The sequence below is a fragment of the Cervus canadensis genome, chromosome 24 (assembly GCF_019320065.1).
Source record: "Cervus canadensis isolate Bull #8, Minnesota chromosome 24, ASM1932006v1, whole genome shotgun sequence".
Classification (NCBI taxonomy): Eukaryota; Metazoa; Chordata; class Mammalia; order Artiodactyla; family Cervidae; genus Cervus; species Cervus canadensis.
In genome coordinates this window covers 16,580,072-16,706,368 of record NC_057409.1, presented here as the reverse complement: position 1 = coordinate 16,706,368, position 126,297 = coordinate 16,580,072, and the positions used below count along the sequence as shown (strand labels likewise).

The following is a 126,297-nucleotide window of genomic DNA, read 5'->3' as shown; positions in this document are numbered from 1 at the left end:
CCAAAAACGCCTCTCTGAAATCTGAATAATGATGTTCTGCTCGTTACAATCTCCTGTAGGAGGTAGTTGAGCCCCACAGGTCTATCTTGCTTCTGCGAAGATGATGATGGGACCAGGTGACACTGCCCGTCCTCCAGAGGGTGAGCAGAGAGCCGACAGCAGGGGCATCCACACCGAGGCCTGGACTCGGGCCTCCTCCCGTAGCCCCCGCCCCCACGTCCGCAGCTGAAGTCACCAGGCCGCCTTCCTCGAGTGAGGATCGAGCAAACTGGCTGCAAAGGCTCACACGCTTGCTGGTTCTTGGAAGCCGGAGCCATCAGAGGCATGAGTCACCACCGTGCACACCTCTCAGAGGCCCCAAGGCCGGCACCAGCCACTCCTGTGTCCCCACACTTCCCGTGACCCTCCTCCCAGCGGGGAGCTGAAGCCATGAAGGACTAGGTGAGACTCCCCGCCACAGCCTCCACGCTCTCCCTGCTGGTCCTGGAACCGAGCCTCAGATAGGGCACCCTGGAGCCACCTACGTGTGCCCCTTTCCCTCCTGATGAGCAGAGACATCACTCTTAACGGGGTGTCCTGGGCTTGAGTCCCAATAAAAGCTATGGTTTTCCCAGTAGTCATGTACACATGTGAGGTTAGACCATAAAGAAGGCGGAGCACTGAAGAATTGATGCCTTTGAACTGTGGTGCTGGAGAAGACTCTTGAGAGTCCCTTGGACTGTAAGGAGATCAAACCAGTCAATCCTAAAGGAAATAAGTCCTGAATCTTCATCGGAAGGACTGATGCTGAAGCTCCAGTACTTTGGCCACCTGATGTGAATGGCTGACTCATTGGGAAAGACCCTGATGTTTGGAAAGATTGAAGGCGGGAGAAGTGGATGACAGAGGATGAGATGGTTGGATAGCATCACCAACTCAATGGACATGAATTGAGCAAACTCCAGGATACAGCAAAGACAGAGGAGCCTGGCATGCTGCAGTCCACGGGGTCACAGAGTCTGACACAACTTAGCAATGGAACAACAACAAAAAAAAGACTGGCCTTTGAACCCTGGTCCCAAGTTGCGCTGCCAAAGAAATCCCACCTAAGACATGCTCACTGTGTTCCTTCTAACCCGGGGGCAGGAGCTGCCAGGCCTGCAGACAGCTGGGTGTGGGGGCCTCCCTCAAAGGAGGCCTGGGACAGCAGAGCAGCACTGCCTGCTCTCTCAAGCTCCCTTCCTGATTTCCTTTCCTGCACAGAGAGACCGTAGCCGGCACAGTGAGGCCAGTCAGGACCAGAGCTGCTGCTGCTGCCGCTGGACAGGGCGTACCCACAGCTCCAAATTGTTCTTCACGGCCATCACAGCTCCTAGCAAAACTGGAAAACTCCCAATTCCCCCTCATGCTCTCTTCTGCTCTCTTCTAAAAAAATGTTTTCTTAGAAAGTATAGTATTAATATAACCTTACAAAATGATTGCATAAGTGGGAATTGGGGCTGAGTTAGGAAGTGTCCAGGTCTCAGTTAGAATTGGGATGGGGCTTAGTGGGGAAGGGGCTAGGGTAGCGTCAACTCGGCTCACAGTTGCTGGCAGCCTGAAAGGTGCTCTTGCCTATCCGGCCTCCAGCTTTTCCTGCACGCGGCACTTTAAAGGTCCACCAGGTGGCAGTAGAGCTCTTGTTCTCAGCAACTGTTCTCAGGTGGCGCTAGTGGAAAAGAACCCACCTGCCAATGCAGGTTCAATTCTTGGGTCAGGAAGTTTCCCTGGAGGAAGATGTGGCAACCCACTCGAGTATTCTTGCCTGGAGAATCCCCGTGGACAGAGGAGCCTGGTCAGATACAATCCAAAGGGTCGCAGAGAGTCGGACACGACTGAAGTGACAGCACACACAAGCCTAGGGAATGGGGCATCCAGAGAGCAAATCCAGCCTTACAAATGTGCAGCGACCCAGAGACCCTGTGGTCGTTGTGAGCCAGGTGGTCCCTGGCTTCCTGAGTGCTGTTCTGAGCAAAAAGGATGAGGTAGCCAAGAGAGGGTATTAAAAGAAAAAAAGAGGGTGGAACAGATTGTGATAAAAATGCAAAGTGTATTAAAGATAGTAAACTGAAAGGTACAATTTACATGGTGGGTATATGGTTGTTGTTTTTAAGAAACTTTACTTTTTAGAGGCATTTTTACAGGGAAAAAAATGCAAAGATAGGACAGAGTTTCATTATATTCCACATCTGGTTTCTCCTATTATTAACAAATCATTATGGGACATTTGTCACAATTAATGAACAGATACTTATGTATGGTTATTAACTAAAGTCCATAGGTGGCTCAGTGGGTAAAGAGTCCACCTGCCAATGCAGGAGACGCAAGTTAGATCCCTGGGTTGGGAGGAGACCCTGGAGGACGGCATGGCAACCCACTCCAGTATTCTTACCTGGGAAATCCCATGGACAGAGGAGCCTAGCTGGCTACAGTCCATAGCGTCGCAAAGAGTTGGACATGACGTGAGCAACTGAGCACACACATCAAGCAGATATCCTTCATTTTCCCCTAATGTCATTTCTTCTATGCCAGGATCCCATCCAGGATCCAACGTAACATTTAATCATCAAGTCTCCAGAGGCTCCTCTTGGCTGTGAGGTGTCTCAGACTTTCTTTGTTTTTGACTGTTTTGAGGAGTACTCGTTAGGCATTTCATAGACTCTCTGATAGGTGGCATTTGTGTGATGTTTTCCTCATGATTCGAATGAGATTGTGGGTTCAGGGGAAGAAGACCAAACAAGTAAAATGCCATCCTCATCCCATCTATCAAGAACACACACTATCACCAGGACCTATTCCTGCTGATAAAGGTGAAAAAGAGTGAAAAAGCTGACTTAAAACTCAACATTCAAAAAACTAAGATCATGGCATTCGGTCCCATGACTGTATGGCAGATAGATTGGGAAACAACAGAAACAGTGAAAAGCTTTCTTTTCTTGGGCTCCAAAATCACTGCAGACGGTTACTGCAGCTGTGCAATTAAAAGACACTTGCTCCTTGGGAAAAAAAAGCTATGACAAACATAGCGTATTAAAAAGCAGAGACATCACATTGCTGACAAAGGTCTGTATATTCAAAGCTATGGTTTTTCCAGTAGTCAGGCATGGATGTGAGAGTTGGACCCTAAAGAAAGCTGAGCACCAAAGAATCAATGCTTTCAAACTGTGGTGTTGGAGAAGATTCTTGAGAGTCCCTTGGACTGCAAGGAGATCAAACTCACTGGAAAAGACCCTGATGATGGGAAAGATAGAAGAAGACAGGAGGAGAAAGGGACAACAGAGGACGAGATGATTGGATGGCATCACCAACTCAATGGATGTGAGTTTGAACAAGCTCCGGGAGATGGTGAAGGAGAGGGAAGCCTGGTGTGCTGCAGTCCATGGGGTCGCAAAGAGTTGGACATGACCTGAGCAACTGAACAGCGACAACGTTCCTGTTGATGTTGATCTCCCAACTGAGGAAGTGTTGTCAGGTTGCCCCTTTTTATAAAACTGCTCTTTCATCTTTCCTCTGTCAGTTCTGTCCTCTTAGGAAGGAATCACTATGGGCACCCCACATTCAAGGGGTGGGCGTTAAGCTCCATCTCCTTAAGAGCAAACATCTACATATATATCTTGGAATTTTTCTGCATGGGAGCTTTGACTCTCCTCCTGCATTATATCATTTTCCCCTGTAAAATCTTTTCAGTTTTCTGCTTGAAACTTTTCATCATCAAATGGTGGAAACAAAATAACTCATCGGAAGGAAAGTTATGACCAACCTAGATAGCATATTAAAAAGCAGAGACATTACTTTGTCAACAAAGGTCAGTCTAGTCAAGGCTATGGTTTTTCCAGTCGTCATGTATTGATGTGAGAGTTGGACTATAAAGAAAGCTGAGCACCGAAGAACTGATGCGTTTGAACTGTGGTATTGAAGGAGACTCTTGAAGAGTCCCTTGGACTGCAAGGAGAGCCAACCAGTCCATCCTAAAGGAGATTAGTCCTGGGTGTTCATTGGAAGGACTGATGTTGAAGTTGAAACTCCAATACTTTGGACACCTGATGCGAAGAGCTGACTCATTTGAAAAGACCCTAATGCTGGGAAAGATTGAGGGCAGGAGGAGAAGGGGACGACAGAGGATGAGATGGTTGGATGACATCACTAACTCAATCAATGGACATGGGTTTGGGCAGACTCCGGGAGATGGTGATGGACAGGGAGGCCTGGCGTGCTGCAGTTCATGGGGTCGCGAAGAGTCGGACATGACTGAGCGACTGAACTGAACTGAAAATGGCTGAAAGTAGGGTGGGGTGAGGTGTACACCCAACATGTGTGGCCAAATGCAAGGGGAAAGGAGCTCGGGTTTTCAGGATGTGAGGAGACAGAGCAGCATATGCAGTATCTTTGCTGCTGCACGTGGGTGTCCAACAGCAACCCTAGATGTCCCAGGTCCAAATTAGAACTCAGGCAGGCTCCCCACCCTCCAGGCTTAAGACTCTGGCTGCTTAAGTCAACAATCAGCCTTGATTCCTTGTCTTGTCTCCCACCTCCTCCCATCCAGTAGACAGCAAATCCTGTTTGTTCTGCCTCAGAATGCTTTGGTTTCAAGGTCTCAAGTCAACTGTCCTTGGAATGATGATAACAAACCTTCTAAAATTCTAAGAAAGCTTTTTTCCCTTCTTGAGAAATAGAAATTCAGTTGTATAATGATGCAACACATAATAAGTATAGATTTATTTTTGTAACTAGGTAAACATTTGCTAACCATCTCCATCTAAGTCTTCCTAAAGCACCCATGTCAACACTCTTTCAAGTTCTTTGTTAACTGCCAACAATCCTCATTAATACTGACAGTAATTACCAAGGGTTTTACAAGGGCTAACTCAATCCTCACAACACTCATGGATAAACCCTCTAGTATCCTGATTTTACAGAAGAGGAAACAGAGGCACAGAGAGGTTAAGCCACTCAACCAAGCCCACACAGCAGTCAGTAGCAGAGCCAGGAGTGGACTCAGCAGGCAGCATCTCTTTTCTTCAGCCCTATTGCTTCACATCCTCCTCCAAGTGCCTGCCTTCCTCCAAAGTTGTCAAGAGCAGATGACTGAGTCCCAGTGAGCGGTGGCAAAGGGGGTCTCAGAATCTCACCCATACCCACTGTTGACATTAAAAACCCATGAGGAGAGACGATTTGGCTGGCAGCCCCCTCACAGGTTCCTGGAATCAGGAGGCAAGGCTCAGACCAGCTTCTCAAACTGCTATGACCACGCCACTGGGGGATGCTAAAGTCTTGACTAAAAACAGAGGCTCATCCAGTCTGTCTGGGACAGCGCCCGAATTCCTGCTTTTCTAACACAAGCTCCCAGGGTGCTACGGCCCCAGGACCACACCAGGAGGAGCAGGAAAGGGCCGGTGCCAGCCGCAGTTGCCAAGAACCAAGGTGTAGGGGACCCAGCTCCTGGGGTTGGCCAGGGTAAGAGCAGAGAGTAGGTCTGCCCGGGCAAGCGAGTAAGGAACAGTTCTGGCAAGCGCTGGGGTTTGAGATGGATGGTCCTCTCCAGGGTGAGGGCAGGCAGGGGACCAGAAGTGGCGGGGATGTGGGTCTCGGGGCGCTCACTGAGCCGTGGTCAGCAGAGAGGCCTATGGGGCCTGAGGACTGAGTCTGGCCTGAACCCAGCACCCAGAGGGCGTCTGCACGGCCACCCAGAGAGGGCACAGCTCTGGGCTGGGCTGTAGACTCGTGCAGGGCGCCGCAGGGCCCTGTGCGTCCCTCCCATGGCATCGTGGTGTCGCGGTTTCTTTTTATGCATCTGCCCCCGCCCTCAGACCGGGGGTTTCTCAGCATCAGCAGTGGGGGCTGTCACACCGTTATGTCCCCAGCCCTCACTCAAGGCTCAGCTGAGAGCTCCAGCCCACCAAGATGGCACACTTCCGGGAGGACGCCGCTCAGCTTCCGACGGCCGCTGGGTGGTCTGTTTAACTCCAGCAGGCGGCCGTAAAGCGCCTCGCGGGGAAGGAGCGACTTTCTTTTTAAGCTCCACGAAACATCACCAGGGCCATCTTTTGCTTGACTTGTTCTGTCCACACCACAGTAGGTAAACCCACTCCGCCCAGGAGCGCAGCACCTGGCTCTAAGGATGGTGGGCAGGAGGATAAGGTCCTGGAGTTTTGGGGCCTTCCTGACTCAACCCAGGCCCGGACACCCCACTCATATGGCTTGTGAGTAACAAGAAGACACCCTTGTTGGATCCAGCCACGCCGCAGGAGTTCCTGCCATGTGCATCCAAACACCACCCTGAGGAAAGGCGGGGTAGGAGGGGTTCAGCAAGCCACTGAACAGTGTGGGCAGTGGGAGGGGAGGGTGGGCAAGGCGAAGGGACAGGAAGGTCCCTGTCCCCAGGGACGCCCACCAAGGGGCTGCTCCCTGACATTGAGAGGAGTGTCACAGAGACCAGTGTGACTGGAAATCCGTTCTTCCTCCTGTAGGAAGTTGGAAGGTTTTAGTCCTTTCAGGCTGCTATAACAAAATGCTGTAGAACGATTGACTTACAAACAACAGACATGTATTTCTTAAGTTCAGAAGGCTAGAAATCTGAAGTCAGGGTGCCAGCCAGGTCAGTTCTGGTGAGGGCCCTCATATAGGTTACAGATGGCCACCCTCTCCCTGTGTCCCCACATGGCAGAAAGAGGGGGAGCAAGTTCTCTGGGGGTCTCTCTTATCAGTATTAGAGCAGGAATCCCATTGGTGAACACTCCACCCTTGTGACTAATCACCTCCCAAACCTCCCACCTCCTAATACCATCACATGGGAGTTGGAACTGACATATGACTTCTGCAGGGACACAGACATACCATCCTGCACTTGCAAAAGTCAGAGATTTAATAACTGTCTCAGTCAAAGGATCTGTCCATTAAAATATTACTGTATTTTGAACGTGTGAAAGACAAAAAGTCAAGTTTATACAGGAGTTTCAGTGAAATTGCATTTCCTGTTTCTTTCATCTTCTTATCTGTGTGTGGCGGTGGGAGGGAGTAAGACCCTTCTTTTAGACTTCCAGTGACAAGGAAACAGGTCCGTACTTATGAGGACCTAGGAGCATGCCCCGGAGAAGGCAATGGCACACCACTCCAGTACTCTTGCCTGGAAAATCCCATGGACAGAGGAGCCTGGTAGGCTGCAGTCCATGGGGTCGCTAAGAGTCGGGCACGACTGAGTGACTTCACTTTCACTTTTCACTTTCCTGCATTGGAGAAGGAAATGGCAACCCACTCCAGTATTCTTGCCTGGAGAATCCCAGGGACAGAGGAGCCTGGTGGGCTGCCGTCTATGGGGTCGCACACGACTGAAGCGACTTAGCAGCAGCAGCAGGAGCATGCCCAGTATATCGTAGGCCCTCAATAAGTGCTTGCTGGGAAAAACCATCAAGTGTCACATTTTTGGCAGTGTCCTTCAGAATAATACTGCCTTACCTTGATTCATCACACTGGGTGATGGATAAAAGCAAGTTCACTTCAGTGGCATTTGCTGTGCCAGGAACTTCCCAGCACCTGCCCTGCCCAAGGCCACCGTGATTTGTAATCAACACTATAGCTGTTGGTTGTTGAGCACTGCTGGGCTGCCAGTCTTGAGGTGGAGGCTGTAGGTGCATCAGCTCATTTAATCCTCACAACAGCCCTGTGAGGTCAAGACTGAAATAACAGTAAAACTGAGTGGTTGAAAGCTTTCACTCTACAGTTCAGTACACCCAGTGGAAACTGCAAACTTGACCTCGGCTTCCAGCCTAGGTTTAGAAGGACACAGAAGACTTTATTCCTGTGGTAAGAAGAAGGAAAACAAGCAAAATGAAGTAATATGTTTCTATGAAGCTAGCAAAAAGTGGTAGACACAGGAAACCTTGATGAACTAAACTCCTGAGAGGACTGAGACTTTTGTAGATGAACGGGAAACTGAGGCAGCTTCCATAACCTGATCCGGATAAGAGTAATCCTGCCATTGAGGGAGAGACTTTGCCAAGGTGAGGGAAAATCAACCAGATCCTGGAAAACAGAGTGAGTTTGTGGTACAGATTGGAGTCTGGGAAAGCACCAAACACAAGGACAAATCACTTGGCCCAGAAACTTCCTCCTCTGAGTTTCGCCAAGAAAACAGCAATAGGGAGGAGGCTGGTAAGTAGAAGGAAACAGCACAATCCCAAACATTGTTATGGTGATTGGATTCTGGGGCTCTGCCAGAGCTGAACCCAATGATGCACCAAAAATATCTGAAGTTGAAGCCAAATGCCTACCAGTTCAAAAGATAAAATAAAATTTGGTGGGCCAGGAGACTGCATGTTGGGCTAACCACAGAGAACATGGTAGAATTAAAACAGCAGCCTAGTCAAAGTTCATCCTGTTCTAGGAGAAATCTGAACACCCACACACCAGGTGGGAGAAAGGGCTTACAGTCAACATGAGTGTGTATATGACAATATTATTCTGCACATTCAAGAATATCAGTGAACACCAAGTAAGATGAACACAAAGAGGTTCACGTAGTAGGACCTCATTTATGTTGAAACCACCAAGAGAAAATCTTAAAAGCAACAAGAGGAAAACAACTCATCAGTAAAGGCAAGCAACAGTATAATGTGGCTGATTTCTCTCATCTGAAAGGATGGAAGTAGGAGCAGTGGAATGACACATTCAGAGTGCTGAAGAAAAAACTGTCAACCAGGAATTCTGTATCCAGTAAAATATCTCCTCAAAAATGAAGTGAAATAAAGACATTTTCAGATAAAGTCTGAGAGACTTTATTGCTAACAGACCTGCCTTACAAGAAATACAGAGAAAGTCCTCTAGGGGGAAAGCAAATGACTCTAGATGTTAACTTAAATCCATGGGAAGAAGTAAAAAGAAGCAGAAAGGGTAAATATGTAGGTTTATGTAACAGATAAGTGTATTTTTCTCTTAGTTCTTCTTTTAACTTCCAAAAGGCATAAGTTTGCATAAAGTCATAAGTATGACACTATAATGTGCTTATAACATAGATACATATGGATAGATAGTAGATAGATAGAATGGTTTGTTATCTATGATACTAATAGGACAGAGGAGAGGGAGATGGAATCAAATTAGATTGAAATAAATTTTCTGTGTTTTACCAGAATTGAATTAGTATCAATCTGAAGTAAATTGTGGTAAAATGCATATTGTAATGCCTAATGCAATGACTGTGGGAGGAAAAGAACTTTAAAGAACATTTAAAAATCAACAAAAGAATTGAAATGATATACTATAAATTTGTATTTAACACAAAAGAAGGCAGTAATGAGGAACAGAGCGGGAAAAGGCCTACAGAAACCAAATAGCCAAATGGCAAATATAAATCCAGACATATTAATAATTACGCTAAATGTAAATGGTCTGAACATCCCAATCAAAAGGCAGATATTGTCTGACTGGGTGTAAAAGCAATATCCAGCTAGATTCTACTTACAGAAGATACACCTTAGATTCAAAGACATGAATAGATTGGAAGTAAAAGAATGGAAAAAGATAAACCATGCAAACAGTTAACATAAATTTACCACGTCACCAAGAAATTTCACCCCAAAGAATCTTCCCAAGAAAAGTAAAAATATATGCCCATAAAAAACTATAGACCTGAATGTTCATAGAAGTATCATTCATAATAATAAAAACCTTGAAACAATCCAAAAGTCCAAAGACTAATGGATATATAAACAAAATGTAATAGACTCATACAATGAAATACTATTCAGTAGTTAAGAAGTAGTTATATAAGCTACAACATGGATGAACCTGAAAAACATGAGAATGGAAAGAAACCAGACAAAATACTACTTACATGTGATTCCATTTACATGCCATGTCCCAAATTTATGAGACAGAAGGCAGATCAGAAAGTGTTTAAGGGTGAGGATGGGAGCAAGAATGAATTGCAAATGGGCATGAAGGCACATTTTAAAGTGATCGAAATGTTCTAACATTAGATTGTGAAGAGAGTTGCTCAGTTCTACAAATCTACTAAAAATAATTGAATTGAAAAAAAGTATACATTTAACAACCAAAAAAAGTCATATGACAGGATATTTTGCTTCTATTCATCTGCCTTAACGTTTGGAAACACTTTAAAATACAAATAAAAGTTGTATTTTTTTCTATTGCCTAAAATCCATTGAGAAATAAAGTAATAATTGATGGTGTACTTTTTCTAGTACAAAGTGATAAAATATTGTTTTAATATTGAAATAAAGAAGAATAATTTGTATTATACAAAAAAATTAATGAAGGTGAAATAAAGATATTTCCAGAAAAATTAGAGCTGAGAGAATTCATAGCCTGCAAACTAGTTGTACAAGAGATGCTAAAGGAGTTCATTAGGCTGGAGAGAAGTGATACCAGATGGAAAGACAGAGCTAATAGGAAGGAATGAAGAATGCCAGAAATGCAAATACATGGGTAAACATAGAAGACTATTTTCTCCTTTCCTAAATTTGTAAAAAGGCAGTTGACTTTTTTAAAGCAAAAGTGATAATATACTGTGTGGTTTATAACATATAGAGAAGCATGGACCCTTGAAAGACAAAAGAGGATTAATTATACTGTTACGAGTTTCTTATGTTATACAGATGTGTCTTAATTAAACATACACTGTAAGAATACATGGGCTTCCCTTGTGACTCAGCTGGTAAAGAATCTGCCTGCAATGCAGGAGACCTGGGTTTGATCCCTGAGTTGGGAAGATCCCCCTGGAGAAGGGAAAGGCTACCCACTCCAGTATTCTGGCCTGGAGAATTTCATGGACTGTATAGAATACATGCTTTATTTAATCTATGAAGCAACCACTAAAAAATTCAAAAAACTGAAAATTAAGAAAGTACAGCAGCAAAATCAATAAAAGAGATAAAATAGAATACTATAACATGCCTGATTCATTCAAAAGAAGACAGAAAAAGAGAAACCAGGAACAAAGATCAGAGAGGATAAATAGAAAACAAAAAGCAAATTAATGGACTGAAACTCAACCATATCAATACTTATATTAAATGTACTAATACACTGCATAAAATTAATAATTTCCAGGCTGCAGGGAAAAGCAAGACCTAACGGCATGGTGTTTATAATAGGTGCACTCTAAATATAAAGATGCAGATAAGCTAAAAGTGAAAGGATAAAAAAACTATATGATGCAAGCACTAATTACAAGAAAGCTGATGTAACTATATGAACACCAATAAAGCAGACTTTGAGAGAAGAAGCATTACCAGAGATAAAGAAGAAAATTTCTTAATAATGAATAGGTCGATTCATCAAGATGACTAACAATCCTAAAATGTGTCTGTACGTTGGACTTCCCCGGCAGTCCAGTGGTTGAGAATCCATCTGCCAATGCGGAGCACATGGATTTGAGCCCTGATCCGGGAAGATCCCACTTGTCGCAAAGCGACTAAGCCCGAAAGCCACAGCAAGTGAAGCCCGCACACCTAGACCCCGTGCTGCATAAGAGAAGCCACCTCACTAAGTCAACGCACCGCAGCTAAAGAGGAGCCCCCACTTGCCCCAACTAGATAAGACTCAGAACAGCCAAAAGTAAATAAATAAATGAAATTTAAAAATACATAAATATGTCCGTACCTAATTACAGGGTTTCAAAATACATGTGACAAAAATTGACAGAACTAAGTGGGAGATAGTTAAATCCACAATTATGGGATAGGCAACTCCCCTGTGGTAAGATTGCCTCCAAGGATGGCCACCACCATTTCCTCCATCTTCCAACCACATGCCATGAATTCTTACACAGGACGGAGCTGTTTCCTGGCTCCTTTGGTCCGGGCTGCCCTTGTGACTTGCTTTGGCCAACTGAATTTAGCAAAAGTCACACGATGCCGGTTCCAGCCCGAGTCCTTAAGGGGCGTGGATTCTCTTTCCCTCTCTTGGCCTAGACTGTGGACTACCGAGAGACCACACAGAGACAGGGAAGCCACGTGGAGGAGAGCTGTTGCATCTTAGCCAACTCCCAGCACCAAGACTGCAGACGTGAGTGTTCCAGGTGGTGGCAAAGGCACGAGCGACACTGGCTGACCCCTCAGCAGGAACCGCCCGTGGGCCCACAGAACAGTGGGGGACGATGAGTTGTTTTCAGCCATGACGTTTGGGGGTAGTTTGTTATGCAGCGATCCATCACTGAAGCACACGTTTCTCAGGATTTGGTGGAACCAGCAGACAAAAGCCAGTGAAGACGGCAGTTTTGCCGCTCAAGGACAGTGTCCTGTCTGCCTACTTCCCCACACCCCCCTTCGCTGCAGCTGCCCAGCCCAAGGGAGGGGTCATGGGAAGTCCTCAGGAAGGACCAGTAACTCTGAGAGATGGAAACAAGAGACGAGGAAGAGCAAGATGCCCCATTGGCTGAGATCCTGGAGCTCTTACGGCAGCTGTTCTTCCTGGGCGAGAATGAAAGACGTGTGAGCTTTGGACAAGGTGTGGGAGGGGTGATGGTGCGCCAACACGTGCAGCTTTGATGGGGCTGCAGATTTACTCCTCTGTGAAAGCTCCATGGTGGTCAAAAACTAGCTTGATCAGAAAAAATGGTCCCAGTCCTGCTGAGGAGGAAGCGTCCACACTCGCTAGAGTCCCCTGGACTGGGGATTTTTTTTTTCGTGTGTTTTCTGTTGTTCAGTAGACGGTGAAGGGCCATGAGCCATAGAAAACAAGAAATGATCCAAACTCATCAAATCGTATATATTAAATGTCCATGTCCTTGTGTTGTGTGTGCTGAGTCGTGTCCGACTCTTTGCAACCCCATGGAGACTCATCTGTCCTTGGGATTCTCCAGGCAAGAATACTAGAGTGGGTTGCCATTTCCTCCTCCAGGGGATCTTCCTGACCCAGGGATTGAACCCAGGTCTTCTGTGCATCTCCTGCGTTGACAGGTGGATTCTTGGCCAGCGAGCCACTGGGGAAGCCCCATTAAATGCCCATAACTTCTTGTATATATTTGATGTACAATTATACATTTGTATATATTTGATATACAAGTATATATTTGATAATATTCTTCAATAAAGCTGTGAAGAAGGGGGAGGAAGAAGGGAAGGAGTAGAAGAAACGGATAACTACACCTGCTGTACCCCATATCCTGGTATCGGAAATCTACCATCTTCCTGGGAATGATGACTTCAGGAAGAGACACAAATGGCCGTTAAAAGAGTAGTTGACATCTCGGAGGCAGAAGAAAGACACGTGGCTCTTCAAGAAGGTGCAGGCCAACTGAGCAAGGAAGGCATGATTTTCTACTTTACCTGCATTGAGATGTTTGATGAGGAAGAAGTCCTTGAGGGGCAATGGCTGGGGGCTGGGGGGAGATCAGTGGCAGGAGGTTTGGGCCATGGCAGCCATGGGCTGCTCCTTGGGCCATGGCAGCCTGGAAGGACCGAGCACCCGGCTAAGCCCTGCACACCTCAGCAGACACACAGCCAGCCCTGAGACACACGAGCAAACGCAGCCAAGATCAGCAGGGCCACTCAGCCCATCTCAGCATCAGCCAGCCTCCAGCAGACACTGAGACCCATAAGAGAATGAGGCAGAGGCCTGCAGATTGGTCAACCTCCAGCTGACCCCAAGACGCAGGAGTGAGCCTAACTGAGGTCCTCAGAGCTGTCAGCCAAGTTCAGCCCGAATTAGTCAACCTCAACCAACCTGCAAGCTCTTTATCAACATCAAGCTGCTCATCAAGCTGGACAAGGCCTGGGTGACCCGGACAATGCATTTGGAGCAAAGATGGTTTTCGACCAATGGTGCTGAAACAACTAGACAATCACAGGCAAAAGGAAAGGAGGGAGGGGTGAAGAGGGGTGAGAAGGACAGAGAGAGAAAGAAAGAAAGATCAAAACACAGGTATTTTGGAGAAGGAAATGGCAACCCACTCCAGTATTCTTGCCTGGAAAAATCCATGGACAGAGGAGTCTGGCGGGCCGAAGTCCATGGGATTACATGACTGAGCATGTGTGCACAAGGGTGGAGGGAGATGGGTTGGTAGCAATAAACTGGTAGAACTAAGAAAAATAATAAATAAATAAATAAATAAATCTTTAAAGAAAATGTCATGATTCAGCCAGAAGATTGACTTGGAAACTGGAAGAGAACTTGGCCTTCCAGTGTCAACCTATTATATGCATACAACTGTGAGACATTAGTAAACGTTTATTAAGCATCTAAAAAAAAAAAAAACACAGGTATTTCACTCTTCGCAAAAATTAACTCAAACTAGATCACAGACTTAAATGTAAAATACAAAATTATAAAGTTCCTAGAAGATAATATAGAGAAAAACCTAGATGATGACCTTTCAGATGTAGTATAGTGATGGTACAGTGATGACCTTTTAGATACCCCATCGAAGGCATAACCCATGAAAGAAATTATTGATAAGCTGGACTTTATTAAAATTAAAAGCTTCTGCTCTGTAAAAGACAGTATCGAGAGAATGAAAAGACAAGCCACAGACTGCAAGAAAAATAATTCCAAAATATATATCTGACAAAGTACTATTATGTAAAATTTTTTTTAATACAAAGAACTCTTAAATTCAAAAGAAAGCAAACACCATGATTTAAAAATGGGTGAGAGACCTTAAAAGACATCATCAAAGAAGACATCCAAATGCAAAATAAGCATATGTGAAGATGCCCCACATCATATATCATCAGAGAAGCGCAGATTAAAACAATAACATGATACCACTACACACCTATTCTCATGGCCACGATTTTTAGGGCAAGAACAGTACTCTGTATGATACTATAATGATGGACGCAGGTTATGAGACATTCTCTAGACCCAAAGAACTTCCAACACCAAGAGTGAACCCCAGTGTAAACTCTGCACTTTGGGGTGATGATGCTGTGTCAGTGTAGGTTTATCAGATGGAACAAATGTACTGCTCCGATGGGAGATGTGGATCATGGGGAAGGCTATGCACTCCAGGAGATGGTGAAGGACAGAGAAGCATGGCATGCTGCAGTCCATGGGCTGCAAAACATTACTCCAGCAAAAAGTTGGACACAACTTAGTGACTATTCAGCAACAAGATGCATGTGTGGAGTCAAGGGGCCATCCTGGAAATCTCCATACCTTTCACTCAATTTTGCTATGAATCTAGTCTGCTCTAGAAAATTAACTCAGAAAAGAAACTGGAGGACATGAATGAAAAGCTGGAAACTGCCAGCTCTTTACTTGGGCTTGAAACAGAGGCTTTTAGAAAATGACATACCAAAGAGAAATCTAAATATCCAGACAAGTTGAGCTGATGGCTAGCATTACAAGAAACATTCAATCTTTAGAAGATTCATCAAAACATCCAATATCAAGTACTTGCAACTGAAACAGCCTTCAAAATACATCAGGAGGGGGAAAAAAAAAGGACAGCTTCAAATATGCTAAAAGATGATTTAGATGAAAATGATCTTTAGGGATGCCTGAAGCTGCTTTCACAAGAAGCCAAAGAAGGGAAAAGGAGAGGTGGAAATGTTAGAAAATTCTGAAGAAAATCAGATCAAGCCTCAAAAGTGGCCACCTACTACAAAGTGGGTGTCATTCTTGGAAAAAACAACATGGACAGTGGGAGTTTTGAATTGGTTATAAGAAATGCACTAGGAAATGGAGAGCTTCTTAGAAGGTCTTAGAAGGTAGATCAAAAGGACTTTTGAAGAAACTGCTTGATGTCACTCAACTAAAGGGTTATTTTTGAAACACTATACAAGAAATAGAATGCACACTCAATTCTCTGAGGAAGATGAAACAGTCAGTGTCCTCATATTTAAAGTCTTCAAACTGAGAAAGTTTCATTGAAGTTGGAAAATCACAAAAAGCGAAAGGCAATAGCATCAGGAGAGATTTCAAATCCTTCCTGAATTACAGCAAGAAAAATAGATGAATGTTCGCCAAATATCCAATCTAGAGAGAATTTGCCCTTTAATGTTATAGGAGAATCTTTCCAAAACAGATGGTAAGATCAGCAGAGCTGGATACCTACAGAGCACAAGCCAAAATTCCATCAGAAAAATTCAAAAGACTCATGGGCTGTTACGGAAGCCAGCTTACTTCCCACGAGAGAAAAAAAGCTCGTGGTAATGGAGCTGAGAGCTCTTTTGGCTGAAAGAAACCTTGAGAACATAAGAAAAGCACTTCATACATCAGACAAAAAATATTGAAGAAGAATTTTAATCTTTCAAAGAGCATCCTATGTCCCCGATGTCCCAAACGGACACTTGGCAGAGTCCCAGAGGACCACGAGAGGGGTTGCGGATGCAGTTCAGGATGCCTGTTGTTCAGTCACTCAGTCGTGTCCGACTCTGCGACCCCATCGACTGCAGCACGCCAGGCTTCCCTGTCCTTCACCATCTCCTGGAGCCTGCATGTCTGCTAAGTCACTTCAGTCCTGTCTGACTCTTTGTGACCCCATGGACCGTAGCCCACCAGGCTCCTCTGTCCCTGGGATTTTCCAGGCAAGAATACTGGAGTGGGTTGCCATGCCCTTCTCCAGAGGATCTGCCCAACCCAGGGATCGAACCTGCAGCTCCTGCATTGCAGGTGGATTCCTTACCACTGAGCCACTGGGGAAGCCCCAGTGGACCCCTAGTAACGGAAAAATATTACCCCAGCCAGGGGATCAAGGTCAACATCAACAGTGATAAGTGATACTGATAATATATCTTTGCTATAATGTGATGAAAATGACACTTTACCTCTGTGATCTTCCTCCCCCAAACCCATAACCGACATCTAATCATGAGGAAAACCATCAGACAAATCCTCTTTTAGAGAGACATTCTACAAAATATCTCAAGATTGTCAAATATCATCAAAAACATGGAAAATCTGAAAAACTGTCACTGCCAAGAGGAGCCTAAGGAAATGTGATGACTAAATGTCCTGTTGGATCCTGACTAAGATCCTGGAAGAAAAAAAAGCACATTAAGTAAAAACTAAAGCAATCTGAATAAACTATGTTTTATTTTTTAATCGTTAATAATAATGTATCAATATTGATTCATTAATTGTAATAATTGTTATAAAAGTACCATGCAAATGTACCATATAGGAGGGAAATGCAGTATGAGGCTCATGAGAACTCTCTACTATATTTGCAATTTTTCTATAAGATTGTTCTAAAAAATAAAGTTAATTTTTAAAACAGACAATGAGGATATAGGAGATTTGAATAACATTATAAACCAACAGGAGACCCAGGTTCAATGCCTAGGTATCGAAGATGCCCTGGGGTAGGAAATGGCAACCCACTCCAGTATTCTTACCTGGAAAATTCCATGGACAGAGGAGCCTGGTGGGCTACAGTCCACAGGGCTACAAAGAGTCAGACACAACTGAGTGACTGAGCACATAGAACTTTAAATTCCAAACTGCAAAACACATATTTTTTTCAAGTGCACATGGAATGTTTGTCAGTGTCTACTACATGCTGGACCGTGAAGAGATTCTCAATAAATTTGAAAGAAAAGAATTGAAATTATAAGGAATATGTTAGGTGATGTTCTTGGAACACAATAGAAAGAAATTAGAAATCAATTACATAAAGAGCTCTCTCAAATCTCCAAATATTGGGAAACTAAAAAATAACCTTAACAATATTCCCCATGTCAAAGAAGAAATAACAAGTGAAATAAATATTTTGATACAAGTGAAAATCAAAGCCTAACACATCAAAATTTATTTACCATTATTCTTTGATTCTTTTAAATTTCATTCTAAAGATAACATTCATCTAAGTATATCAGTTTGCAACAGCTGCCATAACAACTATCAGTTTAAATATCTTGCTTAAACAACAGACATTTATTTTCTCATAATTCTAGAAGTCCAAGCTCAGGTCAGCAGGGTTGATTTCTCCTTGGCTCTCTCCCTGTGTCTTCATAGGATCTCTTTCTGTACATGCATGTGTCCTTACTGCCTCCTCTTTAAAGACAACAGCTATTTGGGATTAGGACCTACTCTAATGGCCTCAGATGAAAAAAGGGGGCTTCCAGAGTGGCACCAGTGGTAAAGAACCCATGCCTGCCAATGCAAGAGGCGTAAGAGACACGGGTTCAATCACTGGGTCAGGAAGATCCCCTGGAGAAAGGCATAGCAACCCACTCCAGTGTTCTTGCCTGCAGAATCCCATGGACAGAGAAGCCTGGGGGCTACAGCCCAGGGGGTCCAAGAGTAGGACAGGACTGAGCCTGTGCACACAGACACACACACGCACACACACACGCACACACACACACACACACACAGTGGCCTCATTTTAACTTAATCACCTCTTTAAAGGCCTTGTCTCCACCCACTGACATATTCTGAGGTAACAGGGGTTAGAACTTAAACATAGGAATTGGGAAAGTGACAATTTAGCTCACAACACTATGTGTTGTTAATTCCTAGACTTTCTTCTTTATATTGTCAACAATAATTTCAGGGGAAAAAATCCTTAAGCACAGTCTGAAAGACAGCTCAAGGTCTAAAGCGAGGTGCCTCCCACACCAAAGCTGCCAACACCCACATTCCCTGAACAAATATAAATGGCAGAGTCTGCAGACAAATAGGAAATTCACTCTTACCTTGTGGGTGAAGCACAGCTGCATCATAAAATGTGAATATGAAAAAATGGACAAGGCAACAAAAACACATATATTCCACTGTCTTCCTGATTGAATTTCCATTTCTATTAAAAAAAAAAAAAAAGTCTCCGGATTGGGCCAGAGGGGATAATCTCAAGTCCATCCTCTGGAGCTGATTCCTTCCCATCCAGCTTCCACTTCCATGACACCTACTCAGAGAAGCCTGCCCTGACTCCCTCTCAATTCTTATACATCACTGTTTTATTTTCCTTAAAGCATATAACACTCTTGGGAACAATCACATTTATTTCCTTGTTTATTTTTGGTCCTTTTTCATTAGAACATAAGATGCAAGTGAATGGTAGGGCTCTTGCTTGTCTTAGTTCATGCCTAAATCTCTACAGCCCAGCACATAAGACACCTTTCATCAGCAGGTGGTGAGTGAATGAAAAAAAATAGCTGCTACATTTATGAGTCGATCTGGCTTTACAGTGACTTTTTCACGTTCATCTTCCACTGTGCTTCTCTGAGGCAAAAACGTTGAAAATGTTTGCCTTCTTTGATGAGAGGTGTCTCAAAATTCTAACAGGGAAGGAAAATCCAGGGAAGGTGATGTTAAAAATTAGCAGAAGCATCGCCCTGGAGGTGGCTACCAGGGGGCGTCACCGAATCTGCCCAAGCAGGCTGGGTAGATGCCAAGCTCTAGCGGGGCTGGCAGACCCTGGGCATGGCCACCGCCTTTTAAATTTTCCATCTCCAAATGTGCCTCTTCTTCCCTTCAGGTACCCCAACAGCAGGAAGAGGGGCCTGGCCTGGGATGATGTCCTCAGGAAGAAGGCTAACTGCAAATAAATTTCCTTCCCAAAAGCAACTACAGGGACTTCCTTGGTGGTCCAGTGGTTAAGACTTCGCCTACCAAGGCAGGCGATATGGGTTCAATCCCTGGTGGAGGAGCTAAGATCCCACATGCCTCAAGGCCAGAAAAACCAAAACATAAAACAGAAGCAATATTGTGATGAATTCAATGCATGCTAAGTCACTTCAGTCAAGTCTGACTCTCTGCGACCCCATGGACTGTAGCCCGCCTGGCTCCTCTGTCCATGGGATTCTCCAGGAGACAATACCGGAGTGGGTTGCCATTTCCTCCTCCAGGGAACAAATTCAATAAAGACTTTTTAAACGGTCCACGTTAAAAAAAAAAAATCTTTTTTAAAAAAGCAACTACAAACCAGAATTTCTAAGGATCAGTTTTACGATCTCTATAAAAAAAGGTACAAAACTTTCCTAGGGACCATAAAGCTTAAATGGAGAGACAAACCATATTTCTGGATAGGAATGTAGACTCTCCCCCAAATCAGAGGAAAGCCAATGAAAAAAATCTCCAGAGGGTTTTGCAGACAAGTAGAAAATTCATTCTTAAACGTGTTTTGAAAAGCCAATACCTTCCAATCATTGAGAACATTAAAAGAAAAAGTAATGACCAATGATTTCAATATTCTATATATATAACAATGCTAGAAGAAAATGTTGGTGAATACGTAAGTTTAAAGAGAAAGAGTCTAAGTATACAGGCAAAGAAGAAATCAGAATGGAAAATTTGAGGGATTTATATATCAAAACAGTCTGTGAATGCAATAAAAAAGGCAGGTGTTGAAGTGGAAAAATACCAGTGACTTCTGATGGACAGAGCCAATATTCTTAATATACAAAGAGATCTCTGTTTTTTATGACGACAAACACACGAATTAAAAAAAAAAAAAAATGGGGAAGGACACAGGCAGAGCCTGATAGACTAGAGTCTGGATCCCCCTAGGCAGGCTGTGGGCTTTATTCTGAAAGAAGAGCCGGGTTTGAGGCAAAGGCGGGACTTCGTCGATTTCGTTTTTCAAAGTGCGCCCTCTGGCGATTGAAGGGAGAACAGACTTTGCGGGGGCGGGGAAGCTGGGGAGGACTCTGCAACCGTCCAGTGAGATACCAGGTGAGATGATGGCATGAACCAAGGTGGGAAAAGCGGTCAGAAAAGTTTAGACTTTGGAGGCACAGCTCAGGGAACGTGCTGATAGATTCAATGCGGAGTGTGAGACAAAAAGAGACACCAGGAGGATCAAGATCTTGCTTCAGCTGCTATAACAGAGTTGTTCTTGCTCAAGTATGAGCGGGTATGGTAGAGGAATTGCTTTGATGGAAAGAATGTAGAGTCACAGCTCTTCTGAAAGGTAGGTTGTCAATATGTGTCCAAATGTCTTGCAAGAATAGGTCATTTAAGGGCTTCCCAGGTGGCGCTAATGCCAAAGAGCCTGCCTGCCTGCCAATGCAGGAGACCTAAGAGATGCAGGTTCCATCCCTGGGTTGGGAACATCCCCTAGAGGAGGGCACGGCCACCCACCCCAGTAATATTGCCTGGAGAATCCCCAGGCAAGGGGATTGGACAGAGCAGCCTGGCGGACTACAGTCCTCGGGGTCACAAAGAGCTGGACACCACTGAGTGACTAAGCACAGGCCGTTTAAACCAGCAGACCCACTTGTAGCAATTTATCTTAGGAGAACAGCAAGCCAGGAAGCAAGGAAACGCACAGTATATGAGTATCTTCATGGCTGCTTTGGTTGGAAGAACAAAATTTTGAAATATTTCTTCAATCGATCATACATGGCACATCAAAAGATAGAATTCTGTGCACTCATTAAAATATATTCTGTATTTGATGATGTGGAAAGGTGTTCATATCATTTTGCTAACTGAAAGAAGAAGATTAGAAAAGTAAAGAATCCCTTTTTACTAAATAAACTTTGTGAATGTAGATATGCATGTAAAGAAAACCAAGAAGAATATATACCAATTGCATATGGATACTGATAACAGTTACTCTAGGGAAGTGGAATTATGGACAAGACTGCTGCTATGGGTTGGATTGTGCCCCCAAATCCACAGGTTGAAGTCCTAATCTTCAACACCTCAGAACATGACCTTACTTGGAAATAGAACTATTGTAGATGTAATTAGTTAAGATGAGGTGATGACTCTGAGCCCTAATCCAATATGATGGTTGTCCTTATTAAAGGGGAAATTTGGACACAGACATATACACAAAAAACTCCATGTGACAATGAAGGCAGAGACTGAGTGATGCTTTTATACACAAAATAATGCCAAAGATTGCCAGTAAATCAGCAGACCCCAAGAAAAGGCATGGAAAAGACTGCCCCTCCCAGACCTCAGGAGAAACCAACCATGGTAACACATTGGTCTCAGACTTCTGGCCTCCAGAACTGAGAGACAAAAAATTACCCTTGTTTGAATCACTCAATTCATGATACTTTGTTATGGCCTCCCTTGCTAAGTAAAACAGCTGACTTTCGATACTGTCTGAAATTTCCCCAGTATGCAAATATTTGCTGCATCCTCAGAAAAACAAAGTATTTCCACTTTAAATAAAAAAGATTTTACTAGAAATTATATCTTGCATAATTTGATGGGGTAAAAAACAATGTGATTCAAAATATATTTCAAACATATATACCTGTTGATGATATTTTAATCTTTCTGAGTGATATGATGAAAATTCAGATAAAATAGTCTTACTCTTTTTCAAATGATTTAAATAGAACCTGCCTCCTGTCCCCCTGCCATCAACTGGGGAGGCTACAGAGAGGAAGCAGGAGAAGTGGCAGAGCTGCTGGAGTTTGAACGAGATGCCCTTTGTGAAGAGTAGTGAGGATATTCACTGCAGTGTTGTTTATAACAGCGAGAAACGAAAAGCAGTCCCAACAACCAGCAGCAGACAGTTATTTGTGTTGTGTATTATCTCAGTTCAGTTCAGTTTAGTTCAGTCGCTCAGTTATGTCCGACTCTTTGTGACCCCATGAATAGCAGCACGCCAGGCCTCGCTGTCCATCACCAACTCCTGGAGTTTACCCAAACCCATGTCCATTGAGTCGGTGATGCTATCCAACCATCTCACTCTCTGTTGTCCCCTTCTCCTGCCTTCAATCTTTCCCAGCATCTTTTCCAATGAGTCAGTTCTTCACATCAGGTGGCCAAAGTATTGGAGTTTCAGCTTTAACATCAGTCTTTCCAATGAACACCCAGGACTGATCCCCTTTAGGATGGACTGGTTGGATCTCCTTGCTGTCCAAGGGACTCTCAAGAGTCTTCTCCAATACCACAGTTCAAAAGCATCAATTCTTCTGTGCTCAGCTTTCTTTATAGTCCAACTCTCACATCCATACATGACCACTGGAAAAACCATAGCCTTGACTAGATGGACCTTTGTTGGCAAAGCAATGTCTCTGCTTTTCAATATACTGTCTAGGTTGGTCGTAACTTTCCTTCCAAGGAATAAGCGTCTTTTAATTTCATGGCTGCAGTCACCATCTGCAGTGATTTTGGAGCCCCCCCAAAAATAAAGTCTGCCACTGTTTCCACTGTTTCCCCATCTATTTGCCATGAAGTGATGGGACCAGATGCCATGATCTTAGTTTTCTGAATGTTGAGCTTTAAGACAACTATTTACTCTCCTCTTTCACTTTCATCAAGAGGCTCTTTAGTTCTTCTTCACTTTCTGCCATAAGGGTGATGTCATCTGCATATCTGAGGTTATTGATATTTCTCCTGGCTATCTTGATTCCAGCTTGTGTTTCATCCAGCCCAGCGTTTCTCTGATGTACTCTGCATATAAGTTAAATAAGCAGGGTGACAATTTACAGCCTTGATGTACTCCTTTTCCTATTTGGAACCAGTCTGTTGTTCCATGTCCAGTTCTAACTGTTGCTTCCTGACCTGCATACAGGTTTCTCAAGAGACAAGTCAAGTGGTCTGGTATTCCCATCTCTTTCAGAATTTTCCACAGTTTATTGTGATCCACACAGCCAAAGGCTTTGGCATAGTCAATAAGGCAGGAATAGATGTTTTTCTGGAACTCTCTTGCCTTTTGGATGATCCAGTGGATGTTGTCAATTTGATCTCTGGTTCCTCTGGCTTTTCTAAAACCAGCTTGAACATCTGGAAGTTCATGGTTCACGTATTGCTGAAGCCTGGCTTGGAGAATTTTGAGCATTACTTTACTAGCGTATGAGATGAGTGCAATTGTGCGGTAGTTTGAGCATTCTTTGGAATTGCCTTTCTTCGGGATTGGAATGAAAACTGGCCTTTTCCAGTCCTGTGGCCACTGCTGAGTTTTCCAAATTTGCTGGCATATTGAGTGCAGCACTTTCACAGCATCATCTTTCAGGATTTGAAATAGCTCAACTGGAATTCCATCACCTCCAGTAGCTTTGTTCGTAGTGATGCTTCCTAAGGCCCACTTGACTTCACATTCCAATTAAATCTAATATTATTACTTAATCATTTTTAGCTATGAAATGGGTAATATTTCCTCCAACTGGTAGACAGAAACAGAGTAAACATGAGAATAAACGCTTTATCTTCACAATTAAAAATAAAAGGAAAAGAAAAACAGAACAAATCTGAAGAAGAAAAGGATATTACTTTTTTAAAAGGCAGAAATAATGTAACTAGAAAACAGAAAAAAACCCAGAATTGATAAATCTAATAAGAAGTTCTTTTAAAAATACATAATTGGCAAATATCTGGCACTTTAAATTTCTTGAATAAAAAGTTGAAAAATATTATAATAGTGAATAGAGCATGATCAGCATGATCTTGCTGATCAACATGATCCAGCAACCCCATTCCTGAATGTATATCTGGAAAAAAAAAAAAACCTCTAATTCAGAAAGATACATGTATTCCAGTGTTCACAGAAACATCATTTATAATAGTCAAGACATGGAAACAAGCCAAGTGCCCATCAACAGATGACAGGTTTAAGAAGATGTGGTATATATACAACAGGATATTATAATAGCCATCAAAAAGAATGGAATATTGCATTTACAGCAACATGAGTGGACCTAGAGAATATGTTTAGTGAAGTAAGTCAGACAGAGAAAGACAAATGTTATATGATGTCACTTACAGGTGCAGAATCTAAAAATTAATACATATGAATCTATATGCAAAATTGAAACAGGCTCATAGACATAGAAAACACACTTATGGTTACCAAAGTTGTGGGGTGGGGGACAAATTAGGAGTATGGAATTAGCAAACTACTATATATAAAATAAACATCGAAGATTTACTGTATAGCACAGGAAAATATATTCACTATCTTATAGTAACCTATAATGGAATATAGTCACAAAAAATAACTGAATCACGATTACTTTGATGACTTTTCTATACACCTAAAATTAGCACAATATTGCAAAACAACTATGATTCAATTTTTAAAATTACAATATTGAGGTATATGGTTTTTTCTCATCAAATTAAAGGACACATTGTAAATGACTTCACCAAAGGTGGTATAACCGTTTCTCACAAGGAAGCATGACTGAGGATAAACTGAATAAAAATTTCTGAAGAGGACCATGGCAATGTTTGAAAAACAGCCTGAAGATTTACAAACGAGAAAAACAAATATCGTATAGTAACTGCTGAACTATATGTTGAACGTATCTGACGGACATATCTGATACATTCCGTATCAGATACTGATGAACGTATCTGCAGGGCAGCAATTGAGACACAGACATAAGAACAGACTTGTGGACATGGGGAGGGGAAGGAGCGGGTAGGATGAATTGAGAGAGTAGCATCGAAACACATATATTACCATATGTGAAACTAGACAGCCAGTGGAAATTTGTTGTATGATGCAGGGAGCTCAAATCTGGTGCTCCGTGACAACCTAGAGGGGTGGGATGAAGAGGGAGGGAGGTTCAAGAGGGAGGGGACCTACATGTACCTATGGCTGATTCATGTCGATACCTGGCAGAAACCCACACAGTATCATAAAGCAATTATCTCCTATTAAAAATAAATTAAGTAAAAAGACATATTTTAAAAAAAGATTTACACACCAAGAGATTCATGAATATGAGACAGTTTTTAATCAAGTCAGATGTGTTTTTTTTATACGGCTGCTTTGGTGCAATACAGTCTGCTCAGCTCAGAGTTCTGTAGGTCAACAGTAGAGATGGGCTCCACTGTTTTCTCCGCACCTGGTCTCACAAGGTCAAAAGCAAGGTGCCGGCTAGCTTGGACTCCTTATCTGAGGCTCTGGACAGGGATGTCCTTCCAGGCTCACTCCAGTTGTGGGAAGAATCCAGCTCTTTGTAGGACGGAGGTCTCCCTCTTCTTGCTCTCAGCTGGAAGCCCCCTCCTCTATTTAAGGCCACCTGCTTACCTGACAACAACCTTTTTCTTCCCGCCCGCCTCATCTTCAAACCAGCAGTACTACATCCAGTCAGAGTTCAAATTTCTCTCCATTTTCCTTCTGCTACATCCTTCTCACTCTAGCCAGAGAAAGTTCTCTGCTTTTAAGAGCCTGTGTGATTAGCTTGGGCTCACACAGATAATCCATGATCATCTCCCTATTTTAAGGCTCATAACCTTAATTGGGGAGGGGGCACTCGTGGTAAAGAACCTGCCTGCAAATGCAGGAGACATAAGAGACACAGATTCCATCCCTGGGTCGGGAAGATCCCCTGAAGGAGGGCATGGCAACCCACTCCAGTATTCTTGCCTGGAGAATCACATAGACAAAGGAGATTGGCAGGCAATAGTCCACGGGGTCGCAAAGAGACAGACACGACTGAAGTGACTTAGTCTGCAAAGTTCCTTTCACCATGCAAGGTAACACATTCACAGGGTCCAGAAACTAGGACATGGGCAGCAGGGACAAGGGAGGGGGAGATTTCTGCCTGTCACGTGAGAAAGTATGGAAATTATCTTAAGAAAAAAGACAGGATATTAATCAGGGTTTCTCAACCTTGGCACTGTCGATATTTTACAAAGAATAATTCTTTGTCTTGTGCATTAAAACATGTTCAGCTGCATCTCTGGTCTCTGTACCCAATAGAGGCCTGTATCACCTACCCTGCCCCCCTCCCCTTCTGCATTGTGACAACCGAAAATGTCACCAAACATTACTAAGTGTTCCCTGAGGGTCAAAATTACCCTCGGTTGATAACACAAACACAAACACAATATGTGGTTCCAGTTTTGTAACACACACACACACACACACATACACCACACACACACACACACACACACACACACACACACACAGAGTAAAAAATATTAGAGAGAAAATAACAGCACATTAACAGTGGTTATTGTGGGTTTTGTCATAATACTTGTTTTGTTTCCTTTATGCTTTTCTCTGCTTTTCAGGTTTGAATAACTATTACTCTTAAGCATTATTTTTCAAAGCCATTTCTCCCCAAATAGATTTTCAAACAGAAAATCTGTGTCTTTATTCTTAGGAGTCTACTTGATGGCACTTCACTTTTCTTATAATTGAATTTTTGTATCTTTATTCATAGCTAAAATTGTTTTTCTCTTTTATTTGTCAGATTTTTCTATCAGAATATATCATCTATGCCTAAAATTCATCAGAGCATCAGTGGAATTAACTGTTGCTTTAGTTGGAAAGAATTATTATCCAGTTAATTGGTCTGGCTGCTCAGAACTATTTTTTAGATAATTGTTTGAGAACTTTTTCCAGTAGTTTCCTTGATTATGGGGCATTAGGATTTTCTACTACTTCTTGGCTCCATTTTGGCCAAAAAATACTTTTCTATAAAATCATCACTTCAGGATATTTATATTTATTAGATATGGTTATATATAAAATACATTATAATTTGTAATATCCACCTTATCTATAGTTATATTTTCTTTCTATAGGATATAGAAATGTGTTGATATTTTCTCTCTTATTTATTCATTAGATTTCTCAGAGATTTGTATCCTTCTACTGGTTTTTTCAGCAGAACTCTCGCCTCAATACACTTAATATACTTAGCAGGTATAGCCATTATGGAAAACTGTATGGAGGTGCCTCAAAAATTAAAAACAGAACTGCCATGTGATCTGGTAATTCCACTACTGGGTATACAGTCAAAGGAAATGAAATCAGTATCTTGAAAAGATATCTGCACTCTCACGTTCACTGCAGCATTAGTCACAATTGCCAAGACATGGACACAACCTAAATGTCCACTGATGGGTGAATGGATAAAAAGAAATGTGGTGTATCTATAAAATGGAATATTATTCAGCCATAAAAATTAAGAAACTCCTGCCACTTGTGACAACATGGATGACCCTGGAGGATGTTATGCGTAAGTGAAATTAACCAGACAGAGAAAGACAAACACTACCTGTGATCTAATTTATATGTGGAACCTAAAATAGTTTAGCTCATGGAACCAGAGACAGCCGTGGTGGTTACCACAGGCTAGGGATGGGAAAAATAGGGAGAGGTTGGTCAAAAGGTACAAACTTTCAGTTATAAAATGGATAAGCTCTGGGGAGCTGATAGAACTCTAAGGGTGGTGGTAAACACTTTTCTGAGACCATTGCATTTTAGCAGTGGTCCACTGACCTGCTAGGGCTTAATTATGATGGTTAGCCGTAAATGACCAGTGCTTTACATCGTAATAAACCAGATCTCTTTTAAGAACAGCACACAACGATTCAATTTGGAGAAAGAGATAAAACATAGGTAAAAATTCACAGTTGGGATTTTAGTTTCTAAATGAACTGTTTCAGGGGTTGATTCCAGGACACCTTCCCCTGGGGCCAATCCTGGCTGCTCCACAGGGTCCACCGGAGGGTGGGAGGAGTCACGGAAGAGGGCGTGACGAGCATCCCAAAGCCATCCCAAGATGAGGAATGAGCCTCTAGATACCCTGTCCTGCGGATCTTTCCATCACACTTGCCAGAATCCCCCTGGGTAGTTGAGAAATGGCCCACAGGACCCTTACTGCCGGTAACCAAGAGAGTCAAAGAACAGGGACTGTCTTCACTTCTCTCTCGCCTGGTCCTTCGCATTCACTCCCAGCGGTCGTCAGGAAGGTTCTGCCAGGACTAAGGATGAAGGGGAAAGGCTGATGGAGAATGAAGGAGGTGTAGATGGGTGCAAGAGGCGGGACGAAGGCAAACGTTAGGCACCTGGCCCTGAAGCCTCCCCTCAGGGCCCAGGACACGGAAGTGGGAGGAGGGAGCGGTGGGACCAGGTACACCCGGGGCTCCAGCATTTCCGAAGAAGGGGATAGGAAGTGGGGTAAAGGGGTTGGAGAACTTGTCTAGAAGATGCCTTTGCCCGGCAAACACGGTTTCAACAAAGACTGTGTATTCTGAGGATGCTGGTCTTGGAGAAGCAGCAGAAAGGGATAAGGCGGCGGCGGAGGGGGACAGAGTCTGTGCCTGATTGTACGAATGGATGGATGCATGGACGGACGGACTGAGTGAGTGAGTGAGCGGTTGCGGGAACCTCAGTCGTTCCCAGGTTGGAGCAGCGCGCCCGGCAGGAGTCACTGCGAGACCCGACCGCGGGAAGGGGGCGCAGGCGCGGCTGGCGCCAAGGCCCTCCCTCGGGGGGGTTGGGGGGGGGGGTGGCGGCAGAGGGGCGGAGAGGGCTGGGGGTGGGGTTAGAGAAAAGGACCCGAAAGAGATCCAAACTTCCGGTGCCTGCGGAGAGCCGAGCGGCGGTGCTACCAAGAGAGGCTGCACCGAGTGGCTTTTGCTCGGGCGGAGGCTGCAGGGCGGACGCTCGGGCCGGCGCAGCCATGGTGAAGATCAGCTTCCAGCCGGCGGTGGCCGGCATCAAGGGCGATAAGGCCGACAAGGCTTCGGCCTCGGTGTCGGCCCCAGCGCCCGCCCCGGCCGCTGAGATCCTGCTGACGCCGGCTCGGGTGAGAAGGGCCGGGGATCTCGGGCGGGGGGGGTGCAGGGGACCGAAGCTCGCCCGGCCGCCTCCAGCGACTGCCCGAGGCTCATCGGGACCCCGGCGTCTTGAGCGGAGGAGCGGGGGCTGGGAGTCCGGGATGGGTCTTCCCATCCCGAAGTGGGGAGGGGGTTTGGGTCCCGGCATTCAGCGGCAGCCGAAAGCTTTAAGTCTGAAGAACGGGAGGGGGTCCGGTCGCTGTCCCGTGGGGACAGGTGGGGAAGAGCTCCAGGTCTCTTCCAAAAGTGGAGGGGTGCCCTAGGCGCCTGGTCCCCAAAGCGGGGCGGGGGCTGGTCCGAAGAAGTTCGAGGAATGTTGGTGGGGGGTACAGGCGTCTGGTTCCAATCTGGGAGGAGGGGCCGCGGGTCGAGTCCCCAGGTGGGGGATGGGAGGAGAGTTGGACATTGTTTTCCCCAAAGTAGGGTGGTGGGTTGTGATTGGTGGGGAATAAAGGAGATGGGGGGGTCTGGTGCCAACGAAGGGGAAGGGACTGTGGATTTCGTCCCAAACGGGAGACTGCTGGGGACGGGGAGGGGGGGCGGGGCGAGGGATGTGCAGTTAGTCCGTACCTGAATTTGTGGACCAGAAAGTGATGAGACGTGAAATGAAAATAAACCAGAACTCGCCTGGCCGCACGTCCGGGATTCGAGATTCGGGCTTGTGAGGCTGAGTGCCCTGATCCCACTCCACCCCGGGCCGCCTGGGGCTCCCTGCCCTCCACTTCTTCCTCTCCCGGCTCCCTGGAGCTCTGGGCTACCCCGTCCAGCCCGCTGTACCCCGGTGCCCCCCATCCCGGAGGCTGCGCTTTGTGGGGGCGGACCTCGGTGCACCCCGCCCCCCCCCAGCTCCCCTCCTCCCCTTTCCCTCGGGCCTGGGGTAGAGGAGGCATTTCCGCCCGTGGAAAACTGTCTGAGCTGCTAGGAGTCCGACCGGGGGAGGGCCCGGAGGGGACCGGACGCGTGGCGGACGAGGAGGGGAGGGAGAGCTTGGTTCAGTCTGGCTCTGGAGTGGCCCCGGCAAAGGTGTCTACGCCGCCCGTCCCGTCCCGTTGCTGGCTACTGGGATGTCTTTCTCAGCGCCAAGGCCCCTCCTCAAATTGATGGCTCTAACTAAACCTTGCTGGGGTATGGCAAGCTGGGTGCTGCAGAATGACCTGTGCCCTGGGAGAAGGGGACACAGGAGAGGGTGGTCAGAGGTGAGTGTCACACACCCGAGCAAAGATTCCCTGAGTGCCGAATTCCAGGAAGAGCCTTGGCGAGCTCCCCTGCCCTGGCGTGGTCACTGCAGCATCAGTAACCACCCGGGCTGGGTTGGGGGGGTTTGCTCAGCAGTCCGGATCAGAGCAGCTCCATCTTCTTCTGATGCTTGGATGGGAAGGGGACATTTCCTATTTGAAGGCCTGGCCTGCAGCTTTTAAAGTTTGCAAGAGGCCCTTTAAACCTCCTTCCTCCCCCTCTGCCCCCAGAGAGCACGCAGGACGCTCACACCTTTCTTCTCTCAGCTGCTTCTCCCAGAGCCAGGTACCCCACTGAGGCCTGGAAAACTGAACCCTGACGCCCTGCAGGATTCAGGCAGGAGGGAGGACCAGCCAGACAGTGGGAGGATACAATTCAAACTCCATCAGAAGGTCTGCCGGATTTCGCAGGAGCCGCACATTCTCTGGTGGCAGCCTGCTCGTGGTGTCAGGCGGGATGGCGGATGCCAGCATCGCCTTGGCAGTTTCTGACATCCAGCTTCTGGCTCGCAAGTCCAGTGTCCTCTCTTCCCCCTCAACCAGCATGAAATGGAAATATCAACATCTTCTTCCCTGGGGGCTGTTTGCAGTGGCCTTGAGCCTGCTGAGTGTGCTTCCCCCACCTCCAGCAAACCTTGTTAGTTGGGCAGGGTCCCCTCACTCTTAACTGGCAAGGGGGAGCCATGGGGCCCCAGGAGGAGGATTAATATCCCAGCACCTTTACATCAGATCTGCTTATTAATAAACTTTCACAGCTCCCCAGTCCTGAGGGGTCAGGGGAGGCTTTTGGGTGTTGCCCATTGGCTCTGCCAGTCCCCTGATGGAATTGGAGCCTTGGGAAGAGAGTTCATTTCTGTGAACCTCTTGTGGCCTGACCCGCCAGTGGGCACATTGCCCCCACATCCAGTGCCTGACATAGACCAAGCCCCCCTCCCCACACATGGCCACCCGCCTCACCAGTAAGTTCAGGAGGCACCCAGCATTTACAGTAGCCCAGGACAGTGTGAGCAGGGGCTGCTTCACCAAGACAGGGCGTTTGGGTTGGTCCCATGCTGATGGGTTGTCAGAATGTGGACGTGTTAGTTGCTCAGTCTATTAGAGCGAGTGTTCTTCGTTCAGTCTGACTCTTTGTAACCCCATGGGCTCTAGCCTGCCAGGCTCTTCTGTCCATGGGATTTCCCAGGCAAGAATACTGGAGAGTGGGTTTCCATTCCCTTCTCCAGGGGATCTTCCTCACCCAGGGATTGAACCCAGGTGTCCCGCATTGCAGGCAGATCCTTTACCATCTGAACCAGATGGGCTGTCAGAGGAAAGCTTATTAGAAAGGTCTCTTCCGGTTGGGGGTGACCCTGGAACCATCCCTGGTCACTGAACTGAATCAAAAATAAGACTTAAAGCCTTGGAAGGACCAACTGATGAACAGAGGTGTTTCTGAGTGCCTCTCCCCCACGAAGGCACCCTCTAAACTGTCACAGTAAAGTGTCAACCTGAGTGCAGGCCCCCGGGGCCAGGCTCGGGGTGGCATCCTCACTGTGGGCCTCCCTCTGCTTCTCTGCAGAAAAGTGAAACAAGGAGGATTTTGTCCCCAGACCTTCTGCTGGAAGGAAGTGCCTCGGTGGGGCCGGGAGGGGATGGGGGTGGGGGCCCATCTGGGCCTCCAGCTGCCCACCCTCCCCACGTGGTGCTTGCCTCTGAGATAATGAGTTGCCTGCGCTGATGGGCAGCTGGCCGGAAGCCAGCTCAGAAAGTGGGCTGGACGGGAAGCGCCCCTCTTAGCACCCTCTGGCCAGCCCTACGCCTCTCAGCCCAGTTCCCCTCTCCCCACCATCTGCCTGTGTCTTTGCTCACTCATGTGTTACACACACACACGCACGCGCGCAGAGCCAGGTGTGGGCATGCACAGACTCAAACGATCGGGCTGGGGGCCTCCAAGAGGAGAGAAGCGAGGTCAATACAGTCATCTTCTCAGTGCTGTAATTTTCTCCTTGGCTTTGGCCTTTGATTAATGTCACCCCCTCCCCCAGTGCACATACCTGGGGATCAGATTTCACTTTCCACTTCCCGGCCTCAAGTCCTTGGCAGGAGGGAGCTGGGTCTCCCGAAGTAGGTGGCGGGGAGAGGGTCCCTGAACCAGCCCAGAGGGTGGAGCAGGGCTCCTCATCCTCGGGTCCCAGGGCCCCATCCCCACCCACCGGCCCCGTGGGCTGGGCTAAGAGGATCTCTGTGGCTGGGCGCTCGTGCCCCCACTGCCTGCCGGTCCTGGGCCTTCCCTGAGGGGCTCTGGCGTCTGGGCTTGGGCCACGGTGACTTTCTTCTGCTTTCTCTCTCCTTTCCCTCTCTTCTTCGTGCTGCCCTCAGCCCGTCTGTCCTTGTGTGTTTCCAGGGTGTCAGCAGATTGCCACGGAGGACGAGTTTCTCTTACCAGAAAAAAAAAATGTTTCTGGTGAGACCAGGGGAGCGCAGCCAGGAGCACTCTGCCGGCTCTGCATCTGTCTTCCCCAGCCTTTGTTCTCTGGGGTCTCCCCTTGCCTCTCAGGAGCAGAACAGGAGAGCATATGAGCAGAGCAGAGCAGAAGGCTGTGGGGAGTGTTCTGCGGCCCACGCCCTTCCTGGGGCAGCAGTGGGTCCCTGGGCCACCCTGGGTTTCACTGATGGAGGGTTCACGACTCATCCTCAGCATTCACCCCGCTGATGTCTGCACTTCTGAGCACAGCTCTGCGAGGAGGCCCAGCCCCCGTACCCCTGCAAGGCTTCTGTTTCTGTCTCTCTCACCCACACACACGGTGTCTCTCTCACTGGTGGCCTCATCTCTGTGGTCTGCAGCCTGGGAAAGAAAGATGCTCAGGAACAAGGAATGGTGCTGGGGAGATGAGGGTGGGGACCCCGACCATGGCCGTTGGCCTGGGCCCACAGTGGGTGCATTTCTGGCTCCCCTTCCACCCTCCCCCGAGCAGCCGGCAACTGGAGTTTCATCCTCTTGCAGCTATTCTGGGCATTGTTACTGAGGGAAAGTCGCTGGGAGCTGTCTCCGTGAGCCCTGGGGCAGGGGGTTGGGGGGGGGGCGGTTTCTGAGTTAATGCTTCAGTTGGCTGAGCTCCCCTGACTCTTGAGGCCTGGCTTTGCCAAATCATTTAGTGAACACCAGCGTGGGCTCCGTGAGACAGGCCGGCCGAGGCCTGGGCCCCTCCCGGGTCCCAGACACGTGGCCCACATGCTCCACACAAGCACACATTGAGGCCTGTTGCCTGGGACACCCAGCTGCCGTGGAAACTGTCTTTTCCTGCTTTCTGGAAGCCCCCCAAATACCTGGCTGGGGGGGTAACTGCTCCATATGAGAGCGGGCATTCTCCTGGGGTTCCAGCATGACAGGTGAAGCAGCTGGGGGGGCGACTTCAAGGAGGAGCCCCCTTGGCCGACATCCGGGGTGCGCTGAGCAGTTAGGATCCTAAGGGTGAGGCCCTGGGTTCCGGCCCGGCACCCCAGAGGCCTCAGGGCGTCCAGCCCCTGTGGGGCTTTACCTCCTGGTGCCTCTGTCTGGAAGCTGGGACACCAGTGGCCTCTGGGTCTGCTCTCCCCAGTTGCTGCTGCTCAGCCATGATGCTCCTGGGGGGTTGGCCCCCGAACGCCAGGGTGGAAGGGTGTCGGGTAGGGAGGGGAGCAGGGTGTGAGCCATGGGTGTGCACTCAGGACTGTTAGTAGGGACAGGATGTGTGTGTATGCTCAGCCATGTCCAACTCTTTGTGACCTCATGGACTGTAGCCTGCCAGGCTCCTCTGTCCATGGGATCCTCCAGGCAAGAATACTGGAGTGGGTTGCTATTGCCTCCTCCAGGGGATCTTCCCAACCCAGGGATCAAACCCGCATCTCTTGTGTCTCCTGCATTGGCAGGCGGGTTGTTTACCACTGTGCCACGTGGGAAGCAGGATCAGAAACCACTGTCCACTTCACGTCTAGGAAAGGGAGGGGGGCGCGTCCCAAGCCTTCACAGGGACCCCCACAGAGACATATGAGGACATGGGGGTAGGGCATCAAGGGGTCCCGGCTGGAGACTGTCCTTCTGGGCCACACTACCCTGGCCTCGCTTTCCTCTGGGGCCCCTCCTCCCTTGCCATCCTTAATGACCTCTCTCCCCACCTCAGTGCCCTGCCCAGCCCCTCCTCCAGGCACCTACCCCAGCCAGGAGCTGAAAGGCGGTTATAAAACTGGTAGGCCTCACCTTGTTCCTGAACTTCAATTGTGGACAGGCCTCCGGGCTCTTGCTTTATAACCACTGACTTTTTTTTTGTTTTGGGGCTGTTTTCTGTTGTTGTTTTTTTTAAGAGCAATTCTCACAGGCTTGCGTTTGCTTCTCTGGAGCAAAGCATGGCCACAGTGCAGCCTTGACAGCCGGCTGCGGTGGTAGCCCTAAAAAGGAAAGGTTTAGCTGATAAAGACCTGCTATTTTTATCTAACACTTGATCCTTTACGAAGGGCTTTCAGGGCCTGTGTCTTCTTTAATCCCGACAAAACCCTGTCAGAAAGATTCTGTTCACATTTCACAGGAGGACCGTCAGAGGGTCAGAGGCTACCTACATGTGCACACAGCCCCTGCTGGGGGCACCTCTGGCTTCTGCAGTCCCACCCATCTCACTAAATACAAAGTTGTATCCCCAGGGCAGGATTTGCAGGGGGTGTGGTGCCTGGCCTATCTTTTGGGTCACCCACCTTTCCTGGGGACCCGCTTAGGATGGCTGGAGCCCCTTGGGTGGCTTGTTCCTGTGAGTCACTGGCCAAGCTTGGCCGTCAGTCACCCTGTCCACGGCTGATCCTGGGAGCCCACTGGAGAATCAAAGCCCTTGCAGCCCCCCACCCACTGCTGGCAACTGTTCTATGGGCAGTGGCCACATGCACTAGTGACCTTGGTGAGTGCTACCAGGGAGCCCCAGGGTACTGGGGAGATGCCAGCCAAATGGGTGGTCTCACCAGGTGCTTCTTTGGATCACAGGGACCCCGCAGCAGGGCCAGGGTGGGGAGAGGCCCCAGGCTGCAGATAGCCCAGCCTGTGAGGGGGGACAGGATGGACAGGGGTACCTCTCCATCTTCTGTCTTCATCCCAGGGTGCTGGAGGCATGGGGGTGGAGTGGGGGGTCACTGGCCTGGTGATACGTATGCCTAGAGATGGGGGCCTGTCTTTCAGGCATTTGCTATGCCTGCAATGAGGGAGACCCAGGTTCAATCCCTGAGTTGGAAAGATCCCCTGGAGAAGGAAATGGCAACCCACTCCAGTACTCTTGCCTGGAAAATTCCGTGGACTGAGGAGCCTGGCAGGCTACAGTCTATGGGGTCGCAAAGAGTGGGACACGACTGAGCGACTTCACTTTCACTTTCCTGCAGGAAGAGTGTGGGGAGAGGGGAGAGCCCCAGTCAGGAGGCTTCACCCCCGCCCCCACCGCCCACCACAGGGGATGCCCTTCTGCTCCCAGAGGCCTAGGTCCCACCCTCCCCCCTCCCATGTGCCCCAAGCGCAGCAGGCCTGCACCCCAGGCCTTCCAGGCTGGGCCCCCTGTGTGCACTGACAGTAAGGGCCTGTCCTAGGCAACTTGGACCTGAGCTGTGTCTACACTCCCAGCCACTTGGCTGCAGGGTGAAGAGTGGAGGCACCCAGAGGGCGAAGCAGACAGTTAGTGAGAGGGTCCGGGCTCTGGGCTTCCCCTCTGCACCCCCCAACTCTGCCTCAGCTCCCCGAGGCTAGGGTAGGGCAGGGTACTGGCCTCTACCCTCACCCAGCCGCATCCAGACACCATAGAGGCAGGGTTGAATGGTGGACCCTGGAGGCAGAGCCAGGCCTGGGCCTTCGCAAGGCCTCCAGGGTGAATGAGGCCTGGGGTTGGGCAGGGGTGGCAGGCATAAAGACGAGCGATGGCCCAGGCCACACAGCTGGGTAAGAGCCCCGCGTCACTAGACTCAGTCCAGTGCTCTGGGGAGAGCAGGGTTTCTGAGTTACACACCCACCTCCCACCGCTGGCCCAGACGGGTGTGGACCGGAGTTGGGTCAGGATGGTTTACTTCTTGGCAGCCCTGTAACTACTTGTCCCGAACCGGGGCCTGGCTCCCCAGAGAGGGGTTTCCAGGAACCTCCTGCCCTGGCTGCTACAGCCACGTTTCCGTCCCGGCAGAGGGGCCCTGGCTTCCAGAAGCCTCTAGACTCCACCCAGCGGGCTCTGCTCCTGACCGCCTGCTCCACGCCAGTGCCTGGTGATTCCATCACTGCCCAGCAGACTGCTCTCTGCCCAAGGTGGCCAGAGGGGACAAGCACGCGTAGCCAGACCTTGTGGGCCTCCCGGAGCCCTGTCCCCACCTGTGAGCTACTGGGAACCTCCTTGGTCTGGACCAGTGGCTCCCAACCTGCCCGATACACCCTGGTTCCTACAGGTTCTGAGGCCTGGCGTGGTCATCAAGGTCACATCTGTGCTTCCCCCCCGACCACCATCCCCAGTTTGAAAGAATCTACTGTGGTCACAGCTGGTATAGTGAAGGGGACTAATGGCATAGGGGCTTCAAAATACTCTTGCTGAGTCCCTGTGGGTCATTTTATGTGGCTTCCCAGTGGGGCTCGGTTTCTCTTTAGAGGGAAGAGCTGGGGCTCTGGGGATGCTTCCTTTCCTTCCAGATGATGCTCTGTGTTTCCCGAGCATTGCCCTCCCCTCCCCCAGGCTCCTTGCCAGCCAGCAGGGTGAGGCCTCACTTTGGGATGGGGGAGCGGGAGGGATCCCCAGCGGACGCGGGACCAACATGAGGCTGACCCTGCCCTGCCGTCCACAGGAGGAGCGGCCCCCCTACCACCGCTACAAGAAGGGGGGCTCCGTGGGCGGCGTGTGCTACCTGTCGATGGGCATGGTCGTGCTGCTCATGGGCCTGGTGTTTGCCTCTGTCTACATCTACAGATACTTCTTCCTGGCTCAGGTGAGGCGGGCAGAGGGAGGTGGGGAGAAACAGTGGCCTTTAGAGGAGGCAGTGAACACCCCACCCCCCAGGTGGGGGGAGTGCCCCACAGGCCTAGAAGATTCGCAGCCTCCTCCTCCTCCCTGGTCTTGGTCCAGGAGACAGGACTGGGGCCCCATCCTCTGACTGCCGTGGGGTCTGGAGGAGTGGCCTTATCTGTCTCTTTGGACACATCTGAATCCGACAGCTCTCCTGGGAGTACAGTCCGTGATGGGGGAGCCGGGATTAGCATCTGGGCTGTGAGGTTGGCAGCGCCTTCCCACGGTGACCCCAGAGCATCAGCACCAGAAACTCGGGGTGCAGCAGAAACTAGAACTCTGCAAGCCCCTCAGAGCCCGGCCCCCTGTGCCCTGCAGGTCGTGCTTCAAGGAAGTCCCATTCCGTGCCTGGTCATCTGGGCTACCACCCATGAAAGGTGGAGGGTGGCTTACAGAGTCACCTCCGCCCCCCATAAGGGTGGCCCCCGCCCACGATCACACCCGGTCATCTGCTCGCCCAGGCCGTCTGGGCACAAAGCTGGGCCAGAGACCTGGCCGTGGTCACAGCGGCCTTGTCATCCGCCCAGGCCTGGGAAGGGAGGCAGGGCCCCCAAGTTCTTGGAAGGGAAGGTAGTTCAATGAAAGTTTGCTTAATGACCATAAACAACAACATGGGGAATCTCAGTGACCAAAAGGCTGGGGATTGCCAGTTGTTTATGATCCAAGTGACCCCTTCCCACCCTCAAGCCCTGGGCTTTGACTTCCTTGTCACCCAGTTTCTCTAGGGTGGAATTCACTGAAGAGCTTGCAGTCCCAGTGACTTTCCCCTTGAAACCTCAGCTCCCGCACACCCACCCACTTCCCCTTTGGTTCGGCATTCTCCCCTCCCCCATGACCTGCTTTCCCCCTGGTTCCTGGTTTTCTCTTTCTGGGGCCTTTTCCTGTTGCAGCTGTGCTGCTGTCCTGGACTTCCCCTCTGATCGCAGCCCCAACTCATGCCTGGTTCTCAGGGCATGGGGAACCTCAGGGCAGCCTCACGCCTGCGCCCTGAGACCCCTGGGACCCCTGGGATGGTATGATTCATGTGTGATGATTCACCCTCCCGGGAGAGCGCAGCTGAAACAGAAAGGGGCGTCTGCCTATCATGACCTGGAGGAGCCAGAGGGGGGCCCCCCCTCGGCCACCAGTCAGTCACATGGCCTTGGTCACACCCAGCCACCTCCCTTCCCTTGTTGATGGAATGATAAGCAGGCCCTTCAAATGGGGAACACTGCATTTGTCAAGGTTTCTCAGGAGGCCCAGGTCCGGGGAGGTGGTGGAGCTTGTGCGAGGTTGAACACAGCTTGGGGAGGGGCGGAGGGGGTTGCCACCAGCATCTGATAACAAGGCTGACTCTCAGTCCCTCCCCCTTCCTCCTGGCCCTCCAAGGTCTCCAAGGCCCCCTGCAGAGGCAGCCAGAAGGGTGGGCGGGCACCCCCTGGTGGCAGTGGAGGGTGGCACCCCACCCCCACCCCAGGCTCTTTTTCGGGTATCTGTCCTCCCACTGGTCCATCCCCTTTCACCGCCATAGACTCATGGACTTGGGGGTGCAGAAGGGGTCTAAGGGGTCACTTTGTTTTACAGAGGAGGAAACTGAGCCTCAGTGAAATCATCCTCCTAGGAACTGGCACACCCGGCTCACCCTCCCTGACTCCCGTGTTTCTCAGTTTCTACATCTGTGAAATGGGCATCCCAGCCGCACCCTCCCCGCTTCCCCAGGCCTTCAGAGCCAGGAGTGTTTGGGCAGGCAGCAGGGGCCTCAGAGAGGGCACTGTGTGACCAGGTTGTCTCTCTCTCTCACCCCGCTCCCCGCCTTGCTCAGCTGGCCCGAGACAACTTCTTCCACTGCGGCGTCCTCTACGAGGACTCCCTGTCCTCCCAGGTCCACACTCGCATGGAGCTGGAGGAGGACGTGAAGATCTACCTCGAGGAGAACTACGAGCGCATCAACGTGCCCGTTCCCCAGTTTGGGGGCGGCGACCCTGCAGACATCATCCACGACTTTCAGCGGGTGAGGCCATCCGGGGCCCGGGGCGGGGGTGGCGAGCAGGCACCAGGAGGAGCAACAGACGTGAAAGGAGAATGCCCACACCCTTCGTGCAAACTTGGAGTACATACCATGCAGTACAAACTGTGGCGCAGACGTCTATGGTTTAGGTCCATCAGGGGTTTAGAGACCCCACTTTTTTTTTTCATTTATTTTTATTAGTTGGAGGCTAATTACTTTACAATATTGTAGTGGGTTTTGTCATACATTGACATGAATCAGCCATGGAATTAGATGTATTCCCCATCCTGATTCCCCCCCCCCACCTCCCTCTCTACCCGATCCCTCTGGGTCTTCCCAGTGCACCAGGCCCAAGCACTTGTCTCATGCATCCAACCTGGGCTGGTGATCTGTTTCACCATAGATAATATACATGTTTCGATGCTGTTCTCTCGAAACATCCCACCCTCGCCTTCTCCCACAGAGTCCAAAGAGAGACCCCACTTTTATCATGTAGTTCTTGCGTTTCTCACTGACTGTGAACTCGTCATGGTTGATTTTCTCCTGGGCCACCTGACAGCTGCAGATGCTGGCTCTCATGGGCGAGGCCAGCGTTCCTTTTAATGAGCTCTTTCCTCAATGACTGCTTATCAAGATGCAGCACTCGGGGGTGGGGAGGAGCGTCTCACTGAGGGTCCTGGCCGTCCACAGGGGTGGCCAGACCGCCCAGGTTTGATGAGATACACAGTCGGGGCATTACCCTGATTCTCAGACCTCAGCTGTGTAACCTCCCGAGAAGAATCCTTGTCACAACTGAAGCATTTGATAGTGTTTTCATCTAGTAAGTGGAATCCCTACAGACACTGCCTAGGAAAGGAGATCGGGAGAAGGGAGCCCCGCCCAGATGTTGAGGAATCCGGGGTACATCATTAGGAGCACTGTGGGTTCACACCTCGCACAGTCCGCCGGGGCCAAGCCCTCACCTGCAGACACTGATGTGGCCCCTTCTTTCTGCTCAGGGTCTCACCGCTTACCATGACATCTCCCTGGACAAGTGCTACGTCATCGAGCTCAACACCACCATCGTCCTGCCCCCTCGCAACTTCTGGGAGCTCCTCATGAATGTGAAGGTGAACGGGACCCTGGCAGCGTCTTGTCCCTCCCTTGTCCCCCCACCACCATGAGACAAGGGAGATTTCTGGGGCCAGCAGGAATGGGGGGGCCTGGGCGTTGCTGTCAGCTGGCCCCAGCACCCTTAGTCGGTCCTTCTGCCTCCAGCTCCCTTCTCCCTCACACAGAGTCAGTGCCTCTCCTTTCTGCCCCCCAGCCCCCCACTTCTGCCTCCCTCACTTAAGAACCCGGAGACCAGCTTCCCTAGTGTTCACGGCCGTGCCCCATGTTGCCCTATGGTCAGCAGTGCAGGGAGGAGACCGGGGCCCTGCCTCAGAGGAGCACTTCCCCTAGGGTGAGGGGGCAGACTCATGCATGTGTGAGCACGCACACACATGCACACATACACACGCCCACAAACACATGTCCACACACACACACACACATGTCCACACACACACGCCCACACACACCTGCCCCCCCCCACACACACATGTCCACACACACTCACGCCCACACACACGCTCACACACATACGACTCACTGGCAGTGCAAGTGAGCACTGGAAGTGCCCAGAGACGTCAGAAGGGTGAGCCGTGCGGTCTCTAGATGAAGGGGTGGGCATGTTGGACGGGTATTTCAGGTGCTGAGGGGACTCAATGAGTGAGCAGAAGGATGTCGGTGGGGGGAGCTCTGTGGGTAGGTGGGGACCCCGAGAGTTGGGCCCGGGTACCGACCTGGTAGTTGACTCATTGGAAAAGACCTGATGCTGGGAAGGATTGGGGGCAGGAGGAGAAGGGGACAACAGAGGATGAGATGGCTGGATGGCATCACCGCCTCGATGGGCATGAGTTTGCATAAACTCCGGGAGTTGGTGATGGACAGGGAGGCCTGGTGTACTGCGATTCATGGGGTCGCAAAGAGTCAGACACGACTGAGCAACTGAACTGAACTGAACTGAACTGACTTGACCTGGTGCTGGGCCGCTCTCCCTTTGCAGAGGGGGACCTACCTCCCACAGACGTACATCATCCAGGAGGAGATGGTGGTCACGGAGCATGTCAGCGACAAGGAGACTCTGGGCTCCTTCATCTCCCACCTGTGTAGCGGGAAGGACACCTACCGTCTGCGGCGCCGGGCCACCCGGAGGCGTGAGTAGCCATCTCCACCCACCTTGGGCCCTGCCCTGAGCTCCAAACCACGGCCCAGCTGAGCCTGGCCCCGGAGCTGGAGACCAGCTGTCAGAGCTGGGATTGCAGCAGCAGTAATGACAGCTAATGTTAACTTGGCACTTACTACATGCCAGGCACTGTTTACACACCCTGTGTCCTCCTAAGGTAGTATGAGTCGTCATCACCATCATCATCCTTGTCATCGTTTATTCTTGCTGCCCCTTTGAGAGGTGAGGAAAGGGGGCACAGAGAGGTCAACAAATAGGCCTGAGGTCACACAGCAGGAAGGTGGCAGGGATGGGAGGTCTGACTCCAGCTATTGCACTCATGCCATTTTACTATGCTGCCTCTGGGTGAAATTGGGTGTCATTTCCTGGGCCTCCCCAGCCCTGATCATGAGACCCTGCTCAGGCACCGAGGCTGGTGGCCTTCGTGGCCCAGCCAGTTATAGGCCAGGACACAGGTCTCACTAGGCTTTCTCTGTTCTCTCCCAGGGATCAACAAACGAGAGGCCAAGAACTGCAACGCCATCCGCCACTTTGAGAACACCTTCGTGGTGGAGACGCTCATCTGCGGGGTGGTGTGAAGCCCCGCTCCTGCCCTACAGGCCCCTCCCCCGCCCTACAGGCCCCGCCCCATATTCCAGGCCCCGCCCCACCCTCCAGACCCGCCCCCACCCTCTTTCGTTTTCTCTTCCGGCCACTCTCTGGCCCTCCTTCCCCTTGCTTAGCTTGTACTTTGGACGCCTTCCCTGTAGATGTGATGTGTCTCCGTTTCTCTCCAGCCCTGCCCACCTCCTTGTACCAGAGCTGTGACCTCTCAAGACCTCCCACTCTGCTGACCTCTTGGGTGTGGGGGAGGGAGGGGATGCCCCAAGATGGTTTCTGTGACCAGCATCTTGAGCTCAGGTCCCTGGGGCCCTGGTCCACAGCAGCACTGGTGGCCCAAGGGGAAGGACAGGACGGAGGGAACGGGGCATGTGGGGGTTCTGGCGAAGGGATGGGGTCGCGGGGGAGGGGTGTGGAGTGGGATTCAGGAACGTCTGCACAGCTGGGAAGGGCCTAAAAGGTCTTTTGCTTGCTCCGCACGCATCCCAGGCTTTACAGCTCTCAGACCTGAACTGAGGATGGAGGGAACGTGCCGAGGATGGACCCAGCCCCCCAGAGCACAAGGGAAGGTGGCTGTCCTGGGGCTATCCCCAGGACTCCAGTCAGTGCCTTCAGCCCACCTGTGGGAGCCTGGAGTTTGGGGTGGGGGTTCAGATGAGTCCGTCAAGCACAATCTATCTCCGGGTGGAACCAAAGAAGGAAGGAGCCAGGGCTGGGGGCACTGGCCCCCCAGGAGCACAAGAGGGGCCCCCACCAGCCACAGCCACAGAGCAACAGGGTGGGGGTGTCTTCTCCTGTCCAGGGACAACCCTGACAGCTGAGCACTGAGCAGGGATGCAGTGTGGGTCCTTCGGAAAGAGAGGGGGGCTCCGTGCTGTCTCCGGGGTAGAGCTCTTCTAGGAAACCGCGGGGGGGAGGGGAGGGAGAGCCAGCTGGTACTTGTGAACCCTGCCTCCTCTCTGGAATTCTGGCCCCCTCTGCTTGGGGGAATGCAGCGTTTACTTTCCTTTTCCTTCTCACTTTTGCATGTTTTTACTGATCGTTCGATATGCTAACTGTTCTCAGCCCGAGCCCTGAAGAGGAGGGCTCCGACACCTCCAGTCAGACTTTGGTGCTCTCTGGAGATGAAACTCTTGAAGTGCTTTGTATATTTTCTCAATTAGATCTCTTTTCAGAAGTGTCCGTAGAACAATAAACATCTTTGACTTCTGATTTTGGCTTGGGAGAGGTGGGTGGTGGTGGTGGGGGCTGAGGGGTGCGCCTCCACCCTGTAGACTGGGCAGGTGTCCCTGGGGACTGGGGGAGGTTGCAAGTGGACATGCAGGAGGCAGGCAGGAGAAGCTCTTGGGCCATGACATCTGGCCCTGCTCCGTGGTTCAGCCAAGGAACGTAGGTGTCCCCTTCTTCCCTCCCTCAAGTCCTCACGTCACCCCAAACCAGGTGGATTCACCTCTTACAGGCAAGGGAGGAGGAAAGAGCCCGGAGATTATGCAGCTTGCCCAAGGTCAGGCTGCTTTTTTAGTGCCTATAAACCACCCGTTCAGTTCCACACGGAAGATGACATCATTATTGCTTGTCCTTAAGCACAAGAACAGTATTATGTTCTCCACAATTTCTGGGCAATTAGTAACCATCTTGGGCCTGAGCTGAGGTTTGGCGTGAGTCACAGGCTCACATTCTGCAGAAAAGCAGGGGATGGGATCTGTGGCTAGTAGAGCCCAAGGGTGTGACCCAGGTCCTGCCTTGCGGACAGAATGGGTGCCCACAACCTTGGCTCACAGGCTCTGTCATCCTGCGAAGGACATAAAAGATTCAAATTAACACAGACACACATTCTCAATTCCAAAGTCAATCTTGCAAAGATGTCATGTCCTATTACAGTCCCCAATTTAAATGCAATGCAATCACGATTAAAATGCTGACATTTAACTGACAGATTCAGTTCTTTCAGGGAAAGTAAACATGGGGAGTGGACAGGTAAATCCTGAAAAGAGAACGGTTTGCAGATGTAAAACATAATTTAAGAGTTTGGTGTAGTGAAGCAAAAGATCAGTGAGACACCATGGAGGGTCCAGAAGTTGACTTAAAATAACAAGAGTTAGGTTGTTGACTTAGGTTAGTGGAGGATGTCTGGGTTCTTTTTATTGGAACTGACTAGTCATCTTGACAAAAAATTAACCTGGGTCCTACTTCCCTGTACAAAATTAATTCAAACTTTTTAGGCATGAAATGAAGCTATAAAAGTACTTGAGATGGTTTAAAAGATCATCTTAGAGGAGGGCCATCTTTTTAAGCATGATACCCACGAATTACAAGTTGGACTTCAGTCGCTCAGTGATGTCCGACTCTTTGCGACCCCATGAACTGCAGCACGCCAGGGCTCCCTGTCCGTCACCAACTCTCGGGGTTTACCCAAACTCATGTCCATTGAGTCGGTGATGCCATCTAACCATCTCATCCTCTGTCATCCCTTTCTCCTCCTGCCTTCAGTCTCCCAACATCAGGGTCTTTTCAAATGAGTCAGCTCTTCGCATCAGGTGGCCAAAATACTGGAGTTTCAGCATTAGCATCAGTCCTTCCAATGAACACCCAGGACTGATTTCCCTTAGGACAAACTGGTTGGATCTCCTTGCTGTCCAAGGGACTCTCAAGAGTCTTCTCTAACACCACAGTTCAAAAGCATCAATTCTTTCTGCTCAGCCCTCTCTATAGTCCAACTCTCACATCCATACATGACTACTGGAAAAACCATAGCCTTGACTGGACAGACCTTTGTTGACAAAGTAATGTCTCTGCTTTTTAATATGCTATCTAGGTTGGTCATAACTTTCCTTCCAAGGAGTAAGAGTCTTTTAATTTCATGGCTGCAGTCACCATCTGAAGTGATTTTGGAACCCAAAAAAATAAAGTCAGCCACTGTTTTCACTGTTTCCCCATCCATTTGGCATGAAGTGATGGGACCAGATGCCATGATCTTAGTTTTCTGAATGTTGAGCTTTAAGCCAACTATTTCACTCTCCTCTTTCACTTTCATCAAGAGGCTCTTTAGTTCTTCACTTTCCGCCATAAGGGTGATGTCATCTGCATATCTGAGGTTATTGATATTTCTCCTGGCAATCTTGATTCCAGCTTGTGCTTCATCCATCCCAGAGTTTCTCATGATGTACTCTGCATATAAGTTAAATAAGCAGGGTGACAATATACAGCCTTGATATACTCCTTTTCCTATTTGGAACCAGTCTGTTGTTCCATGTCCAGTTCTAACTGTTGCTTCCTGACCTGCATACAGTTTTGGACTAATGAAAAGTTAAAAATTATATGCAACAGGACATACCACAAAGTCAAGTTTTATAAGTGGCAAACTAGGGGAGATACTTGATTAACAAACATTGGACATAAGAGGGTTATTTTCCTTAATATGCTAAGTTCTTATAAATTAATATGAAAAATGAGCAACCCAATAGATAAAGTAGCAAAGAATATAGAAGGAAACTCAGAGAAATACAAATGGATCATTGTGCAAACAGGAACAGATGTTTAATCACAGTTACATAGAAAATACAAATCAAAACTAGGAAGATACAATCTGCAATAAGTCTGGGGTTTTTTATTAATAAAAATATTTTTATTCTGAAGCATTTCATGTGTTCAGATTACTATATGTGAATTGCCAGCATGTAAGGTTTTTTGTTGTTGTTTTTTTTTTTTTAAGCATGTAAGTTTTGAAGCAGGCTTCCCAGGTGGCAAAACAGTGGTAAGGAATCCACCTGCCTTGAGTGCAGGAGACTCAAGAGGTGTGGGTTTGATCCCTGGGTTGGGAAGATCTCCTGGAGTAGGAAATGGCAACCTGTTCTGTATTCTTGCCTGGAAAATTGCAAGGACAGAGGAGCCTGGTGGGTTGCACATGATCATAGAGTCGGACATGACTGAGCGACTGAGCACACAGTTATGATGCTCAATGACCCCACAGTCAACTCAAGAAGCAGAAGCCTGCCAGTATCACTGGATTCTTTGTATGTACTGCTCCCCTTGCTGCTGAGTAACAAACCACCCCAGGACTGAATTCTGCAGGATGGCTGAGAGCCACACTGACTGAAAGTCCTTGTGGGCTACCTGCTCCCATTCTCTTTGCATTCAGCTGGAGGCTAAGCTGGGCTGGACCATCAAGAATGACCCCTGCTCTCCAGGGTGTGGCTCTGAACAGCTGCCAGTCAATACCCTGGCCTTCCTTTACAGCTTGGCAACTGAGCACCAGATGAGAGGAAGCGTAAGCTGCCAGTCCTTTTAAGCCTGGAATCCGAAGTTCCAGAGCATTACTTCAACTTTTTATTGATCAAAGCAAGTCACCAAACTAGCTCCTATTTGAGTGGAGGAGTAGTAGACCACCTCCAGATATGGGGCAAGACACACATGCTCAGAGGTGCAACAAATTGTTGGCTCCCATATTCCAAGGCTTTCATGTCATCCCAGTCTCTACTCTCCCCACCACCTCTATATCCTGTGAGAGATATTAAAAATATTAATACATCTACTCTTAGATTCAAGAACAATCACAAAAGCATATTGATTTTCCATCTCTTAGCCAATCTCCTTGTATTAATTAACCAATCCAGGTTAACTCTACTCCTGAGTTTCTCCACTTTCCTTTATAAGTGTTTATAACCACATATCTGTGAAGCCCTTAATGTAATTTTGCTTAGATCTGACTATTGTAAAAGCAGTAATAAAGTGCTTGTATTGTTCTCTGATTTGTTTTCCTCCCTTCAGCCTTGTATATCTAAGATTCATCCATATTGACACCTATAATAGCATTTAATTCATTTGTACTGCTGTGTATCAATCCATTATGTGCATGTATCATGTAATGGCCTATTCTAACAGTGACTATTTGGCTTCTTTCTGCTTTTTTTTTTCTTTTTTTACTATTACAACAATACGTTAATGAATATTTCTTTAGTAAGGCTTCTGTCCACCTCTGCAGGGGTTTCCCTATTAAGTATATGTAGAAAGGCAATCCTTGGGTCATGCAGTATGCAAACGTTCAACTCACAAAAATCCTACCAGTTGTTTCTTATAAGGAGTTGAACTGATGAACATTCCCACTTGTACCTCATAGGCATCCTTTTCATTCCCAGTTCTTGCTGTTTGTTATTTTTAGTGGCTTGGTCATTTCCAACTCTTCTGCAACCCCATGGGCTGTATGCAGCCTGCCAGGCTTCTCTGCCCATGAGATTCTCCAGGCAAGAATACTGGAGTGGGTTGCCATGCCCTCCTCTAGGCGACATTCCCGGCCCGGGGATTGAACCTTGGTCTCCTGAGTTGTCAGCAGATTCTTTACCTACTGTCTGAGCCGCCAGGGTTGCTCCCAAGTTCTTGCCAACACTTCATGTTAACAACCCTTGAGATTTTTTTGTTAATGGATTGAGAGCAAAATGATATTCATTATGGTTTTAACTTTAATTTCCCTGATTACTAGGAAAGTTTCCCTGATCATTGGGTCAAGTTTCACATGTGTATCAGACCTTTCTTATAAAATGTCTGTGTTCTTTGGCCTTTTTCTATTGGATGCTTCATTTTCTTCTTATCAACTTATAGAAGTTCTTTATATATTTTACAAGCTTTATCACTGCTTTATCACTGATGTATGGAGAATACCCAAATTTGTGACTTGTCTGCTCACTTTCTTTGTGGCCTCTTCAATGAGCAGAAATCAATTTTTTGGCCATGCTACAAGGCATGTGGGATCTTAGTTCCCTGACCAGGGATGAACCCAAGCCCTCTGCGTTGGAAGAGTAGAATCTTAATCACAAGACTGCCAGAAAAGTCCCTATTGATTTTAATGTAGTCAGATATATCCATCTCTTTCTTTCTTTTTGGCTGCACCATGCTGCTTGCAGGATCTTAGTTACATGACCAGGGATTGAACCTGTGCCCGTAGTGAGGGAAGCTCAGAGTCCTAACCCCTGGACCACCAGGGAATTCCCTCCATCCTTTTCTTTATGGTTAGGGTTTATTGAACCTTGTTTTAGAAATCCTTCCTATCCGAAGAATGGAGAGAGATTATCCTAAATTTTCTTCTATTCCTCTTAAAGTTTTGTATGGTACATTTTAAAATCCCCTGGAATTTATTCCTTGGTGTGGTGTGAGGTAGGGATATTCTCTTGTTCTGTTTGTGGTGGGGTTTTTTCTTTTCCTCCTTGAGCTACAGTGTCTGCATTGATCTGGCTTCCACATGAATAAGGTCTATTTCTAGCCTCTCCAATCTGTCCTATTGGTTTATTCTTTGAACTATAAACACACTTAAAATAAGGTGTGCACATCTGACAAGTGCAAGTCTCCCACCTTGGTTTTCTCCAGCAGTGCCATGACTATGCTTTATTTTCATATGCATTTTAGGAAAGATTTATCAAGTTCTATGAAACATTCTGTTGAGGTTTTTATTGGACTTGTATTAAATCTATGGATCCTCTTGGGGAGAACTGAAATTGTCATGATACTGACTGTCCTGATCCATGAACATGGTATTTTTAAAACTTATTTGGATTTTTCATATTTTCCTATATAATTTCATACTTTCCCCAGTAGAGGTTTTGCACAGCTTTCATTAGGTTATTCCCAAATCTCTTATGCAGTTGATACTATAATTAATAACTACAATATCAATTTGTTGCTAGTGTGCAGAAATGTAATTTATTTTTGACTATTGATCCAGCAAATTTGCCAAGCCATCTTTCTCATTCTAAGAGACTGCCTAAGTATTCTTTTGTGTTTTCTGTATGAGCAACTGTATTGATTATAAGTAGATTGTATTTCTTCCATTCAAATAATTAAAATTTTTATTATTTCTTTTTCTTATCCTACCTCACTGACTAGAAACTCTGCTACCATGGAGGTAGTTGCAAATCTTATTTTGTTCTCAATTTTAAAGAGAATTCACTTTGAGTGTAGGTCCACCCCTGGAGAAGGGAATGGCTACCCACCCCAGTATTGTTGCCTGGAGAATTCCATGGACAAAGGAGCCTGTTGGGTTACAGTCCATGGGGTGGCAAACAGTCAGACACAATTTGAGCATGCATGTAAATCAGCTATTAATGCTACTCATCTTATTAAAGTAAAACAGAAAAAACATGTAGCCATATGAATAAATGCAGAAAAAACATTTGATAAAAGAATTCAACATGTATCCTTGATTAAAAATAAAAATTAGAACTAGAAGGCAACTTCTTTAATTAACCTCAAAAAAGTAATCTTTCAGTGTTTACACTAGAAAGGACAAAAGTGAAAGTGTTGGTCACGAGTTGTGTCTGACTCTTTGCGACTCCATGGACTTGTAGCCCACCAGGCTCCTCTTTCCATGGGATTTTCCAGACAAGAATACTGGAGTGGGTTGCCATTTCCTCCTCTAGGGCGTCTTTCCAACCCAGGGATCGAACATGCATCTCCTGCATTGGCAGGTGGATTCTTTACCACTGCACCACCTGGGAATCCCAATAACTGATTTAGTCACAATGTATTATCTTGTTTCTATGCTATCAGATTCTGTTTGCAAATATTTTGTTTAGGAGTTTTAGATATGCTTATTATTAAGACTGACTTATAATTTTCCTTTTTCACACTGTCCTTGTCAGACTTTTATGTTAAAGTTTTGCTGGTCTAATAGCATGGTTAGGAGAGATTGGTTTTCTGGTTTTAATTTTAATAATACCCACTCTTCCTAAGTGTGTATAAGCCTTCTTGCATCAATAGTGGCAGTAAATTGACTTGACAAGAATCAGATCTTAAAATTTCAAATTTTAAAATGTGATGTGTTTGACCCAGCCATTCCACCCCAGGGAATTTATCCTATGGGTATACTCAAACAAGTATACAGAAATATATGTACAAGGATATTTATTGTTGTAATAGCAAGAAACTGAAGACCAAACCAAAGATCTCCAAATGAAGAATGAACTTTGAAAAGAAAAGTGCAGTATTTTGTCATCAGTGCAAAGAATCAGGTAGATCTATTTGTGCTGATGTGTGAAGTTCTATAAGATCTGTAATTAGGATAAAGCAGGTGGCAGAGCAAGGAAAAATAAAATTATATATATATGCCATTTGTGAACTTTCTAAAAACTAGCTCTGTGGAGGTGCATATACTACTTTTGGAAAGATTTGCTTTTTTTTGCCGTACCACGCGGCATGTGGGATCTTAGTTCCCTGACCAGGTATCAAGCGTGCACCCATTGTGGTGAAAGAGTGAATTCTTAACCGCTGGACTGCCAGGGAAACCCCTGAACAGAGTCTCAAAGCCTTGTAACAACCAGTTACCTCTGGAGAACAGAACGGGCTGGGAGCTGTAAGACGTTAATCCTTCCACATCACGAAGATGTGCTCTTTTGATATTTTAAGTGTGTGCATGACTCGGCAAGTATATACCCTGCAGCTGGGTTGGAGGAGGGCCTGACAGCAGAGGGGAGGCCTCACTGTCAGCTAACCGCACAGTTTCATCTGTTTCCGCTCTGGCCCTTGAGATCTGTCCCCCATCCTAGAAAGGAAGGAAGCCCTGCGTTAGTCCCAGGTTGGCCAGTAGAGCGGTTGGAAATGTTAAGCTGACATAAGTAGGAAGCTCTAACCTCTTGCAAGCGTTGCTATGGAAACCAGAGCCTGGGTGGTCTCCATGGAAACCATTCTCAGCCTTCTGCCTGAAGGAGTTACCACCCACTGGTGCTAGAGTCTTACTTATAAGAGACCTCAGAGCATCAGTAAATGCTTAGGGAGGGAATGCTAGACAGGCTTCTGCCCACCCCAGAGATGCCTGGTGGGCTCTGGGCACCACCTGCTGCCCACCTTAGAAGCAGAAAGAGCCCATCCCCACAGGACGTGCCCTTGTGGGGAGGCACAGCACCCATGTGTGAAGCAGACTCCCGAGGCAGTGCATGCAGCACCCCCGGAGGGAGAAGACGGGCTGGGGTTTGTGGGTCCAGGGGTCTGGACTCTGCCGCTGAGCTACGGTGTGGTTGTACAGCTGTGATGGGTTCACAGTAACGCGTGCCACACAGTGTAGCCAAAAAGTAAATCAAGAGGAGAGTTTGGACTAAGTCATTCTGAAAAGACTAAGTCTTTTCTAGCTTTACAAACACTGGTTTGCATGTGACCTGGCGGCAGGAGACTCAGAGGAGAGAGAGACCTCACAGTGACCAGAGTAGGCGTCCCAGGAATTCATCAGGGCTTGGAAGGATGGTGAGGAGGAGTGGTTGGGGCTGGAGGTGGGCAGAAATGCAAGAGGTCCGCCCTCCATGGGCCAGAGGACATGGCATCTATGGCCCTCTGGGGCCGAGTCCTTTGAGAGAGTGTGAGGGGCTGGAAGGGACATTGGAGTCCAGGGGTTGGGGGCCTCCAGAGATGGGTGATGCCAGCCCAGGAGGGTGAGTCCAGAGTGCCGGCAAGGTCCTGATCCTGCTGCCCGCTGCTGCATCTCCTGGCATTGCTGTCTGCTGCACAGGCTCCAGGAGCCCAGAACACAAAGTGAGCCTCCCACCTGTGAAACCAGGCACTCACATGCCCCTTTCCGCCCCTCAGGGGTGAAGGCTCCTCCCCTAGATAATTGAGGGGGAGGGGAGGGGGAGAGAAGGAAGATCATGACTTTAACCAGCATCCTTTTCCAACCCTTACTGAGCTGGTGACCCATTGTGTTCAAGCATAAGCCAGGGGCTTTCACTGATTCATTTTGTTAATTTCTTGCATCGTCTCTGGGGTGAGTAGGAATCTCATAGCTGCAAACTCAGGCGTGCAAGAAAGCATCTTTATTTTTCTCAACTACTCTATCTTGTAGAGCAATCTAGTTTTCAAATTATCATTGAGCCTGGTGGCAGAAAATGTCATCTTGATAATTTGGGGTGGGGGGATAAATGCAGCGGTTACTTCTGTTTTAAGAGTGATCAATAGACTCACCCTTTTCGTACATTTTTTTGTCAGTTCCCCTTCCTCCAGGGCCCAGCACCTGAATCATCAGCCTGGATTTGGCGTCTTCTCCACCAACGAGGCTTTGATGGGGGAGATGGTGGCTGCCCCCTGTTATAATTTCTAGAAACATGTGAAGACTGCATTCCCCCAGTGCCTGTGGGCAGAGGGAGGTAGTGGCATCCTCTCCAGAGTCCCCTTTGTCATCACCCAGTCACTGGAGCTGCCTTTCCAGTCCAGTGATTCTCTAAGCCACCCGGTATCCTATCAATAAATCCCTTGCTGGCTAAGTTCACCAGAATTCTTCCTTGTTTGTGTAACAGTCTTACTGAGCAAGGTGGGTAGTCAGAAAACCACTTCATCCTCTCTTCCCATGTCCTTTTCAAATCCGTTCTGTGGGGTTGGTTCTCCCCCAACCCTAGATGAAGTCTAAGGTCAGTTTCTTCGTTTTTCAGGTCAATCCAAGATAATAAAAATGCCCCAGGTCAATTTTAGCCACAAAAATCCGATTTCAGTAATTACAGCCCAGAGTTATGCACAATAGTGGAAACTCCAAAGTTAATGGATGTTGGAGCTGCCGCCTCCACCATGGAGACCCCTACCATGGGGAAGCCCCTCTGGTCCAGGCAAGGAAGCCCCTCCAGCCACTCCCCACTGTCTGCCTCGTGTTTCCAGCCCTCCTCTCTGCCCCCTCCCCATCCCATCAGGCTACCGGGTGATGGGGGAGAGGGGCTAGTGCAGGCCTGGGAGGAGACAAGGGACAGGAGAGGCCACTGAATGGAGTCTCTGGCACCTGTGGGAGCCTCTGATCCCTGCCCAACCCCCCCCATCCCCACCTCCTGCTGCATCTCAGCGCTGTTGAACGCTCCACCAGTTCCAGTTTTCCCTGGCTGGATCCAGTTAACCCAGAACAGCTTCTGAGATATTCATGTATCTTTCGATGCACAGGCTTTCCTGCACAGCCACCTCTGCTTGCTCTGTGTTCCACGCGGGCAGCTCGGGCCACAGCCGGTCACTCTTCAGGTACTGGTGACTCACGGGGTCCTCAGGATCACCCATCTCAGCAGCAGAAAGCAAGTCCCCCCTGGCAGTCTCACGGAAGCCTTTCTCACTTAGCAAAAGGCCGAGTGACGTAGGATGCTATTCATTCTCTCCTTTGAGACGCTCTGTCCAGGTAGCATCCTGGAGTGGGGGGTGGGGTGGGAGCTGCAGGATTGATTTGGGGCCACCTTCTTTCCAAGTCCTTTATTTTGGAGTATCTGACTCCAATACTTCAGCCCCCTGATGCGAAGAACCGATTCATTGAAAAAGAGCCTGATGCTGGGAAAGATTGAGGGCAGGAGGAGAAGTGGGTGACAGAGGATGAGACAGTTGGATGGTATCACTGACTTAATAATGGATGTGAGTTTGAGCAAACGCCGGGAAATAGTGAAGGACAGGAAAGCCTGGCATCCTGCAGTCCATGGGGTCACAAACAGCCGGACACGACCGAGGGAATGAACATCAACAATCTGGCTAGGGGACACTATCCTCCTCTTTTCTCAGATCCCCAAAGGGGGTAGCAAGTCTCCCCCTGGGAGCTGACTTCAGTGATGAGGTGCAGAAAGACACAGGACACCTTCTGCAACCTCACTTGCCTCTGACTTTTTCTTTCCGCTGGCGGACTCTTCACCCACACCCAGAGGGGGATGTGGGGAGAAGTGGCCCCCGTGGGCATGGCAGACAGCTGGTTCAGTGGCTGAGAAGAGGCTGGAGCAGTGAGTCTGAACCCCAGGCCAGCACTTTGCATCCTCCGGGCAGGGCTGGGAGTTCCAGCAGCTGTGAGAGGAGGAAGGCTCAGACACTGCAGGGTTCCTGGAGACGGAGGGCGTGCAGCCTGCATCCTGGACATGAAAGGAAGTTTGCACAGCCTCACCTCGGGGCGACGGGTCAGGTGATGCCCTGCATGTCAGGGTGGCAGGTCAGCCCTGGGAGACAGTGGTCAGGAGAGTGAACCTCGGACTACCCGATCTGGATTTGAATCCCATTGCTGCCACTTGCCAGCTGTGAGGTTGTTTTGGTGACCTATTGCTGCGTAATAAACACTGCAAAACCCGTGGCTTAGGGTAGCAGGTATTTACTCAAGATTTTATAGTTTGGGCAGGGCTCAATGGGGACGGCTGGACTTTACCCTATGTATCATAGCTGAGTTGTCTTAATGGAGGAAAGAAGATACACTTCTAAGCCAGCTTCACATCGCTTCAGGGTTCAGCTGGGCCCATCAGCCAAGGGCCTTGATGTTATTCCCAGTGGTCCACTCCTCTGGAAGGCCTGGGTTCCCCACACTTTAGAGCCTGGGTTCCGAAAGGGAGGAAGTCATAGCCCCTAAGCCTTCTTAGTGCCTGGGTTTGGCAGTCCCAGCGCTTCATCTCCTCTCCGTTCTTTTGGTCAAAAAGTTCTGGGCCCAACCCAGATTCAAGAAGCAATATAAGCTCTCTCTCTCTCTCTCTCTTTTTAAACTCATTTATTTATTTTGGTGTGTCAGATTTTAGCTGCGGCACATGGGATCTTTGCTGCATCATCCGTGATCTTTTTCTTGAGAAGCACGGGCTTCCCTCTAGCTGTGGTGAGTGGAGAGCCGTGGGCTCAGTCATCGCAGCACACAGGCTCAGTTGCCCCGCAGAATGTGGGATCTTAGTTCCCTGACCAGGGATCGAACCCAAGTCCCCCTCATTGGGAGGTGGATTCTTAGCCATTGGACCACCAGGGAAGTCCCCGTAAGTTCCAACTCTTAAGCAGAGAAAGTAGCACCTGTGTACAGGAGAGGATGAAGTTATCTGAGGCTCTTTGGCTACAGTGAGCTGGAGCAAGTTATTTAATCTCCCCAAGTCTCAGTTTCCTCCTCTGTAAATGGGAGATAGTAATTTTTATCTCACTCAGTTATGGATAGGATTAAATAAGCTCTTGACTGAGCTCACAATAGTTGGAAGACTATATAAGCGCAGCCCGGAGCTCAAAAGAATTCATTATGAGTATCAGACAATTCTGGGCACACACAACATCCAGAAGACAGTGGAAAACTTTCCCCACCATTAGGCCTTTTGGTGTCTGCCTTTGACGTTTCCTCTCTCTGGTCTCTGGCCTCTAAGGTCCTCACCTGAGATCCCCCAGCCCTCCTCCCCTTCTCCTGGGCATGCAGCAAAATGCCTGAGGGTCTGGGTTTCACTCCTGGAAGGTCTTTTCCAGGCATCACTGGGGAGGGGGGTGGTGTTGTTCTTCCATCAATTTCCCCAGATTGGGACACATCCCTCCCCTCCGGTGTAAGGATGATAACCTTGCCCACCCCTCCCGACATGAAGCCCCTCCCCCATGGGCTCCTACTATTTGGGAATAATTTATGGCTGTAAAACTGTAACTGAATTCCTGGGGCCTCTACAGATCTTCTCTTCGTGATAAAGTTAGTGGGGATGGAAAGAGTGAAGCTGGAGAAGAGAAAGAATTGGTGAGTCCAGGCTTGGAAGAGGACAGACTCCTGACCCTCACCCTTGCAACCCCTGTCCCAGCCTCTGCCTGGGCTGCCCTCGCAGGTCATTATTGAACCGAGACCCCCCATTCTGTGGGGCCCAGGCTGTGTCATTCCTGGAGGGAAGCAGGGGTGCAGCTGACTGGGTTGGGGCATCCCCAGGCCTCTCTGGATCTGGGCGGTTGGAAGTAGTTGGCAGCAATCTGATGGAACACTGAGTGATATGGGAAATGAGGCAGCTCTAACCAATCTGAGAAGCCAAAGGCCTTTGTTCCCGTTTCAAAAGAGAGGGGAAAACCTGATTCTCTGGGTGTTCAGAGACGCCATGTTCGTGGGCCAGAGTGGGGGGCAGGGGCAGGCCTGGGCTGTGCTGACTGGGGGCCTTACAGTGTGGGCTTGCAGGGGTGAGATGCCCTCTGTCTCAGGAGTCTTCCCATCTCCCGAGTGTCATGGAGGACATCCCAGCCTCTGATCGCCCGGGCTGCACCCACTTCCTGGGCCTGCAGTGTGTATGGAGCCCCAGCACCCACCCAGGTCGTTTCTTTTCTCACTGAACCCGTCAGAGCAGAAGTGCCCAACACGGGCTGTCCCGCTGGCTCCAGAAACCCCCCCAGCAGGGCCTGAAGGCCCCATTCTGGCCATCGTTCCCCCAGAGGCTGTGGTCACCAGGGCTCCGGGGCCAGGCTCTGCTGAGCAGAGACGGTGCCTGAGACCAGGAGCGATTCCAGTTGGAGCCCCTCCAGCTGGCGTTGTGCTCCTGCCTGTTGTTCCTGCTAATACAACTCGCATTTCCCAGAACTGGGACAAGCCCTGGGAAGAACAGTATTTCGGTGATGCGCACCAAGTCCCAGGCTTTAGCAGCCCCCTTGGGCAGTCCCGAGCCCGGGGAATTCACTGTGCTGACTCAGGAGGGCCGTCTCCTACCAGTTTTGTGGGGCAGTCACGCGGCTACCCCTCGTTGGGGCAAGCAGGCATCCACAGGTGACAACACCGCACGCCGCTGTCCTCAGCGGGTGGAGAGGAAACCCCACCACGTCCTCTCCTCCCTCTGCACAGAGAAGGTGTTGTCCCGGTTTTCCAATCTGTTAAGAGAAGGCCTTTTGTACATCATTCGGCTCACTCGGGCCAAAGGCCAAGATGGAGCCAGAAAGGCAGTGAGTGAGGAGCTGATGTTAGTCATTCGCTCAACAAAGAGCTCTGAGCTCCCTGACGTGCTGGGTCCTGTCCAGGGAATGGGGACAGAGGTGAGCAGGATACTGCCTTGCCTTCTGGGAGCTCACAGACTGCATAGCCAGGCGCCCCGGCCTGGGAAGACCTGCCACCTAGACCAAGATACAAAACACCGGCATTCAGAGCACGGCTGAGAGCCTGCAGCATGGCCAGCCCTGGCATGGGATGGTGAATAAGAAACGGACCTTGCCCTCCCAGGGCCCCAGGTCTGGTGGGAGAGAGTAAACTGGAAGTTGTCAGGTGGTGTGCTAAGTGTTGTGATGGGGAAGTCCAGGGTACCGTGGAGACGGGGGCCAAACATGCAAAGCAGGCAACCTATGTGTTGGGTTCACATTAGATGTCAAACTGTCATCAAGACCATGTGTTTTCACAGTTTTGTGATGTCATTTGTTTCACTTGCCATTTTGACCTTGGCCAGGTCCCCATCAGACAGAAGCCTTGACCATTCCTGCACAGGAAGTCGTGATCAGACTCCACAAACAGCCACCAAAGGCCACTCTCACGCACACCCTCCCTCAAAGCCAAGGGATAGGACACAGCTCCTGGGGTCCCGTGGCCTTTGGCACCTGCAGAAAGAGGAGGGCGGGGGCTTGACACGGACACAGTGCGATGAGCAGAGTCCTGCCCCATGGGGACCGGAGACCAGATCCTTCCCCTGCCTTTGCCCACAGCTGGTGCTGGGTGGACCGTGGTTCTTCTGAGATGTTCAGCTTCCCACGTGCTTGCAGCTCCTCCAGGTCCTTTGGCAACATTTCAAACCTCGCTGTTTAACTCTGGAGTCCCACATTGCCCCACCCAGACCCCACTACACGCAAGAAGACAGGGCTCCTGGAGTTTATGACTTCTTAAAGCTGGTGTGTGTGTGAGATCAGTTGCTCAGTTGTGTCTGACTCTGCAGCCCCATGGACTGAAGTCCACCAGGCACCTCTGTTTCGTGGGGATTCTCCAGGCAAGGATACAGGAGCGGGTTGCCATGCCCTCCTCCAGGAGATCTTCCCAACTCGAACCCAGGTCTCCTGCGGATTCTTTACTGTCTGAGCCACCAAGGAAGCCCTCTTCAAGCTTAATTATTAAGAAATAACCACTGAGCGACCTTTTTGGATCTCTCTGGGTTCCACTGAAATAAGCTCATCCTGCCTTTTCCTCGGTGGGTGGGGCATGAAGGCCTGTTCCTTGGTTCTCACTAGAGACAGCTGACCTATCCTTGACCCAGTGACTGCTGCAGCCCTGCTTGTCTCTGTACAAACGCCGGCTGGCCATGGTCTCAGCAATGGTGGAGGCAAGAGACCAGAGGGTGTGGAGGAGGACAGTGATCACTCTTATCTCACTGAACACTATCCGGGCCCCTCTGGACCCAACACCTCTCAGTGCCCCTTTGGACTCTCTCACTTATCTTTGGGTCATTGAGCTGCTGCTGAGGCCACCATCTCTGTGTGGACTCTGACCAGGCTTCATCCAGTGGCCTCCAGTCTCGTGTCCACACTATACACTTCCTGCCTGGGGCTTCCCTGACCATGGGGGTGTGAGACCCCACACCCGCCCCTGAGCAGCTGGGAAGCCGGGCAAGTAACACCCTGCAGGTGAACCAGTGAGAGATGGGAGCCTGTGGGCAATGGTCTCCCTTCTCCTCTGCAAGACTGAGCTGAGAATTGGACGGCTCTTTAGAGGATGGTCCTGGGGGACTGAGCAACCAGTGACCTGTGTTACTAAACTGTGGTCAGCTCCATACTCGCTCCAGAATGGGTTCCCCTCCATCCCAGACATAGTCCCCCTCCCTGTCCTGCTCCCTAATAAATGGGTAGCACTGAGGCTTTTTACATTTTCATACTGTTCATGAACAGATGCTTTTGGATTGTGGTGCTAGAGAAGATTCTTGAGAGTCCCTTGGACTGCCAGGAGATCCAACCAGTCCATCCTAAAGGAGATCAACTCTGAATATTCATTGGAAGGACTGATGCTGAAGCTGAAGCTGTAATACTTTGGCCACCTGATGTGAAGAGTCAACTCATTGGAAAAGACCCTGATGCTGGGAAAGATTGAGGGCATCAAGAGAGGATGAGGATGGTTGAGGTGGTTGGATGGCATCACTGGTTCAATGGACATGAGTTTGGGCCATCTCTGGGAGATGGTAAAGGACAGGGAAGTCTGGCATGCTGCAGTCCATGGAGTCGCAAAGAGTCGGACGTGATTGAGCACCTGAACAACAACAGAGCCTTTGCTTCCTGTTCTGCTTTCCAAGGAACTCAAACCTAAGCCACATTTATTTCCTTTTCAGAGCTCCTTTTTTCCTCTGCAGGATGCTTTTGGTGGACAATCAGCACCCCACTTCCCCCTCTGAGACGGGCATGAGACCATCTAGCTGATCAACACCTCATCCTCTGGTTACAGAAACTGGCTCAGAAACAGCCAGGGGACCCACCTGTGTTTCTCCCAGAAACTGACATATGGACATTGGAGGCCTCATACATCAATAAAGGCACTGCCTTCCTTCTTCTTCAACAGTGATGAATTCCTCTTCGTTCAATCAAGACTTGGCTGGGCTCCAGCTCCCCAGGAGCCTTTCTTCATCATTCTGGCCCAAAGAGATCTCAGCTGCTTCACTCACTAATATCCAAGATCCCCAGAACCATTGCCTCTCCACCCTCCTTGCTACCATCCTCAGGCCCTGCTCTTACAACCAGTTGTTTGAATCTGTTGTTATTAGACAGCAACACGTACCTGTCTCTGCTGGGCCTGCAGCTTTACCAGCAACCCATGTAGGTTCATCAGCCAAAATGCAGCAGGAAGGTGCCCCAGTTAGAAAGAGGCCAGGTTTATGAACATAAGGTGACCAAAGTGTCTGGGTGTGCCCAAGACTTTGCCAACTTTCCCACGAACTGTTGCATGTCCTGAGAAATCCACAGTGCTGACAGGCTGACACTTTTGGTCATCCTGTCCAATGGGCAGGAGGGTGCTGTCTAGCTGAAGCCTTATTGTTTAAACATCTCAGAGAGTAGTTCGTGTGTGCATTTTTAAAGATATATTTTAAAAAAAAAGATATATTTAATTCCATAAAAGGTGACTAGTACATTAATTTGAAAAGAATACTCCTTTCCACTTTCACATTTTATGGAACATTTTCATCTCAACGTTTCAATAGCCTCCTGGGTGTCTGTGTCTTCACCATCCCTTGGGCCAGGTTGAGCCACCAGGGGTTATTCAAAGTCCGTGACCTCCCCTCAAGTCTCAGTTACTCAGATTCTGCACTTCTTGAATCCCTATGTGACACTGTCACTGGAGATTTTCTCTCAAGCCACAAGTACCTCTTGCTATAACACTGGAGGCCTATGAGTTTTTATTTGAAACTTAAGAGAAATGTGATCTTTTTTGCAGTTGGTGATGTGGGCACCCCAGTCTCCCCAGCATAGTCATTACTCCAACCACGTGGGCTGAAGCTCCCTGTACCTGGTTGGGGATGAGGGATGTGGTGAGGGGACCCTGACTCTCTGTTACCTCCAGCAGGTGCTATGGGGCCCAGAATCCAGATGGAGTCAAGTCTCCCATTTTCTCTTGACTTGAAGTGCAGGCTGGGACAATGGTATTGGCTGAAGCTGTCAGTCAGCAGGCATTTATCAACTCCACTGTGCCCCCAGCCTCTTCCAGACCCTCGAGGCAGAGAGGGGGTTGACAGCGCTCACTGGGAGAGACAATTAAGCAGGACTGTTTCTATTTAGAGCTCCATGGCTGGTGCCCTGAGTAATGGAGGAACAAATGAGGCAGAACAGAGGAGGAGAGAAATCTGCTCTCTACAAGGTGCTGACTTGGGGAGGCTGGCAGGCAGGCTACATTCATCTTGGGGGCAGACTGGTCACACCATGATGGCTCAGGGTGTCTGAAGAGCCCCGAGAGGATCTCAGGGAGGGGAGGGGGGCCAAGAAGAGACCCAAAGCGGTGTCATGGAAAAAGCCCTCCCCTGGGAATTAGAGAGCTGCCGTCTTTCATATTTCTGTTCACATCTGTTTCCACATCTGTGAAATGGTTCCTTTCCAAGGCAAAAGTACTGTTCATACCTATTTCTAGCCCCAAGTCCTCAGTTTTACGGGGTCACCATTACTTTAATCTCCCAACAGAAGGACCTGTGACTTCATCCCACATTCAGTCGGGAACACTGGTGTCCCCTTCACCAACTCCAAGCTCACTCTGCTCACCACACGACAGGCCAATAAATCCGAGAGATGAGGTGTTGAGGCAAGGAACATGGCTTTATTCAGAAAACTGGATGACTGAGAAGACGGCAGACCAATGTCTTAAAATAACCATCTTACTGGGGTCTGGATGCCAGGTTCTTTTACAGAAGAGAGATGGGAGGAAGTGAGGAAGCAAAGTATAAAGCTCAGTAGTCTTGCAAATATGTCCTAGAATGGCAAGCCTTCCTTCCTGTAGCCTTCCACAGGTGAACAGCATCCTGAGCAAAGGCACTTTGGTTTAATATTCAGGTTCCCCAAGGCAGGCCATTATGTATAAGCAGTATGCTTTTAGTGAACAAAAGCAACAGGAAGCAAAGGTTGAAGTAACAGATCCAACATGGAGTCAGAATGGACTCTTCCCTTCAATGTCCCCACAATAGTCTTAGGAGTCTTCCAGGAAACTGCAGTATCCTCCATCTTAGCCCTGGGTCCTACAAGTCTGTGTGTCTGACTCACATGGAACACCTCTCTGATTCCCTTCTCCTATAAAGGATGACTGACATGGGCTATTGAGTGTGGGATGTGCTATGGAAGCACAGGGCTAGTAGAGATGGATTATAATGTACAGCAACTTAACACGCACTCAAGCCCCATTCTCTGCTCAGGGACCCCCATTCACCTCTGAGGCCCCCTCCCCAGGCGCACTGATGCTGGATGCTCCATAGCCCTGGGAAGTCTGCAGCACCTCACTTGTGCAGGCTGTTTGTGTAATTTCAGAAGCATGGGGTGTTTCTAAAAGTGTTTCCCCTTTGCCCTCTTCGGGCTTCCCTGGTGACTGATGGTAGCGAATCTGCCTGCAGTGCGGGAGACCAAGGTTCCATCCCTGGGTTGGGAAGATCCCTTGGAGGAGGGAATGGCAAGCCACTCCAGCGTTCTTGCCTGAAGAATTCCATGGACAGAGGAGCCTGGAAGGCTACAGTCCACAGGGGTGCAAAGAGTCAGACACAACTGAGCGACTAACGCTTTTGCTCTCTTGATTCCTTCTTTGAGTTACAGCTTTGTCTGGTTTCACTGTAAATATCCCCCCAGAAAAGTACCACATAGCCAAGCAGCTATACCAGGGCTAACGACTCCTAAAAGCAGAGGCTGAAGAGCGAGAAGAAAGCAGATGGTGGTGGGGTGGGGAACACTGCTGGGGAGGGTGTGCTGGAGGAACTGGGAGACAGGACTCTCAACTGCACCAAAGACTGGATCTGCTGGTGTGATTGGAGATGCGTTATGGGGTGATGATAAGGTTATGTAAGTTCATCCTCGAGGGCAGAACTTATTACAGCAACACATGGGAGGAACAGTAATAATAGTAAATTATCATATATGATGATATGATAATGGAACTGGTATGACCTGCTTCATCAACTTAGGCTACAGATATGTTCACATTTCTTTTATTGCCTCAATTCATGGCTTTGGTCCCTGTATGTCTTTTGGGCAAGAAGAGAGTCTCCCAAAATTATTAAAAAGTCTAAGCGTCCCAGGGGAGGTCAGCTTTGTGTCCTTACACCAGGAGAACCAGGGTCCCATTGCTACCATTGCTCCTTGCTGTCACAAGGTGTCACTGTTGAAGCTTGCTCTCACGGACCATCTGCTGCCCCAGAGGATGGGTGCCCTTCATGGAGTAGGTGCAAATTTACATCTCTTCTTAGTCTATTTCCCCACACTCAGTCATCACTTCCCAAATCCTGGCCCCTAGGGCAGGGTGGCTGAGTGGGCATGGTAATTAGCATCAGCCTCCGTCCACGCTAGCTAGCCTCAGCCTTCCTCCTTTGAAATGAGAACAGCATATCAGCCAAAATCCCCCTCCACTCAAGGTGATTTACTTGGAGGGCTTCTCTACTCTTCCTTGCCACTGCTCCTTGAATCACCCTAGCTCACCAGGACAGGTGTGCCTGACTTTGCATCTCAGAGATCAGGACTGAGATATGGGTGTCTTTGTTTTCAGAGAGCCCCAGGGAACCTCACTGATACCAGCAGGGGTGAGTTCTTTTCTGCTAAGCTCACAGTCCAAGAGGAAGAGGCTGGCGCCTGTGGTGGCCCACATTTGTAGAACCAAGAGGCTACGCAGAACTGGGTAGAGGTTCCCAGAGAGGAAGGGGTATGTATTGTGTAAGGGGGATGGTGATGTGTGGTGATGAATGAAGACTACATTTTTTTGTGGTGAGCACACCACAGGGTATACAGAAGTAGAAATATAATGTACACACAACACTTATGTAATGCTGTAAGCCAATGTCATTTCAATAAAAAATAAATCTAAAGTTAAAATAAAGAGGGCACACAAATGATCTTTCTCCAGAGGAAGAAAATCTGTTCCAGGTACCCTTTGTCTCTGCCTAAACCAGAGGATCTCTGCCTTAACCTGGGGATCAGGAGTGGAATCCAAGGGCAAGGTATGAACCGGTGAAGGAAAAGCATTATGTACTTATGTTCACTAATTACTCACTAAAACTAGCATTTCCTTCCTTGGTGCTTAAAGGCATCACACCACAGTAGTATAGACGGTGCCTGGGAATTTGTCACCAATAGAAATCACAGCTATTATTTTCACATCACACCACGGTTGCTGCAGATATTTTTAAATGCCATTTCAGCTCAGCTCATCACTAATTCAAGATCATGATAAGTTATTGAACCTGTCACCAGATGTTATCCAAGTTCTCAGTAAAGAAGCGCTTGTATTGTTATATAACAACTCTTAAATTCTGATCAAGGTATCTCAGTATATTTGGTTTCCTTTGGCATCCTCTGCATTTTGCTTCATGCATTTAAAACTATGATCCTGGGGAAAGTCCACGGGCTTCCCTTGACTGCAAGAGGAATCCATGCCACAAAATTGATTAAGATCCATGGCCACTCAGCAACTGGCCATTTTTTTTGTCGTTGTTTGTTTAAAAAAGAAGAACCTCACCACAATCCAAAGAGTTAATTTTTATGGAGCCCTTACCACGTGCCAGACATTTTCTGGGTGTTGCTGCACTGTAGCTAGAGCTGTTATTTCCATTTAAAGCCAAGGCACGGTTAACTGAATGGGATAATGTGGCCATGAGCACACAGCAGTCACGGTAGGAGCCAGGAGTCAGCCTTGACCTTTTAAACCCAGTACCGGAGCTTTCATCATTCTCAGGCAGACTGCCTGCAAGGTCCGGGGAAGCTCAAATTGAGTGTAGCTCATCCTCAAGGGCTGAGCGCTGGGCCGTAGCCAGCTCAGTCCACAGGAGGGAGGTGGTCTCAGAGGGTTGAGCGTTCAACTCACCTGGGGTGACTGTGGCCAGGTAGGATCCCACAGGGACCAGGCAATCTTCAGTCCCCTGGGTTCACCCTGGTTCCCCTGTCCCTTGCAGGCCTGGATAAACCAGACTGGAACTCCAATGTCTTAGGGGGCTTAGAGGGCAGAGCTCTCCTCAGGACAGACACACACTCCAGGGCTCACATTCTTCAGCATCTTTCTTTCCTGTGCTGCTTCCGGCCACCAGCCACCAAACCTTCCTTCCCCAGTTTTACATTGTTTGCTCACACCAGGCACTGCAAGATGTCCACCATGAACTAGAAGAGGTCCAGGTTACACACGCCCTCTGCCATCCTTCTGGGTCTTCCCTGTTTCCTAACAACCCGCCCCCCCCAACCCCTGACTCCTTCCCTCCTTCCTCCCTTTCTGAGGCAACAGACCACAGCCCCCTTGTCTTTTGGAACAGTTCCACCATTTTAACCTACAAGGATTTTCCCAAATGGTTTGTTTTCTGAAGGGGAATTTTTGTAAATAACAGTTTTCTCAAGTAGTTGTATGTTCTCAGTGATGTCTCTTTGTGACCGCATGGACTGTAGCCCACCAGGCTCCTCTGTCCATGGGATTTTCCAGGCAAGAATACTGGAGTGGGTTGCCATTTCCTCCTCCAGGGGATCTTCCCAATCTAGGCATTGAACCCAGGTCTCTTGTATCTCCTGCATTGGCAGGCGGATTCTTTACCACTAGTGCCTCCTGGGAATCCCAGCATTTTCTCAGTCTCACTAATCACTAAACTGGGTCCTGTCTTATTTCAGGCTGCTATAACATAATGCCATGGATTGGGCAGCTTAAACAACCAAGGTATTTCTCAGTTCTGGAGGCTGGAAGTCTGGGATCAGGGTGCCAGCACGGCTGGGATCCGGTGAAAGTCCTTTTCCCAGCCCTGGAATGCCAACTTCTCACTGTGTCCTCCCACAGCTGAAGGAGTGAGGGAGCTCTCTGGGGTCTCTTTGATAAGGGCACTAATCCCGTTCAAGAGGGCGCCACTCTCATGAGCTAACCACCTCCCGAAGGCTGCGCATCCTAATACCATCACACTGGGGAGTGAGGGGAGGGCAAATTTCAACATATGAATTGAGAGAGGAACACAAATATTCAGTCCCTAATAGCCCCCAAGTGCCCCAATCAAGGGAGGAGGGAGTTTGAACTTGGTCCTTGGGATTGGACATCACTCTTTCACATCATGGATACCAGGGCTTTTTCAGCTCATCCTCTGTGCCATCCAGCTATCAGGAAGCAAGAGGCATTAGCTGCGTGCCGAGAAAGCCCACCACTCAGCCCCAGCCCCATTGGCCTGCCCACTCAGGATGGAGAGTTTGCCCTGAACATACTCCGTGCCCTCACAGAGTCCCAAAGACACTTCAAGGCAGGGACGCTGGGTCTGGTCTCTCTGAAGACCCCACACCTGGGCACTGAGGTCTCTCGCCACCTCTGCTCCCAAGGACTTTCTCTGTCCAGCTGCCCACTTTGATTTCCTTTCTGAAACAAGGTGATTCACTCTGCTCTCTGTGGTTTCCCACCTCTCTCAGACCTGGCCACTTGCTTCCTAGGGCCAGCCACACATGTCCCTTCAATCACGCCTCCCAGACCCAGCTGGACATCCAGCCGAGTGGCTTGAGCATTAGGCCTGCTCACTTCTGGGTGGAGGTGAGTGTAAGGTACAGTTCCGGCGAGGCAGAAAAGGAAAGACGACCTCAACAGAAGTAGGTTACCTTTATTCAGGCAAGGAGGGGCGACAGTCGGCCTAATGACCAGGCTGAGCGCCGAAAGGGATCAGGGAGGCTTCATACTTATAGGGAGGTTTGTGGAAGCGATAAGGGAAACGTCAATCAGGCGGGATATTTTGAATATTCTTTTGTTGAGATGACACTTGTAGTTGGGCAGGGGGTGATAAGTCTTCTGAGCGGGTGTAGGGGGTGGTAGGTTTCCGGACAGGGGGTGATAAGTCCCAGATAGATGCAGCTGGCCTGGAGCATCAGGATGGAACTAAAGTTATGCTTTGTTTTCTCCGAAGTTAGATGATTCAGCAAGGGGCCTTTGAGACTGTTGTTCTCTTTTCTAGGCCCAAAAGACTCCTTCATTGAGCAGCCCGGGCCTCCCTGCAGTGACCTACTGCCCAGCAGCTCTCAGGCCCTCAGTGCAGGGAGCCTCCTATGCTAGGTCATGAATTCCCAGGCTGACATCTGAGACTGGATCAGTTGGGGTCTGCAGGCCTGGGTCCCATTCCAACTTGGGACAACTCGGGACAGACCTCAGGGCTGAAGGGGTCTTGTGGGCACTGGCTGAGGCATTGTCAGGCCTGCATCCCAGCTCGGCTTCCCCACCCATCCCCACTGCTTAGAAGGCTCTTTGAAAAACCACCCACATGCTAAGCTCCATCTCAGAGGCAGCTAGCTTTTCAGGAAACCTGCAAGGTGCCCTTAGGCTCCAGTCCGGGGAGGAAGCCAGGCCTTCCAGAGGAGAGAGTGGGACTGGGAGGAGGTGTGGGTGGCAGCGGGGAGGATCTGTGGGCACCACCAGAGCCCCATGGTCTTGGCCACCCAGACCACAGGCGTCAGGACACCTTCCGTGCGCCCACAGCTAACCCAGCTTGCATTGGGGTGCATTTGTAGAGACACTTGGGGGACTCACCCCCCATGGTCACTCTTCTTTTATCATTTTACATATCAGACCACCATGACCTGTCATTTAAACGGCCACTGTGATTTTTTTTTTTTAAGTTTAAAAACCACATGCCACATACAAGATCTACAGATGGTATGGGTTCAGGACTCGCCCTGTTCTCCGATCCCCATGTATTCAGCATGGCTCAGAGGGGCTCTGAGCCCCCAGTTCTGTCCTTTTTGTCTCACACAGGAGTGGACACACAGTGGCTGTTCAGGAAATATGAGGTCAGCTGAATTGAGTTGGAGCTGAAAGTGGTTCCATCGCAGAGGAGTGTGGCTGGGCTCAAGATTAGAGCACTGGCCCCCAAACCTGGGAGGGTGCAGGGCTGGGCTGGTTCCTTGGAACAGCCAGGACAAGAGTCTGCCACCCCATGGAGTATCAGGAAGGCCAAAGAGAGCCTCGGGCTTGAAGGAGAAAGACCACTTATCACTGAGTTCTCAGGGGCTGCAGGGAGGAGTTTCTTGCCCAAGTGTTTGAAGAGCCTGTTACATGGGCACCATGGTTGTGACCAGTAGGACCTGAGACTCAGAGGCCCCTGTAAATAGGGCAGCCAACAAGGGACCCCATTCCTAGGGCTTGTGCATGTCCTGGGAGAGGGAGCGAGCCCCAGATGATGGAGCTGGAATATACTGTATACTGTAACATACAGTACTGTAATACAGAATATACTATAATACTATAGCTAGAGCTACAGAAAGACTTGCTGAGCTCAGAGCAGGTTTTATATGCATTGAAGAAACAAAGGAAGCACAGTGATTCTTTTGATCCAGGTCACAGAGAAAATCTGTATGCAAGGGACTGAACTGTCCCTCCCCATTTCCCCTCCCCCAGCAAAGAAAACTTGTATGTTGAAGCTCTAACCCCCAATGTGATTGCATTTGGAAACAGGGCTTTTAGGAGGTGATTAAGGTAAAATTGAGGGCTTCTCTGGTGGCTCAAACAGTAAAGGGTCTGTCTGCAATGTGGGAGACCTGGGTTCGATCCCTGAATTGGGAAGATCCCCTGGAGAAGGAAATGGCAACCCACTCCAGTACTCTTGCCTGGAAAATTCCACAGATGGAGGAGCCTGGTAGGCTACAGTCCATGGGATTGCAAAGAGTCGGACACAACTGAGCAACTTCACTTAAGGTAAAATTAGGTCATAAAGTTGAGACCCTGATCTGACAGGATTGGTGTCTTTATAAGAAGAGACACCAGAGCTCACGTGCTTGTCTCTCTTGCCCTCTCTCCCTGCCTTGTGAAAGTGAAAGTTGCTCAGTAGTGTCTGACTCTTTGTGACCCCATGGACTACACAGTCCATGGAATTCTCCAGGCCAGAATACTGGAGAGGGTAGCTGTTCTCTTCTCCAGGGGATCTTCCCAACCCAGGGATCGAACCAGCATCTCCTGCACTGTAGGCAGATTCTTTACCAGCTGAGCTGCCTTGTGAGGACATAATGAAAAGGTGCCTGAAGGCTCTCACCAGAAACCACATACTGTGGGACCTTGAACTTAGACTGCAAGAACTGTGAGAGATAAATTTCTGTTGTTTAAGCCCCTCAGTCAGTGGTGTTTCATTATGGCAGCCCTACAGGTTAGGCACCAGTCCCTTTCTAGAAATGGGTTTGCAGTTTGAGATCCCAGCGAGGAAATCTTCCCTGGTGGTCCAGTGGTTAAGACTTCACCTTACAGAGCAGGGGATGTGGGTTCGATCCCTGGCCCAGGAGCTGAGATCCCACATGCCTCGTGGCCAAAAAGCCAAAACATAAAACAGAAGCAATATTGTCACAAATTTAATGAAGACTTTAAAAATTTAGGTTCACATCCAAAAAAAAATCTTTAAAAAAAAAGAGAAATATCAAGAGTTTCCAGCTCCATGACATCAATTTTCATCCCCATTTTATCCATGTGACTTCAATATCCCAGCCTTTGAAGTCAAATTTTCTTAATACTCCAAGAATGATCAGCTTGCTCCCATCTTTTATTAGTTTGCAGGAGTGCATTTTCCTGCCAGTTTTCCCTTCCCAAGTACTTCTGGGTCTTCTGCCCCCAGACATGCTGACAAGCCCCCATATGCCTCCTGGTTTTGCATTTACACCTGCTCCACTCTGCTGCATGTGTGTGATTCCAATCAGTGAGAGCTGAACCCAGCTACCACTTGATGTCTGTGCTCAGGACTCAGAAAAATGGGAAGGAAAGCATAGCCAAGAGGTTTGTATCTGCCGTTAGAGGTGGCCCCTCCCAGAACCCAGGGCCAACACCATCCGGCACATCTTGGGGGTGGTCTGCCCACCTGTCTGGTGCCAGGTCTTTTGGAAGTTTCCTTGACCATCCCAGACCCTTGGCCATGAGGCCTCTCTGTCCTTCAGGGAAGGACAAAACCCCACCATCCACCCCTAGAGCTGTGGTTGGATCCTGGACCTCACACTATGGTCCCTGGGTCACTGGACGCCTGTATGTTTCTCAAGTCAGGGTCATTCAGGCACCACCAGCCATGACAATCAGCTTCTTGGATCCTCTGCATTTAGCCAGGTCAAGGCTGATAACTGCACATCTTCCCTAACTTCTTAGCAGCTTCCACTGGCTCTCACTCCTTGAATGAAAGGCCACACACACACATTTTTGTGCACCGCCGTCCACAATGTGCCGCCCACAGACAGAGCTCTCTGGCCGGCAACACACTTCACAGAGATGTCCGTTACACAAACGCACCCTGAGGTCCCTCTTGCATGACTGTAGGTGCCCCTCGGATCCCCAGATCTCAACAGCCTCCCTCACACGGTTGCTTGCGAGGGTCACAGAACAAAGGCTGTCTGAGGCTTCAGGGTGAACTCAGGGCCCCTCCCCCCAGCGGAAGTGACATCAGCCTTTGAAGTGACAGGGCTTCAAAGACTTCAAAGCCCTGAGGGGCATCCTGTAGGCCCTCCTGCAGTGCCTTTGTGTGGAGGACACATCTCACAGGCTTGGGGGTGGGGGGGGGGGGATGGGATGCTCAGGCCAGTGTTAGGGCAGAAAGACATCTGTTGGTCCTTCCACCCCAAGCTCCTGCCCCCACCTTGACCTGCCTGCCATATGCTCTCCATCAAATGTCCATTCATGACTCTGCGTCCTGTGAGCACTGGAGAAACTGCCTCTAGGTGAAAAAAAGCGAGAGATGGCTGTGATGGAGGTTTCAGGGGTTATTCCCAACCCCCCTTCCCCAGATCTTCTGTGCCACTTTTCTGCAGACCTTTGAGTCCTCTGTCCCCCTCAGCAGTGGGGTCTAATAGTGTCCCTGGAAGGTCACAGCCCACAGCACAGCCTACGCTCTTGGGTTGATGGAGGGGGGTCTGGTGTGGGTATGATCATCATCCCCACACGGTTCCTATGTGAGGACGCCTCTGTCGCTATCTCTTGACTGTTCTGCACACCAGACTTTCCTCACACCCACACAATTGCAATTTTCAACTGTTCTCTTCACTTATCTTTCAACAGAATGCTTTTTAACCTCTGTTAGTCTCTACAGTCGCCCACCAGGTCTCAACCATTTCAAGCCTCTGTGCACTCTGTGTTTATTTGTGGTAACAAGGCTGTCATCTCACTGCAAATGTCATTTGAATCCTGTGGCAGCTACATAACATTCATACGACGACTCTCGGGTTCACAGGGTCTCCGGAGAGAGAGGGAGAGACTCAACAGGAATACAGTGGCAAGTGCAGTTTGTGGACTAGCATTCTCCACGTAAAAGCTCCCTGCAAGCTGATATTCCAAGGGAGGGTCCATCCTAACCCCTGAAGGGACATTATGGTCCAGATGTGGGGTGGCTTCTGGGTCAGCTGAAGATGCTGTTGTCTTAGCCTTCTTGTGCTGCCAGAGCAGAATACCACAGACCTGGTGGCTTTAACAAGAGTTCTGGCAGCTGGAAGTCCAAGATCAAGGTGGCAGCAGGATTGATGTCTGCTGAAGGCTCTCTCCTTGTGTTGCAGAAGGCCATCTTCTCACTGTGTCCTCAAAGAGCCTTTTCTCAGTGAAAGGAGGGGGAGGAAGCAAGCATTCTGGTGTCTCTTCCCATAAGGGCACTAATCCCATCACAAGGGCTCCACTCTCAGGACCTCATCTATACCTAAGTATCTCCCAAAGGTGTCATCCCCAAATACCATCACATTGGGGGTTAGGGCTTCAACATACAGATTGGGGTTGCTGTTGTTGAGTCACTAAGTTGTATCCAACTCTTTGAGATGCTTTGCAACCCCATGGACTGCAGCACTCCAGACTTCCCTGTCCTTCACTATCTCCCAGAGTTTGCTCAAGTTCATGTCCATTGAGTCAGTGATGCTATCTAACTATCTCATTCTCTGCCGCCACCTTCTCCTTTTGCCTTCAATCCTTCCCAGCATCAGGTTTTTCTAATGAGTCAGTTCTTTGTATCAGGGCCAAAGTATTGGAGCTTCAGCATCAGTCCTTCCAATGAATATTCAGGGTTGATTTCCTTTAGGATTGACTGGCTTGATCTCCTTGCACTCCAAGGGACTCTCAAGAGTCTTCTCCAGCACCACAATTCAAAAGTATCAATTCTTGAACTCAGCCTTCTTCATGGTCCAATTTTCACATCTGCATATGACTACAGAAAAACCATGGCTTAGACTCCATGGACCTTTGTAGGCAAAGTGATGTCTCTGCTTTTGAATATGCTGTGTAGGTTTGTCATAGCTTTCCTTCCAAGGAACAAGCATCTTTAATTTTGCAGCTATAGTCACCATCCACAGTGATTTTGGAGACCAAGAAAATAATACCTGATTTGGTGGGAAGGGTGGGCAACATAATTCAGTCCACAACAGCCGTCAAGGAGCAAGGGTGTCCCCAGTCATCCCTTGGCACCCAGGCCAGAGCTGGGCTGGGCTCAGGATTCTGGGAGGCTCAGGAGAACAGCCAGCACCTGGCTGTTCACATTCTCCAGAGCGCTGGATAGGTCAGCAGGACTCACGTGGGATGAGCCATGAAGGAAAAATCAGATCTAACCTGGGTGAGATGGACTCACTCAGCGGGCAGTCAGAGTAGGGAGGGGTCATTGGCGGAAGGCTCCTGGAGAACTGGCCCCGTGTCTTCAGCCTGTTCATGGTCAGCAGGGTTCCTGTGCTGGGCTGAGGAGCCAGAGCCTTCGGAGGTGGCTCCAGCGTCATGGTGGTGGCGGGACAAGATGGCGGTAGCAGGGTGAGGTGGACTCAGCACCACAGCCTGTGGGGTCCGTGTGGCCCAGTTGCCACCAGAGAGAACTAGGTATACCAAAGTGACTGTGAGGAGCTGCATTGTGACCCTGCAGGGTCTGGCTCCTGGCCACTTGGGACAGGTCCCAGCTATGCTCGTGAGGCCAGAGTGTAGTCTGGCTCAGAGTCTCTGTGGTCCCAGACTCAGTGTCTAGGTGGCTTCTTTGACCTGGCCCCTTTGTAGTGCCTTTGACCAAGATTACTGGGTCACCTGACGAGGGCCATCAGTGGCCAGCTCTTTTCTGGAGCCAATAAGTTTAGCCTAAGACAAGGTTACTCAGCATCACAGGAATCTATTTATTTGGAAAATCAGATCAATCAAATTATTGCTTCCAATTAATTGTCTTAGTTTCACACATGTCCGTATACCAAGTGTACCTCAGAGTTTTTCAGATTAGGAGTACAAATAAGGTGACACATATGACCAGACCATGTCCCAAAGCCCCCACTGATTTTAGTGGTGACAGTCTCTGCTTTTCCACAGCTAAGTTCAGCTGTCCCCAACTCACTGACTGCTACTTGCTGCAGGTGGTTTCATCAGCACCCTGACCCTAATTCTGCCCCTCTGCCCCTCCTGTGCCAGCTGGGCCTGACTGCTGATTATGGGCCAGGCTGGGCCCCGAGGGTGGACCCTCCTACGGAGCAGCCTGGCCTGCCGCACTGGGCCTGTGCCCAGCCCCACTCCACAGGCCAGGATGGGTCCCCCTGGGGAGACAGAGCAGATCCATCTCCTCCCCCGAGAGTACTGGGATCAGCCACGGGGTCCCCAAGGCTCACCCACAGGTCCACAGTTGTCACATCCACTCCATACCATCACATCCTCCCAGGGACCTACACCTAATAGTTAATTACACAGTTCCTGAGTCTAGACTCCCCTCCTGCCCTCTGTCACCTGGCTCAGGCAGTCATGCTGCCCACAAGACAAGACTATATGCCTACAGACATCACTGGGGATGATGGGTTGTCAGGGTCCCCTCATCCCTTTCCTCTTTAGAAGCCTGTCTGGCCCTGAATGCAATGGTGGCATGAACTGTCCGCTCAGCTCCACCAGGCAGGCTCCCAGCTCCTGGCTCAAAGACAGAAACTGGGGAGGGGCGACTCATAGCTCCACCCACCCCGGGCTCTGACTGCATCCAGCCGAGTGTCCTACTGATGCGTGTCTGGCTTTCTGAGAGTGGCACAGGTATGCCTCCGTCCAGGATGGCCGTGGGACTGTGCAGCCTAGGCAGGAGGAGCAGTGTCCCGGGCTTGGGGCAGCTGGGCAGTACTCATCTCGCGGTCTCAGAGCCCTGACTCTGTCTGGCGCCCCGTGCAGACCCCGTCTGAGGGGCGGAGCCTCTGGTCCTGGGCATGATCACTGCTCCATTTCGACCCTTTCTTCCTCACCCTTCCCTCCAGCCCCACCGAGTGTGACCCGACCACTGACCACAGGGGAGGCAGGAGAAGGCGAGGCTCCTGCTCGTCAACGGCTCTCGGTCAAATTGAGGGTTCTCAGGCAGGAAGCCACCCTGCCCACCATCCTTCCTGCCGCTCCCACCCCCCACCCCACCCCTCGCAGAACCCCAGCACTTCAAGACTTGGGCGATTACCCGACCTCGCCTCCTCCCCACTCAGGGTTTTATCTAAATCGCCCTCTTCTCCCCACTGCACGTCCCCCATCCGCTCCCCTCTTATGCTGCAGGTAGAAGGTGGCTGCTTTTCCTCCTAAAGACTTCCCCTCTGTGCACATCGTCTCATTCGGCACTTTTCATCCCACTCACTCCGACTTGCAAATCACCCTATAATTTATCCTGATAATCATTTCACTCCCCGGAGCAGCTGAGTCATTGGCAGGCTTTCAGCTGTCACCGCCACACCTTGTCTAGAGCATCAGAGAAGCCCAGTCCAAACCGAGTCAATCATTTACAGTTTCCAGCCAGGAACTGCCAGGAGCCCTGTTTCGTTGCGATGGGTCCTCCATCCCTGTCCCTGGTTCTCTCATCTTCTCCGTCCCAGCCACAGAACAGGGACAACTCTGTGAAAAGTACCACCGTGGCCAGCTGCCTAGCCAGGACTCTGATGGGCAAGTCAAACACCTTGCTGTTCTCTGGCTGAACCAAATCAAGCCAGAGTCCTTCTCATCATTCTCAAGGAAACTAAATCCAACTAAATCTAAAACTAAAACTAAACCAACAACGTCCCAGCCTGTTCAACAGAACAAGCTAGTCATGTCCAAGAATTCTCCTCTCCCAGGCTTGTCTCTACTGCCTCTCCCCCTCCCTGGCCAGTGCTCAAACTCCACACAGTGGATGCTCAGATAGCAGCAAGGAATGGGCTGTCCACTTCCAGCCCTTGGTCTGTCTCCTACCTTTCCCAGGTATATCCTGTCCCCTCATGGTTCTCAGGTGTCACCAACAGCTTTTCACTCTGTCCCTGCTGCTTCCACATAGTGTCCACAGCTTCACACAGCCTGGTCCACACCAGTCCCCCTCAGTCCCTCTGCAGCTTTCTCCTGGGGACAGGAAGGTTTGGGTGACCTCTCAGGCCTTTCCAAGGCCCAGAGAAAACTTGGGGTTCTCTGTGCATACTTGCTCTCCCCAGTCACCCCTTCTGCTGGCATCTCCGTGTGGTCATTGGTCAACAGAGGGACAGAAGAGACCAGAAAGTCCAACCACTCCACCCCAGGATCCCCAAACTGAAAAGGAGCTTCATCAGTCCCTCCCACTCCATCCCTCCTCCATGCCCAACCCTCCCGATTCTCTCTCCCAACTCCTCTCTTCCTTTCCAGAATCTTCTAGCCTAATAGAAGGACAGAAGAGAGTTGGAAAACAGCCTTATACAGATGGTCTCTTTCTCTCAGTTCTTCTGCCTCGTGCTTTTGTTGTTGTTCAATTGCTGAGTCGTGTCTGACAGTTTGTGACCCCGTGGACTGCAGCACACTAGGCTTCCCTGTCCTTCAGTATCCCTTGGAGTTTGCTCAAACTCATGTCCATTGAGTCAGTGATACCATCCAACCATCTCACCCTCTGTTGCCCTCTTTTCCTCCTGCCCTCAATTTGTCCCAGCATCAGGGTCTTTTCCAGTGAGGCGGCTCTTCGCATCAGGTGGCCAAGGTATTGGTGCTTCAGCATCAGTCCTTCCAATGAATATTCAAGGTTGATTTCCTTTAGAATTGAATGGTTTGATCTCCTTGCAGTCCAAGGGACTCTCAAGAGCTTTTCCAGTAGCACAATTCAAAAGCATTAATTCTTCAGCACTCAGCCTACTTCATGGTCCAACTCTCACATCGATACATAACCACTGGAAAAACCACAGCTTCGACTCTACCGACATTTGTCGGCAAAGTGATGTCTCTGCTTTTGAATATGCTGTCTAGGTTTGTCATAGCTTTCCTTCCAAGGAGCAAGCATCTTTTTAATTTTGTGACTATAGTCACCATCTACAGTGATTTGGGAGCCCAAGAAGATAAAATCTGTCACATTTCCACTTTTTCCCCACTTATTTGCCATGAAGTGATGGGACCAGAGGCCATGATCTTTGTTTTTTGAATGTTGAGTTTTAGGCCAGGTTTTTCATTCTTCTCTTTCACTCTCATCAAGAGGCTCTTTAGTTCCTTTTTGCTGTCTGCCAATAGGGTGGTATCATCTGTATATCTGAGGTTGCAGATATTTCTTCTAGCAATCCTGATTTCAGTTTGAGCTTCATCCAGCCTGGCATTTTGCATGATGTACTCTGCATGTAAGTTAAACAAGCAGGGTGACAATATACAGCCTTGATGTACTCCTTTCCAATTTAGAACAGTTGTTTCATGTCCAATTCTAACTGTTGCTTCTTGACCTGCACACAGGTTTCTCAGGAGGCGAGTAAGGTGGTCTGGTATTCCCATCTCTTTTAGAATTTATCACAGTTTATTGTGATCCACATAGTCAAAGGCCTCCTGCTTTGGAGAGTGAGAAATCAAGAATTCACCTGGGTTCTTCAGAGCTCCCCAGATATTGACACTGAGTGGCTTATGTCAAGTTGTCTGGGTTCTGGGGAAAGGTTTTGGGGCCACAGTGAGCAAAAACGGCATTCAAGTGAGCATCAGAGGGAAGGCACACCAGTAAATGCGCCACTTGTCAGCCCACCACATCAGAGCCCTGGGAAGGGATATCCACTATGGAATTCAGGTTGAGGTTTCCTTCCTCCAGGCATGACTTTTTTCCATGACTTTTAGCCATAGCCATGGTGGTCATGGTGTCCTGGTGGACTAGCTGGGTTCTGGAACGCCGGTGGGCCATGACGTCCATGCGAAATTCTTTGATGACAAAGTAGTAGCAGAAAACATCCAGGCAGCAATTGAAATTGGAGAAATACATGGACAACTGCAGGAACAAGATAATATTCTGCTTGGTTCTGCACTCCACGATGAAGCCATTCCTCACCAGGAACTGCAAGAAGAAACTCAGGTGGACAGGGAGAAAGGAGACCACAAAGACAGCCAGGCTGACTGCAATAGTCCAGATGCAGGCCTTCTGCTGGACCCAGTCCCGGGTGTGGTCCCGACGGGCAACCAGAATGTGAATACTCCTGGAGGAGCAGAAACCAACGATGCTCATGGGAAGAAGGAAGCCGAAGACCTCCAAAGGGAAGAGGACCTTGGCGCTCCAGGTGCTATCGGACATGTTATGGAAGCACGTGTAATTTTTCCCATTGCTATGGAAGCTATAGACAGGAGTGCTTCCGACCCACACCAGCACCCAGATGATACAGCAGATCCCGAAGATCTTCCTGGGGGACCGGATGTGGCTGACCAGGATTGGGTACTGGATGGCCAAGAATCTGTCCAGGCTGATGAAGCAGATGGTGAAGATGCTCCCGTACATGCTGATGAAGTAGAGGCACTCCACCAGCGTACAGAAGGGCAGGAAGGGATCCGTCGTTTGGGACAGAACCATCTTGAATGGGAGGGAGAGCACCAGCAGGAGGTCAAAGACCGCCAGGTTGATCATGTAGATGGAGGTGGCAGTGTAGCAAGGCCACCTCTTCTTCAGGAAGGAGCTAAAGCCTCGGATGGCGAGCACATTGAGGACCAGACCAAGGAGGAAGGTAGGGATGTGGACAACCAACTGCACGGTTTTCATCAGCTCTTCCACATCATCAAAGGAGCAGTTCTTGCTCTGGTTCTGCTGGCTCATATTCCTTCCTACAATGTCAACAATAGATGAGATGAAGCTCCTATTACTCTCTAGAACTAATGGAGTCAAACGACTTTGTCAAGACTTATCAACACATCCCCTTTATTACACAGCAATCTATGCTCTCCGAATAACAATTAGAAAACACAGGAAGGAAAATCACCTTCTAATTCTGTTGCCCAAATGCAATCATTGTGACTTTTATATATATATTAATTCCAGACACTTTCTGTACACACACCTCCCCCCACCCTGTGTGTGTCTCTATCTTTTACAAAAACAGAATATGCATGACTATCTGTTCCCTTTTCTCCAATCAGAAGTCTTTCTGTTGAAAGTATCAGCAAGACCATAAGCCCAGACCCAAACTGGTTTCATCAAAGAGGGAATTTCACAGAACTGGAAACAAGAAAACTAGGGCACTGCTGACTTGAGCTGCAGATTGTACAGTTTCAAATGCTGTTTTCAGAACCCAGTTCCTCTTTGTATGTTGCCCCTATGCTCTGCCTCACCCTCACCCCGGAGGCTGGGCAGAGCTGACCCCACCCCTGTCTGTAGGGCTGGTGGCAGCCAGTGCAGCACATTCCCCGGGACACTGTCATTGGTTCATTTATAGATCCAGGGGTGAATATCTGACCCAGAGTGGATGAAAAGTAATGAACCTCTTGCTTGGGTTTCTAGGAAGGGTGTTGGGGCTTTTTCTTTGGGATGTAAAGTTGAGAGAATAAAGTCTGAAGCTGCTCCAAGAAGAAAACCATACAGAGACTGGAAAAATATGGAAGAAAAAACATTCCCAAAGGGAGTGGAGTGAAGGCTTGTGCATGTGTGTGCGCTCAGTTGCTAAATCATGTCCAACTCTTTGTGACCCCATGGACTGTAGCCCACCAGGCTCCTCTGTCCACGGGATTTTCCAGGCAAGAATACTGGAGTGGGTTGCCATGCCCTCCTCCAGGGGATCTTCCCCACCCAGGGATCGAACCTCCATCTCCTGCATTGCAGGCAGATTCTTCACCACTGAGTCACCGGGAAGTGAAGTGAAGGCTTGAGGTCTCCCTAAGGCAAAGAAAGGCCTTTGAGCAGAGAGAAAATTAGAGCTGGCTTCAGAGGATGGAGGTTGCAGGTGTGGCTGCAGATGGTTGCTGGATACCAGCAGATGGAAGGAGATCACAAACCCTTGGGAAGGCAGGCGTTGAGTATTTTTAAGACCCTGTATAGAATGTCATTCCCAAACCCTTTCTAACTGCTGGCAAAAACAGAAATATACATATATCTCTCATCCATTGAGCACTATATAGTAAATATATAATATACATTATTTGGTGCCTTTCCAGAAACTCAACATTTTCCTATGTGCTAACTTTTCATATAGGTTTATGTCATGGAAGATCTAAGAAAATGTACTGACTCATATTAAAAGCTTCAGACTCCTGTCATCTGTGTGAATGGCGCCTCCTGGAGTTGTGCAGTGTAAGTCCCAGGTGTAACTTAACAGCCCCAACCTTAGGATGCCTGGAATAAATTAACTGTAAGCTGGCAGGTTGCCCCCTCCCAACTGAATATCTCAAACTATCCAACAAGCTTATCTCAAAAAAAATAGCTAGAATAGTTTGAAACCAACAAGAAAAGTTTCAAAAAATGACAAAAAGAACAGACAAGAACCCAATTTGGATCTAACCAATAGTGTTGCAACACCAAAGAGGAAGACTCATTTGGCTAAGACAAGTCACCTTCAACATCAGAAACAACAGAAAACCAAGAACCACAAAGATAAGAGCAAATACAAACTTGTGCTTAAAGAGATTCGACAAGACTGCAAAAAAAGGAACTTGGGGCATCTGTTTGGGGCTGGGTCATGCTCAAGCAGACTCCATGAGTGAACCCAGCTCATTGCTTCTGATTCAAAGATTAGAACTAAAGTGGCCAAGAAAAAAAAAATTAGTGATGTTTAAAGGCAAACCCAAATTCAAGCCCAAAACATGGCTGAATTGAACAAATTGATGAAAAACAGAAGAAAAAAATGGTTCTAAGATGCCAGGGCTTGTCTGAACTGACTGTACCAATTATTCATGTACAAGTATTCGTGTGGAAAAGATACAAGTCAGCTATCAGTGTCCTCCAGCAGGGAAATCCTAAAGGTCACATTTGAATTGCTGAACGACTTCAAATGTGAGCTTTTCAAATGTTAATTTCTTGAAGCTAGATAAGCACACTGTGGATTGGAAAAAAGAAATTAGGTTGAAAAAAAAAATACTTCCAGCTAATGGTAAAGTGAGCAGAGAATCTGAAAAATTAATCCCCTGAATTCCCTCTGAAAGTTCAAGGAAACCATCTTTTTTAACAATCTTTTTTCTAAAAAGATCAGGAACTTCACTGGAATAAGATTAAAAGAAACTGCTGCAGCAAGACATAAAAGTCTTTTTTCCCCCCCAAGAACGGGCTGCAAATAAAAAGCAATCCACTTGTAGTAGGGGCTAGCAACGTCCCACTCCAGACCTGTTGTCTGGGGCTGTTGATGGCACCTGTTCTGGCCAGCTCTGGGATCCGCTGAAATCATCAGAATCAACTGATTGCACTGTAAGATGGTGCAGGGGGGGAGGCCGAGAAGCAAATACTGAGACAGAAGTAGACATTTGACAGATGTATTAGGGGAAAGGCCGGTGAAGGATAAAGGGTGAGATAAGAGTGTACAGGCTTCCCTGGTGGCTCACTGGTAAAGAACATATCTGCCAGGCAGGAGATGTGGGTTTCATCCCTGGGTCGGGAAGATCCCCTGGAGGAGAAAATGGTAACCCACTCCAGTATTCTTGCCCAGAGAATCCCATGGACAGAGGAGCCTGGCAGGCTACAGTCCATAGGGTCACAAAAGAGTCGGACAGGACTTATTGACTAAACAACAACAAAAATAGGAGTGGACAGGAAGAGCCCTCAGACCACAAAGCAGTCTGACACCTGTGTAAGGAGAGAGGGAAGGAAGAGTTGGGTAGGAAGAGCTTCAGACCATAGTGCTGTTCTGAGAATGATGGGCCAGGTCGTCAAAGAGACCAGAAGCACAAGTCGCCTGTTCAAGGTTCCATGTCCAGCAGGAATCTCCCAGGACCAGTGCCTCCTCAGAGCCCTGTCATTGGCTAGAAGCTGCCCAAGGTGGGCATGACCCCAGTTGGATTGTCAGTCACCAGGGCCCTGGTTCCAGCTTCATACCAGGAAGGAAATAAAATGAATGGGGAAAGGTCATGGATCAAGCAAATTGGGTCTGTGAACAGACATGCAGGGCCTGAGAGGAACTTTGTTAACCACAAGCAGCTGGTGCCTTAGAGGTAGGCTGAATTATACCACAGAGAAGATGAGAACATGGATTAGAGGAACCATGTTTTATGCAGTTTTTGGAAAGAAAGCCACTCTCAGATGTCCTACTTACATCTTTGTGCTTAGTCGCTCAGTTGTGTCCGACTCTTGCGACCCCATTGACTATAGCCTGCCAGCCTCCTCTGTCCATGGGGATTCTCCAGGCAAGAATACTGGAGTGGGTTGCCAAGCCCTCCTCCAGGACTTAGCATCTTTAAATGTCATTAATATAAAACCTTACAAACATTTGTGAATAAATAAACCAAGTTTCCTGGAAACCTCTCTGAAAAAAATAACACCAGAAGAGTTTTAAGGGGTTAAATTTGAGCACAAGAACTTCATGCCCAATTGGGTGGCTGTTCAGGTGTGAAGATCATAGAAAGCCAACTAGGTATGTATGGCTTCAAGGGGGCGAAAGAAAAAAAAAACTGCCTCCAAGAGGCAGAACTTTAGATATCCAAGAGATGCCAACAATAAAAGATGCAAACATCAAGGTGGGCAAGTTCGGGGAATCAGAAGGAGGAAACTGGAAAGAGACCAAAGCTATGATGAATATAGTTATAGATTTAGAAGAAAAAAAAGTAAAAGAGATCTTGCGTGCATGCCAAGTTGCTTCAGTCATGTCCAACTCAGAGTCACCCTGTGGACATAGCCTGCCAGGCTCCTCTGTCCATGGGATTCTCCAGGCAAGAGTACTGGAGTGGGTTGCCATGCCCTCCTCCAGGGGATCTTCCTGACTCAGGGATCAAACCAGCATCTCTTTCATCTCCTGCATTGGCAGGCAAGTTCTTTACCACTAGTGTCATCCGGGAAGCCCCAAAGAGATCTTCCATATCTTTAAAAAAAGACAAGCTGTAATACCTCAGAGAAAGTAACGAAGAAGGAAGATGTTCTTGGGTCGCAGAGGGCAGGCATGACAGAGACTACTAGGACACAGTACAAAGAAAACATTCCAAAAAAGGGAAAAGTCATTGTTCTGTCTTCTTTTTTTAACTTTGATAGTTACAGAAAACATAAGATTTTTTAAACCTTGACCTAACAACTGACTATTAAAAACAAGATGCTTATCCTCAAAATCACTAAAGCTGATAAACAGAAACAAATCAGACAAAATAGTCAAGGAGTAAATAGAATGGGAAAAAGTAACCAAGCATAGAAATTACAACAATAAAATAAATTATATTCTTCAAATAAACTTTGAAGATTTCAAATTTTAAAAATTAACCAATGTTTTCAGTTCAAGTACAAAATAAAATGCAATTCTTTGTTGCTTATAAAGGACACACTTACTTAATGACAGAAACATTCAAAGTAAAAGTCCCACAATGAGATATCGGACAAATATGAGCAAAAGGAAAGTCCGAGTGGCAATATTCATACCTAGCACATCAAGATTAAGAGTTTATTTTATATTAATAAAAGAAAAATTGTGAAGACAAATATAGTGATTTTATGCACTAGATGATGTTGTATAAAAGTACATAAAGTAATACTGTTAAAATTCAAGAGCTATTGGCAAAAATATGGCAGTTTCAGATTTTAATATAGAATAGATTTGAACAGATCAAATTGGCAAAATGTAAATTAGGATACAGAATTATATAAATAATATAATGAATATAGTTTAATTAATAGCTCTTAGATTTGACTTTAAATAAATAAGCAAGCTGGTTTTTTCTCAAATATCCAAGTTGTCAAGATAAATTACCTGTCTAGCAAGAACAAAGCTTTCCATTAAAAGAAAAGCAGAAATTTTGTGGGCTATATACTCTGACCACAATACACAGAAGCCTAGGAAATGAAAAACAAAATTGGCTTTTTAAAAACTAAGTAAAACCAGGATTATAAAACAAAATGCATGGGGCATAATCAAGAATGACAAGAGCTTTCTGTACTGATTGTTTAAAAAAAAATTTCACAAGATGCAGCCAGAACTATTCCCAGAAATAAATACATGGCCCAGACAGCTTCATTTTTTTTTCTTAAGGAAACTAAATAATGATTCAAACAGTCAACTTGAGCATTTAAGGAAAAAAAGAACACTAAAGTAATAGAGAAAGTGGGGAAATTTTTATAAAGATAAAAGTGAAAATAAAAGAATTAGCAAAGAGGAAAATAACCAGAATCCGTAAATTTAATTCTTTGGCAGAGAGAAGGGGGTGAAGAGTAAACTAAACAATACAAATATCTCTAATAATTGTGATCGATAAACAAGATTCAATCAAAACTAGAAATGAGAAGGTGGTCTAAGAATAAATAGAGAAGAGAGAAAAAAAATAAAAAGAAATTACCTTATTACTAGTCCACTTAAAAAACTTAAAGTAAGTTGACAATTTAGGGGCAAAACATAACTTACCACAATTAATACAAGAATTAACACAAGTGGTATTGATTAGATCAAAAACCATGAGTAAAACTGAGTGTTATCAAAGAATAAATAGATTTTTATATATCTAGAGGTGTGGGGCTCTAGCATATTTTAACTTTCAAGGACCAGATAATTCCCATACTCTATAAATAGTTTCAGATACACAAGATAATGATAATCAAGAATCTGTTATGAAACTAATTTACCCAAATACCAAAACTTGACAAATGCAGCACAAAAGAGGAAAATTGTTCAAATGCATATATGAATATAGATGCAAATATCTGAGTTAAAATATTACCAAATAGAACTCAATATACTAAAATTATAACTCATCATTTTACCAAGTCATATTCACCATAGACATATAAGACCTTTTTTCAATGTTAGGAAATTTGCTAATACTGTGCATTAAATCATCAGGACAAAAATGAAAAGCTGTCTCACTGTATGATAGTTTTTCCACAAGTCATTTAAATGAAGGAAGAGAAGGCTATTTCTTACACCTGATAAAGAGTAACCTGTTCACATTAACAGCCAACTTTGCATTTAATAGTTTAAAAAAAAAAGCGTCATTCTTATTGAAACTGGACACTTGTCAACACCCAGAGGTTCCAAATAATGTGCAACACCCAGAGGTTCCAAATAAGAAGAAATGAGGTATTCCCCTGAATCAATAATGCAAATGAACACTGGGGTACAAGTGTCCTTTTGAATCGTGGTTTTCTCAGACTATGGGCTTCCTTGGTGGCTCAGCAGTAAAGAATCTGCCTGCCAATGCAGGATATGCAGGGTCAAACCCTAGGTCAGGAAGATCTTCTGGAGAAGGAAATGGCAACCCATATTCTTGCCTGGGAAATCCCATGGACAGAAGAGCCTGCTAGGCTTCAGTCTATGGGTTCACAAAGAGTAGGATATAACTGAAAGGCTAAGTCTTAGGGTATATGACCAGTAGTGGGATTGCTGGGTCATATGGTAACTATATTTTTAGTTTTTTAAGGCACCCCATACTATTCTCCACAATGGCTCTATCAATTCACATTCCTACCAACAGCACATGAAGTTTCCCTTTTCTCCACACCCTCTCCATCATGTTGATGGACGTAGAGTCTGTCACACAGAGTGAAGTCAGAAGGAGAAAAACAAATGTCATATATTAACGCATATATGTGGAATCTAGAAAAATGGTACAAATGAACCTATTTCCAGGGCAGGAATAGAAACACAGATGTAGAGAATGGACATGTGAACATGGAGGAGGAAGGGGGAAGGTGGGATGAATTGAGAGATTGGGATTGACATATATACACATGGTAATGTGTAAAATAGCTAGCTAGTGGGAAGCTGCGGTGGAGCAGAAGGAGCTCAGCTTGGTTCTCTGTGATGACCTAGAGGGATGGAAGGGTGGGGTGGGAGGAAGGTCCAAGAGGGAGGGGATATATATACACACACACATATATATACACACATGTGTATACACACACACACATGTATATACAGCTGCTTCATTTCACTGTACAGCAGAGACTAACACAGCATTGTAAAGCAATTAAACGCCAATAAAAAATTAAAAAATCAATCAATAAAAAGGGAAAAGTATAAGAACAATAAATAAAAAATAATGCAAATGGGAAGCTTAGTCAATAAATGATGTTAAGACTATCAGTAAAGAATTCGGGGGCTAAAAACTAACTTTTGAATCCTCATCTCACACCAAGTAGAAAAGAAATTCCAAATTCATTAATGAAAAAACTTCAAGAGATCAAACCATAGAAAAACTATATGAAAACTTAGTGGCCAATTCATAAAAGCCAGTGGAAGGAAGGAAAAGCTCTTTGCAACTTAGAATAATTGAAAAGCAAAAGAAGCAGAAAACAGATAGGACAGGTTTAACTGTATAAAAATTAGAAAATTTCTTTTTGTTTAAAAAAGTTTAACATCTAAGAATATACTGAAGGAAAGAAAATACAAAAAATAAGTTAGATAAATGATGTTCTTTTGCTATGAAAAGTATTAAAAGATGAGTAATACCAAGATGCACAATAGATTAACAGAAAAGACACCAACGGTTCCTGTAAGATTTACAAAGAAATAAATTTTTCACTTATATTATCTAGAGATGCTGACAAGGATTTTGTATAATAATCATCAAAATGCTAGTGAGCATACAGATACGTACCCAACTTTGGGAAATTGATAACTTATATTACAAGCCCTAGAAATCCTTTTTAGGGTTTCATTCAGTGATTCTAAAAATTTACCTTAAGTAAATTATGAAAAAAAAAAAGGAAAAAATGTGTACGGAAATATGTTCACTTTAGCATCTTTTTCTGATAGCAAAAAATACATGCACGCATTTAAATGTCAACAAGAGCTCAATTTCACTACGGTAAATCTACTCAATGGAAAATTTTTGCCTGACTATATTATGTTTATGCTGACTATGTTAAATAAAGAACCCACAAACTACAGAATTATACATTCAGAATGATTTCAAATATGATTAAAAAACCCACGCATAGGGAAAAAACCTAGAAAAAAAATTTCCATGTGCCAAACATTGGTTGCATTCAAACAGTTAAATGGTGAGTGATTTCTAAATCTTTTACCTTTATCTCTCTCTTTCTGTCTTTTGTGTGTGTGTGTTTTTCTAATTAATAATAAAATGAAAACAATTTTTAAATGGTTTACTGTATTAAATGCTGGGGCAAAAGAAGAAAAATAACAACAGCTTTTGACTTTCCCTTCAAAGAAGCAATGTCTGAGTGTGCATTGGAGGCACGGCGGGGGTGGAAGGAAGGTTTACACAGAATTTAAAGGAATGCATTGAACTGAAAGATGCTCAGCTGATGAGGCATACATCTTGCCAGGTCAAAGATGTCAACATACAGCATCAGAGGGACTAGAGAACAAGGTGTGATATGACAACGAATTGGACAGGTGAGAAACAGGTGCCACCTAAGAGACCAGAGAATAGCCACAAGAACCCAATCCATAATAAAAGCAAGGTTTCCTCTGTCTGCAGGTCAGTCGTCACATCATCAAAAGGAGGAGGAAGGACTTCCCTGGTGGCTCAGATGGTAAAGTGTTTGCCTACAATGCGGGAGACCTGGGTTTGATCCCTGGGTCAGGAAGATCCCCTGGAGAAGGAACTGGCAACCCACTCCAGTACTCTTGCCTGGAAAATCCCATGGACACAATCCACAGGTTCACAGAGTCGGACATGACTGAGCGACTTCACTTTAAGGAGGAAGGAACCATGTGAAAGAGACTCAAACTGCCAGATGATCATTCAAAGGCCAGAGAGTGGGTGAAGAGGAGGGAAGATCTTTAAACACAATTCTCCTAAAGTTGAGAGAGCTATTAATAGAAATAAATGTAGTCGTTAAACTTAACTATTTTCTAAAGTGGTTATTTAGGCTAAATTATCTTGTCTATTTTAAAGGGACAAAAGGAAGAGAAAATTCACTAGAGAAACACAGTGAAAAAAACTGCAATACCTCAATATAGAGAGCAGAGGGGCAACCCCATGGAGGTTTAGACAAATGTGACAATTACAATCAAATCATAATACTAACTAATAATTATATTAACTACCATACTTCCTGTCAAGGGGGGAATCTGATAAAAAAAAAATTAAAATCCAATCATCTTGTGCTGATAAGAAACACCCACAAAAAAAAGGCATAAGCTGAGGAAAATGATGAGATAATCTATGGAATATCAGATACACAGACCACTAGAAAAGAAGGAAATGTGACAGTGTAATTTTTTTAATACGGAGACCCTACAAAGTAAATGTTATAATAAACAATTAAAATATAAAATTTATGTTCCATGTACTTCTGTACATGATGGGAACAAGCAGAAATGCAAAACAGTAGAGAAAGAAATATAATGGTAGATAGAGACCCTAATGCTCCCCTCTTAGAATATCATTGATCAAGCAGACAGAGATGTTTAGAGCTCTGAGCAGCTCAATTAATAATGTAGAACTAACAGATTAGTGAGGACCAAGTCATAAATCGAGGGAATACACTCTGTTATGGAGACGACAAGTATCTTTCACCAAATTCATCCCATTCCTGGGCCCAGCCAAGGACTCCAAGGCAATGGCAATTTCACCCTTTGGTTTTCAGATCCTTTTTCTGCAGCCAGTAAGAAAACACAAGTATTTGCTGCAGCATTGATGGTATTAATCATAATATACAATAGGCATTTTCATGCATTCTTGCTATGGAGTCTCTTAAGTAATGTGTCAGAGATAAAATCGGAAGTACAGTGCTGAAACATTGGATAGGAACAAATATTTACAGATAAAACACCAATGAAGTCACAGCTGAAAGGAAAATCATTTCTAAGTATGCTTGCAGACAGGAAAGACAGTGAGAAATGAGGTGAACCCAGTAACACACAGACACTCTAGAAGAGGAACATGGGGGACATGTGACAAGTGGCCCTTGCATTGCACTGATGATCACCCAGGCCCCAGAGGCTGTCAGTCTGCAGGGGCGTCATATGGAGAGCCTAGGATGCCCCAACACAGGAGGACATGAAGGATCACAGTTGCTCACAATCCATAAACGTATAGACATTCTTATATCTATTCTAGAGATGTCATCTGGAGATGCGTCCATCATTCTGGAGATGTTATACCAGCATCTTCAAGGCTCAGGACGGGCTCCACTGTATGACTCCATCAGGCCATAACAGGAAGTTCCACACACTGTAGGAAGCAGACCTATCTTCCACTGGAAGTCAGAGAGCAGACCAACTGGCCATGCAGTAAGCTCTCTGACCCCAAGAGATATACAGGCAAAGGCAGAATATCTGTTTATTTGGAACATTATCAAGAAAATCCACATATATGAAAGGCTTTTAAAAAAAAAGGCTAAAATAGAATATTCTGGCAATATGTGTTTTTCTAATGTTTGGTGAAGAGAGGAAACATCTTGTACATGAAAGAGGATGGGCCTGGGAGCCCTGAGGCCCCTGCTCTGCTTCTGCTTCTCTCTGGCTGTGGGGCCTCTTTCTGGCCTCTGTCTGGCTTCTCTCATCCACACAGCACTGCTCAGCCCTGGGGACAGGAGCCCGTGGTGGCTCTCTGACTGCCAACTTGACCCCACGCTGGGCTGTGATTCTTGCAGCTGTCAGGACCCAGGACTACTCACACCTCCAAGGACCCAGCACCCCTCCTGGGGCAGCCCTGATCCTGTGTCTGCACAGCCAGGGCATCTAAACCCAGCTGTGTGGCTCAGACCAAGCCACCCTTCCTTCCTGGAAAGTCCTGGCTTTTCCAGAAAACACCAGCAATGGGGAAAATGCAACCTTAGGTTGTTTGCAGGTTAAGAAGCTTCTCTTGTGCTGCCAGATCCTTCATCCACATAGAGAGCAGAGATGTGAGCCAACTCAGAGGTGGGAGGGCCAGCTGGTGGCAGAGCGGCATCAGTACAGTGGAGGGGTGCCACGGCAGGAGGAGCAGCCTCGCCTGAAATTCCAGTTTTCTCTGGGGAGGCAGTGGTGAACCCCGAAGGCAGAAAATAAACATTTATTTGAATACAGTCATCTGCTACTATCACCACAATGTGAGTAAACTCATCAGTTAACACCTGAGCTGGGCTTCTGGGGATCACGATGAAGAAAGAACAGGACGCAGGGGATGGAGCACACAGACAGAATCTCTGGGAGTCCAGAATTTTGCTATAGCTGCACACTCAGCTTGGTGAGGGTGGCGTAGGGGTTGGGGGGGGAGTGCAAGGACCAGCTCAGGGATTTGAGATGTGGCCAGCTCTGTGCTAAGTGCTCTAAAGAGGGAACTCAATACGTTCATTCCTGGGTTGCTGTTATAACTATGCCCATTTTATAGACGAAGACAGTGAGGCTCACAGAAACCGAAGCACTCCCCTAAGCTCAAACAGGTAGTGAGGGGCCTCCGCTGGACTCACATTCTGGTCTCCCTCTTTCCTCTACCCCACCCCCACAAGCATCACCAGCAAGCTGTTGTTGTTTCGTCTCTAAATTGTGTCCGACTCTTTTGTAGCCCACCAGGCTCCTCTGTCCATGGGATTTCCCAGGCAAGAATACTGGAGTGGGTTTCCTTCTCCAGGGGATCTTCCTGACTCAGGGGTCTAACTTGCATCTCCTTCATTGGCAGGTAGATTCTTTACCATTGAGCCACCTGGAAAGCCTATCACCAGCAAGGGCACCTGTAAATCCAGGGGGTTATCCATCTGGTAAATCCAGGGGGTTATCCATCTGGTAAACCCCTTTCTCACTCCTTTCCAGCCGCTGGCACCACCCAACAGAGTCTGATCCCCTCAGACTCACCTCCCATCCTAAAAACCCCATCCCTTCCTTCAATCCACTTCCCCAAACTACCAGCATCATCTGTTGTGATTTCCCTGCTATGGCCAGGTGGGGCCACCTGCCATTGGGGAGAGTCCCTGCTTTCCTCCAACAAGCCCAAGACAAGGACCATAGCTCCTTTGCGCTTTATACCACCTCATGAAGATGATGCAAAACAGACCCTCAACAAGGACTTAGGAAATGAAGGAGGGACTGAGTGAATGACCTGTTCTGCAGCAGCTCCAGGGTGATAGGCGTCCCCTGTGGAGCTGGGATGACTGGTCAGATTTGAGAGAACCAAGCCTTCCGTGGAGCCTGGGACTACACCGCGCAGACCTCAGCCCCTGCCTCACCACCCCGGGAGCACACAGCCTAGTCCAGGCCAGTCCTACAGACTTTCCCTGACCTCCTGTTCTCCGCTTCCACTCGTAAGAAATGCTGTATCTTCCCTTCTACCCTCTCCAAGAGACACTCGATGAGGGCTGGAGAATAAGCTAGTTATAAGATATAACAGTGGTCAAAGCTTGCTGAATGCTTACAGGGTGGGCGGCTGTGGGACAAGCGCTTCCATCATTTACTGCTCCCAAGAGACCTGTGAGGAAGAAACCCTTATTGCTCCCATTCCCCGGAGAGGTACACTGAGGCCAGGGAAATTACCCAGCTGGCAAGGGATTGGCCTGGGCTCCTGAGCGCAGCTCTAGCCTGCCGTGAGCACTTTGCTCAGCGGCTGCATGGTGATTCCTAGAGCTTGTCATCTTGGCCTCTTGGTGCTTTCCCGGCCCCGATTCCGGGGCAGCAGGCAGCCGACCCAAGGGAGGGTGGTGGGGACACGCAAGTCGAGCTCCCTTGGGGACGGCTCCTGGGCTGCCTACAGCGAGGTTTCCCCACCCAGCCCATGCCGCCACTCTGAGTCAAATCGGGAGGAAGTTGAGGATTCATAGAAAATGTCACCTGCAATCAGGGACAGACCAGTCCTCCCCTGCTGCTGCTGCTGTCACGAAGGCTGCCCGGGGGGGCTGCTGCTGTCCCTGACGTCTAAGATGGCCAGGCGAGTCGGGACGGGTGCCGATGGAGCCCAAGCCCCGAAGGAAAGTCACCCGAGATCCCCAAGACCAACGTCAGTGGGTGGACTCCTGGCGCATCGGGTTTTCTGAGCCGTCTGGGGGCTGTTACGTCCTGAGAGTCCGGTGCAGCTGAGCGAGGTGTGAGATGTCATTTCCCAGCATGGTCACCACCTCACTCTGGGGAGAGGCACTTCCCCCTCTGGGACTGAACTTCCTCATCTGTGAAATGAGGGCGTGGGATCACGTATACGTCAAGCCGCTTTGCATCAGTCTCATGTGGCAGAGGGGCTTCTTCTCTCGGGTCTGGAGAGGGGCTCCCTGTGGTGGGGGGTTCCCTCCTAAGTGTGGGCTAGAATGTGGCCTGGGCAAGGGGTGGGGGGATGTGGTCAGGAAGAGGCTCTGGGCTCTTGTGCCCTCTCAGAGAGTCTGCATACTTGCTCAGCTTCCAACAAAAGAAAACAAGTCAACAGCTACTGCCTGAGCCAGGGCATGAGGAACCTTTGGAAAAGGACACATCACCCACAGCAGAGGTTCGGAGCCTGGCATCACGCCGGGGGCAGAAAGCTTCTGAAAAAGGGCCCTTCTGGCTTCTAGCGCATCTGGGGTTTAGGATTCAGAACTGCTGCCCATGGAAAGGAGGGTGGTGTTGGAAGCCTTCATGTTTAGGACTTGGGGGCTGGGAAGGACAGCCTAGGGGGACACCTCAGCCCCTGCCTGCGTGTCTTCAAGGACCAGGGCACGGCCGCCAGGCTGCTCCCAGCCCTGGCTTCTCTGTGCCCAGCCTCCATGGGGCTTGGGGTCAGCCTGGGGTGGTACAGCTCTCAGCAGCCCTGGGAGCAGAGGTCTCTCCAGGGCAGCAAGAGCTGAAATTCACCATTGGGCCCCAGGGTGCTCCCAGCGGGGAACCTCTGCAGATTCCAGAGATGCAGGGAAGTCTGGGCTGAAAGCAGCCTGGCAGATTCTGCTCCTGCCCAGGAGGAGCTAGGAATCCCATTAAAGACCAAGGCACAGGTCGATGTTCACAGGTCTGGCAGGCCGAGGCTTTCAGACACCTCCAGGAATAGAAACTCTCCAAAGTGGGCCTGGGTGATTCATCCCCACATATGTGGTCTCCAAGTAATCAACAGCTTGTGTGTGACTGTGGGTGAATAACCTGGCCCTCCCCAGCCCGGGCCCCCCCCCATCATTCAGGGAAGAACTTGACAGAACCATGATAGCCCTTTAATCTCTCACTGTACCCAATCCCATCATACCAGTGCTTGTGTGATGGGTAGAACCAAGTTCATTCACTGCATCGGGCCATGGAACTCCAAGGTGGCCAGGCAGGGTGTAAGACAGGCCCTCACCAAGCAAGCCCACCCCAGGTCCCTGGCCCCATCTAAGCCGAGGTGAGGGCTCCCTGGGTGCAGCAGCAGGAGGCCAGGAGTCTTGGGGGAAAGCGGTAAGGAGGAGATGGGCAGGTGTCCAGGAGGACATGGGGCATGGGAACCCTGAAAAGGGGTCAACCTTGGGGACCCTGCGGAGAGTGACTCACCACACAGACCCTCCTCAAAGGGAGCCTCACCCATCTCCTGTTCTGGCTGTCTTCTTTTTTTGTTTTTAATGAGCATCTCTGTGTCTTACTGCTGTGGCTTTTTATTTTAAATTCTGATTCAAATACATATGTAAACAGACAGTAAAATGTCTGTGCCCCACCACTGCCCCCCAACCCAGTACTCATCTCCCCTGGGGGAACCCCTGATTGCAGCTTCTTCCAGAGTCTCTGCACCAGCGTGTATACATCCGTGTGTCCTTATTTCCTCCCCTTTAACACAAACACAAGTCATCTTCCACCTCCTTTCTTGAGGGGTTTTGCTAACGATTCTCATCAAGGGAGTGATGGTGGAGCCCTGGCAGGGGAACGTGTGGTCCAGAGAGATTCAGAGTGTGCTGGCTTTCTAGGGATGGACCAGGCAAAGACTTGCCCAGGGCTGATCCATGGCTCCAGCCTCTCTACCCAGCGCCTCTCCTTCCCTCACCGCAGCCACTACCCTAGGGAGTCAAAGTCAAAAGTCTGAAGACTTTTGCTTAGAAGGTTTTGCTAAGAGTCCCAGAACCAGCCCCTTTGGTCCTGCCCCACCTCTCACCACCCGGAACAAATCAGAGGCCTTGGGAGTTTGGGTGGGTCCCTGTCGGCCTGCCTGCTGGGGAGCCCAGAGCAGGAGGCTAGAACCGTCACCCTCAGCATGTTCCTGGGCAGCCTCTGAGCTTGGAAGTTACTTCGAGATTGAGGAACAAGCCATTCTGTTTGCCATAGAGCAGCTCGCAGCACTGGGGACTCACCACATCCTCTCCCAATGCTGCTTTATTCTTTCCTTTAGCATCAGAGTCTTTCCTGTGCTCATGGAGCATCCCCTCCAGGTGAGAAGAGTGGCCCACAGGGTGGGGATGGGGGACACTGCAGGCTGAGAGTGCTGGGTCAGAGGATGCCTCCCAACCTTGCCCAAGGAGGATGCTCTGGGAACGGGGTGAGGACAAGGTTGGGGAGGAAGATACTGGAGGTACAGAGAACAGTCTTAGTGCAGATTTGAGGCGGTGAGGAGCTTGGCATTCTGGGGGATCCAGGGGTTTCTCTGCATAATTGGAGGGCTGGCCAGACAGCAGCAGGGGAAGGGGAGTTTAGGGGCCCCAAGGAATATATACACTGAATCAAACGTCATACAAGAAGCTGTCCAATAAAGCAGAACAGTCTGCCGTAGTCCAGAGCTTTTCTTCTCACTCCTAGCCAACTCAGGACCAGTTACTGGGGCAGTTCAGGGACCGGACACAGCACAGACCCTCTCAGGTGACAAGGTTAGGGTGCAGTGAAGGCAACAGCAGTAACAGGAAGGAATTGGGGAGGGAAAGGGATGGTTGGGGGTCTGATAGAAGGGCCACTGGCATCAGAGGCAACCTAATTCCTAGAGCCTCAGGCCAGCCAGGCTCAGTAGCCACTCCCCATATAGCCACTTTGCTGCCCTGGTGGCTCAGATGGTAAAGAATCCGCCTGCAATGAAAAGAGTTTCAGGAGACGCAGGTTTGATCCCTGGGTTGGGAAGATCCCTTGAGAAAAGAAATGACAACCCACTCCAGTATGCTTGCCTGGGAAATCCCATGGACAGAGGAGCCTGGCCCATGCTGCATCACCAACTCAATGGACATGAGTTTGAGCAAACTTGGGGAAAAAGTAGAGGACAGTGGAGCCTGGCATGCTGCAGTTCACTGACTTGCAAAGAGTTGGACACAATTCAGTGACTGAACAAGACAGCCACTTGGCAATGCGGCTCGCTGCCTAACTTTTGTAAATTAGGGATCAGACATTCATTCTATCAACAAACTCCTCACCAGGCAGTAGGACCTGCTTCACAACACTGTTTTTAGGAGTTGACATGACAGCAGAGGTCAGAGCACCAGCAAGTGTCTGGTACTTGCTGAGACTCCCCAACAGACCCCATGGACATTATGACTGCCTCAAGGGTTGCTTAGAAAAAAAGGAAAAGCAGCAATAAGGAGAATGAACCCTTCCTGATGGAAGGTTTCCCAGAAATAAGAGGCAGCCTTAACGGAGAGATGAGGGCAGGAGAAACTGAGTGTGGGCAGGCAGGGAGGCACCCTCAACACCTCACCTCTAGGCTCAGCCACACATCTGTCCCCAAACTTGATCTGTGCTTTTTGCCTGCCTGACTCAGTCCACTGCAGCGCAGACTAGGCCCTTTTCAGAGGCCTGAACCAAGTCCCTGAGGACTGCTTGCAACAGGCACCCTAGTCCTCTGGCAATGACAGCTGAACCCTAATAGCACCTGCAGAGACCGACAGTGTCCAGCCACCCTGAAATCTAGCACTGGGGGCAGCTTACAGCATCAAGGTCATGGCGCTTCACAGCAGGTAGAATATGGCGGGGGTGGGCAACAACCCTTTAGAATTCGCCCCTCCCCTCCCACACACTCCTTCCGGCTCTCACCGGAAGTACAGCGTGAGGTGAAGGCAGAAAGTTATGGATGCTCAGGCATCTGGGTCTGGGTTCTCCTTTCGGCTCCTGTCATGATCCTGGCCAGCAACTTAACGCAAGTGGGGCCAGCACTTCCAGGGAGCGTCTGAACATAAATGCCTCCAAGTTACCACCCCTAGCTTTCTTGTCCAGATTCTTCAAGGCCCCTGGGCGGCCTGGTCTTGACCATGGCGGGAGCTTCCTGGTCTTTCCTCCTGGAGCTTGGCAAACAGGGCCACAGCCCCCGCTCCTGCCTGGTCCCTGGGAGCTTCTCACTTCTGGCCTCCCAGGCTCGTTGACACCTGCTCCCAGTTACACTGTACGTTTCTTGAGGACTTGGGGGAATAGTGGATCATTTTGGAATACTTGTCTCTTCATGTTTCCTGCTGAGTAAAGTGCACTCCTTCTTTAACCCATGTGTCCTTTGGGACTATAACAATCTCCTGCTTTAGTTATTAGATGCCTGTCCTACTTCTCTTTGTGAGTGTCTTCTCCTCACTTCATTCCTTCCCAGCCCTCTCTCATTGACACATATTTTTATCTTTGCTGCATGAAAATGAAAATTGTTAATGGAGGTATAATGGTAGGTCCTTTTGTTGCCATGAATTGTCTCACAGCACCTTAATAATGAGCCCATCTTCAGCCCTCTGCTGTTGCAGCAAACAATGTTCATTTCCTTCCTGGAAATCCTTGAATTAATTTTAATTAAAAAAATTTTTTATCCTGGGTTGGAGGATGAAAAAGCTTCTCTAATACCAAGGGCCTGACATCTCCCTCTAAGGGTGAAGCTAATCCCCCCCATTTTCATGCAAAAGCCCTTTGACCACCGGACTCTCTTGCCCCTAGCTGTACTGCTCACCCCCCACATCTGCTCCTTACTGCCCTCACATGTCTTCCCAGCCACTCCCCAGTCTTGGCTATGCTTCCACCCCCGGACACCCCACCCCTCAAGGAGACCTCAGGAAGGCCAGGACAGCTCCCTCCGCCGTTCACACAGCACGTCCTCAAGACTGTGGCCTACACACTTATAAATAAAATCAGTTCATTCCCCCAAGCAAACTGTGAGGCGCCTACTATCATTAGCCTCATTTACAGATGAGGAAACTGAGGTACAGCAAGGTCAAGACCAGATTCCCACCTGCCAGTCGGGGCAGTCAGCACACACCGGCAGCACCTCAGGGTGTGTCTGCACAAACCCCTTAGGGAGGGCCCGCGAGCACCTCCACTTCATGGGTGTAGAGACGGAGACGTGAGAGGTTAAACACCTTGCCCAAGATGACCCAGTTATTAAGAAGCTGAGGTGCAACGCAAACCACGCCTGCCTGACTGCAGAGGCCCCAGGGTCACTGGGACTCTAACCACCTTTTAATTTCCAGGTACTGCTCTCACTGTGTGACCGCTTCTCGCCTCCTGCCCCTCCCCCGTTCCCCACAGGCACACGTGGCAGCCTCTCAGCCCCTGAAAGCTCCCCTCTCCCTCTCGTCCTCCCTCTACTCCCAGGCCTCTCCACTGCCGAGTGCCTCCCCGGCCCGGGTCAGCCCCCACCCCTGAGCCACTGCACCCCCAGGCCACTGGGACAGCAGAAAACACTCCAAGGGGCACAGGGAGCCACTCAAAGCAGTGGTCTTGGAGCACCAGCACCCCTTCGTGGTGCGAGATTAGACCCACCCCAGCCTCTCCCACATCTCCCTCAGCCCTCACCAGGATCCCTACCACCCACAGACACCTTTGCCTCCAACGTCACAGACAAAATCTGGCTTATCAAGCGTGAATCTCAGGCTCCTTATCCTCAAACCAGCACGGTCTGCACCCAGCCGATTACCACAAGGTGTTTCTGCGGCTTAGAGAAGTTCACCCCCCAGCTCCAGCCCGCCTCACCTGTCACCTCAGGGAACCTGCTCCATCAAGCTGTCACTACTGTTTATAAGGAGTGCCCCTAGGGCATAGAAAAATGTTCGAGGATGTCACAAGAACAAAACTTCATTCCCTATGCGTTTGTATTGAAGGAAGAAAATGACTCGCAAATTGGATGGGTGCTTGTTCTATAATCTAAGTTGACCAGAAGCCTTAATGTAGGTGTGATGTGATTTTTAAAGAGATTTCTGTGAAAGAACATTAACCTCTGTTACCTAACTCACATAGTATTATATGAAGGGAAAGCTATTATGGAAGGAAAAGTTTTTAGTGTTCATTAAAATAATGGATCTACACTTCTTCTAAATGAAAAGAACATGGGTGTGAATATTGATAAAATGAAAGCACAGAGGCCTTGGACTAAACAACATCCTCAAAGTTCTACACTCAAGGTGTTAATTACACGGACCATCTCCATGGGGGTGGGTTTGGGTGGCAGAGTTGTTCTCCAGGCACTCTTATTCCAGCCCAGATGCTTCTGTTGTCTGGATTTCTTGCTTAGATCCACCCTCCATCCCGGGCCAGGGCTTCTCACCCACCTGAGTCCCTGTTCCCATCATTTCCCAGCCTCCTGCAGAAAAAGCACAAGCGTTCCCTCTGACAGCCTCCTTCAAGGTCTCGGCTTCCTCATCTCTACTCTGGGCACAGTTGTGCCACAGCTCGCACAAGCTCTCTCTCTAGGATTATCTGATCCTGATGTCAGCTCAGTTGGTAAAGAATCAGCCTGCAATGCAGGAGACCCCGGTTCGATTTCTGGGTCGGGAAGATCCGCTGGAGAAGGGATAGGCTACTCATTCCAGTCTTCTTGGGCTTCCCTAAAGGCTCAGCTGGTAAAGAATCCACCTGCAGTGAGGGAGACCTGGGTTCAATCCCTGGGTTGGGAAGATCCCCTGGAGAAGGGAAAAGCTACCCATTCCAGTATTCTGGCCTGGAGAATTCCATGGACTATACAGTCCATGGGGTCACAAAGAGTCAGACACGACTGAGCAACTTTCACTTGCACTAATGTCTAAGGAGACAGAAGCAGACAGAACCCCAGGGTCCAACTCTCACCTTGCTCATTGGCAGCAAGGAAGAAAAAGCAGACTTACTGTTACTCTGCTGCCCCCCAGCCTGTTCCCTTCCCCCCCCCCTTCCCCTTTACCTGCTCCCCCATCCCTACCTTCTGTAGGCCCCTACTCTTGGCCCTTGGCCCGACCCTCCTCCTACTTACCCACCCCTCCCAGCCAGGGTCCCATCTCTCACCAGCAGCAGCAACCCCCCCCCCACCGCCCCCGCCATTAGTATGGAGCCTGCAAGGCCGGCTGCCTCCACTGGTCCCCCGCTGCCTTCACTGGTCCCCTGGGAGTACCCTGCTTCCCCTGCCCTGCCAGTCCCCCTGCCCCTGCCCTCTTCCCTGGCCTCCTGGCTCCTGTCTCTGCCCTTCATTCCCCCTTTGCCCTGAACCCCGCTTCTGGCCCTTCTCTGACCTCCAGCCACCTGGGCAGACTTCTCCTCTGTCCACACAACTGTCCTACCCAGTCTCCTTCCATTTCCCCACCTGTGGGCCATCCTGCAAACCATCCCAGGAGCCTTGTGGCCCTTCCAGTGGGCACCTGGGCCTCTTGGAGCTTCATGAATTGAGCATCTCCTGGGCTCAGGGAGAGTCTGGTGGGCCCGCCAGTGCTTCAGGAAGCCCCCATCCCTACAGTCAGTTTTGAGCCATCTGGGGGGACTGGCCTGTGTTGCCTGGTGGCTGCCCCTCCCTGGGATCAGTCCACAGCGGGTAAACAAGCTTCCCTGTGTCTACTCTACGGCCCCCCCAGGCTCTCCAAGCCGTCAATGGAAGGGGGTGGCTGGACTCGGTGGACTCAGAGCATCTTTTCCCACAAGGTCTTTCCTTTCCAGGTTGCCAGGCACTGACCACCTCATTCAGAAGTGACTATCCCTGTGCCTAGTACATAACTCATGCCCCAAACCAGCCTCCAGGGGACAGCACCTGGCCATCCCTTTGGCAGAGCAAAGGCTGCCTAGGTAGGAGTGGCTATGGCAGCAGGAAGAGGGATGATGCCAGGCTATAAGGTACTGGGGCATAAAAGCCTGCAGGAAGAGGGCAGGGAGGGGGTTCAGCCCTGGCTTGGCCTCAGAAGAACCTGACTTAGGTTTCTGAGGTCACACCTACACCCACCATACAGCATCCTGCCACCCCAGAGATGCTGGGCCAGACTCTGGTTAGCCCTTCTCACCGCCACCCACTTCGGCTGCCCAAATGCCACCAGGGGTCATGTGTTTTCCTGGCCCACCATGTAAAGGCCCCCTTTTGGAGCTGACAACTCGATTGCCTCCATGAGGCTGTGTGCTGTGTTTAGTCCCTCAGTTGTGTCTGACTCTTTGGGACCCTGTGGACTGTAACCCTCCAGGCTCATCTGTCCATGGGGATTCTCCCGACAGGAATACTGGAGTGCTTTGCCATGCCCTCCTCCAGGGGATCTTCCCAGTCCAGGGACTGAACCCAGGTTTCCCGCATTGCAGGTGGATTTTTTATTATCTGAGCCATCAGGGAAACCCTCAATTGCCTCTATGGGGCACTGGCCATCAAATTCACCCTGTTTGTGGGACCCCTCTGTGCCCCGCTGCTTCTCCTTTGCACCCTTAACACTAAAGACTGATTTCATCCCTCCTCCCATGACAGAACTTGGCAGTCTCTAACCCAGCTCTGGTTCCGCAATCACTAAACCTCAGTTTGCATGAGGGCCAGGACCTCTCTGCCCCTCTCCCTCTCTCTCAGCAGCGGCAATGGAATGTACTCGAATTAAACTTTTATGGGTCCCCAGGCACACTCCCAATCCCCTTGCTCTGTTGGTTTTTTCTGTCCCAGGACCTCAGGCAGGTTAAGTCTGGAGATAAAATGTGAGGTGACCAACAACTCTTAACAGCCCAAATCTCCACTGAAAGCCTCCACGCTGAGCTCTTCATTCCAGCTCCACTCTGAGCTCTTCCATGGCTGGAAGCAGTGGGAAAATCCAGTGGGTGAACAAAATGCTTAGACTCACCCTGGTCCCCGGTCCCTACACCCATCCTCAGGGGTCCGAGTTACTTCTTGGGCAAGAGGCAGCTTCCCCTCAGGAGACGCTAGTTTGCTCCCTGGGGGTTCAGGTGGCTGACTGTGCTGGCAGCCCAGGGCTTTGGGGGTTCATGGGACACTGAGCTTCAAGTGGAGGAGGCAGCCACAGCTGGTCAGTGAGGGAGTTTTGGGGACTGGCCTCTCAGCAGTCTGAGGAGCCCTCTCCCCAACTGCACTCCCCAGGGAAGGACACTGTCCTGCTGGGTTTTGGCCCAGGGTCCTTGTTTCCACTGACTTTGCCCAGGACACTCTGATCCTCTTTGGCTCTTGAGATGCATTGAAAAAGACCCTGACACTGGGAAAGATGGAGGGCAGGAGGAGAGGGAGGTGACAGGGGACGAGATGGTTGGATGGCATCACCAACTCGATGGACGTGAATTTGAGCAAACTCTGAGACCGTGAAGGACAGGGAAGCCTGGTACGCTGCAGTCCATGAGGTCACAAAGAGACATACATGACTGAGCGACTGAGCCGTCCAACCTGGACACACAAGCACACACGGGCCCCTTCACTGCAGAGTCGCTGGGCCTCACAGCAAACACCTGGGGGCGGGGTGGGTATTTCCCTCTCTCCCTCAAACCCGGCTGGCAGGCACCCCAGTTTCAACACCACAGTGACCACATTTCCAAGAAGAGGCTCCCAGAGCCACAGTCAGACAAAGGAGCTGTGTTACCTCGGGCCACGCTTGCTGCCAGCACACGGGAACGTCTGGAACGTATCAGACAAGGGCTTCAGGTTACACGAAGCAGCCAGGTCTCAGAAACTAGAGTGTGTGGTCCTGGACCCAGTGGCCACCCCCAGCCCAGCTCAGCCTCCTGTCTGGATGAGAGGCCCAGGCGGCAAAAGTCGGCGGGATTCCACACGTCTGTTCATTATTTTCTCCATCAGGAAGTCTTTCTTTCTTAACTGACTCTCAAAGAGGTAACAGACCACCTTGCTACAGAGGAGGCTTTGCCCAGTTAGTCTGTCCCAGAGTCCAAATTATTTGTGTGGTGTGCCATCATCTTTCTTCAGACCTTCACAGGCTCACAACCGGAATTATACACACCCACGCTGAGAGGTACACACACCCAGAGGCACACGGGTGTGTGGACATGTCCACACACACAAATACACACCCAGAGACACGCCCTAACCTGGAAACACACACACTCACACACAAACTCATCCAAAGATACACACCCTGAGCCACAAACACTCCCACATACACACACCCACAGACACCCGCACGTGCCTCTGTTCCCACAGGCACACGTACAGACTCACTCACACCTAAAGCCACAGGTACATGTCAGACTATAACAAATCACAATCAGACAAGTCAAACAAATGTGTAAGGAGACCTAAAGTCAGAAAACTACACATTCACACTCACACATTTACACACTCTCAGACAGGCACACCCCTGAACCATGCACAGGCTGACCGCAGCTCCGTTACCTCCTAGCTGGTTCGTGACCGCCTCTGCCTCCCCAAGGCCGCAGTCCTGGCTTCCCAAGCCTTTCTTACCGAGAGTCCTGAGCAGGAGACAAGATGGCAGGTCATTCAAGAGAGACTTGAGAGGGAATGGAGTCAGGGTACCAGCAAACTTGGCCTGAGCCAGTGACACAGACACGCAACACCATCACCCTCCTGTAACACAGCACAGTCCTCATATTCATGGTCGCTGACGGACCAGGGTAAAACCCCAGAGCTCCCCACCACCTCAAGGTGCAATTGGAGAAGAATTTGAAAATATTCTTGCAATAAATCCTAAGAGTTTTCATCATAAGGAAAAATATTTTTACTCTTTCTTTAATCTTGTATCCATACAAGATGATGGATGTTCACCAAACTTATTGTGAAAATCATTTCATGACGTATGTCAGTCAAATCAGTATTCTCTACACCTTAAACTTATACAGTGCTGTGTGGCAATTACATCTCAATAAAACTGGAAAGAAAAAAAGAAAATATTCTTACAGCTTGCATTTGGAGAGTCATTAACCCAAAAGTTTCTTGAAGAGTCCCAAACTCAATAAAAACAACTAAAGAATGAATTTTATGGAGAATAATATATGAGAAACGAAAAACATACTTCTTATGAAAGTGAAACATTTAGTTTATTATGCTATATCTCACATGAAAGAACTGTATTAGATTTTTAATTCTGTGGAGTAATACATACGCTAGAATATAACTTTAAGAAAATAAATTTGCCTGTGTCATTGAAAAAACATCATGTGACAAAGTCTCATCTAGGAGAAAGTTAATGCCAATTTCTCAAAATCTGTAAACTATGCAGCACAGATGCTGTTGAAATTACCAAGTGGAATAGAGAAGATTGGGAATTTCCTGGCTGTCCGGTGGTTAGGACTCTGTGCTTCCATTGCAGGGGACATGGGTTTGATTCCTGGTCAGGGAATTAAGATCTCATATGCTGTGATGTGGCCAAAAAAAAAAGAATAGAGAAAATTTACTGAGGAGTGAGAAGAGCTTGGGCTTCCAAGGGCTTCATATGGAATTGATTTTCTTTACAGAAGACCATGTTATGTCATTTGTTCCTAAAATGTGTAAGAAGTACAATCAAGGGTCTCTTTCTGTAACCAGATGACTAAAAAATGGTTGAACCAGCCTTGCATACTCTGGTCTTTTGCCATTTCTCTGTGGCCAGAAAAAAAGAAAAAGGTTTTAACAAATACTTTTTATATGGCTTTGAGAAATATTTACTCTTTACAGATAGAATCTCACTTGAAAGAAAAATTAGGGCAGCTTGACTGGTGCTGGGGACACTGGAATCAGGAGGAGAGTGAATGAAGTTTCCTGATCCTCTTTCATCTGATTTCTGCCATCTCTGGACAATGAGAAACTCTCTAGGAACTCCAAGCAGAGGACAAAGGGCAGGGCTTGGACCTGGCTCACAGCCACCGTCTGCGGCTTCCCTGGTGGCTCAAAGACAAAGAATCCGTCTGCCAATGCGGGAGACCTGGGGTTCGATTCCTGGGTTGGGAAGATAACCCCAGAGTAGGGAATGGCAACCCATTCCAGTATTCTTGCCTGGAAAATCCCATGACAGAAGAGCTTCATGGGCTACAGTCCACGGGGTCGGAAAGAATCAGACACGACTGAGTGACTGAATACAAACGAACAAACACTAGAGGAGGAAAGTCAGCTTTGAAATGGTTCCACCTCCCACCTTGGGGTGGGAAGCATCATGAATGAGGACTCCTCTAGAAAACAAGCTTCCAAGATGGAGAGCTATGGGGAGTGGGCAAACACGGGCAGCCCCTTACACCCCCTCCGCCCTGGGACTGGGCAGAGTCTCCCAGAACCCATTGCTTACCCTTGTCCCGGGGAAAAGAGGGCCAGGGGTTTCTAGGGGACAGGGCTCCTTTCCCATGGTTCCAAGGAACTGAGTCACTGGTTTCCTCACTTGGGTGGACATTGCAAGCTCTGTCCTTGGTCAGCCCTGTCTGAAATGCTGGGACCTGGAGGGAGCTGGGAGGTGTCACAGGTCAAAGAGAGAAAGGAGGATTCTCGGAAGTGGGGTGATTTGGAGCCTGGAAATGATGGGAATCAGATGTTTCCCAGAGAAATTTCCAATCCAAAAAGAGTGGGGGTGGTCCGAAGTGTTTTTCATAGAAGTAGTCCAGTTCTGCTGCCCCAAGAAGACTGTATCCTCTTGGCTGCTCGCCCCCAGGGCTGCAGCAGTCTGGGCCTCAAACCACTGGCTCCATAGACATGCATAGGGGTATCTTCTTGGACACCTGAGCAGGTGGCTATGTGGCCCCGGGACCCCCAAAGTAAAGGTTTCTGTGGGTCTTGGGCAATGACAGGGGCTAAATGTGTCCACTGAACTCATTCACAAGAGGGAAGGACCCGTTACAGACCAGTGAGTGGTCTGAAATGAACAAAGAGGTCCCCATATCTGATTTGGAGAACTGCTCTGTGTGTGTGTATGTGGTGTGGTGTGAGAGGGAGAAAGGACAGGAGGAACTTGGGGGTCAGGGGTCAGGTGAAGCTGAACATGGCCTGGCCCCAGGCACGGTGCACGGGGCAGAACCTTGTTCTGAATGTGGGGTCGGTGCCATGATTCCTCCCGCACCAGGTGGCAGACAGGCTGCAGCAACGAGGCAGCCCTTCCACTGAAAAGATTGTGGCGTAGGGGAAGTTCAAGGAGGGGCTACCACTCCCCGGTCCCCAGTCATCTCCCTGGCCTACCACCCCCACCCCCAGCAGACCCAGGCCCAAAGCGTCCTGCTGGGCTCCGCGAAAAGAGCCAGTCCTTCCATCCTCAGTCTGGGTGGCACCCTGGTGTCCTGCCACGCCACGCCTACAAGGATACAAATGGCTGGGAAGCTAGAGCCCTGAGGAGCAGTTTCCTTCCTGGCTGTTTGGCCAGTGCCTGGACCAGGGTTCAGCAAAAACTCTACTTGGGGGTGGGACCTACCCCTGGAGCAGATGGAGCGAGAGAGGAAATGGGTAACTATTCCAGAAGGGGCTTATGGAGGGTTCCTCAAACTCCCATCTCCCCACTTGGCCTCGGCATTAAAATTCAGAGCTCAGAGTTACAGGTTCATGGTACTACATTTACTTCATAACTATTAGCAAACTTGAGGCCAGCAGCAGGCAGAGATCCCAGCCCCCTGGCCCATGAATCCTGGAGAAGAGGCACCGAGCAGGGAGTCTGTCTTCACAGCAAGAGCTCTTGTCCCACAGGAAGGTTGTTGTCAAGACTGAGAAGTGTACAGGGGCCAAAAGAAAGCATAGTTCTGGACGCTGACCACACCTCACTGTGCCCTCGGAATGGGGCAGGGAGACTGTGCTCTGGGTCTGGGCCCTCAGGAGTCACCCCTCCCTGCTCTGTCAGAGGTCCAGCACTCACCTTCCTGGCGGGACACGCCGCCACCTTCTGGCTGCCCCAGCTGGAGCTGTCTGGCCCAGCTGGGCAGATACAAGAGTATAAACATGGGTGCCCCCATTTCTGGCCGGTCCAGGCTTTCCTTGCTTTTGTCCTGAATGGGAAACAGGAGGAGTCCACGGGAAGGGAATTTAGGAAAGGGTGCATGAGCTTCCCACATGGCAGTACTAATCAAGAACCTGCCTGCCAATGCAGGAGACTCAAGAGACGCAGGTTGGATCCCTGGGACAGGAAGACCCCCTGGAGAAGGGCTTGGCAACCCGCTCCAATATTCTTGCCAGGAGAACCCCATGGACAGGGGAGCCTGATGGGCTACAGTCCACTGAGTTGCAGAGTCGCACATGACTGAAGCGACTTAGTACACATGACTTAGCACCCACACAGGGAGGCCCCCCAAAGCCTGAAGCCCGGGAGCCCCTAGGCTCAGAGAGGGACCCCATCCTCCCCACCCCAGTGTTGCTCCAGCTGGAGCTCTGTCCCTCAGAGGGCTGAGAACTCACTGTGAAGAGGGAGCTTCCTGGAGTGCTGCAGGGCCTGCCAGCCTGCCCCAGAGCCGCCTACCACGGGCTGCTCCCTGCGCCCAGCAGGCCCCTGGCTCACAGAGGTCCGGCGATGTCCACTGACAGGGACATGAGGCCCCTGGGCCAGCTTGCAAAAGGCAGGGAGATGGGTGGGAGGCGGTGACTGGGTAGGAAAATTGTAGGGACAGGAGAGCAGACTGCTTGGGTGGCTGGAGGCCAGAGACAGGCCAGAAGGGGTGTCCACAGCAAAGGAGTAGAGAGCAGAAGGGGAGGGCAGGCGATAAGGCAGGAGGGTGCGGGGGAGGGGGGCTAGCCGAAAGCGGGAGATTCCTAGGGGCTGGTGGAAGCTGTGGGCCTTGCGGGCTCCAAAGTGGGGAGGAAGCCTGCTAATGAGGAGTGGGAGGCTGGCTGGGCAGGGTAGATGAGCAGGAGGAGGGCCAGACCAGGGCTGAGAGTGGGGGCCTGCGGAAGGCAGGGGTAGGGGGAAGCTGGTAAGGGGGATGCGGCAAGGGAAGGAGGAGGGGGAGGGCCGGGCTGGGGCAGCAGAGGAGCAGTAGGGCTTCGTGGTTGCCAGTGAACAAGGCAAGTGCTTGGACCCTGGGGTTCCGGAATCTGCCTCTCTTCCTTTAGAATGTGTCCTTGTGACCTTAGAAGTGGAGAATTCTAGAGCGAGAGAGAAGAGCCCTGCCTGCGCCACAGCTGTGCCCACTGTAGAGATGAGAAGACTGAGGTCCACGTGGAGACCATCAGAGACAACGCCTAGGCCAGAACCAGGTATGTTTGTCCTGGGGCAAGGCCTCTCTCCAACCAGAGCCAGCCCATGTCAGGCCCCATCTGGGGGCTTATGAGACAGGCTCCTGGCTCCTCCTCGCCCCTTGGAGAGAAGCCTGAGAGCCTGGCTGGCTGGTGCTCCAGAGCAACCTCTCCCTCCTAGGCACAGCCCCCCCACCCTCCCAGGAGTCCCTCCATGGCAGGCTCAAGGGGCTTGGGTGGGAGATGTTTGGGCTGAGGAATTTCCTAGAGCAAACAGGGATCCCCATATTTGTCTCTGAGCATCCCTGACCCAGATGGGCCCGGGCAGCAAAGGCGGCCGTGGAGGTTGGTCAAAAACCATGGAGTCCTGCCGGGGCTCTGTACTGGAACACGGTGAGCCAGGCGCTGCCCCCATTCTCCCTGGAGTGAGGACCAGTGAGAATTGTCAGGTAAGAAACCTCTCCGTGGAGACATCTTCCACCCATCATCCATCATTCACACAGTTGGATCCCTATGCTCTCTGGATCCCAGGAAGGACTTCAAGGAGACCTCCCAGGACAGTGAGTCGGGGCACACCTGATCCCTCCCACGTGTGACTAACTGATTTCTCCTAGAACTTCCCTGAGTTTCACAACAAGGACCAAAGAACCTGGGTTTTGGGGGACTGAGTGGCCTCTCCTTGCAAGTCCAGGTGATCCTCATGCCTTTCCCTCTAGAAGCTTCAGTCTTTAAGCAAATGCTCAAGAAATCTTCAACCCCATCAAGCCATTCCCCATGTCATATCCTATCATACTGCTTCCTTCATCTTCATTTCATCTCTGAGCTCCCTTCCAATGATTCTCCAGACCCGGGGCCACCATCCTTCACTCTACCAGCTCTTTGCCATCCTCCACTCCCCTCTGGTCCTCACCAGCACTCGTTACAATGGCTCCTTGCCAACACCCCAAGATGCTGGCAGGTTGCTGAGAAGGGGTTCTGCTTCCCACAGTGAGGCAGCCAAGGGGAGAGGACGACAGGGCCCCAGACAGGATGTAGGGATCAGAAAGTGAGGGTGATGATGCCACTCCCCCTGCCCAGCTGGAGACTGAGACCAAGGCAGTGTGCCTAACTATCCCCTACCCTCTGCCAGAGAACCCCGTGGCTCAGCCTGGTGTGGGATCACTGGTCTGATCCCTGCACACCAAAGAGTGGAAACCACATCCAGTCAGCTCTGGGGGGTTCTACACCAGGAGCCGTGGAATGATTCTCTGAGCCTGGGCGGAGTCAGAAACAGGTGAGCATTCCATTAGGGAGAGACATGGGCAGGTAAGCACACCTGTGAGAGCTGATGTCGAGCCAGGGCTCCTGGGTGATGTAGGTCAGCGTGGCCCAGGGAAGCCCCGGGGGACTGGTGCTGACCTGCCCCCACTCCCTGTAGCCAAACCCCCACCCTTGTGAGATCCTGGGGAAAGAGGAGGAGAATCCTGAGTTAACCAAGACTAGGGGCTCTCAAAACAGAAATCAAGTCCTGAAAGAAAGGAAGACACTCTGGCCCCATCACGTGTGAATTTATGAACTGAGACATGAACGGCCCCAACAGCATGGAGGCTCAGATCCTGGGGCAAACCCCGCAGGTTTGGAAAAAAGCTCGTGGAGGGGACCTGGATTCCAGGAACCATGGCAGGTCTGTTCTGTGGGAAAGTTCTGTGGTGAGATGATTGACAACAGCACGAGAGGGAACTCGCAGAGTGAAAACGAGAATGCGTGTGTGTGTGTGTGTGGGAGCCCCGAGAGTGACTCAGCTCTGATGTCGCACGGGATGTTCTGCTACAGCTAGAGTTTAAGACGCTCTTTCAGGAGTTGAGAAGAGCACAACCGAAAACCCTGTTACAAATTGGCATGGGGCTGTTTGTCACAGCTCCCAAGAGGCAAATCCCGGTCCCAAAGACGACAAAGCAGGACCACTGCCTGTGCTCATGATAAGGAATCCCTTCCGGACGCCCTGCACACATCAGGCACTGCACTCAGCCCTGCAGATGCCGTGATGAAGTCAGACACATCCCCATCCCAGGCTATCTGAACACACATCACAGTGCCACACACCTCCCTTGTGAAACAGGAGTAGGTATTCTCACTGCATTGTTCTCACTGTGCTGCTGGGACTTCATTCCTCATCCCCCAACCCCCACGCAGGCTCTAAGGGGACCAGAGTGTACCTGCTGGCCCATGACTCTGGCTGTCTTTTGTGATAACAAACCCTGCTCATGGATAAAGAAGTCAGGAGGCTCGCGTGATCTGTGCGAAAGGATGGTGTGGCTGGGAGAGCAAAACCCTGCAGACCAGCCTGGGGGGAGGTGGGCTTGGCTGGTTAGGACTGAAGAGAGAAAAAGGCTGAAGGAGAGGGAGTCCCAGAAGGCAGCTGCCTTCTGTAAGAAGCAGATTTCGAGGGTGAGTAATGGGAAGAGGTTTTCACTTATTTGCTGAGAATTAAGAATGTACTCCCAGACATGTGACTCAGTTTCCTCCGAAAAACAAGGACATAAAAAAAAAAAAAAAAAAAAAGAGTTAGGAAGAGGAAAGACAGAATGCATGCAATGTGTGCCCACATTTGGGTCCTGACCTGATTCTAATAAACTAGCTGTAAAAAGATACTCTTGAGACAGTTGGGGAAATCTGAGTACAGGTTGGGTGGTAAATGATCTTAAAGACTAGCTTTTAATTTTTTTTTTTTTTAAGCTAAGATGAGTGGTGGTTGCATTAAAAGGTGTCCTCAAGACTTCTGGTTGCTAAGGGAGGGGAAGAGGGAGAAGGATGAACTGAGAGCTTGGGGTTAATAGACGCAAACTATTACATTTAGAATGGATAAACAGCAAAGTCCTACTGTATAGCATGGGCTTCCCAGGTGGCACAGTGGTAAAGAACCTGCCTGCCAATGCAGGAGACACAAGAGATTCAGGTTCAATGGCAGGTTCGATCCCTGGGTTGGGAAGATACCAAGGAAGAAGGAATGGCAACCCACTCCAGTATTCTTGCCTGGAAAATTGAATGGATGGAGGAGCCTGGCAGGTTATAGTCCCTGGACTTGCAAAGAGTCAAACATGACTGAGCGTGTGCAAGTGTGCACGTACACACACACACACACTTTACAGCACAGAGAACTATATCCAATCTCCTGGGATAAACCATAATGGAAAATATTTTTAAAATGTGTATATTAGTATGTGTATAACTGAGTTCACTTTGTGATACAGGAGAAAAATAGCACAACATTGTAAATCAACTATTACTATATGGAAATTTTAAAAAGTGTCCTCAACAGAAGTGAAGCGCCCTGATGTGTTAGGCTGACACATTGTGAGGTCAGTGGGAGTAATGAGGGAGGGAATCCATGCAAGAAGTTTGGCAGAAGTTGGTTGTTGTGGTTGCTGGGTGGGGAGTCCCAGTAGGGCAAGGTGAGTTCCTGCTGAGGCCGAGTTTCTGCCCCAGTGGTGAAAGAAGCAAGCAGGACTTGCCCACTGAATCCTTAAGGACCTCTGGGGCCTACCAGGGCCATGGTAGGTGGGTGCCCAGGCTGGTTCTTTAGGACTCTACTAGGATTCTTTAATGCACTGCCAAACTGGAGATCAGAACATCTTAGGCACATCCATATTTTAGTGAATCCCCCAAAGTAAATAAGAATTATCATAGGTTCATGCTGGACCTTGGTCAACCTAACCCATTGTCAACCTTCCCATGTTTGACTTTGGCATATTCAACTTCCCAACAGCCCCATCGCCCTTGGCCACAGTCCAGACTGACAGTCTCTACCCCTTTTACACACCGAACCCAAGGAGATCTGTGTATGGGTTTGTGCTCAGTCATGTCTGACTCTTTGTGACCCCATGGACTGCAGCCCACCAGGCTCCTCTGGTCATGGAATTTTCCAGGCAAGAATACTGGAGTAGGTTGCCATTTTCCACTCCAGGGGATCTTCCCAACCCAAGGGCTGAACATGTATCTCTGTGTCTCCTGAATTGACAGACTCTTTACCACCACACCACCTGGGAAGACTCCCAAAGAGCTCTATTGGCCGTTTCTTTTCTTTGCCTTTGATCAGGTCTTTATTCAAGATTAGTTGTCCAAAACAAGAACTACAGCCTGGAGCACCTGTCTGGCAACCCACAGCTGTTTGTGCATCTGCCACTCTTGGTCTATGTATCACCCTAGTTTTGCTGTTCATGGGATTTTTACTGAGGTTAATCCTTATAGTTTATGACGGTGAATGGAAAATGGACAAATGAAAGTGCTGATGCTAGTGCTAGGAAATGACTTTAATACAGGTGAGTAGAAGACGGAAATCATGAGATGTGATGAAGCAACCAACTTTGGCCTCAATCAGCTGCATTTGGATGTAAGCCTGCCACACATGCCGCAGTATGAAGGGCAAGAATACAGTCAAAGAGCGTGTGCATAGCCGTGGTCACAGGAGATTGCATTTAGGCTACAACATGCAATTAGAGGTTCAGTTGTATTTTCAGCTGGGGAAATAGGACCCATTCCATACTCCCTGTCCTTACCAGCTAGCTCTGGGTCTGTTAGACTTGATATCCTCAGTGCTGTCTTTTAAGTACCGCTGTGCTCTGCCTCAACTAGACTCCCCAAGTCTCTCACAGCCTACACACAGCTACCAGTGAGGGCTTCCTGAAACCCAGACCTGTCCCTGGTCCTTCCTAGGTGGAGTCTCTGTGTCCCAGCTCTCCAGCCCAAGGACTCTTTTTGTTTCCATACAAATTTTAGCATGTTTTGTCCTAGTTCAGTAAAAAAAAAATGCCGTTGGTATTTTGATTGAGATTACACTGAATCTCTAGATTGCCTTGTGTAATATGGTCATTTTAACAATTAATTCTTTGGATCTGTGAGCATGGTATGTCTTTCCATTTGTGTCATCTTCAATATCTTTCATTAAGTTCTTATAGCTTTCCAAGTAAAGGTCTTTTATCTTCTTGGTCGATTTATTCCTAGGTATTTTATTCTTTTTGATGCACTTACAAATGGGGTTGTTTCCCTAATTTCTCTTTCTGATAGTTTGCTGTCCATGTACAGTGGCACAACAGATTTCTGTATATTAAGTTTGTAACTTACAACTTCGCTCAATTCATTTATTAATTCTGATAGCTTTTTTATGGCATCTTTAAGATTTTCTGTATATAATATCATGTCATCTGCAAACATTGACATTTAACTTTTTCCTTTCCAATTTGAATTCTTGTATTTCTTTTATGTGCCTTATTTTCTAGGCCTTGCAATACTACATTGAATAAAAGTTGTAAGAGTGTGCTTCCTTCTCTTGTTCCTGATCTTAGAGGAAATTCTTTCAGCTTTCCACCATTGTTTATGATGTTAGATGTAGATTTATCCTATATGGGCTTTATTTTATTGAAGTATGGTCCCTATATACCTACTGTGTTAAGAATTTTTATCATAAGTGGATGTCAAAATTTGTCAAAGGTTTTTCTGCATCTCTTGAGATGATCATATAGTTTTCATTCTTTATGCTGACTCATTTGTAGATATTGAGCCATCCTTGCATCTCTGGGGTAATTCCCCCTCCATTGTAGTGTATGATTTTTTAATGTATTGTTGAATTGGTTTGTGGAGATTTTTTTTTTTTTTTTTTGCCACTGTGTTCATCAGTGATATTGGCCAGTAATTTTCTTTTGGGGGGGCCTTTGTCTGATATCATTCTATGCTGGCCTCATAGAATGAGTTTGGACATGTTCCGGCCTCTTCAATTTGGGGGATAGCTTGAGAATGATAGGTGTTAACTCTACTGTAAATATTTGGTAGAATTCATGTGAAGCCATCATGTCCTGAACTTCTGTTTGTTAGTAGTTTTCTTTTTTTGTTTGTTTTTTAACTGATTCAATTTCACTACTGATAAATGATCTCTTCATATTTTCTATTTATTTCTGATTCACTCTCAGGAGATTGTACATTATTAGGTTTTTGCCCATTTCTTCTAGGCTGTCAATTTTATTGGCATATAGTTCTTTGTAGTATTCTCTAATAATCCTTTATATTTCTGGCATGTCAATAATAACTTCTTTCTCATTTCCGATTTATTTATTTGAGCCCTATTTCCTTTTCTATTGTTTTTTTTGTTTCTACCTCCTTTATTTCTATTCTGATCTTTATGATTTCTTTCCTTTGGGTTTTTTGTTCTTCCTCTAGTTGATTTAGGTATAAGTTTAGGTTGTTTATTTTATAATTTTCTTGTTTCCTGAGGTAGGCTCTTTTTTTGCTCTAAACTTCTATCTTAAAACCGCTTTTGATGTGTCCTGTGGATTTTCAATCATTGTGTATCAGTTTTCTTTCGTCTCCACGTATTTCATTTCCTCTTGGTTTATTCAGTGACCCATTGGTTTAGCCTCCATGTATTTGTGTTTTTTGCAGCTTTTTCTTGTAGTTAATGTCTAGTCTCATAGCACTGTGGTTGGAAAAGATGCTTGATGTGATTACAATCTTCTTAGATTTACTGAGACTTATTTTGTTGCCTACCATGTGATCTACCCTGGAGAATGTTTTATGTGCCTTTGAAAACAATGCTTTTTCTGCTGCTCTGGTAGAGAATGTTTTATATGTATCTTTTAAGTCCATCCTTTCTAAGGTAAAACCAGTGTTTCCTTACTGATTTTATGTCTGCATGATCTATCCTTGATGTAAGTGGGGTATTGAAGTTCTTTACTATTATTGTACTATTGTCAATATCTCCTTTTATGTTCGTTAATAGTTGCTTTATGTATTTAAGTGCTTCTATGTTCATTGCATGTGTATTTACAATTGTTGTATCTTTTTGTTGAATCTATCCCTTTATTATTTTGCAATGTCCTTCTTTGTCTCTTGTTATAGTCTTTGTTTTAAAGTTTATGTTTCTGATATAAGTATTGCTACCTGGGTTTTCTCTTTGTTTCCATTTTCCCTTCCCTCACTTTCAGTCTGTGTGTGTCTTTAGAGCTAAAGTGTGTCTCTTGTGGGCAGTATATAGATGGATCTTACTTTTTTAATCTACTCAGCCACTCTGTGTCTCTTGATGGGAGTATTTAGTCCATTTGCATTTAAAGTAATAATTAGGAAATTCGTTGGCCATCCAGTGGTTAGAAGGCCATGCTTTCACTACCAAGGGTATGGTTCAACTGCTAGCTGGGGAACTAAGATCCTGTAGGCCATGTGGCATGGCCAAAAATCAAAATTAAGAAAACAACGTAATTATTTGTAGGTATGTTGCCATTTTGTTGTTTTTGAGTTTTTTGTAGTTCTTTTTTGTTCCATTCTTCTTTTGCTCTTTTCCATTATGATTTGATGACTATCTTTAGTGTTATGTTTAGATTTCTTTGTCTTTTTTACATGTGTATCTAGTATATATTTTTGGTTTGTGGTTACCATGAGGAATATATATAGCAACATATATATATACACACATTTATATATAAAACAATATATATTGTGTTGTTGTTCAGTCACTCAGTCATGTCTGACTCTTTGCAACCCCCATAGACTGCAGCATTCCAAGCTTCCCTGTCCTTCACCATCTCCCAGAGTTTGCTCAAACTCATGTCCATTGAGTAGGTGATGCCATCCAACCATCTCATCCTCTGTTGCCCGTCTCTCCTCCTGCCCTCAATCTTTCCCAGCATCAGGGTCTTTTCCAATGAGCTAGCTCTTCATATCAGGTGGCCAAAATATTGGAGGTTCAGCTTCAGCATCAATCCTTCCAATGCATATTCCAGACTGATTTTCTTTAGGATTGACTGATTTGCTCTCCTTGCTGCTCAAGGGACTCTTAAGAGTCTCCTCCAGCACCACAGTTGGAAGACATCAATTCTTCAGTACTCAGCCTTTTTTATAGTCCAGCTCTCATATCTGTACATGACTACTGGAAAAACTGTAGCTGGGTCTCAGAGTATGTGGGATTTTGTATGTAGTCTTTAATAGCAGAATCTGTTTCCTATAGCCTCCCAGCTCTCCCATACCCAATCCCTGCTGGCCAAAAAGTCAGAATTTCTGGGACCTCATCTTCCCAATTCAGGACCCCCGGGCTGGGAAGCCTGATGTGTGACTTGAGTGCCTCACTCTTTGAGGAGAACCTCTGCAATTGTAATTACCCTCCTGTTTGTGGTTCACCTCGCTGGGGATGTGAGTCTTGACTCTACTATGTCTCTGCCCCTCCCACCCGTCTCGTTGTGGTTCCTTCTTTATATCTCTAGTTGTGGAAAATCTTCATCATTCTCACTGATACTTGCTCTAGAAGTAGTGATCATTTTGGTGTGCCCGTGGGAGGAGATGAGCTCAAGGTCTTCCTACTCCACCATCTTGGCCACTCCCTCCATATGATATATATATTTTTTGCTTTTTTATTTTTGGCCATACCACCACACAGCATGTTAGATCTTAGTTCCCTGACCAGGGATGGAACCCGGGCCCCCTGCAGTGGAGATGCAGAATCCTAACCACTGAACAGCCAGGGAATTCTCAATAATTGTAATTTTTAAACCATTAAGTATTCTGCTGCTGCTGCGGCTAAGTCGCTTCAGTCGTGTCCGACTCTGTGCGACCCCATAGACGGCAACCCACCAGGCTCCCCCGTCCCTGGGATTCTCCAGGCAAGAACACTGGAAAGGGTTGCCATTTCCTTCTCCAATGCATGAAAGTAAAAAGTGAAAGTGAAGTCGCTCAGTCGTGTCCGACTCTTCGCAACCCCATGGACTGCAGCCTACCAGGCTCCTCCGTCCATGGTTAAGTATTCTACCAAGTGGCTATACCAGCATTTATTTAACCATTCTCCAGTTGTAAATCATTTGGGCAATTTTCCTTCTTTGGGGATTATTGTTTTAAAACATATCCCCTAAAGAAGAATCATGGTGTCAAAGGGCATTAATGGGTTTTGGGGGGTTTTTTTGGTTTGTTTTTAACTTTTTATTTTGTATTGGGATATAGCGACAGTCCATGGCCATAGAATCAAGCATGACTAAGAGACTAACACACACATAGCCAATTAACAGTGTTGTGATAGTTTCAGGTGAACGGTGAAGGGACTCAGCCATACGTATATATGCATCCTTTCTCCCTCAAAGTCCCCTCCCACTCAGGCTGCCGCATAACATTGAGCAGAGTTCCATGTGCTATATAGTAGGTCCTTGTCCAATATCCATTTTAAATATGGATACTTCCCTGGTAGCTCAGACAGTAAAGCGTCTGCCTACAATGCGGGAGACCCGGGTTCAATCCCTGGGTCAGGAAGATCCCCTGGAGAAAGAAATGGCAACCCACTCCAGTATTCATGCCTGGAAAATCCCATAGACTGAGGAGCCAGTCCATGGGGTCGTAAAAAGTCGGACAAGACTGAGCGACTTCACTATTTTAAATATAGCAGTGTGTACATGTCCATCCCAAGGGAATTAATATTTTTATGGCCTTTGATATATATTTTTAGATATCCCTTTCTGGGGAAGGGGGAGTAAGCTTGTATCAGTCCATGCTGTCTGGATCAGTGGTTCTCAAAGTGTGGTCCAGACATCCCTGGGGGAGAGAGATCCCAGGAAACTTCCAGGGAACTCACAAAATAAAAACCATTTTTATATTACTAAGATGTTATTAGCTTTTTCCATACACTTCCTCTCATGAGTGTACAGTAGAGTTTTCCAGAGACAACAATATATGTGATATCACAACAGATTAAACACAGAGCAGAAAGGAAAAGTCAATCATCTTATTAAGTCAGATATCAGAGAGATTTAGGAACCTGGAAAAATAATGCTTCTCCTCACTAATATTTTTGTTTTGGAAAATAAAATTGTTTTTCATAAAAATGTTATGTAAACATTTAATTTTTTATTTTAATTTCTAATATAAATACTGATAGATACAGTCTACATAAATGAAAGTTTTGGAGGGTCTTAATAACTTTTTAATAGTGCAAAGTGTTCCTAAGGTCATAGTTTGAGAACCACTGGCCTGGATAGGATGTGGCAGAGTTCAGGATCAGCCGAGTGGGACTCATTTCAACCACCTCCTACTAGCCTACCTCCCTGAGAAGGCACCTGGAGCAACATGCAAATAAATGCTACATTTAAAAAAAAATCTCATCTTCACAACTTTTACTCCTTCTCCCCTTGCCTTTTCACTTTACCCTGCTGTTTGCTTTTTTTCTCCTTTCCTCTTGCCTGAGTGCATGCTAAGTCACTTCAGTCGAGTCTGACTCTTTGCTACTCTATGGACTATAGCCCGCCAGGCTCTTCTGTCCATGGGATTCTCCAGGCAAGAATACTGGAGTGGTTGCCATGTCTTCCTCCAGGGGATCTTCCTGACCCGGGGATCGAACCACATCTCCTGCATTGGCAGACAGGTTCTTTACCACTGGCACCACCTGGGAAGCCCTGTCCTTTCCCCTTACCCCGACTCAATTCCCATAACTAAAAGTTGCACATCTAATGACACCACCCCTTCTTCATATGAACTGAAATTTTTTCTGACATCTAAAGATTTAGTGATATTTGAAATGGGCTTCTCATTATTACTCATCCCATTCAAAAGAAGTAATGTGTATATTTTTAAAACATGTAGTCTAAGAATTGAACTGAAAATGAGATTTTTTTTTCCCCTATCACATTGGCAGAGATTTATTAAATGGCAGTTCTTAGCACTGGCAGAAGTCCGGGGAGAAGGACATTTTCATGCAATTTCTAAAATGCAATGTGGCCATACTGATCAAGAGTCCTAAAATAGCCTACGTTTTGACCCAGAATATAATGTTTATCAAGTCAGCTTTGTGCCACTTGCGATTTGGAATTGCCTGAGATCCTGAGAACTAAGAGTAAGAAGGTATTTTTTTCCCTTTTATTCAACCCAGAGAAGATTAAATTGGGGAGGGAGAGGGTTATCATACTTTAGGCAGAAACAACATGAAAGTGAAAGTGTTAGTCACTCAGTTGTGTCCGACTCTTTGCAACCCCATGGACTGTAGCCCGCCAGGCTCCTCTGTCCATGGAATTCTCCAGGCAAGAATATTGGAGTGGGTAGCCATCTCCTTCTCTAGGGGATCTTCCCCACCCAGGGATTGGACCCGGGTCTCCTGCATTGCAGGCAGATTCTTTACCATCTGAGCCACCAGGGAAGCCCAGAAACAACATGGCCAAAGGCAAATTCTCCAGAGGGCAGGGTCTGCAGAGAGCAGGGAGTCTGAGGGAGGCACCACTTGGGTGCCAGCAGCCGGCAAACCTGGTGATCACTTTGAACGCATATCTGAACACTCTCCTGTTATTCTTAAGCCATTAGTAACATGTAGTTAAAAGGTACAGTCTGGGCTTACCTATGAGAGCCAGAAGTCAGCTGGAGTCTCACCCCACTTTGAGCTCTTGATGAGATTGGCTCACCTGGGCCTCAAGGAGCTGAGGAAGAACAAAGCTCCCCGCCTCTGTCCCCGGGATGTCCTGTTCATGGATGAAGGATAGCTAAAATGCTCCCAAATTTGCTGGAAGCACTCAGGGCAGAGCTGGCTGACGTCTCCACCGCACCCTCTGGCCACCTTGCTTTCAGTCTCTTCCTAGAGCTCCAACAAGCCTCCCTGCCCCCAGGCAGTCATGAATCTCTGGGGATTTTTTTTTTAACTTTTTATTTTGTATTAGGGTACAGCTGATTAACAAACAATTTTGTGATAGTGTCAGATTGGTGAATGGTGAAAGGGCCAGTCATACATACACGTGTATCATTCTCTCTGGGGAATTCTTTGAATTTGGGGGCTGCAAGGAGACTATAGAATTCATGTCACAGAGCACAAATTTCAGCTTATCCACAATTAATAGGGCCCACAGTAACCCTGTCGTGGGGGAATGGCCTCAGGCTTGCCCCTACATGGGCCCCAGCCCCTTTTTGGCAGGCTCCTCTCACAGCCTTCTCAATCTTTCTCTCTCTCCACCCCTCCCTCCCACAGCACTTGAAGCCTCTGTGGTGTGGCTCAAGTTCCTGCTGACACCCACACCCTGAAGTCCCACCTTCTGCCCCAACAGTTGTCAAGATGGTTCCTTGGCCAAGAGGATTTCTTGTGTCAGCTGTTACAATGACTTCTTTATCCTGTTTCAACTGGGCTTTGGGGAATTAGGGCAATGCCTGGGCCCACACTTGCAGTGCAGTGAGAACTAAGAGTAAGAAGGTATTTTTTTCCCTTTTGTCCAACCCAGAGAAGATTGGCTGAGGGAGAACGCACACCCCAGGGAAGCTAGTTCTGAGGTGGCCAGAGGTGAAGAAGGAGAGATGCTGGCTAAGGTGACCAGCAGCAACCAGGAAGGTTTTGTGGGACCTGGAGCCTTCCTCAGGCCTCCTAGAGTCGGCTAGATCATGGCTCCCACAGTGATGTCCACGTACTAATTCCCAGAACTTGTGAATGTTAGGGGGACATGGCAAGGGGAATTAAGGTTACTGATGAATTGAGGGCTTTCTGGGTGGCACAGTGGTAAAAAACAAAACAAAACAAAAGAAACCTGCCTGCCAATGCAGGAGACTCGAGACACAGGTTCGATCCCTGGGCTGGAAAGATCCCCTGGAGAAGGAAATGGCAACCCACTCCAGTACTCTTGCCTGGAAAATTTCATGGACAAAGGAGCCTGGCGAGCTACAGTCCGTGGGGCACCAAGAGTTGGACTCAACGGAGCAAAAATGCACACATGGGATTAAGGCTGCTGACCAACCGCCCCCAAAATTGGGAGATTATCCTAGATTTTCCAGGTGGGCACAATACAATTTTACAAGAGTTCTTAAAAGTAGAAGGAAAAGACAGGAGAGAAAGCCGGGGTGGGGGCAGTGATAGGAGACGGGCCCAACACACAGTTGCTGACTTTGATGATGAAGGGGCGGGCCAAGGAACCCAGGGCTGTGGGCAGAGTAGCCCTGAGAAGCTGGAAAAGCCAAGTAAAGAGGCTGTCCCTGGAGCCTCTTAAAGGAATACAGCCCTGCCAGTCTCTTGAGTTCAGCCCAGTGAGCCCTGTGTTGGACTTCTAGCCTACAGAACTGCAAGATAATCAGTGTGTGTTGTTAGGAATTCCCTGGTGGTCCACTGGCAAGAGCTGAGTGCTCTCACTGCTGGGCCCCTAATTCGATCCCTGATCAGGGAACTAAAATTCCACAAGCCATGTGATGTGGCAAAAAAAAAAAAAAAAAAAGTGTGCTGCTTTAAACCACTCAATACATGGTCCTTTGTTACAGCTGCCACAGGAAGCTAATACAGCTTCCAGACACTATAGGCAGAAGAGAACCTGTGCACAGCCTGGGTCCCTGGGGTTGTAATAGGGCATTAAGGGGCAGGATTAGCCAGGAAAACCTAGAGGCTGGAAACCTCTGGGATACATATACTCAGAATAGACCTCATCAAAGACCACGAGCCTAGAAAGTGTGAATCTGTGCACAACCAGAAAGAGCAAGCTGGCAGTCCCCCAGGTCTCCTGGAAACACTTGCAGCTGTTCAGTCACTCAGTCGTGCCCGACTCTTTGTGACCCCATGGACTGCAGCACTCCAGGCTTCCCTGTCCTTCACCATCTCCTGGAGTTTGCTCAAACTCATGTCTGTTGAGTCCGTGATGCCATCCAGCCAGCTCTCATCCTCTGTCATCCCCTTCTCTTACACTCAACCTTTCCCAGTATCAGGGTCTTTTCCAATGAGTTGGCTCTTTGCATCAGATGGCCAAAGTACTGGAGCTTCAGCTTCAACATCAGTCCTTCCAATGAATATTCAGGGTTGATTTCCTTTAGCACTGACTGGTTTGATTACTCAATACATGGTCTTTTGTTACAGTAGCCACAGGAAACTAACAGCTTCCAGACACTATCCAGACAATTTACTGTTGGTAATAGTCTGCACAGCCTGAGTCCCTGGGATTGTAATAGGGCATAAAAAGGCAGGGTTAGCCAGGAATCGGGGAGGCTAGAAACATCCAGGATACAGATACTCAGAACAGACCTCATCAAAGACCATGAGCCTGGAAAGTGTGAATCTGCACACAACCAGGAAGGACAGGTTGGCGGTCCCCCAGGTCTCCTGGAACCACTTCCCCCTGGGGAATCCCCAGCACAGGTCCTTAGTCTTGGAGGCTATTGGGTAGGTTGGACATGACTTAGCGACTGAACAACAAGAACAGGGAGTGCGCTCACATCAGCTGAGCTCATTCTGAGAACCACAGCTCCTGAGGCAGCAGGCCACTAGCTTCAGATTATCTGGACCCTATCTCTCTTGAACCAAGATACCCCGGAAGCCAAATCATAACCAGAAGGCTTCTAAGCAAATTCTGTGAATCAAATGTTTCACAGCCCCATAGTCTCATGCACAGCAGCTGCCCCTCGCACCAGGTGGGCTGTGTGTGTCCTCGGGCCTGGTCCCCTCAACCCTACCCCCTGACAGTGTTGCTGGCACTGCCAAGGCCTCAGCCTTCAGCCTTAATAGTTCTTTTTCGGTGTTTCTGCAGTGACAACCCAAGCCTTTGCTCTGGTTCAGGAGCCCTTTGGACTTGGCTTAACTCTCTCATGGTCCATTATCTACTGATTTTACAACTTAGCTTTCATGGGAATTCCCTGGTGGTTCAGTGATTAGGATTTCACACTTTTACTGCCAAGTGAAAGTGTTAGTCACTCAGTCATGTCTGACTCTCTGTGACCCCATGGGCTATAGCCCACCAGGCTCCTCCGTCCATGAGATTCTCCAGGCAAGAACACTTGAGTGGGTTGCCATTCCCTTCTCTAGGGTATTTTCCTGGCCCAGGAATCAAACCTGAGTCTCCTGCATTGCAGGCAGATTCTTTACCATCTGAGCCACCAGCAAAGCCCACTGCCAAGGGCCTGGGTTTGATCCCTGGTTGGAGAACCAAAACCCCTAAGCCACGAGATGCAGCATACCCAATGGGTATGAAGAGCTAGGCGACTGCAGTCTGCTGGGATGGAGATGAGAACCCAAAGCCTGCCTCCCAGTTGGACACCCAGAGCCATCTTAGGGTCCAGGCTAGCAACAGGTGCACCCCTAGCTCCAAGGATCTTTTTTGTCAATTAAATTGAAGTAAATTGAAGAAACAAAACTTAGCTTTTAGATAACCGTTTTCTCTTCTTTCCACATCATTGGCAGAAGCTTCCTGATACTTTCTATGCACAGACAACATCTCTCAACCTATTTGTTCTTGAGAAAAAAAAAAAAAATCCTTGGAGATAGGGGTGCATCTGTGACTAGTCTGGACACTAAGAGTCAGATACGATTAGCAGTATCACTTGCATAGGCCTGTTAAATGTCAGATCAGTGGAAATTTTCTTACAGCTATAAAGCAAAACTGAATACAAAGCAAGCTTCAACCATGTCTGACTCTTTGCGACTCTGTGGACTGTAGCCTGTCAGGCTCCTCTGTCCATGTGAATTCTCCAGGCAAGAATATTGGAGTGGGTTGCCATGCCCTCTTCCAGGGGATCTTCCAGAGATCAAACCCATGTCCCTTAGGTCTCTTGCATTGGCAGGTGGGTTTTTTTTTTTAAACTCTAGCACCGTCTGGGAAGCCCATGAGAATGATAATGATCTAAAGTATTTAGATCATCAAATTGTGAGGATTAAATGAGTTAATCCATACAAAACACTTAGATTCCTGTCTGGCCCAGTGTAAGTGCTTAACATTGACTATTATTATTATCATTACTTTAATAAATGCTTTTTTGAAGACTTTATGTTTTTCAAGCATCCAATTTAGTTTGTGATGAGAATTCAAAGACAGCAAATGTGATATGCATACCATTACACTCTTTCAAAAAAATCACAACAAACACAACAGAGACATTAATCAATTACTGCCCTCTTTTCCCTAAATCAGGAATCTTTTTTAGGACAGACCTCTGTGCAGTCCACATCAAACAATTGGTATCGGCAGGTGAAGAGAAACTTATGGGCCATCCCCTGATGCAACTGCAAATTAGTGATGATTTCATTTTTTGAAATCCCCCCACTATTCTTGGGCTTCCCAGGTGGTGCTAGTGTTAAAGAATCCACATGTCAATGCAGGAGATGCAAGAGACTCAGGTTCAATCGCTGGTTCAATCCCTGGATTGGGAAGATCCCCTGGAGGAGGGCACGGCAACCCACTTTAGTACTCTTGCCTGGAGAATCCCGTGGACAGAGGAGCTCGGCAGGCTACAGTCCATAGGGTAGCAAAGAGTCAAAGCAATTTAGCATGCATGCACATGCACCACTATTCTTATCCATTTACCATGTGACAGTAATTTCCTCTGTCCCCAAGAGCTGGCATCCCAACTCATTTATCTTCTTTGTGCAATAATAATCTACACATGCTTTGAGAGGCAAAGAAAAGACTAGCTCACAGTCCACCATTGAAATTATATAAAACAATTCAAACCACACTGCACTGGAAGTTGATTACTTGTTATTTTTTTCGGGATCACCTGGTAAAAAGATCTTAACAATCTATGTTTCCCTGATGTGATAACAGGTCTCAGTTCTTGTCATGAGCATGTGTGACAATGGATCAGACATTTTTAGAAAAGAAAGTGGTTTCCACACAGACTCCTGTTCTCCCTAGAAAACTGCAAAATCCCCAAACCTAAACACAGGCTCTTTCTCACGGTACTTTCTCTTGGGCTTGTTCAAGACAGTCCTATCTAAATTTAGTACCACATTAGTAGTATCACTACTCATGGGCCTGTTAAATGTCAGATCAGTGGAAATTTTCTTACAGCTATAAAGCAGAATTGAATACAAAGCAAGCATAAGACAATGATTACACATCCCTTTGGTAGACCAGATATCCATAATGGAGGCATATAGTAAAATGCAGCCAGAAAAACATTATGCCTGTGTCTTTAAGGCAAAGGAGCTCTAATTCTCCTTACAAGGGAGTCCCAGTGTCTAGGCTGGTGGGAGATCATGTTCTAGCATTTGTCTGAAAGCTGGGCTTTATACCAATTTTTATTTTTTAAAAGATCAAATTTGCATAAAAGTTGAAAGACAAATAATTAACCATTTACCCTTTAACAATTTTATATATATATATAAAATATGTATCTATTTGTATATATATATATACATACATACATATATGGGCTTCCCTGGTGGCTCAGACGGTAAAGAATCTGCCTGCAATGCAGGAGACCTGGTTACAATCACCGGGTTGGGAGATCCCCTGGAGAAGGGAATGGCTACCCATTACAGTATTCTTGCCTGGAGAATTCCATGGACAGTGGAGCCTGGCAGGCTACAGTCCATGAGACCACAAAGAGTTGGAGCAACTGAGCAACTCACACACATACACACGCACACACACACACTCACACACATGCACGCACACACACACACACACACATATACACATAAACACATATTTGTACATATATACAACTTTTTGCTGAACCACTTGAAAGTAAGTTGCAAACATAAGGTCACTTTTACCCCTAAATATTTCACCTGCATCTATTAAAAAGATATTCTCTTATATAACCATGATACCATCATCACACTTAAGAAATTTAACATGGACACAATAATTTTCTGTAATCCACATTTCTTATTCAAATTTTCCCAATCATTTCCAAAATGTTTTTATATCTAGTTTTTAAAAATTATTATCCTACATCCATTCAAGTTTCTCACATTGCATTTGACTGTTTAATATATATTTTCATCTAAAGCTGTCCCTTGAACTTTCTTATCTTTCATGACACTGACATCTTTTAAGAGCCTTTTGAGCTATTCCCCAATTTTCCTAATTGCTTCCTTAGTATGTAATTCAGATTAACTATTTTTGGCAAGAATGTCTCTCCACTGTAATCAACAAAAAATCTGTGAAGTGATACTCGGTACTCTGCAACTATCCTATACTCCACAGCCCTTTACCCAATAACTTTAGCATCTATTGATGATATTGATTGGGTCAGTTATTACAGAGGTCTTGGCAAAATGGTAATTATTGATCTAATTCTATTGTTCTTTATTTATTAGCCAGCATTTTTCTGTGAAGACAAGCTGAAATATAGGTCTACGGTGATAAATCACATTTAAGACAGCAGGAAATCTTCCACTGGAATCACAATGGTGAATTCAACATACTGTTTCCTCAACACAACTCCACTTCCATTTTCTCACCTTCCCCCTTCTTTCTCTCCAACTCCTCTACTTACTGAAGACCTGTTCCCAGCACTGTGTTAAGTGTTTTAGATACACTGATCATTTAATTACTCCCAAGTAACCTAGGAGGTAGATGGTATTAGTTTCATTTTGCAGATGAGGAAACTGAAACACACAGAGGCAATTTACCCAAGATAAGTGATAGGACTGGGCTTTGCACTAAACACGCTCACTGAAAAAGCTATGTTCCTGCCCATTCTCACTCCTAAACCATTGTTATCCTTTTTTGTATACATATATGACAATCGCAGCAATGGTAATCCTTGATTTTTGTTGATTCCTAGGGCACTCATCTTCCTTCCCCCTGATTATTAGCAATGTGTAGTAAAAAGGCCAGAGCAATCATACCAAAATAATGACCACGGTATTATGGGTCATTTTTATTTTCCTCTTTGTGCTTAGTTGTATTTCCCAAGTTTTCTATAATGAACATCTTTGATGAGTTGGGCAAATTTCTAGTTGTCAAATTCATAAAAGCTCTTCCTGGGGGTCATCTGTCTCTTAGAGAACTAGGCTCACGGAGTGGACAGATGGGTGCACGCATGGGCATATGTGCTAGTAAGTGGTCATTGAGCCCATTGACTCATTCTACACCAAACCAGCTGGTGGAAAGAATCCAGTTCAACTAAGGGTACACTTTGCCAGAGTCCTAATCACAGACTGGCTTTGTGCAAGACTGCAGGCAGCTATCAAAGACAGAGAAGACTGAGCCTTGGACCTCAAATTGTCTACAAAGTAACAGCAAGACAAGATACACACAAGAAACCATTCTTGAGAAGGACAAGATAAGAAATGTGTGGCAGCAGAATAAGAGCAGTAATCAGCCACCAAGGTCAGATGCAGGAGAGGTAACTTAGGTTTCAAGAAATTTCTAGACGAGAAGTCAGAATCACAGACCAGAAAGTCATCGCTCTTTATAAGATTCTAGACATACCTAACATTCTCATGTTTTTTATTTTTCTTGTTCCATATCTGTTTCTTTATAGTCTTCAGTGGAGGAGTGGGAGGGGATGCTTTTAAAAAGGAAAAAAAAAAAAAAAAAAAGAATCAGTAGGAGATTTAATCACAATACAAAAACATGTACAATTCTGAATAACAAAAAGCCACCATAACACAGCTCTTTAATATGTAAAGACTTGAAAGTCTTTCCTCCATCCTCACATGAAAAAAACTGAACAAACTGAAAATTAACAACTTTTCTTAGATTCATTGGAGAACTGAGATCACAGGATAAACCACCAAGCTGAAATCTGGAGATACCAGGGAAAGAAGAGACTCACAACTTACCAGAAGCAGAAGCTGCCACAGGAACCAGCAACTGGCAGGAACACAAATGATTTGATGAATTCCTGGAGGCTGAGTGTGGACCAGCTTGATAGTTAAAAACTGTTGGGGTTCCAGTCTTAGGGAGGCCCCACACTTTCCTGGGGTTTACCTCTAGGAGCCCCACCAGTTTACTGATGTGAAAGTAGGGAAAGAATCCACCAGCTTCAGGAAGGGGAGGAGAAAAGTAACCATTTTAAAATACACTCAGGGGGAATGTAACCAATTTGAGAGCCCGGAGCATTCTGTTCTCCTTAAGAAAGATCCTCCATCAAGGAATACTGCTTTACCAGAGCATTTTCTGCCCTGGGAGAAGCGCAATGAAACAGAGCCAGCCTCCTCCAAACTTCTAATTTCATATAACAACAGAAAGAAAAGCCAAGATATGCTTCTGAAGGTCAAGTTTAGGAACTCAAGACCACTGAGATTTAATCATAAGATTATAGAATATTTCCCTTCTCCCAATACCTTAGTATATTAACTTCCTAGGAGTGCCATAACAAAGTACCACAAATTGAGTAGTGTAAACAATGTACCTGGAAACTCAGATTTACATAAAGGAAAAATGTCAGAGAAGGAAAAAATAAAATTTAAAATAAAATTATTTTTCTTAATCTAAATTGAACTAATGGATAATTGTTCAGAGCAATGATAACAACAATACATTGGGTGGTTACAGCTTGTGGATAAGTAAAATGATTAACAGCAATATTATAAGAGATGGGAGAGAGGAACT

General features: G+C 48.0%; 2 protein-coding genes across 4 annotated transcripts; one reads left to right on the top strand and one right to left on the bottom strand.

The window, feature by feature from the left end:
- Positions 1–29,142: 29,142 nt before the first annotated feature.
- On the top strand, positions 29,143–43,743 carry ITM2C (integral membrane protein 2C). The gene is made up of 6 exons (XM_043445160.1): positions 29,143–29,390; positions 37,458–37,598; positions 39,477–39,665; positions 40,661–40,771; positions 41,752–41,902; positions 42,418–43,743. The coding sequence occupies exons 1-6, from the start codon at positions 29,265–29,267 to the stop codon at positions 42,507–42,509; spliced, it is 810 nt and encodes a 269-aa protein (XP_043301095.1). The 5' UTR covers positions 29,143–29,264; the 3' UTR covers positions 42,510–43,743.
- A 32,646-nt stretch (positions 43,744–76,389) lies between these two features.
- On the bottom strand, positions 76,390–125,672 carry GPR55 (G protein-coupled receptor 55). 3 transcript variants are annotated; one of them, XM_043446050.1, is made up of 3 exons: positions 90,763–91,065; positions 90,351–90,403; positions 76,390–77,764 (listed from the first exon to the last, which is right to left on the bottom strand). In XM_043446050.1, the coding sequence occupies exon 3, from the start codon at positions 77,754–77,756 to the stop codon at positions 76,698–76,700; it is 1,059 nt and encodes a 352-aa protein (XP_043301985.1). In that variant the 5' UTR covers positions 77,757–77,764; positions 90,351–90,403; positions 90,763–91,065; the 3' UTR covers positions 76,390–76,697. The 3 variants fall into 3 exon arrangements, with proteins under 3 accessions (XP_043301985.1, XP_043301984.1, XP_043301983.1); XM_043446049.1 differs by lacking the exons at positions 90,351–90,403; positions 90,763–91,065 and adding an exon at positions 125,526–125,672; XM_043446048.1 differs by lacking the exon at positions 90,351–90,403.
- Between the last annotated feature and the right edge of the window lie 625 nt (positions 125,673–126,297).

Bases quoted from the DNA above. Each gene is read 5' to 3' on its own strand.
- GPR55 (XM_043446049.1), bottom strand. From the start codon at position 77,756: ATGAGCCAGCAGAACCAGAGCAAGAACTGCTCCTTTGATGATGTGGAA.
- ITM2C (XM_043445160.1), top strand. From the start codon at position 29,265: ATGGTGAAGATCAGCTTCCAGCCGGCGGTGGCCGGCATCAAGGGCGAT. The intron at 40,772-41,751 runs GTGAACGGGACC...CTCCCTTTGCAG, and splicing joins AGCTCCTCATGAATGTGAAG to AGGGGGACCTACCTCCCACA. The intron at 41,903-42,417 runs GTGAGTAGCCAT...GTTCTCTCCCAG, and splicing joins GCGCCGGGCCACCCGGAGGC to GGATCAACAAACGAGAGGCC.